This window comes from Mytilus trossulus, chromosome 4 (genome assembly GCF_036588685.1).
Source record: "Mytilus trossulus isolate FHL-02 chromosome 4, PNRI_Mtr1.1.1.hap1, whole genome shotgun sequence".
Taxonomy (NCBI): Eukaryota; Metazoa; Mollusca; class Bivalvia; order Mytilida; family Mytilidae; genus Mytilus; species Mytilus trossulus.
This window is the reverse complement of record NC_086376.1, coordinates 53,630,580-53,767,358: the sequence shown is the minus strand read 5'-3', so window position 1 is coordinate 53,767,358 and position 136,779 is coordinate 53,630,580. Positions and strand designations below refer to the sequence as shown.

The following is a 136,779-nucleotide window of genomic DNA, read 5'->3' as shown; positions in this document are numbered from 1 at the left end:
TTTTGTCGCCTGCTTTCTTCACCGAATGAAGCTGATGTGCAGTTCCGTGTAGGTGATAGGGAAACAATTAACATTAGTTGAACTGTTACACAATATACATGTAATGTATCCCTTAGTCGATTTTCCGTGAAAAATATGTATTGTTTTCTTTAAATAATACAACTTCGCAGTTTATACAGGCTATAGGGAAGTCGTGCACTTATAAATGAATTATTGGGCATACAATTGTATAGAAGACGAAGGAGTTATTATAAAAAATCACTAAATATTGAAAATGATGTTAGGTTATAATCCAACGGGAAAGAGTTTTAGCAACCCAAAGACACATATACAAAAAAATATCATAATCGAGTCTTCAACAATGTACCATCTACACAATATGATAAGCTATAAAAAAAAACTGTTTAAGCAAACAAAATGAAACAATTACAGATCTACCGTTATCGTCCTTCCTAAGCTTATATCACCCTGCTCTGTCGCTCAGTAATTTTCGTATCAAGACTTACATTGGTTAGAGGTATAGGGGGAGGGTTAAGATCTCACAAACATGTTTAACCCCGCCGCATTTTTGCGCCTGTCCCAAGTCAGGAGCCTCTGGCCTTTGTTAGTCTTGTATTATTTTTATTTTTAATTTAGTTTCTTGTGTACAATTTGGAAATTAGTATGGCGTTCATTATCACTGAACTAGTATATATTTGTTTAGGGGCCAGCTGAAGGACGCCTCCGGGTGCGGGAATTTCTCGCTACATTGAAGACCTGTTGGTGACCTTCTGCTGTTGTTTTTTTATTTTGGTCGGGTTGTTGTCTCTTTGACACATTCCCCATTTCCATTCTCAATTTTATTTAAAACGAGACCATGCATTATTGGTTATGGAATATCTGTTTCAATTGGCGTAAAAACAACCCTATCCTCCTTGAATGTGACCTTTCGAACTTGACTTATCGCCAGGTTTGTTCTAATATTTACAACACGGCGGGTGTTCCATATGAAGCGGTATCTTTCTACCCTTTTAGAGCTCCCAAGATCTGCTCCGCTTATTTTTATCGGTTTCGTGTTGCTCAGTCTTTAGTTTTGTATTATGTGTTATCGTATACTGATATTTGTCTTTTGGTCGTTTTTCTGTTGTATTTTTGCCATGGCATGGTTAATATATAGAAGAAAATATGGTATGATTGCCAATGAGACAACTCTCCACAAGAGACCAAAAAGACACAGAAATTAACAACTATAGGTAGCTGTACGACCTTTTAAAATGAGCAAAGCCCATACCGCTTATCAAGTCAGCTATACGAGGCTTTGAAATAACAAATTTAAGGCAATTCAGTTTGTTTTTGATAGATGAGTGTGAATTTCCCTATGGAACCCTTGGAATCTCTACTACAATCAATTATCATTACCAAATTCTCCAAATACAAATAAAAAAATATTAGGACATGACATAAGGCAACCTCCTACGAGTTTATTAACCTCTGACAGGCACTGGTACATGTTGCAGAGTTGCAATATCTTTTTTTTTTTTATCTAAAACATCCCCTTTATTATCACCAGTGGACTATATCTTCGTAAAGGAGCAGGAAGTTATTGAATCTTGAGTTATTGATTAACGAAGCAGTCAATTCATCGAACTATGTATTTTTTATGCTTTTCATCGACACGACATATTTATGAAAAAGATTTAATGTCAAATAAAACCTCATTACCTATTAAATAGGTAAATTCAATCGAAATCTATCAAACGACTAAAACCTCGTAATGAATGCACAAGAATATATAGCCATAAGTTTTTAGATTATCCCAACAAAAAATGTTAATTTTTTCATAATACGCTGTTGTTTGTGTGACATTCTTTAACGAATATAATATAAGGCAACTTATAACGAGAATTTAGACCTCTGACAGACACTAGAACATAGGACAGAGTAACTTAAACCTCCGCCTTTTTTTTTTATCGCCAGTGGACTGACTCTTTCTACGTAAAGGAGCAGAAAGTTATCAAATTTTAAGTTGTTAATTACCGAAGCATTCAATTGGTGTCTGTCTTTGCTTTTCAGCGACACAACCAAATACTTCATAATTATTTATAAAAATGTTTTAATGTCAAAGCCACATCATCTATTAAATAGGTAAATTCAATCGAAATATATTAAACGACAAAAAAAAATCGTAATAAATGCACAATGAAAGAATATATAGCGATAAGATTTTAAACTATCCCAACAAAACTATGTTTATTGTTTCATATTTTGTTGTTGTTTAGTTTGACATGCTTTGGCGAATACGTGATGTTTTAAATGTAACAATTTGTGCAAATACGTATATCAATTTCTGAATCTGTTATCTTTTACAATGAGTACCATTGTACTTAGAAGAACATTGAAAGGTAGTGTTGATGGAAATCCTAGTAATTTCCTTCTATATTGAATTTTTCTGTTCTTTACATTTTTGTCGACGACATTGATTTGAAGTGTGGTAAAAAAACGCTCTCAGACTGTTAAATCGTTTTAGTGAAAAAATAAATTATAAAATAAAACAGTTCTTCAGCCAAGTCACAATGTATAAAAAGTTAACAATATAATAGGTCAAAGCACGACTTTCAGCACCGATCCTTAAGCTTGACTCACACCTAACAGAAAGCTATAAAATCCCCCAAAATGACTAGTGTTGAACAATTCAAACAGGAAAACCATTGGTCAATGCTATATACAAAACGAGAAACGAAAAACACCTATAAACCAAACCAACAATCGACAACCACTAAACAGTAGGTTTCTTACTTTCGTTTGTTCTTGTTTTTGTGTTTGCTTTTTTTATATACACTGCTATTATAGCTATATGCATGTAAGATTGTATTCAATATCTTTGTTTTTATTCAAACTACCAACGTTTTGGACAAATTAGACACAATTTGATGATCGATTGCTATTTTTGTTTTTAATTTTGAGACTTTATACAAAGTCGCCTTAAATTGGGCTACATAGAGTGTTGGAAATCTACGATAAACTAAAGAATGTATGATGTTTAAAAAAATCAAGTAATGAAATTGAAGAAGTTTGTAAAATAATACAGTGAACTTTCTTTTTTAGTGACTTACCGAGTTTGAGTTAGAATGATGCTTGAATGAATCAGGAAGTGTTTTTTTCTAAATCCAGCAACGTTTTTAACTGTCACTATATATTATGTATATTAGGAATATACAGAATGTAAATAATGTTATTCAATACGGGACAAAACAAATAGTTATGATCTTAAAAGGGAACTTAGTGTATCATTTAAACCCATGGTGAAAATAGTTTTAAGTTATTCAGTTTGATTTTCATATACAAATATGTATAATATTAATGTTCTTAGTTAGATATGTACTTTTAAATTTTTGAGAAACGCCGTTCTGTGTATCTATAATAGACAATAACAATCAAAACCTAGGAGTAAAAATAGACTCATAACCAAAAGACATTTACATTAAAAGTTATAAATAATAAGAAAGAAACAACACGAACTCCGGGAGTGAAATCAGGTGCTCCGAAAGGGTTAGCATTTCCTGCACCGTAAACGGCACCCGTCATGTTATTTATTCGTTCAGTTCGGTAATGATGGAGGGTTATTATGAATATCAGATATGATTTCAGACACACTTTTGTCATAATGGCCAATCAGCTCATGACGGCGACCGTAAAGTTTCATGAGTGATGACATTAATTTGATTGATTCATAGACCTGTCTTAGCAACTTTTGAGAAAGCAGTATTACTCGTTCAACAAATCCAACGTATTTTGAGCTATCTCTATAGTAACGTATCAATTGAGACACATATACTCCATATGCTGGTGCACATTGGATGTGCTACACCGAAATGGAAAGTTGACTATAGGAAAATTTAAATCATCGCATTTGTCATAAATTTTGGTATTTAACCTACCACCAGTTGTAATTTTCGAGAAAAAAGATCATATAGTTGTTAAAATATTTTGTTTTGTCTTTTGGAAAAGGATATTTGTGTTGTATTTTGACCCCCTTCACAACAAAATTTGTTTGACATGCACATGTATTAAAATTGCAGTTTTTATCCAACGCAATCATAGGTTTGAACGTTGTTTTCAATTAGGACTTGTTTATATTTACTTCGTTGTGGCTTGGTTTAAAATTTCCCTCTTGTTTATATAATTCGATCATCCTTTTTCGACACTTTAAAATTCAAGAGTCTATCCTAAATTGAGGTAAATTATATATAGACAGTAATCACGCTGTTTATTATGAACCAATATAACAACTTTTTTGGAGGGAGAGGGGGTCCGTAGGTGGCCTGTTGAAAGGCCAAAAGTCTACCCATTTCCAATATACCCTCGTTTTATAGTTTTTTTTAATACATGATTAAAGATTGTATAGAGGCTGCTTTTGCATTTAAAACCTCGTCGAACAGAAAAACTTTCTTTGTGTTTATTTTACAGCTGTATTTCCATGATCTGCATATTTGTTAGCGGAATCCTTCCAACTGTCGAATACAGTGTTATGACTGGAGTAATAAGACACCAAGACATATTTATAAATGTTAAATACAATAGTCAGAAGCGCACTTTGCGAACACTGTTTTATGCTTTCGACGTATGATAGATTACACTCCGCAATGTAATAAAACGAAAAAAAGGGAGAAGAATGAACGTTCTTGTTAAAGAATTGGGAAATAATCTGATCCTTGCGATAACATCTTTATCGTACTTGAACGTCGTAATCTTTGTTAAGGTGGTATGGGAGTCTAAAATAAAAATGATAGAATTTGTTCATACTTTGCCAAAATGTAGTATCTATTGATACATGTTAAAAAATATTATAAAAATGATAGCTCACCGTGCATTTGTTCAAGCTACGGGTCGTGACAAAATGACACATTTTGTATGGATTATACAGGAAAAAACACCATTTTGTGAATAGAAACTAAACGAAATGATAGAATTGTAAAATAAATTAGGAAAATATAGCTTTCAAACAATGCTTTGATAATATCAAAAGAAAAGATAGGGTCACCGTGCGTTTTTTACAGCTAAAATACAAAGTAGGAAAATTCCATGAACAATCCAACAGAAAATGCACTGTTTTAGAGTTACCTCCCCTTAAAATGACAATTTCAAAATATTTAACAACAACCAAAAATAATCTACACTTGTACATATATTTATATTTATAAGTTATATTCTTATAAATTGGATCTTTTAAATGTAAAAACACATGAAATATCTGCATTCTTGCATCAAATTTTGCTAATTTGATAGAAAATATGGACCTTAGATTCTCTGTTTTTTACAATCCAAGATGGCGAAAGACACCCATACCATCTTAAGTCGAATACATCTTCAACAATTTAAACACACCATGAACTTATGTTTAAAACGTTGACGTCTGGTATTATCATTAAAAATTGTATGAAAATTATGAAACGCCATGACTGCCTTATGTTAATGATCAGCATTATATGCAGTGATCACAAAATTATATGCAGTGCTCACACCATTATATGTAGTGCTCACAACATTATATTAAGTGCTCACAACATTATATTAAGTGCTCACAACATTATATTAAGTGCTCACAACATTATATTTAGTATCACAACATTATACGCAGTGGTCCAAACATTATTTGCAGTGGTCACAACATTATATGAAGTTGTCAAAACATTATATGAAGTGGTCACAACATTATATGAAGTGGTCACACACCATTATACGTTTTTTGTTGATGAAGGTGATGATCGTTGATGTATGATGAGATTGATATATGATGAGATCATTCGGTAAACCTCCGGGTTTTTTTAAGCGGAAATTACCGAATCCATAATTGGTAATGCCCAGCTAACAATAAAAGTCATGTTATCATTAAGGCAGTATACAATATTAAAAACTAATTAAAATAAGTAAGGAAAAGATGAAACTAAGAGATGAATGAATGAACTAGTTCTGATCGTCGTAAGAAATGCGAATGGCAAAATTTAAGTTAAATAATAAAAAGTTTATTTAATGAAATATCGGATGAAAATTTGTATGATATATTCCTCGAGTTCATTTCCTACTGAAGAACTTTAGCAAGGTGCCACTTTATAGTCCGTACTCAGTTTTAAATAGCTTAATTACCTTTTAAATAAAATAGTAAGCTTTCTATAATACCTAAGTGCCATATTACGCTAGCTTATACCGTATATGTCATGATTCATATATGAGTCATTTTTGGCATCGATTTTCAGAATTTGGCATTTTTACATAAATAAGTATCTAACAGATATGGAAAATGCAGTTTAAAGCATTCCATTGTAGGTGTTTAACATAACTTAACATCAGTTATTCCATTTTTTACAAGCTTTTTAGCACGCCGAGTTGTTAGTCTTCTAAATATGATCAGCAGTCTTATATAGGATATACACTTTCATAAGAAAAATTTACCCTTTCAAGACCCAGTTTAACATTTTCATTTAAAGTTATCATCTCTTATGAAAACTGAGTTTGTGGGGGTGAATAAAACGTTTACTACGTTTGTTCGTCAGTCTGTTTATTACAAAGCAAGAAAATAAGACAAATGTATCTGCATGAAGAATCGCCATAGAAAACGATTTCTAAAATGAGGCTCAAAGGATCACAATTATAATGCGTAAACAAATCTAATTACTCGTCCTTAATTTTTACGCTCGTCTGGCGTTCTAAATTATGATCCTGGTACCTTTTATATCTTTTTACTTTAGAACTGAGTGTAAATGAGTATATAAGTCTCAGGCAATCAAGAAATTGCAATAATGATTGCTTCATTAATAATTTCAAAAAAATTATGTGAAAAAATCATATAGAAATTATGAAAAAAGGATTAATTAATTTTTTCTAGTTACCAAAAAAGACGGCGTCGAACTCCCTCTACAACCCATGGATCTGCAACTGATATAATGTAAATATAGGCCTATCGTATATCACTGAATATCACCAGCCCAGTAGTCAACATTTCGGTGTTGACATGGATATCAATAATGTGGTCAGTTTCTATAAATTTCCTGTTTTTTTCGAAAAACTAAGAATTTTCTTTTCCAAGGCCAAGATTACCTTAGCCGTATTTAGCCCAACTATTTTGTAATTTTGGATCATCAATGCTCTTCAACTTTGTACAATGTACTTGTTTGGCTTAATAAATATTTTAATTTTGAGCGTCACTGATGAGTCTTATGTAGACGAAACGCGCGTCTGGCGTACTAAATTATAATCCTGGTACCTTTGATAACTATATCATCATAATATTTTTAAAATAATAATAATTAAAAAAATCGCACATTTATTAAACAGGCTCTTTAATCAAATAAGTTAAGCCTTTTTCAACGAATTGATATTTGCAGTTTGCTATTATGTACCGCTGTATTACCACTTTTTTAAGGGGAGGAGGGTAACACAATCAACCACGCCAGTATTGAATCCACGAGCCCTCTGTTCGGTGGTTGTCTTTGTGTTTTGTTTTTTGTAATCTTCATAAACCTGGTTAGAAATTTCTTATGTTTTTTTCGAAATTTTCGTTTTTAGTTTTGGGCCTCGCTATGCTGTATATCGTTGCAATGGTTGCAGAACGGTTACACGCCATTATTCCGACAGCCCATTAGTCCCACAGCCCATTGGTCCGAAAACCCATTAGTCCGACAACTCAATAGTCCGACAACCCATTGCTCCGACAGCCCAATACTCCGACAACCCATAAGTCCGACACTTATCAAGTAAAGTACCAGGGTGTCAGGGTAAAATAAAATGTGTCTGTCTGTACTATTACGTTTAGATAAGAAATAACATATTTTAAGAAATATTTTTTTTGTAACTCCGTATATATAACATAAGGATAATGTTGTTCGAATACTTTCTATATACTCAATTCGAAATCTGTATATAGAATATACCAGAAAAGAATATGTCATTTTCCAAAAAAAAAGATCTTTAAAGTGCATACATGTATAAATCAAGAACAACCATTGATGGTACGAGCTACTGATGATACCCCCGCCCAAACATTTCGGTAAACAGGAAGTGTTTGAGTTGTTAATCTGAAAAATGCACCACACAGTATAACTGACTTATATAAATATTGAAATCAAATTTCAGAAATCATTGTATTGTAGTTCCTGAGAAAAATGTGACAACAATTTTCAACTTGGCTGTCATGTAATGAGTATTGAATTTGAAAACACATCACACGACATAGCCGACTTCAATAAACCTTTCAGAAATCCTTGTAATGTAGTTCCTGAAAAAGATGCAACGAAAATATTTATGGGACGAACTGATAGATGGACAGACAGAGATAAAACAGTATACCCCCACTTTTTCAAAGCGGCGGTCTAATGATTGGGTCAACATTCATGACATTAAGACATTACAATACTAATATGATATAAATATCTTTATAGCACTATAAGCCTCAGTTACCAAGACAAAATACAAAACTAACACATTGATATCAAATAACAGCCGGTATCAAGACATGTACTACATAATTCAAAAGAACTAACAATGAAATCATCATTTTCCCCCCTATAATAGTAAAGTTTCCTTGTGTTAACATCGAACATTTATCATATTTATCTTTTCTTTTTAAAGTTCTTACATGTGCTAGAAATATGGTGAAAGAGTTCCTCCCTCAAATTATTATGAAGTGAGCATTCTATTGAAAAAATGACTCTCATCCTCAACTTTATCAGCTGTACAATACGAATGTTTTAGTATCTAGCATTTTCAATTCTTAATTTAATGGAAGAGCACCGATTGTAAATTAACATATAAACTACCTTTCTTAAAATCAATAATATCTATATATTTTTCTTCTTCTTGAAAACAATTTTTACTTTTGATAACTATTTACACCACTGGGTCGATGCCACTGCTGGTGGACGTTTCGTCCCCGAGGGTATCACCAGCCCAGTAGTCAGCACTTCGGTGTTGACATGAATATCAATTATTTGGTCATTTTTATAAATTTTCTGTTTACAAAACTTTGAATTTTTCTAAAAACTAAGGATTTTCTTACCCCAGGAGTAGATTACCTTAGCCGAATTTGGCACAATTTTTTGGAATTTTGGATCCTCAATGCTCTTCAACTTTGTATTTGTTTGGCTTTTTAACTATTTTGATCTGAGCGTCACTGATGAGTCTTATGTAGACGAAACGCGCGTCTGGCGTATAAAATTATAATCCTGGTACTTTTGATAACTATTTAAATGAAAAATAAGTGTCGAGTTTCTAACAAAACACATTATGTACCAATTTTTTAAAATAAGACAATTTGACAAAGACACAAGCAGGACAAAAATGTCACACATTGTCTAAGATTTTTTACTAGTTTGTTTTTGGCTTTCATACTGCACTCTTTCTATTTGAGCAGTCAAAATGCGTTGACTGTATATTTCTCCGACAAAATTAATTTCAATAAAACTCGGATGAGTGATACAAAGAGAGAAATTGTTGCGACCAAAGAGGGCGGATAGTGTTATCCAACTCCGATATATTTTTTTTGTGTAGTAAATAGTGGGGGGAAACCTCACTCCCCTGATACGCGAAAAGGGGAGGAACCGAAGATCTAGTTAAGTATTAGATGCATGACTTTTTTTTATTAGTTGTAAGTGGCTTTGAACTAGCTTTCAGATAACTGCGAATACTCTCAGATCTGTTCCCAGTGTCTTTTTGTTGTCGGGATGTATAAGTACCCTACCACGTCTACTTGTATTTTTGTCCATCTGATGAGTTAAGCCTTTTTCAACTGATTTTTAAAGTTCGTTCTTATGTTGTACTGTTATACCACTGTCGCAGGGGGGAGAGTTGGGGTCCCGCTAACATGTTTAACCCCGTCACATTGCTTATGTATGTGCATGTCCCGAGTCAGGAGCCTGTTATTCAGTGGTGGTTGTTGTTTGTTTATGTGTTACATATTTGTTTTTCGTTCATATTTTCATACGAATAAGGCCGTTAGTTTGCTCATTTTAATTTGTTTTACATTTTCATATCGGGCCTTTTAAAGCTGACTATGCGGTATGGGCTTTGATCATTGTTGAAGGCCATACGGAGACCTATAGTTGTTAATGTCTGTGTCATGTTGGTCTCTTGTGGATAGTTTTGTCATTGGCAAGCATACCACATCTTCTTTTTTTGTTATAAAGAAGGTAGATAAGGACACACATGCAAAAAATAGCGAAAAGAACAGCACAGACTGTTGATATTGGACACACAAACAACGAAATATAAAGATAGATAAAGTACCTTGACGTAAAACGAATATTGGACGAGGGCTCGGACTGATCAGTTGCTTTAAGCATGTGTATCAACTCCAATATACTGAGACAAATATCCCGCATGGAAAGAATAATTGTAATCAAGACATACAACCACACATACCATAGAGATCGGAGTTTGTCTTTTTAGAGAAAATTTTACCCAAACCATAAGAAAAACGCATTGTCGGAATAATGGGCTGTCGGAGTAGTGGGTTGTCGGAATAATGGGCTGTCGGAGTAATGGGCTGTCGGAATAGTGGGTTGTCGGAGTAATGGGCTGTCGGAATAGTGGGCTGTCGGAGTAATGGGCTGTCGGAATAATGGTTGTCGGACTAATGGGATGTCACCTGTATACACAGCCTTTCTCATCCGATTACACTACTGAAGTACGTTGTTTGGTATTAGTGTCACAAAAAATTGCATCTCTTAGAACATAAAATCAATAAAAACGAATTGATGTGAAACAAGAGGCGAAAAATAAGTAGCCTTCATGGATGCACGATTTGCGCAGTGCCCTGGTGTTATTCTTAGTCATGTCCTAGCGTTTTCAAAATCAAATTGTCCACACTGCTTTAAATATCATGCCGCTTAATTCTCAGAAAATTCAATCCCTCTCAAGTAGTCGTGAATTTTATTTAATAACTAGAACACACCCGTGATATCGCGGTATTAAAGTATAAAAGTATGCGCAAGCCTTATTTTAGTAAAGTCATGACGATTATAAGATACACAGTTTTCTCTGCTTTCAAATCTTTCTGTTTGAACCCGTCGAACTGGAACTTATCAATTATTGGTAATATTAATTATTTGGAAAACAAAAGGTCCTGGAATGGAGTATTTTTTAATCAACAACATTGTCCTATATTAGTTATAAATAAAGTTGAAATCTTTGATTCGCTGTTTTACGTCATGCCCGCTAACAAATTGAAAACTGTACCTATACGCTTTATTTTAGTCCAGATTTTTAGTATTCGTATTGTTATCTTAGAAAGTCTTACTGATTAAAATACTACAATAGGTAACAATTTGACAATATAGTAGTGTCAACCCTGTTATTATGACCCGTGTATATAGCATATTAATCCTGAATACACCGTTTGTTGGTGCGCCTGTCAGATGCGGAACGTACAGATAAGGTAATAGGTAACAGGTGAATATACTATTGGTATCGGTATCGGACTCGACCCGGAACTTCTTAATTATTGGCAATATTAATTACGTGGAAAACAAAAGGGCCTGGAGTGGTGTAATTTTTAATCTACACCTTTGTACTATATTAGTTATATATAAAGTTGAATTCTTTGATTCGTCGTTTTTACGTGATGACGGCTGACAAATTGGACCTCGTAATTTTAGTATTATAGATATTACAATTGAAAATAGTGTCACTCATTCAGTATGCTGTTTTACAATACTATATACATGTAGTTTAACGACGAAAGATACCAAAAGGAACAGTCAAACTCACAAGTCGAAAATAAACTGACAATGCCATGACTAAAAATGGCAGAAAAACCCAAAAGAGCAAATGACAAACAAATTATTGATAACAGTACATAGGTGCAAGCGCGATATTTACGAAAAACGTTGATGATATCTGAGCCGGTTACGCATTATGTTGGTGCATATTATATATGTTAGAGAATCTTGCAGAGACATCACTGACCTAGGTTAGGGGAGGGTTGTGATCCCGCTAAAACGTTTAATCCCGCCATATTCTGTTTGTATGTGCCTGTCCCAATATCAGGAGCCTGTAATTCAGTGGTTGTCGTTTGTTGATGTGATACATATTTGTTTTTCGTTCATTTTTTGTACTTAAGTTAGGCCGTTAGTTTTTCGTTTTTATTGTTTTACATTGTCTTTTCGGTGCCCTTTATTGCTAACTATGCAGTATGGGCTTTGCTCCGCATTGTTGATGGCCGAACGGTGAAGTATAGTTGTTTCATGATATCTGTGTCAATGATGATTGTTGAAAAATCTGAAGGAATCTACATGGAATTTTCCGATTTTATTTTTTAGCCATAACATATACAAACTGACCTCTAAAACACATCTTCACTATTATTTATATATAAAAAAGAAGATGTGGTATGATTGCCAATGAGAAACCTGTCCACAAGATACCAAAATGACACAGACATTAACATCTATAGGTCACCATACGGTCTTCAAAAATGAGCTAAGCCCATACCGCATAGTCAGCTATAAAAGGTCCCGATATGTTTGTTGATGTGTTACATATTTGTTTTCCATTCATTTTGTTGTAAATAAATTGGCCTCAAGTTTTCTCGTTCGAATTGTTTGTTACGTATTTCGGGGTTTATATCTGTCTGTGTGGTATGGGCTTTACTCATTATTGAAGGCTGTGCAGTGACATTTAGTTGTCTCATTGGCAATGATACCACATCTTTTTTTATACTAACATCATTTCAATTGATTTGGTAAAGCAGTGTTATTATGGAAATCCATATTTTAGCAGTAACATGGCATTTCTTGTTCAACTTTAATGTCAAAACTATCAAAATCTAACTTAATCCATGACATTGCCTTGATATTTCCAAACGATTTGTTAAAGCTGTACTTGAAACCTAGAGTGGAAATTATAGTTCTAACAGAAGTTCATAGGGATGAATGGACATGTGCATCAATATACGTATACCACTCTTTATAGCAGGGGTATTAACAAAGGTTATGTCAAATCAATTTTATATACGAGTCTATTCACACGCAAAAAATATAAATAAGTCTTCATTGAAAACAACGTTCAAACCTGATTTCATTGGATAAAAACCGCAATTTTTTTTTATATGTGTGCATGCAAAACAAATTTCTTGGTAGAGGGGTCTACAGCACAAACATCGATTTCCAAAAAGAACAAAAAAGTGAAAAAGAATATTTAAACAAAACGCATTTGACTTTAGCATGTTGAACAATGCATTTTCTTAAACCCTGCTGACTGCCATTTGCAATTGCCAAATAAATGGCTCACCAAATGTTGAGAGGAATTATTTATACAGAATAATTGTCAGCCTTCTGTCACCATCACTGCTGGTGATCTGATGGATAAAATCTATTGTAGAGTAGTCACTGGTTCAGACATACTTATATATAAAATATATATAATATTACATAAACTTCTTTCCCTCAAATATATAGGCTTAACAAAAAAAAATGTCATTTCATGCCCTTTGTAGCTGACTACTCAGTATGGGTTTTGCTCATTGTTGAAGGCTGTACCGTGACCTATGGTTGTTTATTTTGGTGTCATTTGGTCTCTCTTGGGAGAGTTGAGCCTAAATGGCAATCATACCACATCTTTTTTTATCATTAACTCAGACAGCTTGATGGACATAGGATCTTAAATTAGTTTTCTTTCAACAAAATACATTTAACCTTTAGCTCCTTAAAGAAAAACACAACACAAACTTATGTTTGTTGACTAGCTCAAGTACAGCATATTGTGAACAGCCATTTAATAAGACAAATTATCAATACAAACATACATTATACAATATGAATTTAATAACTTGTACCAGTACTAGAGAAATAATCTCATGTCAACTTTTTGCATTTGAATAACTATACGTATACCCTATATGCTCATTTCTATTATAAGGCATAAATGAATACAATATATATAGTGTTGCTGATAGCCCAGCAAGCATAGTCATTAGTGGACAACAGAATTTATAAATTAATTAAATACATATGTCTTAATATACATGTATGAAAAAAGCAATTACACAATTACTCCTAATAACAAAAACCTTGAAATGTACTTAAAAAATACTGTTAGGTACAACTTAGCTGGAACGAACAAAAGATATAATATGGTTGACATGAATGTAAACTGAATAACTGAACAAATGAATAACTCGATCATGAACGACCTCGCCGGCCAGGAACAACCAAACAAACCCAATTATGGGAAACTGGAAACCTGGGTCCAACCCATGGGTCCGGAAACAGTCATATATGCTCCGACCCAATTAATGCGACAAGTCGTCTCACGAGACATACTGGACGTGTATTGTTTTGAAAAATATATAAATGCATGTATCAAAGTATATTCATAATATGAATGGTACATAAATGTTGCTCTGTCTGCAGCAGGCCAGAAAGTGATAATCTCCAGGAAAAAATTTCCTGCTATAATATTAGTCACATGTCTTATACCTACTGACGTGAACTCATAAGAATACTACGTTAGTACAGTATATACAATAATTTCTCCCTTTACTACGAAATGTTCTGTGACCTCACTAGGTAACTGAGAAAAAGAAAACATAATTTTGTTTGTAAATATGAAAGTAAAAAAGAAATCTTGTCATAAGCACTACAGCTATAAAATATTTGTTACAAAATTCGAAATACGATTATGTTTGTATATATAATAGCCATTCCACTTAGTAATACAAAATTATGCAAATCATTGTTCTTTGAAAATCCCTCAAAATATAATGTTGAAAGTTCAAACTAGAACTAAAAATTTTAGTAAAATACATAAAGATGTCACTTTACAAACCAAACATTTTGGTGCTTAAATTCCTATGCCTACATGTACATGTATTACAAATGCGCAATTCCTGCTATACTTTTATGCCTAGGGAATTATTATACATACAATATACATGAGTACAACTTATAAGCATAAAAATATACACATAAAGAAAATCATTATAATGCTAATTAATGAAATAATTGTTAACCGTGTTTAAAACGAGATAAAATCAATGTAGTGGAAAAATGTTGGAAACCGTTTTTGAAACTATTTGCTTGGAAGAACTGTCTCAAGTGGTATAATTTGGACAGTAAAGAACTATTCAAAAACAAAATACCTGATCATGTGCAAATATATTAGTTAGAGTATATAAAAAGAAACTAAACACTGTGTAGAAAGTGAAGGTTTTCAAAATACTTTCAACCATAGGTCTATGAAACACAAGCAAAATTTAATTATAATGCATAATGCTACAAAATTCCTAAATAACTAATCTGCTTTCTCTATATTAAAAATAAATGGGGTCAATACCTCCATAAGGACACAGATGATGCCCTTGCTAGCATATAATGTTAAGCTGACAAAATTTGAACTTAAACTGCGTTTAGTGGTAATTAGCATTATATATACATTTCATTAAATTTAGTTGAGACAAACTTAAATTAAGAGAACAGAAACAAAACATTCAGGACTTTTTCCATATGGAAAGGGGCATAACCCTAGAATGGTAACCAAAGCACAGTGAATGGTAAAGATTGCTTTAATTTTCCTATCTTTTTGGGGGGAGATTTTGCATTTACAAAAATTGTAGACAGACGAACAAAGTGAAAACTGTAGGGCTCCCTCATGCTCACGGGGGAGTCCTTATGATGGCCATTTTGAGATATTAAAATTGTGAGGATTTGTTTCTATCAAAGTAAAAGAGTATTATATATCCAAAAAATAACTGAAACTAGCAAAACTTTTTGAATTGTTTGTAAACACACCACTTTTAATTGGCATGGAAAACTAGTGTTTCTTTTTGGTTGGGGTTCAATAGTGAAAAGAAAAGAAGTTCAAGCCTCAAAAGCCAACTTTCTGGAAATCTATTTTTCTATACATGACCCGAAGACTGAAAATAAAAATCTTGTTTGTCAAGTAAACAAATACCAATTCCTAGTATGCAGCTATATACATTGGAAAACTTTGAATTCATTCTTAAATTATAGATCCTTTTACTGCTGGTACACGTTTTTTCTTTTTCAAGATTTTCTAATTTTAAGCTTACTAGGGAACGTAAATAAAAATAATGAATTTATCATGTCAAATCTGCAATTTGAATTTAAACTAAAAAAATGTCAACTTTATTCTTCATCTATTAAAAGCATTTTTTATATGAGCATTATAATTCAAAACTGTTAAAAGAAATATTAAGGGTTTCTATTTTCACTTAAACTACTACATAACAAAATAATTTCTAGTCAAATCTATTTGGTGCCATGAGCAATTATTCTATTTCAAGGATATCATGATTTTTCATTACAAACAAACATTTTTTCCATATGGAAAGGGGCATTACTCTAGAATGGTAACCAAAGTGTTGGAAAGCACAGTGAATGGTAAAGATTGGTTTAATTTACCTATCTTTTTTGGGGGAAATTTTGCATTTACACAAATAATCTTTAAACATATTCAAGCCTCATGTAATTTTTAAAAAGAGGGGTCCATGAATTCATTCTTATGTTAAATCAGTAAAAAAATGGGTCTTTTCCTGATATGCAACTATTCGCTTTGCCTAAAAGTAACATTTGACATTCGCAACGTCATTACCTCCCCTATTACTGTATCATATGCCCTTGATAGCAAACTTATATCAGCCTCCCTATAGATCCTTTAATTAGCTGTCAAAAAATTTAAGTGTTTAAAGGTGCATAAACCAAAATTAATCAAATATTTATCCCTTATAACAATGCTCGAGGGTGCATGTGTTGTAGTAATTTATTAGAATGATCTACTGAATAGTGAAGTGATAATTTGCATGTCACAATGTCAAAAAGGGGAGTAATTATAAATAGAAAATGAGACCTGGTATGAAAGTAAACTTCAAAAGAATGTTAAATAAAATTTGTTGAATAATTTTTAATCAAATTTTGCAGAGGTACATGCTTCCAATTGGCTTCCCTCAGAGTTACATACTTCTTATTGGGACCTCTCTGCCTGGGGTACTGCTTCTAACTAGGTTTTGCAGACAGAGGTGTATATGTACTGCTTCCAATCAGCTTCGCAACAAGACAGAGGGTGTGCTCCCAATTAGCTTCACTAAGAGGTACATGCTTCCAATTGGCTTCGCTCAGACAACCATACTACTTCCTGTGATGTAATGGTATGGATTTGCAAGTCTATACTACTTCTATTGTTGAAACGGTACATAATTGCAATTAATTGTCGTCCAAATTTGCAAAAACATATTTTATTTAACATTCTTAATCCAGTTTACCATCATACCTTCTTTCACTCTCTATTTGTAATTTCTTCTTATGGTGACAAATTGTGAAGAACACATTATCACTTGGGAATTTTGTACTCTTCTGTAGTTTTAATCATGATGACAGTGCGGTACGAACCAAAAGTTTTCTTTCATATTAAATTAGACAACCTTTGCATTAGTTGATTATTGTATATCCATACCTCTTATATTCAATTTTTTGGATCAAAGAATCAATTGTTCATCATTTTATAAGGACTTTCTTTACAGTTCTCCCATTTGCAGAGGACATGGGGCATTTTTATTTATTTTAAGGGAAAGCAATTTGCTTCTCAGTTTCAAAATAATGAACTTTCAATACACTAGTTTATATTGATAGGTGATTTATAAAGGAACCAAAAGAGCAAAAATAATTTAAAGGTCAATGTGCTTGTTTCTGAGATAAATCATTGAAATTTTTGCGGGAAAAATATTCTCTCTTGACTTATCATAGCTTTATCATTGACAAGTTTAAGTTCTCAAAAACTATTAAAAAATAATTAAAATTGAATGAGACTTACAGATGGCTTATAATTATACATGTAAAAACAAATTTAAGACATTAATTCAAATGAATAAAACTAGAGAATTCTGAAAATCTGACAAAGCAAGCGAAGTTCCTTAATTTCATATAAAAAATATTCTAATTAGAAAGATGGATTCCAGGAGATTGGGAGAAAGCAAGATTTTGCTTGATTTTCCCCTTGACGTTAAGGCAGCAAGTTATTATGTCCCCATGTCAAATAGATGTCTGCTTTCAGATTTCAGATTAATACTTCAAATTGTATTGAAAGCCCTCCTTAACAAAGAAATATTTCCAGTAAAATTCCTACACTGGCAAAAGTTCTTTTTAATGAGGGGAGATAATCACAAATTCTGATAACTGAGTTGACTTTATCCTATTCCTTCACCGTATATTAATAGAGGGTTTGTTATTTTATGCATTAAATAAAATTAAGGGGGTGCTCCTAAAAAATTGTAAGTTGAGGTCAATTTCGGCCGTAGCACATATTTACATATAAAATGCATATAGAAGCTATTGGAAAGAGAAATTTGTTTCTTTTTGGTTATTTCTATGCTTAATTGACATGATAAAAAAAGTTTACATGAGACTCTAGCATTGAACTATTTTTGCAGACAGTGTACTTTAATGCAAATTTTATTTTCATTTTTCAGTGAAAAAATATGTAATTTTATTCTCAACTTGCATATATTTGAACCACTAACTATCTTACAGAAGAAGAAAAAGTTTCAAATGAAAGGAAATGGGTACACTCATCTTTGAAAAGAGATTGTTTTACAGACTAAGTGAATTCTTTAAGATGGAATTCAACTAATTCAACTTTTATGTACATAGCTGCTTAACCTGGAATTTGAAGAATCTACATTTACTGATCAAGGAATTTGCTGAATCTACAGTTACTGAACTCATCTCTTAGGCCCAAGAACAGTTATTTCAATGTTAAATAAAATTTGTTGAATAATTTTGAATCAAATTTTGCAGAGGTACTGCTTCCAATTGGCTTCCCTCAGAGTTACATGCCTCTAATTGGGACCACTCTGCCAGGGGTACTGCTTCTAATTAGGTTTTGCAGACAGAGGTATATATGTACTGCTTCCAATCAGCTTCGCAACAAGACAGAGGGTGAGCTCCCAATTAGCTTCACTAAGAGGTACATACTTCCAATTGGCTTCGCTCAGACAACCATACAACTTCCAGTGTTTTGTAATGGTATGGATTTGCAAGTCTATACTACTTCTATTGTTGAAATGGTACATAATTGCAATTAATTGTCATCCAAATTTGAAAAAACATATTTTATTTAACATTCTTAATTCAGTTTACTACTTTCACTCTCTATTTGTAATTTTATTCTCAACAGGCATATATTTGAACCCCTTACTATCTTACAGAAGAAGAAAAAGTTTCATATGAAAGGAAACAGGGAATTTTCTGAATCTACATTTACTGAACTCATCTCTTAGGCGAAAGAACAGTTATTTAAAAGTGCATTTCTTTTAGACAATAAACACAAATACTAAAAAATATTCTTGTTTTGACAGTTTTTTAAGGTGTAGTGCACTACTTATGAGACAAATTATATCAAAATGATAGAAAAGTCTATCGGTTCTAACTCAAAATATGGACAACTATAAATTAAGGTGGTCTGTAATTCAATAATAAATTTTACATTTCATTAAGTACACTCAGTACACACATTATTGTTTTACAGAAACTATTATTTGACATTCCCTGAAAGTAGGATGTTTCATCAATATTCTGTGGTTTTTTTTTTAACTTGGCATAACTGAATGCATGAAAAGTTTTATGGATGCTTTGTAAAACAGTTCATTTACTCCGGTACTGCTCAAATTACAATAGTTCTACAGTTTAATCATCAATCAAAAAAACATGTATATGATACAAGTAGAAATAATAAACACATGTACACTACACAACTTGTAGAAACAGCAATAAAAAACGTTTGAAAGGATTACGCAGAACCCCAAAGATTTGTCTGTGTTACTGTTGTGTAAAGTTGGTGGTAAAAACCCAAATAAATTTACCAATAAAAAAATGGAAGGATGAAATGAAAATGAAACAATTTTTCTTAATCATAAAGATAAGTATGTTAACATTCCAAGGAGGTTTTTAAGCTGTTATTGGTGTCCTAAAGAAGATAACCAAAGGCTAAATGTAAATCATAAATGCAAAACAAAACTAATTTCATCTATCAGAAAAATACTGAACATTTTTAAATATGACTTTTGGTATTTTCTCTTATGTTAAGGCTTTATAGAATATTCTATGAAGCCATGACACTATTGATGCCTAAAATTTGTAAATTAAGACTGTCAGGAAAAACTATAGTCAATTTATAAGTGAGATACAAAAAATTGAATTCCAAGTTTTGCTTTTGATACTATCTTTGAATAAAAATATGCTTCTGCTTTTAATTATTCACAAAATTCCAAGAAGGTTTGACATGGTTATTGATGTTTGAGAAACTTGAACCATGGACTTCAAATATCCATAGCATTTAATGGAAGAGAGAAAAAGAAATTAGGTGAAAATTCAAAACACAATACATTAACCTTGAACTAAAACTTCCACTCTTGTTGAAAATGGAGAATCTTTACATTAATTATTTTAGAATTTATCAACTACATTCTTGCTCTTGTTTATGCAAGATTTATATGAACCGTTCATATTGGAAACTGTTTGGTAGAGTTAGAAAGACCCCAAAGGGAAATATGGTCACTCTTGGTCTTCTTCAGACTGGTAGTAAAATCTTTGCAAAAGTAAGGCGTCTGTTTGGTAGTGCAGGATGTACAAATCAGCAGCAATGTCCTGTCAGAATGGGGATCTTAAATCTGATGTCTTGTGAAGAGAGAGTCCCCAGCTGTCAACATGTGAAGAACCTTCACAACATCTCTAAGGAGTATGGAGAATTAATCCCACAATTATATCCTTCAGCCACAGTAATTATTATCTGGAAAAGAAATACACTTTTCAATTTTCTGTGATATTCTAAGAACTGAAATAGGCAACAAATAGCAAACTGAGAATAACAATTAAAGCAGAGAAACTTTCAAAATAATAATTTTTCAATTCCTAAAACTTGAAATGTCATTCCAGAGAACAGTAAATTGTAAAAAGATTATAAAAATTGAAGGAACTTACATGATTTAAAAAAAGAAAATGTTTTAATCTATAAAGTAGTTTTTTACCTTTAAAAGTCAACTCTAATAGCCATTTCCAACATCAAACTGTAGGGACAAGCTGTAATGCTAACCTGAAAAATAAAATGCTTAGTCTTTCAAAATAGTAAAAATTCGTAAGACTTCCACGGAACCCAGTGTCTCGCCTATTTTTGCTGTAAATCACAGGCTCAACAACAATGATGAAAAAAATCAATAAAAATATTCCACTTGTTACTATTTTATGATTGTAAGAAAATCTAAGTCCATTTAAAAGTAAATTACAGAATAAACAGAGTAATCTTTTTACAAACTTTACTTCTGGATACAATCTTATGATAAAAAATAAGCTTCTGTCCAAGTTTGGTACAAACCCAGGATAGTTTAAGAAAGTTATCAAAATTTTAAAAACTTTAACCACAGAGTGAATGTAATGGTTCCCTGCAGAAAAACTAAGTCCATTTAAAAGTAAAATATGGAAAAAATGGATTTATTTATTTACAAAATTTACTTCTGGATACTATCTTATGAATGATCATAAACAAGCTTCTGTCCAAGTTTGGTACAAACCCAGGATAGTTTAAGAAAGTTATTAAAATTCTAAAAATTTAACCACAGAGTGAATGTAATATTTCCCCGCAGAAAAAAACTATTTAAGTCCATTTATAAGTAAAATACGGAAAAAAAGGAATTTTATTTTTGCAAAATTAACTTCTGGATATTATCTTTTGATCTTAAACAAGCTTCTGTCCAAGTTTGGTACAAACCCTGGATAGTTTGAGAAAGTTATTAAAATTCTAAAAACTTTTACCACAGAGTGAATATTTTGTTTCCCTGCAGAAAAAACTAAGTCCATTTATAGTAAAAAACGGAAAAAATGGAATTTTATTTTTACAAAATTTACGTCTGGATACTATCTTATGATCATAAACAAGCTTCTGTCAAAGTTTGGTAGAAATCCAGTATAGTTTAAGAAAGTTATCAAAATTTCAAAAACTTTAACCACAGAGTGAATATTTGTTGAAGCCGCCGATGACGCCGACGGAATGTAGGATCGTTTAGTCTCGCTTTTTCGACTAAAGTCGAAGGCTCGACAAAAAAGGAATCACTGTTGGATACTTATGTACATTATATAGAAATAGGTGATATATAACATATCAAGGTGAAAAAAGATGCAGAGAACACATCAATGTGGCAATAATTGCTTCCATCCACTTCATTGGTGGATTATGAGTTGTCTCATTAGCAGTTAACCACATCTCCTTATTTTTAATACATGACAGGAAAACAATCTACGTACAGAAGTTTTCTGTAAAAGAGTCCCGATCAGAGCAGTTGTGTTCAGAAGTTGATTTTTGGTCATAATATTTAAAATTGTGATGGACTTCCCATAACTTCCTTAAAAATTGTCAAATCAAAATGATGGTACATTATGGTCAACCTCACATGATGGAAAACAATTTGACCAAGTATGATGGCTTTCCGTCTTATCCCAGACCCTTGACTTTCCTGTGTCATGCTAATAAAAAATCAGCCAATCCTACTTTACCCTTAGACTTCTATGAAACCCACATGTCTAGCTTTTGTCATAAAAAGTCACAGGCTCAACAAAAGGGCATTTACATATAAATCTGTAATTAACAAGTTTATAAATCTATGCAATAGTTCTTACCTTAAAAGTCAGCTCCAATGACCATTCTAAAACTCTACGCATAAGTAAAAGCAGCAATAATTGCTAACCTGAAAATAAAAATGTTTAGTCAATCAAAAGTTCTTACAAAATAAATAGAATCAGTGTTGAAATATGGATTGCATATGATTGTAAATTTCTTTATTTTCTTGGGCATCAATTCATTGAGGAACAATTGTAATTTTGTAGGTACTTCATTTCGTGGTTTAGCCAAAGCCTGCATACATTAGTCTTTTCAATGACATCAGTGTGATCAATTCAAAATTTTAGAACCTTTAGCCAACAACAAAAAACATTTGACCTCTTACAACTTTAAGCCTACTGGGTGCACATTTTTCCCTGTAAACTTATATGATGATGATAAAATTTGTTTAAATAGAAGAATTATATACGTACTTGTATTTAAGATATAGTATACCACAAGTCTTACTCCCCTTCATGAAAACATTGGCACTGTTTTATAATCTAAAAAGAAATTAAAATTGCCACAAATTATATATTTAACAAATGTGTCAAATTGCCAGCCTAAATTTTTATTAATCTTTTCTGTATTCTGATTGTGTAATAGAGAGTTATCTCCCACTGAAAGAAACAGTCTTGCTGTTTATTGTAATAGTCTCCCTTGAAGTAAAAATTCTAACAGGATTTACTTTGCATGGCATTAAATTTTAATCATGTACCGGAAAAACAATTATCAATTTGATAATATCTTTTTTAGTGTGTTTTTATTGTGCAAAATAACAAAAATGAGCGTTGCCTTATAGACTTTATCCCATTTTCCTGATAATGTACAGAACTAATTGGCTTAAATATACTTGCATTATTTCTTTCATGACTAAGCCTCAGACTTGTTTGAAGATCAATGTGATAATTAATCTTCATTCCAGCTGCTATCCTTGCTGCTTGATTGCTGACATGGCAAAGCCTCGGACTTGGTTGAAGATCTAAGTAAACTTCTTCCATGGAGTTGCTACTCATCTGCCATCTGGATTGAAACTTGGTACTGGCCATTTTCTGAAACAAAAACTAAAACTATCAATAAGATCATAATTATAAAAATGCTGTTGGTCAATTTAAATGAAAAAGACATATATTCCTTCAAGCTTCATATACTGATCTGCATCATTGGAGCCATGTTCAGCGTCTTATTTGGTGACCAATTGTAATTTTGTAGGTACTTCATTTTGTGGTTTAGCCAAAGCCTGCATATAAGTCTTTTCAATGACATCAGTGTGATCAATTCAAAATTTTAGAACCTTTAGCCAACAACAAAAAAACATTTGACCTCTTACAACTTTAAGCCTACTGGGTGCACATTTTTTTCCTGTAAACTTATCTGATGATGATAAAATTTGTTTAAATAGAAGAATTATATACGTACTTGTATTTAAGATATAGTATACCACAAGTCTTACTCCCCTTCATGAAAACATTGGCACTGTTTTATAATCTAAAAAGAAATTAAAATTGCCACAAATTATATATTTAACAAATTTGTCAAATGGCCAGCCTAAATTTTTATTAATCTTTTCTGTATTCTGATTGTGTAATAGAGAGTTATCTCCCACTGAAAGAAACATTCTTGCTGTTTATTGTAATAGTCTCCCTTGAAGTAAAAATTCTAACAGGATTTACTTTGCATGGCATTAAATTTTAATCATGTACCGGAAAAACAATTATCAATTTGATAATATCTTTTTTTGTGTTTTTATTGTGCAAAATAACAAAAATGAGTGTTGCCTTATAGATAATCCTTATAGACTTTATCCCATTTTCCTGATAATGTACAGAACTAATTGACTTAAATATACTTGCATTATTTCTTTCATGACTAAGCCTCAGACTTGTTTGAAGATCAATGTGATAATTAATCTTCATTCCAGCTGCTATCCTTGCTGCTTGATTGCTGACATGGCAAAGCCTCGGACTTGGTTGAAAATCTAAGTAAACTTCTTCCATGGAGTTGCTACTCATCTGCCATCTGGATTGAAACTTGGTACTGGCCATTTTCTGAAACAAAAACTAAAATTATCAATAAGATTATAATTATAAAAATGCTGTTGGTCAATTTAAATGAAAAAGACATATATTCCTTCAAGCTTCATATACTGATCTGCATCAATGGAGCCATTTTCAGCGTCTTATTTGGTGACCAATTGTAATTTTGTAGGTACTTCATATCGTGGTTTAGCCAAAGCCTGCATACATTAGTCTTTTCAATGACATCAGTGTGATCAATTCAAAATTTAAGAACCTTTAGCCAAAAACAAAAAAACATTTGACCTCTTACAACTTTAAGCCTACTGGGTGCACATTTTTTCCCTGTAAACTTATCTGATGATGATAAAATTTGTTTAAATAGAAGAATTATATACGTACTTGTATTTAAGATATATTATACCACAAGTCTTACTCCCCTTCATGAAAACATTGGCACTGTTTTATAATCTAAAAAGAAATTAAAATTGCCACAAATTATATATTTAACAAATTTGTCAAATTGCCAGCCTAAATTTTTATTAATCTTTTCTGTATTCTGATTGTGTAATAGAGAGTTATCTCCCACTGAAAGAAACATTCTTGCTGTTTATTGTAATAGTCTCCCTTGAAGTAAAAATTCTAACAGGATTTACTTTGCATGGCATTAAATTTTAATCATGTACCGGAAAAACAATTATCAATTTGATAATATCTTTTTTTGTGTGTTTTTATTGTGCAAAATAACAAAAATGAGTGTTGCCTTATAGATAATCCTTATAGACTTTATCCCATTTTCCTGATAATGTACAGAACTAATTGGCTTAAATATACTTGCATTATTTCTTTCATGACTAAGCCTCAGACTTGTTTGAAGATCAATGTGATAATTAATCTTCATTCCAGCTGCTATCCTTGCTGCTTGATTGCTGACATGGCAAAGCCTCGGACTTGGTTGAAGGTCTAAGTAAACTTCTTCCATGGAGTTGCTACTCATCTGCCATCTGGATTGAAACTTGGTACTGGCCACCTTCTGAAACAAAAACTAAAATTATCAATAAGATTATAATTATAAAAATGCTGTTGGTCAATATAAATGAAAAAGACATATATTCCTTCAAGCTACATATACTGATCTGCATCAATGGAGCCATTTTCAGCGTCTTATTTGGTGACCAATTGAAATTTTGTAGGTACTTCATATCGTGGTTTAGCCAAAGCCTGCATACATTAGTCTTTTCAATGACATCAGTGTGATCAATTCAAAATTTTAGAACCTTTAGCCAACAACAAAAAAACATTTGACCTCTTACAACTTTAAGCCTACTGGGTGCACATTTCTTCCCTGTAAACTTATATGATGATGATAAAATTTGTTTAAATAGAAGAATTATATACGTACTTGTATTTAAGATATAGTATACCACAAGTCTTACTCCCCTTCATGAAAACATTGGCACTGTTTTATAATCTAAAAAGAAATTAAAATTGCCACAAATTATATATTTAACAAATTTGTCAAATTGCCAGCCTAAATTTTTATTAATCTTTTCTGTATTCTGATTGTGTAATAGAGAGTTATCTCCCACTGAAAGAAACATTCTTGCTGTTTATTGTACTAGTCTCCCTTGAAGTAAAAATTCTAACAGGATTTACTTTGCATGGCATTAAATTTTAATCATGTACTGGAAAAACAATTATCAATTTGATAATATCTTTTTTTGTGTGTTTTCATTAAGCAAAATAACAAAAATGAGCGTTGCCTTATAGATAATCCTTATAGACTTTATCCCATTTTCCTGATAATGTACAGAACTAATTGGCTTAAATATACTTGCATTATTTCTTTCATGACTAAGCCTCAGACTTGTTTGAAGATCAATGTGATAATTAATCTTCATTCCAGCTGCTATCCTTGCTGCTTGATTGCTGACATGAAAAATCCTTGGACTTGGTTGGAGATCTAAGTAAACTTCTTCCATGGAGTTGCTACTCATCTGCCATCTCGACTGAAACTTGGTCCTTCCTTTAAGCTTCTTTCCAGATCTGTGTCAATGGCCAAATTTTCTGTATCTTATAATATGCTCTTTTTGCCTATAATTCATTAACCATTTTCATTTTAACTTTTAATCAGTACTATGAAGACTGCTAAACAAAACAATCTGATGTTTACATTTTGACAAAAAGTCATATTTTCCCAATCAAAATGGAAATTAATATGTAAATATCTAAATTGTCAATATTAAGTCTATTTGTTGTAATAATCAACTCAGAATTAAATGTAATGCAATAATTGTCTTATTTCAAATCCTAAATTAGGGGGATCAGTCTATTTACAATTACAATAATTCTTTTTAAATTATATTTCATAAGAAAAAAATTGAACAAGAAATCAGGGACAATTTTGTAATAAAGTTTCAAGCAGTCTTTCAAATGGAAAACTAATTTTGAATACCTAAGTTTAAGAAAAAAAAGTTTAAATCACAATTGTAATGAACAAATACTTACATCATCATTATCTGGCACCTAACATACAACAATTTTCCTTCAGGTCTAGGACTGGACTTTCATCTTGGCTCCTCCATCTGTAATACAAACTTAAATCATCTTAATAAATTTGGTCAAAAAGACATACATTCATGCACACAATCTTATCTTAACATACCTGTCCTTTTGATCCTTTGACGCCACCTAGAGGAAATTTGGACAAAAAAACATACAAAAATGCACACAATCTTATCTTAACATATACCTATCCTACTGTACCTTTTACACCACCTAGAGGAAATTTGAACAAAAAGTCATACATTCATGCACACAATCTTATCTTAACATACCTGTCCTTTCAACGCCACCTAGAGGAAATTTGGAGAAATAGACATACATTAACATGCACACAATCTTATCTCAACATACCTGTCCTTTTGATCCTTTACGCTACCTAGAGGAAATTTGGACAAAATGACATACATTCACAATCTTATCTAAACATACCTGTCCTTTCGACGCCACCTAGAGGAAATTTGGACAAAAAGACATTTAAACATGCACACAATCTTATCTTAACATACCTTTCCTTTTGATCCTTTACACCACCTAGAGGAAATTTGGACAAAAAGACATTTAAACATGCACACAATCTTATCTTAACATACCTTTCCTTTTGATCCTTTACACCACCTAGAGGAAATTTGGACAAAAAGACATTTAAACATGCACACAATCTTATCTTAACATACCTTTCTTTTTGATCCTTTACACCACCTAGAGGAAAATTTGGACAAAAAACATACATTCATGCACACAATCTTATCTTAACATACCTGTCCTTTCGAAGCCACCTAGAAGAAATTTGGAGAAAAAGACATACAAAAATGCACACAATCTTATCTTAACATACCTGTCCTTTCGACGCCACCTAGAAGAAATTTGGACAAAAAGACATTTAAACATGCACACAATCTTATCTTATCATACCTTTCTTTTTAATCCTTTGACGCCACCTAGAAGAAATTTGGAGAAAAAGACATACAAAAATGCACACAATCTTATCTTAACATACCTGTCCTTTTGATCCTTTACACCACCTAGAGGAAATTTGGACAAAAAAACATACAAAAATGCACACAATCTTATCTTAACATACCTGTCCTACTGTACCTTTGACGCCACCTAGAGGAAATTTGGACAAAAGGACATACATTCATGCACACAATCTTATCTTAACATACCTGTCCTTTTGACGCCACCTAGAGGAAATTTGGACAAAAAGACATTTAAACATGCACACAATCTTATCTTAACATACCTTTCCTTTTGATCCTTTACACCACCTAGAGGAAATTTGGACAAAAAGACATACATTCATGCACACAATCTTATCTTAACATACCTGTCCTTTCGACGCCACCTAGAAGAAATTTGGACAAAAAGACATTTAAACATGCACACAATCTTATCTTAACATACCTTTCCTTTTGATCCTTTACACCACCTAGAGGAAATTTGGACAAAATGACATACATTCATGCACACAATCTTATCTTAATATACCCGTCCTTTTGATCCTTTGACGCCACCTAGAGGAAATTTGGACAAAAAGACATACAAAAATGCACACAATCTTATCTTAACATACCTGTCCTTTTGACGCCACCTAGAAGAAATTTGGACAAAAAGACATTTAAACATGCACACAATCTTATCTTAACATACCTTTCCTTTTGATCCTTTACACCACCTAGAGGAAATTTGGACAAAAATACATACAAAAATGCACACAATCTTATCTTAACATACCTGTCGTTTGATCCTTCGACACACCTAGAAGAAATTTGGACAAAAAGACACATTCATGCACACAATCTTATCTTAACATACCTGTCCTTTCGACGCCACCTAGAAGAAATTTGGACAAAAAGACATTTAAACATGCACACAATCTTATCTTAACATACCTTTCTTTTTGATCCTTTACACCACCTAGAGGAAATTTGGACAAAAAGACATACATTCATGCACACAATCTTATCTTAACATACCTGTCCTTTCAACGCCACCTAGAGGAAATTTGGACAAAAAGACATTTAAACATGCACACAATCTTATCTTAACATACCTTTCTTTTTTATCCTTTACACCACCTAGAGGAAATTTGGACAAAAAGACATACATTCATGCACACAATCTTATCTTAACATACCTGTCCTTTCAACGCCACCTAGAAGAAATTTGGACAAAAAGACATTTAAACATGCACACAATCTTATCTTAACATACCTTTCTTTTTTATCCTTTACACCACCTAGAGGAAATTTGGACAAAAAGACATACATTCATGCACACAATCTTATCTTAACATACCTGTCCTACTGTCCTTTCGATGCCACCTAGAAGAAATTTGGACAAAAAGACATTTAAACATGCACACAATCTTATCTTAACATACCTTTCTTTTTTATCCTTTACACCACCTAGAGGAAATTTGGACAAAAAGACATACATTCATGCACACAATCTTATCTTAACATACCTGTCCTACTGTCCTTTCGATGCCACCTAGAAGAAATTTGGACAAAAAGACATTTAAACATACACACAATCTTATCTTAACATACCATTCTTTTTGATCCTTTACACCACCTAGAGGAAATTTGGACAAAAAGACATACATTCATGCACACAATCTTATCTTAACATACCTGTCCTACTGTCCTTTCAACGCCACCTAGAAGAAATGTGGACAAAAAGACATTTAAACATTCACACAATCTTATCTTAACATACCTGTCCTACTGTCCTTTCGACGCCACCTAGAAGAAATTTGGACAAAAAGACATTTAAACATACACACATCTTATCTTAACATACCTTTCTTTTTGATCCTTTACACCACCTAGAGGAAATTTGGACAAAAAGACATACATTCATGCACACAATCTTATCTTAATATACCTGTCCTTACAAAGCCACCTAGAAGAAATTTGGACAAAAAGACATTTAAACATGCACACAATCTTATCTTAACATACCTTTCTTTTTTATCCTTTACACCACCTAGAGGAAATTTGGACAAAAAGACATACATTCATGCACACAATCTTATCTTAACATACCTGTCCTACTGTACCTTTGACGCAACCTAGAGGAAATTTGGACAAAAGGACATACATTCATGCACACAATCTTATCTTAAAATACCTGTCCTTCTGATCCTTGGACGCCACCTAAACAGATAAAAATCAAAACATAGAAAATGAAATAGATAACCATACCTCACTTTCAATTATTTTAAGTTATCTATACTATATATTTTCTATAGGCTATAGAAAGTATAAAGAAAATTAAAAACCAAATGTTCAGAGAACAATTCAAGGTCTTTCCACAAGTAAGCATAATTTTAAAATGAAAATATTTAAAGGAGTACGGGCATTAAGGCCTAGTTTTGTATTTAACAATTCTATCATTTTGTTTAGTTTCTAATCACAAAATGGTGTTTTTTCCTGTGCAATCCATACAAAATATGTCATTTTGTCACGTCCTGTAGCTTCAGAAAATGCACGGTGACCTATCATTTTTATTATATTTTTCAACATATATCAATAGATACTACGTTTTGGCAAAGTATGAACAAATTCTATCATTTTTATTTTAGACTCCCATACCACTTTAAGGGGGCTCACGGGTTCAAATCAACTTTTTTTTCTAATATAGGATTTTGCAATTTTTTTCTATGATTAAACTTCATCTTATAACTAATAGAAATATAAAATAAAAATATGGGGTCATTGTCCATTTAAGCTCACAATCTGCCTCTGAAAGAAGCATATATTTTTGTAAATGTCCATTTTTTCTGTTGGACTAATAGGAGAAATATTGGTAGTATCGAAATAAAAAAAGAACTAAATTACAGAAATCGCTTAAATTTAACATTTATTTAGTTTGTTAATAATAAAAGATATAGTTCACCGATGATACTTCAATTTAAACGTCAAAACATTACATTTTTGCACCAAAGGGAGATAATTTGGAGCTTTTTCAATTATATAACCATATTTTAAGTCATCTGTGGCCAACCCAAATCGATTTCTCTGTGTATTTTTTCTACCATATTATAAAGTTATAACTAATAGTGTAATAAATAAAATTTTGAAAAGAAACAAACAAATTTTTTGCTGATTTTTTTGTACCCGCGAGCCTCCTTAAATGGATTACAACCCAATGACTTTATTATGTATACACATGAGTTATAAAAAGCAAAGGTCAAATTATAGAACGTAAGAAGGTCCAAAACAAATATTTCTAAAAGTAAGTGATAACAAGTCAAAATTTTGAACATGACCTTGACCTTTGACATTGACCTCATATTCATTTTTATGAACCAAGGATCTAAAATCAAATGACCCTAGGCCTCTATCACTTATGGTTTTCCAGTTACAAATACATTTCACTTATATGATATACCAAATGCAAAAGGGGAAATAACTCATAAAGAATCCCTATAATGCTTTGGTCAAAATTAAAAGAAAGATCCTAAGGATATAACGAGCAAATTGGAAAAATAAGTTTGTCGGATTTCTTATACAGTTGCAATGTTTTCAAAATAACAAGAGAAACAGTGTTCGTGGAGATAATAAAATTAACTGTACCAATTTTCTTGCACCAGATGCGCATTTCGACAATACATGTCTCTTCAGTGATGCTGGTGGCCAAAATATTTGAAATCCAAAGCTTATATATAAAAAGAAACAAACTCAGACGCAGTAAATGTGCTACAGGAGCATCAGTTATACATAGTACATTATAATTACAGATGACAGAACAAGTGAAACTGTGAGCTACTGGTCACTGATGATACCCCGCCGTAAAAATATGTAAGTGTTTGTTAAATAGGAAGTTGTTGTATGATGAATCTGAAAACGTATCACACAGTATAAAATTGAGAATGGAAATGGGGAATGTGTCAAAGAGACGACAACCCGAATAGCTGACTTGTATAAACACTGAAACCAAATTAAAAAAATTCTTGTATTGTAGTTCCTAAGAAAATAGTTATCAAAAGGATTATAATTAAGTACGCCAGACGCACGTTTCATCTACATAAGACTCATCAGTGACACTCAAATCAAAATATTTATAAAACCAAACAAGTACAAAGTTGAAGAGCAATGAGGATCCAAAATTCCAAAAAGTTGTGCCAAATACGGCTAAGGTAATCTAGTATATTGCCTGGGATAAGTAAAAGATAAAAAAACAAGTGACGAAAATTTTCAACTTGGCTATCAGGTGTAAAATGATACAATTGTTCAGTAAACAAGAAGTTGTTGAGTGATGAATCTGAAAACGCATCACATGATATAGCTGATTTATATATAAACCCTGATTTTTTTTTCAGAAATTCTTGTATTGTAGTTCCTGAGAAGGTGACAAAAAATATTCATGGGATGAACTAATGGATGGACAGACAGAGGTAAAACAGTATTACATATTACCTACACCCCTCCCTCCTTTTTCAAAGCTGGGGTATAATGAGTAGAAATTATCTTAATGTTCATTGAACTATAAGATTTCAAGTTATTAGTCCACATATCATAGACATTATGTACCTATAAAGAATTGCATTAATGTATATATTTTATATAAATTATAAAATATATTTCATTCAAGTATAAATTTGAAAGGGATTTTGGACTCACTGAATTTGTAATGATTTTTCAAACTGTTTCTCCAACTAATTTGAAAACTATTTTTTATTATCTAACAAATTTTAACAAAGTTTCAAATACAATTGTAATGAGCAAATACTTACATCATTATCTGGCAACTGAAATGAAACCGTCTTCCTTCAGGTGTAGGACTTTCATCTAAGCTCATCCATCTGTAATACAAAATAAAATTATTCTTATATTTATGAGACAACAGTTAGTAAATTGAAATAAAAATGTACTTTTAAATCAAAGTAATATGAAGATATCCAAATTGACAATCAATTACTTTTCTTTCATTCAGTTTGTCTAAATTAGAGAAAAGGTTTCCAAATTGTCAATGATTAGATAATTAAGAGCTAACTGCCACGAGCGCATGATATGCTGGATGCTTTTTAAAGAATAAAGTTCCAGAAGTCCTCAATGTTATAAATTTATTAATAAAAAAGAATTAAAGGAGGTTCAATTTAATAGGTAGAAACCATGCAGTCACCAAAGTTTCATGAAAACTGTTCAAAGCACTTGTTACTGTGTTATTGTCCGGAAAACGGGAAAATCCCCAATTTTTTATGAATAAAATCTCATGACTTTATATAACACAAAATTTAAAATTGATAAAAATTGAAAGGGAGCTTAGTCAATAGATTTTAAAAATAATTCATCAAAGTTCAATGCAAATTGTTTAAAGCATATGGAGTTATTGTTGGACAAGGTATACCATAATACGTCCCTTTAACAGGCGTATAAAAAAAAAAAAATTGGGTATGATGAGACAACTCTCCACGTGAGACCAAATGATAAAGAAATTAACAACTATAAGACAGCCTGCGTAATGACAATATGTCTGGAGGATGTGGTATTTCATTATCAACCTCCTGTTCATTACAAGCCAATAAAAAGTGTTCAGACCCTGCATGCAGCTAAGAAAAAGTAGTAGGCAAATGCCGCTACAAGGCAGCACTCGCACCCGCAAAGTGGAAAGGGATTAATATAAGTTGCAAAACTTGTTTCCCAATCCACTATAAATAAATATGTTTAAACTAATGCAGCTAAGAGACATTAATAAATGGTGAGTAAACAGTCCATCGAAAATTCAAATGATCTAAAATAAAAGTTTTGACATTCATGGCCCATAATTCACAATTTTCAGGAAGTTATATTACAATGAAAGATGACCTTAATGTAATATCACTCAAGTAATGAAACATTTAGAAAACATGATAAGCTTAAGGCCTCAACCAATTAATTTCTAGTTCTTCTGACACTTATAAAAAAAAAGGTAGCAAAAAACATTTCTTGGCAGGCGAAAGTATTTTTTACTTGCCATCAATATTATTTTTGACATATTAAAAAAATAAAGTCTATGAAAAATATTTCATGCCACCTTCTAATCTCTCAAAGATAACATTTAAGCAAGGGTTTTTAATCCTCAGAGTTTTGAACTCTTTACACAATGCATCATATCTAACATTCATATTTTTTACCACATGCAGTAATATTAATGCCCCACTCTGGGTTTTACTTCCAGTTTGAGAAAGCCCTATGTTGACCATATTTCTAGTACCCAATCACCAAAGGGGGGGAGGAGAGAAATTCAATAGCAATCAGATCTTTATGTATATGGGGGATATATTGCTCTGTGTTGAAGGCTATACTTTGTGTGACCTGTATTGGTAACAAACCTCAACAAATTTGGTCTCTTGTGAAAGTTTGTCTCATTGACAATCATACAAATTATTTTTAAAAGATATAGTACATTGTTCAGTTAGATTGAAGTGCTATTTCATTTACCACAAACACGTTCTTATCAATTTCCATGCTTTATAACTTTGTTATGATTCTAAAAAATATAAATTAAAGTTTGGAGGGAAAAAAAACTTTTAAAAGATTAACAAGAGTGCACATGATGAAATGTCTGGCCTTCTTTACTAATCATTGATATTATGTTAAATAGTCCTAAATATAAAGCCTTATTACAACTGTTACATAAACTTATAAACATTAACCAAGAAAACTAAACATTGACCAATAAACCATGAAAATGAGGTCAAGGTCAGATGAACCATGCCAGACAGACATGTACAGCTAACAATTCTTCCATACAACAAATATAGTTGACCTATTGCTATAGTTTAAGAAACACAGATTAAACACAAAAACTTAACAATGAGCAATACAATGAAAATGAGGTCAAGGTCAGATGAACCATGCCAGGTAAGCAAGTACAGCTAATGTACAGCTAAGGATTCTTCCATACAACACATATGATTGACATACTGCTTATAGTTAAAGAAAAACAGACTAAAACACAAAAACTTAACAATGCGCAATGAACTGTGAAAATGAGGTTAAGGTCAAATAAAACTGGTGTGACTGAAATATAGATAATTAAATATTTCCATACACCAAATATAGTTGACCTATTGCATACTAGTATTAGAAAAAAAGACCCAAACTGAAAAACTTTATGTTGATCACTGAAAAATAAAAATGAGGACAAGGTCATATGACACCTTGACATGTGCACCTTACAATTATTCCATACACCAAATACAGTAGAACTATTGCATACAGTAAAAGAAAAACAAATAAAAACACAAAAAACTAAACTATAACCACTGAACCATGAAAATAAGGTCAAGGTCAGATGTTAACTGCCAGTTGAAATAAAACTGGTGTGACTGAAATATAGATAATTAAATATTTCCATACACCAAATATAGTTGACCTATTGCATACTAGTATTAGAAAAAAAGACCCAAACTGAAAAACTTTATGTTGATCACTGAAAAATAAAAATGAGGACAAGGTCATATGACACCTTGACATGTGCACCTTACAATTATTCCATACACCAAATACAGTAGAACTATTGCATACAGTAAAAGAAAAACAAATAAAAACACAAAAAACTAAACTATAACCACTGAACCATGAAAATAAGGTCAAGGTCAGATGTTAACTGCCAGTTGGACACTTTCATACACTAAATATTGCTTTTAGTATCAGAGATATTGACTTGACCATCAAAACTTCACATCGTTCACTGATCCATAAAATGAGGTCAAGGTCAAGTGAAAACTGTCTGACGGACATGAGAACTTGCAAGGTACTCCCATACCGAATATAGTTATCCTATTACTTATAATAAGAGAGAATTTAACAATACAAAAAATCTTAACTGTTTTTTCAAGTAGTCACTTAACCATAAACATTAGGTCAAGGACATTGGACATGTGAATGACAGAAACTTCATAACATAAGGCATCCATATACAAAGTTTGAAGCATCCAGGTCATCCACCTTCTAAAATATAAAGCTTTTATTAGCTAGCTAACACTTAACATTTGCCATGTTCACCGTGAAATTGGGGTCAAAACTTTAATTTGGCAATAAATATAGAATCAAGGGGAACATGTGTACTAAGTTTCAAGTTTCAAAAACTTTAACCTGAAGTGGGACAGAGGGACGGATCACAGACAGATGAATGAATGAATAGACAGACGAACAAAAACAGACGCCCAAAGCGGACGCACAGACCAGAAAACATAATGACCCTCTACTATTGTAGGTGGTGCATAAAAAAGTTAACAAATATAATAGTATCATTGCGGTACCACTCCAATGCATTGCACTGCCATCATTGGGATTCACTCTTCATCCAGGTTAAATTGTCATCAAGAAATTGCAAAATCTTCCAAATTATTCGGAGGTGTCAGTGCTTATTGCGCCAAATTGTGGTTTTCCACGAAGCACTTTAAACATATTGCATTACCAATCTGATTAAAATTTTGGTTTTAAAAATTTGCAGGTTTCTTTTATAAAAAAAAAAATTTTTTTCTGCACAGAAACTCCCACTGTGTAAATAAGTTGACTATTATTGAAATTCAGGTGGTTTATATTATCAGATAAAAAGAATTTCTTTCAGGAAAGTGTTTACTTTTGTGAAATATAAAATAATTTGAGTTGTAATAAGGCAAGGATTTTTAATTTATTGGTTTATTGATGGACTTAATTCTTTGAAATTTTCATGCAGAAATTTCATTCTTTTTTTCCAGTGTGGATTAGGTGAGGTAAAAGATGACATACACTTGGTCTTTCATTGCACCAAATTTAACAAGGGAAAATGTTTAAAACTTTCACTTATGAAGTAATGTAAAATAAACTTATCTAGTTCTCCTGAAAAGTTATTTTTGTTGATGACCTGTGCCTTGACATTTTTAAAAGTAATTTGATCCTTTTCATTAGGTAAAATTTATAATTTCATAACTTCAGCTTGCTTGACATTTTTAGACAAAGTGAGAGAGCATGTAGGAATCATGTAGGGAAAAAACCTTTCAAAGTTAATTAATATAAAATAATTCTTAAATTACCTCACACATTGCGCATGTAGCACATTTCCATAGTGACCATAAAATATTATTTTTTTGTATCATTCATGTTTTTTTGGCAGGAACTACATAAATGTATATACAGGTCAGGCGCGGATCCAGAGGGGGGGTTCCGGGGATTGGACCCCCCTTTTATTTGGACGATCAATGCATTTGAATGGGGACATGTAGTTGGAACCCCCCTTTGTCCTGGGTTAGGAACCCCCCCTTTTTAAAATTGCTGTATACGCCCCTGCAGGTTGCCACCCCACAGGTGGTGATATCTCTTAAATTAGGGACTGTCCGTCAGTCAATAGGGGGACATTTTACTGTTGTAAAAAAACTTAGATTTTTTAACTAAAAAAGCCAAGGGACATGTTTTGTCCATATAATACCAAATAGATGTAGAGTTCTCAGTGGCAGATCCAAGCTTTTAATAAGGGGGGCCCCTGACTGTCCTAAGGGGGCCTGTTCCAGACTTGCTTTAGGATTCCCTACTATAATCAACCAAAGAAAGGGGGCCTGGGTCCCCTCTTGAATCCACCTACGGTTCTTTGGATAAAGTTTCCTCAAATAATATAAAAATGTTCTCATTTGAACTAAGTGGTTTTTACAAAACATTTTTTTTTATATCAATAGAAGTGTACCCCTCATAATAGGGATAGTCATTACATTGAGAGGTTACAGTACCCCTCATTTGAGGAGTTGTTCCCAACCAGAAATGATTAATATAGTTGTCAGTACAACAAAAATGATAGACACAACTGGGGGGGGGGGGGGGGGGCAATATCTTTTTTATGTTTAGCTGTTATGGTCCTTTTCAAGGTGTTGTTAACTGTTAATCTGAGATCAATTTAAGCTGTTAAAGTGTGTTAACTGTTATCAGCGTTTTTACATATCATTTTTAACTGTTTTTGCCAAAATCGAGGTGTTGTTAACATATTAACGGAACCCATATTGCGCCCTCCCCCACCCATCAACTACACAATCCCCGTAAAGCATTGGATATGGTTGACACTTCATAATATTTTATAGACCTTTTATTTCATTTCTATTTATTCATATTTCATATTGCATGTTATTTAAAATCGATTTACACAAAAAGGCATGCATGCGGCGTGTGGTCGAGTAGACCCGCCGGGAAAATATAGTAGTTTAACAAATTCAAAGCAGATTACTGAATTATGAAATTTGAATGTTAAATATTCTTTCTGGATTTTATTTTTAACCTCGTTTTTAACAGCCACTAAAATAAACTTGACATTCATTTTGTGCAACACTTCTATTACTATTCCATTAATTTGTTAACATGAAAGAATAAAACCCTACCTTATGCAAGAGACTTTCCAACCAAAGTGATATTTAACCTCAGTGAACATGAACAGCCAGTTCTGTGTCAGTGAAACTAGTAATTCGAAATGAATTCCCTCATGATAAAAGTGTTCACAAATTAGAACAAAAGAAATCATAGTGCCCAATAGATAACCGTGAGATATTTTGTCTAATGAACCGTGAAGCCTAAATACAGTATTGTAAAATCTGTTCAAGTTCAAAACACAAGTTTAACCTTTCTAAAGCCATTTACAAAAAATACGTAAACTTCTGTTTTATTGTGATTTTTTAGGTGCAAAGAGACCAGAAAAATCAAATGAGGATACCTTTTTTTCATCAGTATCAATTTTTTTTTTTAGCATTTTGCATGGGCGGGTACAGGTAAGGGCGTCAGTGGCGTACGCCCCCTTTTTGAAATATAAAATAAAAAATTATATCTGACTGCATTTGAATATGACAATAGACTAAGATCATATACAGTACTGTTAAACGAGAAGACCTCATTTCTTAGACAGTCAATTTTAAGTTTGAAAGTTTTACTCGGGGATGTTATTATATTTATGTCTTCACCATTTCGATGATCCTTGATGATATGTGACAGTGCATCGAAAATATTTACGAAAATAGCACAGGCACTCGTCGGGCACTCTTCGGAAGAAGAAGAAGAAGATTAACAAAAATGTTTAGTTTTTGGATTCTAAAGTGACTAGCCAAAACCGTAAATTGAGGGGTATCACATTGAAGGGCCGCTAAAATACAAAAATGTGACCATAGAAACCTCTTACGACCAGACGATAATTGAAATATAGATATTATTCTATCATTCAAAACAATTTGCAGTCGTGTGTTATTCCGAAACATTAAACTATTAAGCGTCTCTTTGGAACTATTAGTTTCCTTATGACTCGTTTGAAAATGAATAAACGGACAATTTAAGAAAGGTGTGTTTGAAAAATCATGTCAGTATACCGAAGTGTTGACCACTGAGCTGGTCATATCCTTGAGAACTGGTAGAGTAAAAATGAAAACATGTTGAAATTTAGAGATAAAGGAGGGATAACTCTAATTTCTTATTAGTTTCACTTGCGGTTAGTGACAATGCCTTATCTTCATGTATCTTTTTTTATAATTATTACTACTGCGTTTAAGACAAGGCTGTGAAAGAGGGGATAAGCAAAGCAAAGAAACAAACGATAGTTCCTAATGGAATTTAAAAACATTCCTGATAGTTATTTGTTAAGTTCGTAATATTTAGAACTATTATCAAGTTGTTCACCTTTGTGTCGTCTGTGTTATACTTATAAAGTCGGTGGTTTTTTAATCATTGTTTCCATAAATTTTACAAACTTTAGATGTCTAGAGCTACTTAATGTTTTGTTGTTTTTTTCATCACCTCATTTATGGTCTAAAGCTGAGGTAAATAGATATGTGGAACAACAAGCACTCGCTGATATACGTATTATTAATTTTCTGTTTAACATTTTATATAAACATTTCATCGCACTTAAAGCTATGCCCACATTGAAAAAGGAATATCTTAACATTTATGTCATTGAGGCAACTTACATTTCTTACGATTTTCAGGAGCTTGCAGCTCAAAGTTGTGCAAAGAGTTTCTAGTCGTTCGCACATTTTTTTCAAACAGGTGCGCAAGAAATAAAATCTCCGGCAAATGAAAATATTTGTATTTTTACAGGAGAGGCTATATGTATTTATGTATGGGTTTTTCGATATCATGGAACATATGGACGGTCATACAAATATGGGCATATGATAAAGCTTGCTATAGAAAACCAGATTTAACCCACCATTTTCTAAGGATGTACCAATGAAGACAAAAAATATGGCAGTTGTTTGGATTCCTGTGTTTTTTTATATATTTTTTTTTCTTCAAAATTTCAACAAAAATTAACAAGGATCCCCACTTTATAGATATGACTGTGTATTAACATTAATGGGAACCAGAAATGAGACAATCAAACTTTTCAAACAACTTAAACCCCAAGTTATGCAGGACAATGATACGGACTATATATATATAATTTATAGTATACTATAATTTATAGTATGTATTGTTTTGAGAAGACTAGTCGGTATGGTATTATAAAAATCAGAACCAATGACATTGAACCATCTTGGTCCTATTCACAGACGAAAGTGAAGCGAAATAAGTCATGCTCATCCAGTCTTTTGTTTATACTATTTTCAAATACAAATTATCATTTGTTTTAAAAAGAATTGATTTTTTGGGTGAATTTATAAATTTGATAATGATGGAAGTTGTTGTAAAACTATTTACTACTTTACAGCCTTCGCACGATCGGGACCTTTGAAATTTCAAGGAGCAGTCTGTCTTTTGTATTTTTTTTCAAAAAATGGTAGAGCGGGGGGCCCATATTCGCCGGGGACACAATTTCGCCGTTTTCTGATTTTGAGGTGAAAACACTTCAAAGGATGACTGAAATTGTAGAAATATGCCAATAAATTGTAATTTTATAACAAATATGATTATTTTTTAAACTTAAACAAAATTACGGCGCTTACTGCAAAAGATCGAAAAACGGACAACGATTTTCGGTCAATTTCCTGAATGAAAAACAGGATTTTCAAAGATTTTTTTCTGTGTAATTTTTTTGACTGATTGGCCTTAAGTTCTGTTTTTTACACCTTTGAAATGTTTGCTGTTCATCTATAATGAAATTTATTTGATAAATATTATATAAAGCTGCAATTATTTGGTTTTAAATAGATGTGTAAAAACGGCGAATATGTGTCCTCCATTGACAAAACTTCAGGGAATTTCATACCCCCTTTCATCTAACTTTACAGATGATTATTTTCAAACAAACATGTTTTCAAGCATAGGAATGCATTTGAAGTTATCTTCATATAGAAATATCAGTATACTTCAAAAACATATGGACCTGAACATGAACTGTAGAAAACATGGAAAGATATGGCGAAAATGAGCACCCCACTCTATAGTTTTAAACCTTGATGTTTTCGGATACTGGTCGTAAATTAAGTGTCGGACATAAAGTAAAAGTTATTAGACAAAAAGCAAAAACGGACAAAAAGAAAATTGCAGAGTACAAAATTGGACTGATTTTGACGGATGACGTTAATATTTTTCCAAAACTGACGGTTACAATATTTATTTGAAAGCTATGACGAATCACGATAAAGGTATATTCTTGTGTTCAGATAGTTGTATTGTAGCAAATTCTTCAATATGGAAAAGTTTTGGGTAGTTTTTCGATTTGGCCCACTTGTGTAGATTTCATTGAAAAAAGGAAAAACTATTGCATGTGCTTCAATCAAACAGAAGGAAAAAAATAAAAATAATAGATAAGAGTACTCTTCTAGCTTCACAGTATCCAAATAATAAGAAAACATTCATAAAGATAGACCAGAATGAGATTTTTTTATGTTCAAATATGGCTATTTAATGAAAATAAGTAAATGATTTATTTTTTTAAGACATGTCATTAGTTTAAAAATATAGTTACCAGTCTTGTATTACAACCCCAGTTCAAAACATGGAGGGAAACAAAATAATGCATTTTTTCAGATTTTTTCTGAACTCATTTTTTTCTGTTTGATTATAGGTTTATGCTGAATTGAAACACACACATATATTTAGACTTTTTGACATCTTTTGGGGCATCAATCCAGGAAAGTAGAAGGATATCATGTTTACTGGAAGTGGTACGGCCTAGTAAAAACAGGCCTAGTAAAAACAGCAAACAGAAAAGAGAAAAAAAAATGTTTTGACTTCAGGTTTACTTTTTATTCTTCGTGGCATGACCCACTTTTTTCCGATTAAACCACAATTTCACATTAGTACATACATGATATGAATATGAAAAACAAATCTATGTAGCATTTTTTTTCAAAGACCAGCTTGTTTTGCATGTAAGCCTTTAGAGCAGTTAATTACAAGACTGCAACCTAAAGATATTATGACTAATTACGGAAAAAGTCACATGAGAACACATACAGGTGACAAACCTCATAACTGTGATGTATGTGGGAAACGGTTTATTTAGCAAGATATTATTAAATAACAGAATCACACGTAAACACACACAAGTGATACATTTCATGTAAACGGTTTAGTCGGCTTGCTGGTTTTGTTGGACACACGAGAATGCATACAGGTGATAAACCGTATGACTGTGATGTATGTGATAAAGACTTTATCCGAAAAGAGTTTTATACAGGTACTTGATAACCCATACAGGTGATAAACCTTATGACTGTGACGAATGTCGTAAAGAGTTTATCCAAAAAAGTATTGTACAGATACGTGATAACCCATACAGGTGATAAACCTTACGACTGATTTATGTGGTAAAGGGTTTATTCAAAAGAGTAACTTACAGATACACATGAGAACAGATACAGGTGCTAAACCGTATGACTGTGGTGAATGTAGTAAAGAGTTTAGTAAAATAATTTATTTATATGATCACAATAAAACACATTCAACCGAAAACAAACTGATACAGAGCCGTAACTACCTATGGGACAAGGGAGGTAACTGCGTCTCCTGAATTTTCTACACCAAATTTTTTTTTTGGAAGTAATAAAATGAAATATTGACAATGTGTTCACTAAGAACTTGAATTCATATTATAAACAACACAAGTCTACAGTTTTTAAAGTGTTATCATGATACGTGTCTACTAATGTTGAACCACTTTGACAAATATTTTATTTTTTCCAATATTTGTCATTAAAATCAACTTAGATAAGTTTATGTACTGACGTTGTATGCGTCTCCTCGGTATCTTTAAGATTCTCTTGACGATCATGTACCAGTTCTTTCAAGATCCAATCGCAATACTTGACCATCGGTACTTATTCACGATCATTTTTCTCGAAGTACCGAATGACAACCGTGATTATTATTCTTCCAATTATTGCTAAGCAAATGCATGCAACGACATTTCCGACTATATTTGAGCCGAATCTGCATATCCTTCCAAATCACCTGAACTGGGATATTCCCCGTTTATTTATAGTTCATATTGTTTGGTTTAAGATTTTGAGAACTTCTTTGCCTTCTCTTCGTCTTCAGTCTGTTTTTGCCATGGCGTTATAAGATTTTTTAATCTTAAAGTTTGGATTGTTCCTTAATTGATATCTCCCAACTATGTTTGCAAGGACTATCATATAAAACATAAGAAGAACGATTGACGTTTACTCTACTCTTTTTTTTTTCTCGTTCTGATTTGACAAAGTGATTAATTAAGCAGACTGTGCGTCAATCAATCAATCAATATCAGTACAAAGTTAATAATAAAAACAAAGGTATGTCTTCAATTCAATTCTTTTTTACTTTAAGCACATTATGCTTATGTGCAATAAATACAAATACATTTTTATAACACAACATGACATAATACATCAGAGAAGCAAATAAATATCAAGTATTGACCAATAACAGTTCGGTCCTATGATTAAGTACATTAAACAAGAATTTACAAATTACCGTACGCAAATCTTTTACGTTTTCAGTGCTGAGAAGTCGCACTAATTTGATCGACGATGGACGTCTATAAATTAATAATAAGGTTTAATAAACTGTCTCCTTGAGTCTCTATAGCATTTACATTGTAAAACAAAATTGAATTCATCTTCATTGATATTCAAAGTACAAAGAGTACACTTTCTATCTAACCTATTTACTCCCTGATAACGACCTACTTCAACAAACACATTATCTGAAGATAATCTAAGCCGAGTTAAATACACTCTAAAATTCAAATGTTTAGTAAGATAATTCTGTAAACATACATTATTGACAATATATTCATATAAATAACACTTAGATGAAATGTTCATTTGATCATTCAAAGTCTGTTTTGCTTGATCATATATCCTTGTTTTTACAAATAATGATAAATTTGTATCAATAATGAAATTGTCTTGGTTATACAAAATCTCATTTAAACCTAAATTTAATAATAATTGCTGTACTTGATAAATCATCCAACTGCTTCTAATAATACAGAAAGTATACAGTCAGGGGCGTGTCCAGGAAATTTGAAAGGGGGCGTAGAATAAAATATTATGCCGAGCGAAGCGAGGCGAAGCGAGGCGAACATTTTTGCGGGACCTTTTTTTGGCTTAAAAACATAAAATAATAGAGAATTGCACTAATGTAACGGTTCCTGACATGGAGCATGTATATCCAAACTCAAGGGTATAAGGAGTTACTTAACATTTCAATTCCTAGGCCAGGATTTTATGAACGAGAGGCGTGATTACGGTTGAGGGTCCATGGGGAAGCTTAGAAGCTCCTGAATTTCAAATTATGAAGTAATCCCTCTATTTTTTTTTATTAAGTTCGGGTTTCGTTGAACGACACACATGATACAAGACAAAGATGATGACCCATCAGATAAAAAGAAATCAGAGTATGTGTTTAATAAATGAATATGATAAATTGCCATTATTCAATACAATACTAGCAGATTATAACGATATTGTTTTTTTTGTGTTTTTTTTTTTACGCCCATTACGCCCTTACCTGGACCCGCCCCTGACAGTTGTTCCCTGTAGCAGTTTTTAAGAATATAGTTGCTTGTGGATAACAATTTAAACCAGTACTTCACTATTTATTATAAAGTCTATGCGTTATCATTTATGGAATGTCAAGTTGAATTTTGCTGTCATTGAAGTTCTGCTGTTATAAATACCCATGATGCAGCAAACACATTATAGTGTTAATTGCTAGATACGGTATGACAGTCCGATCTGTGTATGGCTGGGTTATTTTATTCGAGCCTTTCTCTCTTGCTTTCATGTATAAACCAAAATACAAAATGTATTTTCTTATTAAAAATTAATATTTTACAAAACTGAAAATGATTGGCGAAATGACTGACAAAATTACGTAAGTAAACGGCAAAAATTTATGATTTTCCACTTACCCTATACTATTTTTGATAATAATATAAAATAATTAATCTTCCATAGGTAATGCAACCCATTGGTGGATCCAGGGGGAGGGGTCCGGGGTTGGATGTTACTTCTACACTGACTGATCAGATCATTTTGTTTGTTTGTTTTGTCACTCATATGTGGATTTTTACTTTTCTTTAATTTTCAAAACCCTGTCAAGTATACCGGTAAAGAAAAGCACCTATATACATCTTTAATTTTCGAACTTATGACTTTGAGTGTTATTGACCAGGGCCGTAACTAGCCTCTTGTAATTGTGAGGCAAAATATATTCGCCGAGCGAAGCGAGGCGAACAATTTTGGGTGAGGGGTCTGGGGCCGCTTAAGGCCCCCAGAAGCTCTGAGCGAATTAACACAAAATCGTGCATTCTGAGCGTTTCTCGGACTCTTTCTTACATTGAAACATAATGAATTTTTAGCTATTTTTTTACGACAATATTCTGGTCTCACAGCAAAAACAAAGATTCATTGTAATTTAAGACTTCAAGTCTTTTAGGTTTTAGCTGAGACTACTATAACTTGTGTTATAGTAGTCTCAGGTTTTAGGGACACCATTAAAAGGCCGATATGTAGGATGAAGCAAATATCGTAATTCTCATAATCGTCAATACCAGATCTGTCTGTCTGTTCTGGTCTTGTATTGTGCTTAGACTTTGGGGATTTTGAATGACTAGATTAAAAATATAGTGACAATGCAGTATTATACTTTAATATAAAAAGAAGATGTTGTATGATTGTCAATAAAACAACTACCCACAAAAGACCAAAATGACATAGACATTAACAACTATAGTTCACTGTACAGCCTTCAACAATGAACCGGCAAAGCCCATACCGCATAGTCAGCTATAAAAGGCCCCGATAAGACAATGTAAAACAATTCAAACGAGAAAACTAACGGCCTTATTTATGTAAAAAAATGAAAGAAAAAAAAACAAATATGTAACACATAAACAAACGACAACCACTGAATTACAGGCTCCTGACTTGGGACAGACACATACATAAATAATGTGGCGGGGTTAAACATATTAGCGGGATCCCAACCCTCCCCTATCCTGGGACAGTGGTATAACAGTACAATAAACAACGAACTATAAAATCAGTTGAAAAAGGCTTAAACTCATCAGATGGACAAACATACAAGTAGACGTGGCCGGGTACTTATACATCCCGACACAAAAAGACACAATGAACAGATCTGAGAGTACTCGCAGTTATCTGAAAGCTAGTCCAAAGCCACTAATAACTAATAAAAATCATGCATTTAAGTACTTAATACTTTTTTAAAATATACTGCTTAAATCGACACTAGGGACCATCTTGACCGTGTTTTACGGTATTAATGATTCTTATTGTTGAAGACCCTCAAGCAACTTTCAAGATAAAGAACAGGAATAAAAACTTTGACTATTGAGCATTTGTATTTTTTCTATGCATTGATAATCTGTGGGATAAGGCCCGTGCACGTTTACTCCATATTTCTTTATTTTCTGTTTAAGGGTCTGAACACGACTTAATGCAAGTTTAACAGGGCTTCAATGTAAAAGGTCATATAGCAATACATTGTTTGTTTTTTCAAATTATTTGATACCAGGAATTGGGTGGCCTTACTTTAATTTAAACCATGTCAGCTATCTAGTCTTTATCTGCAAAAAAAAACCAGTTTTGTATTCTTTGAAATCAAATTCAATTTCCCATGAAGGAACGACCCTTTTTATTATGTGTCCAGTCAGAAGTAGCAACGTATAGTCTTAAAATATTTTCTCGCATAATATCTGGACATCAATGGACATGCAACATCGCAAAACTGACGTTTACAAATGAAAGTTAACACCCAGACTATAGTAATACAGTATTGGACAATAAATGAACAAAAATGTTTTTTTTTAACTTTTTTTATTTTTTTTGAAATTTCAAACATGAGGCATTTGCCTCATTTGCCTCAATGTAGTTACGACCCTGTATGGGCGCCCCACTCTACCAATAAATTACTTTTCTCTTCATGGGCCTTTAATTGGAATATCTTATCATAGCCTAAATAAATAAAAACATTAGGAGATTTTTTTAATTGACCCAGGTGTAATTTCCGAATTAAGTCATTTTAAATTTTGCGCCTATTCAAACTTGAGTATGAATGATTTCCCTTTACAGACAAAAATGTGAGTGATGTCATTATTCAGGTAGCTGGTGCATATTTCCGGTGAATTTCCTCCCTCTTTCTTAAGTATGTTGGTGTGTATACCATAACTTTGAATCATTTTGCATTTGTTTATATTAAAAAATATTTGTTTAAAAAGAATATTGGTGTCCCATGCAGTGTACAATTTACAGTTCATGCTCACTTTTATCAAAGCATTCCGAACATGTACTTGAGATAACAACGGGTGTATTCAAAAGATGGAATAGCCAGTGGAACTAATTTTAGAAACAACTCATTTGCATATCGGGGAAAGCCTTGTCTGTGTTCAAAGGGGCCAATATAAATTTGGCGGGGATTGTAGTCTTTCATACGAACGATCAAATAATTTTCGTAGCAGATACAAAGGTAAGTAATTGAACGTCAATAACCACTTTATGAAAGCACGCCCTTGTTCAACTCATCAAAAGATAATTTGTAATGTCCGACCGGCTTCTGCTGCCGGTGAAGACGGTAACAGCGCTTACTTGTAAACTCGTCCGTCTACTGTCAAATAATAGGCAGTTCATTTGTGTACTTTACAACAGAAATGTTACATGCGAGTATTATTTCGATAACATTGCCATTGAAGTTAAAATGTTCAGAAGCTACGGGGAAAAAAATCAAATTATATGTTTTCTGTCGCCATATTTTGCAACTGTCAAGGTCGGATGTTATCAAATGCAACATCAAAACATCAGAAAGTTCTGACAAAGTATTCATATCTTATCAAATGTATTTATTCCTAATTAAAGGGCGCATTCATAGGGCATATGAATCGATACACATCACAAAATTGTATTCACACAAACAACGCCTGCATACTGATTCAGTGATTGTTAATAATTTAAAATGATTAAATACATGTATAAAATATTCAAACAAATTTATATAAAATATTGTCATTTACTCACACACTGTTTACTCTTGTTGCACTTAGCAGATGAAACCATTATAATGATGGTGCAATTTCCATTTTTGCCATTAGCAGTACATGTATTTAAATTTTAAATATATGCAAGAACAAGATGAACAAAATGTGATGGCTACAGTACCAAAAAGTAAACTAATAAAAAAGAAATGAGAAGAAATTAGAGGCTTTAAAAAAAAAAATCCAATTCAACAGTACATGTGCACACCCGGCCCTGTCCTAGGAAATTCATAAAATTATAGATAGTTATAATTAGATTGATTTAATAGATTCATTCATATCGGGTACAAGTCAAATCGGCACCTGGTCAAATTGGCATTTAGTCAAATCGGCACCCATTGAAAGTCAGTTCGTCATCCAATAATCAATAAATGAAGAAATACAATATAATTTATATATAATATATAAAAATCTATAAATCTTTCTATTTTAATTATTTTGGGGTTGGATTACATAATTACAAAATGTAGATACATTGATTAAAATTTATCGTTTTTAAAAAGTTTTATCTTTAATAATCATATTTTTGTTTTTATACCTTTTTAGGTTAATAAAACAAATAAATGGAGCCCTGAAATACCTAAGCTGTTGTTTAATTAACAGAACGTAAGAACAATACAAAGGAAAACGAAGAGTCCCTTTCATGATACGAATCATTAAAGCATGCTAAGTAGCAATTTTGGTGTTTTTTCTTTCTTCAGGAAACTTCAATCAGCCTTAAACCAACAATCATGCAAAATGTTCAACTGGCTTAAACATGCATAAGAATATCCAATACTCTGAAAAGACGAATAGACATTACGTTGAACGAAAAATACATTCAGAAACCTTGGGGCCACTTCAATACTTAATTGATAGGTAGCCGCTATGACCTTGTATGTAGAAAGTGGACCCCGAGATATAAACACCCCTCACCCACCCAAAAAGACAATCAAATGTAAATATGTCATTATATGGATTACCCTTTCTTTGTTTTATTTTTTTGGTTCAAAATACTGAAACAGAACATACATTAAACATATCTAACATATCTACAATGGGTGCCGATTTAACCAGATGCCAAATTGACTAGGTGCCGATTTGACTATATCTTGTGCCGATTTGACTAGAATTCTTCATATCTCATTTGAACATTCCTTATTAATTTTTACAATGACTTCATTAAAAAAACAACTCTTACTCTGATGTCACATAGTACAAATGTAGTAATCATTGAGATTAATGAGAATATACAAATATACAAATGTATGAGAAATAGTGTTTCCTGCAGCTATTGAAAAGGGCAGGGTATATTTCTTCTCAGAGGGCAGTACTCTTTGCACAATATGATACATTTTAAGAGCACATTTTACACATAGGACTACACTGTAATGTAAAATTTCTTTTTCGGTCTGACAAACCATAAAACAGTTTGGCACAGACTGTCGCTATACATTTTTATGTTAAATGTACATTTTAAATCCCCAATTTCAACCCCAAGAAAAGTAAAATAGCAAAACAATTTTTAGCAGGGATAGGAAACAAACATACATACATTGTATATTGTATGTAGGTCAGTATGATTCATTGATTCAGCATATCTTTCATCATGGAGACATTTTTCTTTTGAGATGGAATTGATAAGGCAGTATTTTCTATTAAATCAACATGTTGAAATTCGTTTTGTTCTTATTTTACTGACCAGTACATTAATATGTTGTGATCTCTATTGGGGGTAGTTAGAAGTTCTATTCTCTTATCAGACAGACAGTGTTTAGTCTATTAATTATACATGTTACTACATTTATCATCTTGTTACTAATTTCATATTGATTTAATTAGTTATCAATTTGATTACTTGAACTGGTGATGACATGTAACATTTCAAAACATGCCACTATTCTTATCTGTTCAAAATCTCTGTGAGATTATGATATAGACGATATGCTTTTTAAAATTCCTTTAGTATCATTACATGTATATATATATCTACATTCATGGACTTCATGTACCCAGTATATATATGGCTTGAATGGACATATTATAGTGATATTTATAGTATTCCTCAAAGTTTTTGTCTTTTGGTGGAAGAAACAAAAGATATACAAATTATATCAAGAGATTATATTTTTTAGGTAATTCGTATATATTCCCTTTGATCTTACTGCCTAATATTTTCGAGTATCAACCGTACTGGATGTATCATTGAAAATTTTAGGCAATACATTGCGTGACGTCATGAATACCGATAAACAGAATAATAGGTAGTTTCGTTTTCGATACTGACTACATGTATATCATGTTGAATATCTTAATTCGCCCTAACAGGCTCGTCTAGATATTCCACATAATATAGTCAGTATCAAAAACTCTCAACTACCTATTATTTTATATATATTAACCTAGTGGACAGAATTCGAATATATATGCATGTCACTTAACTTAAAATGTACATGTACAGTACATGTAGAACTTCTGAGCAGAATTTAATTTTTTTTTTATTAAAAGCTGAGTAATTATATAAGCTATTGCAATATTAATGTTTTAGTACTTTTCTAGCTAAAATTGTTATCCTAATAAATTCCTACATGTTCATGTTCATACAATGTACAATATTAATGTATGTCAGGAATATGAATTACTGCTCAATTTTGAGTGCATCTCCATAGGCTTCAACATTTTATCTTGAACTGTCTTATTGATAAGATCACCTCATTCAGATTTCTGACAGATTATCTTTTAATGCTACTAGTTCAAGAAAGAAATGGTACCAAGCTGATTCTGGAATCTTGGGAAGTGTTCTTTTGTATATATATATTTAGCATCTTCATGATGTCACTTGTACCTGTAATAAATTTACAGTTTTACACTTTCAACTAAAGTTACCCTTGATAAAGCCTCATGTTGTTATAATTAGTTATGTAAGTTTTTGTCTTTTTTATCTAACCTTTTGTTGGCCTCACTGACATCACATCAGTAGTGTAAACCTAGGATTATTTCCCCTTGCTTTGCCTCTATCATTTTCGACATGCTGTTACTGATTTGATAATACACATTCCCCTGACTATGGATAACAACCTGCTTTTGTAAAATTATTTTTGAAGCAAAAATGGAATAATTTACCATCTGTTGACCTAGCATGTCAGATCATAAGTAATCACAGAAAATTGAGGAATATATTATTGATCTGGTAAGGAAACTATGTGATTCATGGAATGTTATTTGTGAGCAATCTGTGTTCAGATTCGATAGAATTGGTGGTGTTATAATTATATGTCCGGTTTCGTCTGTCTATATATATTTTTTTCGGATTACAATAGTGAATGGTTATTTACTTGTGTACCTTTACAAAGCAAAATACAAACCAGATAAAGGCCTTGTCCAATTTCACAGGTAATGGTGAGGGCTCAGAATGTTGGTTTGCATGTTTTTTCTCTCTTTGAATAGATATGGTACTTATATGAATTCTGTTTGCAATTTTCTTTACTACATGTGTACATGCATGAAGTAAAACTAATAGTGAACATTTGTACCATTTATTTGAAAAAGATATATATATATATGCAGTTGCTCTCTTTACACTTACATTTGGAATCAAGATAAATCTATTAAAAGAAAAGTGCATTACTGCATACCACCTGTGATGAAGGGGTTGATCTTAGAATTTCATGGAAAATTGAATTGCAATACTTTGTGAAAGCATGTTGTATTTTCAAGTGCTTTGTTATTTGATCTTTCATTTGTGTAATCACATTATCAATCAGATTTGAACCAGTAAAATAAACAGAAGGCTGTCTGTTATCATTCAAGTGCAAGAGACATAGCTTTTTGTTTTGTTAAGAAACATTTTATTCTGTCAATTTCAGACAGCTGTCAGCAGTGAAGAATTTGATTTCTCTGAATATAATTCATTGTAAATTTATTTCCTTGATTTTTGAAAATCAAAATGGATAAATTTGAAAGAAATAGATGCACTGCCTTTTATATACAATATATTGTCTATTATATGGGGAATAACAAACAAAATGCTAATTTCTATGTGGCAATTAAGAGAAAATTCCCCTTCATATTTTTAATGACATGTACGCGCACTAATTCAGTTATATTTAGACTAGATTCAAGGTTGATTAATCAAAGTTGAACATTTTCAGTTAAGGATATTACAATTAAAATTGAAAAAAGCAATATTTTTTTTATAGCCGTAGTTAATGAAAAAGATGTAATATAGATAATACATCCTACTTATGAAGTATGTTAATTACCAACAGAGGAAGAAATTACTGGTTACACCCTATGGATTGATTTGAATCATGCTGACATTACTGTTTATTTATATACAGAGGGTAAAATGGGGAAAGATGTAGAGGCATGCATGGCCTTTCTATGCAAAACAAGGACTAATATTATGCATGTACACTTCATATACATGATTTATCGCAGGTTGAAGTTATTTTAGCATTTATAAAGGCCAGAAGCGGATTTAGGTGGGGGGGGGGGGGGGCAGGGGCCCTGGGACCCCCTTTTTGGAAACAATTTTAGTTGCTCATATAGAGAATCACTGAGGCGTGACTGGACCAGGCCCCCTCTTACACAAAAATGTAGGTCAGTCAGTGGGCCCCCACTTATGAAAAGTTCTGGAACATTGAACTCTGACAAATGTACATGAACTAAAAATAAAAAAAACCCCACACAACTTGACACAACTAGCAAAAGCTAAAGGTTCCTGATTTTTTGACAGGGGTATGTATACATGTGACAACATGTTTTGTGATATTTCAACCCTCCCCTTAGCCCTATACATTGTACAAGTACTATTAGCTGATGTGGAATAAACAAACACACAGCATTATGCACAGTAAAATTAAGTTTACCTTTTTTTGCAATTTGTCCTTGAAACTGAAGTGTCATTATCAGTTTGGACACACATTTCAGTTTGAAGGTGAAAGAAATGCAAATGTATATTTATTGCCGTAAATGAAATATATCCCCTTTTCAAAGTCATTATAAAATGTAAAAGCATCATACTACATGTAAAACCAATGTATGTAAAAGTTTAATCTATAAGAAAAGAATTCACATTACATACAGAGAACGAACAATGGAAAAAGATGATTCATAAGTTCCATGTGACAGATAAGAGTTATCTGAGTATACATAATGCCTTGGTAACTTTACACTTTACAAGTTTTCTGTTTTATTTATGAAATATTGTCTCCTTGATATAAACACAAGGTTAACGGAAGTTCCAACTATGTATAGTCACATCACTTTTATAAAGATGCCACCATGTACTACATTTGTCATATTCCACTGAATCATTGTTGCCTTTATCACATTTACACATTAATGAACTCCCACCCTTGTTAACCTGGCATGTTCCAATATTATTTTATCAGACAGTGGGTATTGATTTGTCCCCCATTGTCTGTTTAATTGATTGATAAGGTTTATTTTAATGGGTCAGCCTAATATGCTTTAATTAGATCCTCTTAAAATCAATATAATGAATCAGCCGATGATTAAAAACTTGGTAGGAATCATGGATAATGACAAGCTCTATTTGTCACTGGATTCTGTTACATCATCATGACAACCAAGACAGAGGATTTAATCTGATGCTGAAGACATTGGCATTGATTATAGACACAAAGCGTATATACTACCATAATTAAAAGCCATATATGCGTTTTTTGTTGACTTTAAAGATATTCTTAGAATTTTAATTGTACTTGATGCAAATATTGATTAATTGCTACATTGTACATTGAGATTCAGATAAAGGGTCTGCTTGATTTGGGTCAGTGCAAAGTAAAATACATGACAATTGAAAATTCACTTATTCATTTCAGTTGTGTTAACTAATTCAATATCTGAATAAATTACTTTCAGACCGCATAATTTATTTGTATGTACATGCACTGTCTTTTGTTAAAGGCTGTATTTTGCCCTCTGGTGGTGGACTGATGTTTTTCTGTCTTTGAGTTCACAGAGTGCCTGTATTCTAAATGTTAACCATACAACTCTTTTCATTCATACATATATATATATGCATGCATATACTGAATGTGAGTCAGTACACCTGCACTTAGGCTGCATTTAGAAAGTGTCCTCTGCATTATTCAGCAGTCAGCAGTCATATTCCCTTGTATTACTTAATCTACATGTAGCAGCAGGGATTTTCATGGGCAGTTAGCTGGCTTTCTTTGTACTGTCAAAAAGTATCAAAATACAATGTATGCCACCTAAAAATGAGCTTAGAAAGCCAAGATTTAAGCCCTTAATTGTTGGTAGTGTGGGACTTCTCTCCATTAAAATAGCACTTCACAGATGACACACACGCTTGATCAAATAATTAAAGTAGGCAACTTAATACTTCAGTGGAACACACCTGAATATTTAACCCAATTATTGTAGGAAAAATGTACTCCTGTTTGATAAAATACAGCCATGTGTTATCATTTTATAGGTTTGACCTTTAGAGAGAGGGTTCTACCATACTGAATGATAGTAAATTATTGACTAATTGTATGCATGTTCCCATGCAATAAAAGTGTTAATCGCAAACTCATTACCTCAGAATACATGTATTTTTGCAACAACGTACATGTATATAAAAATGTTGCATAATAAAGATACAGACATATTGTATCTGACAAAGAGTGCAGTTCATGTTTATGCATATGGTTATGTTTGAGTGTATGTATATGCATCTATGATAATAGTCTAAAGTAATTATCCAAGGTGCATATTTGTGACATTGAACACATATATATAAAAATACAAACACATACAGAGGTAGTGGAACAGATATTTTTTAAGCAGATACAAGTTTGTTTTCAAATTATATGATGTTTAAATCCAAAATTCATACATGTCTCTATTATAGATTTGAATATGACTACAATTATGTAAATTTTTAAAGCCACTTTATTACATGTACATGTAAATTGTTAGATACATTTATAAACCATAAGCATAAATTGAAAGCAATTTCTTCTGAAAGAGAGGTGAAAAATACCTAATAGATATATCCATTCTCTACGTCAAAAGTGGAAGAAAAAAAACCCTGACAACTCCATTGCAGAGTTCGCAAATTTTTTTTTCCCCTGGTGGTCCTTGAAGAAAATCTGCTAGTCCTCACTATTAGTTCTATTGAAATGTACTAAAATTGTTTCAGTCCTATGCAAAATTTTGGTGGTAAAATCCTGAGGACCGCCACTTTTTGCAAACTCTGCCATTGCAGAAAAAGCGTAAACTGTCTAAATGACAAACAACTGTACTGTGAGACTGTGCCAACCTGTTTTAGGGTTTCAATGTCTGACTAAAAAAAGAAATTTGAACATTTTATTTTTCAACATATTAACTACATTTCCAACTAAAAAATCTTGCAAACACTGTCTGAAAAAATGATTTTTTGACTGACATTTTGTTGATTGGACAGAGTTTTAGAAACACTGACTGTATATATTTTTTTTTTTTTACATTGTATTCAAAACACCACATAGAAAACTAAAGCCTAAAACAGTGTATGATTAATACTAGTATATGGAAATTTGTATCTACTAAAATAAAGAGTCTATGCTTCTGACTGTTTTGTTAACTTTTGATAATGACTACAAATGCTTGTCCATTTTTCTTTTGCAAAATGAAGAATGTCAGCTTTGGAGTCATGGTAGTGCTGGGTGTTTGAAAAACATGGTAAATCTTTTTTTCAAATCACTGTTGAACAGTGATTTTTTTATAGTTCAGTATTTGAAATCTTGTTAAAAGAAATTATTTATAGAAATGTGGGTCTATTTATTATATAATGTGTTACTGCTCTCCCCCCACTCTCAAACTCGTTATATGTATAGCAGTGGGTGGTATTCTTATAAAAGCAATGGGCTACATGTACATTGTATGTCTACATACGCCATGTTTTTCAAACATTTGAATGCCTGATAAATAATTCAAAATTTACCGATTCTTTGAGAAGTTTTTATTATCAAATGTGCAGGTCGTGTTTGTCACAATGTCATTTTCAAGCCTATGGCCAGACTTTGAGTTTTAATCACTTCAAAAGTAAGGGTCAACATGTTCACAGGTCTTCATTTTCTCCTTTATAGTATAAGTGCACTGTTTATTACAGCCATTATGGTAAATTCTACAAGGTTGGATTCCTCATTGAATATTTATATACACACATATATTTTCAATATAACTCTCTACAAGGTCGGATTCCTCATTGAATATTTACATACATATTTCAATTTTGTACAGGTATGATTTACTTGATGTATATTTTACCATTAACTGTACCGTGGGTGTAAAGAAAAACATTTGAATCTCACACTTGACTAAAAATCTCTTTCTGACAGCTTTTACGTAATAAATAGAGTGTAAAATGTTTTTACAAGGGAATGATTTTATTATACATACAAGCAGTATGATGTATTTTATTTTCAATTTACAGGTCATGTGCATCCAAGTGTAGCTAAATATAAAAAAATAGTAAAGGATACATAAACAAACAGCTTTATTGAGGGTCAGAAGAAGCTATAATATCTTGGTAAGTACCAGCAAAGATTCTATGACTTGATTCTTATTAATTCATTTGTCAAAAGAACATTTGTATAGGTTGCATACCCCTAAGATAATCAGAGTTACATGTACAAATCTGCTAGTCTGAGAACATTCTTTTCATGGCATGCATGCTAATTTATTTGCTATCTGGCAGAGAACTGATCAGATTGAGAACACAAACATTCCAAACCAACATCCTATTATATATATGGTTTTCATCTTTATAATCTCCCTATATAGCTACATAAAGTTCCTTATGGAATTGCATTAAAAGCTTGTTTTTTAACATACATGTATGTATCAAACTGATCCCAAAAGGTACCCTTTATATCTTTTCATATAAAAAATGCTTACAGTTACTGAAATATGCAGATTAGAGTTAAAAATTACAAAGATCTGTTCTCTGGGCCGTCTTAACCTGAGAATGTTCATACACTGTCTATATTAAAGAATGCTTATTAAAATCTTCAAATACAGGCCATTGATAAGGAGGCAGTACCTGGTACATTTACACTCCTATTCTACTGAATATACATGTGGAAGCACTAGAAATAAGGAATATTTATACATGTACATGTATATATTAAAAAGGTTTTCATTGACTATATTGAAAAGTACCTCCTACAAATAGGAAATCAAAAGCACAGTGCCACTAGTCAACAAGAAAGATAATGAAACCCCTACAGATGTAAAATTCATTTATCTATACAAATTGAAATTCAAGTTTCAGTCTACTAAAGGTAATCCGTTCTTATTACAAAGTTCTACATGTACATTTACATGTATGCAGCATGACCCCTGCTGTCATCGTATACATGTACATAATGATGTGTTTTATTCTGGTTTGATATATTTATCATCTATATTGCCTTAAATATTTACAAGGATGTCTTTGTTAGATGATTTCTTGAAGTTGCCACTTGAAATCACTGCAGTAGTCTAGTCTCTTTTTGCTTTTCTCCAAACAATTCAAGCTGGGCTATTATCTTGTGTTTACATTTACATATAAGGTGTCAGTAAAAGTGTAATTAATTATCTGCACACCTGTCAAATACCTTTTTGGAACTCCATTGAATACCAAGGTAATCTTGCAAGAATATGGTAATGTGTAATGCGTGGGTACAAATTAAAATGTACAAAATGTATATCTATGATCATCTATGTATTTTGTGAATAGACCTTTGGTATCTGAATGAATTGTCAAGTACTGAGTTGCTAATATAAGCAAAGTTAAAGATTGAAGAACTTGCATTTGACCTCAAGAGTTTTCTTTGTGAATGTGAAAAGGGACAGCTTGTTTCTCTATGATAATTAAAACATAAATTCTATAAGACATGCATCATGTCTATTTTAAGTTCTGATCTTTGTAAGTTGTCCCATTCAACTTTTATAAGACATGCATGTCTATTTGAAGTTCTGATCTTTATATATATTTTTTATTTTATATGATAAATTTAGATACATGTATAATATCATGTCATGCATGTGATTATATGTGAATTGCGACCTGTATGTCTCAGGTACATGTGCACATGTTTTAAATTGTATGTAATAAATGCACACTCAGCAATTCGTATAAAAGAAATTGCAGATGAATGGAGAAAAGATATTAACCAATAGTTATATTTTGTTAGCCATATTTGCATATTATTGGAATAAGAGATCATTTCATACTAGTTGTAAATATTTTATTGCTAAGAATTACAAAAGTGATATTTATGGATTATTGATTCCTGATGTTGTAATAATTCTCAGTTGTAACATTTATCCTGGTTACTGAATTGTGTTTGAACCAAAAATGGATTCAGTTAAACTTTACATGTTCAACCCATATTCAAAGTGAGCTGTCAAGATTTAAAATAGAATTGAATTTTCTATATGGTCTGGCAGTCATTTCAAGACCAACTTCATGGCCTTTCAATTGCAAGGAATAGATATTGTTAATGATATTGGGAAGTACAGACATATCTAAATGGACTTGATCCACGGTTTAAGCTTCTGAGGGTGTGAAGTAAAATAAGTCTGGTTTATGAACATTTTGACCTAGCTATTTAAGTATTGGTAGCTTACAAAAAAGCTTAAATGTACTTGTAGAGGTACCATGTCCAAAACCACAAGGTAAAGGGTAAATATATAGTTGGTTGTTGACTGGACACAAGTAACACATCCCTCTGTCTGACATGATGACAGCCAGTTACTACAGATTTAAATAAAGAATTATTTTATTTCTATAAACTGTAGAACCTAAAGAAAAAACAGTAACATTATGATTTATTGGACAATCTTTTTTAATGAAAATGGACGAAATATAAACCACCCATAAAAAGTAGAATGTAGGTATAGTAATACCCTGTACCAGGGAGATTTAATTGAAAGTTCAGCTAACAATATCGTGTAGATTATCTGGTAGTAAATGGTTGTAAAATAATCCACTTTTTATTTTGATACAAATTTCCATTCAGGTCAGAAAGTGAATGAATTGTTTGGAGTAGACACAGGTAAATGTTTACATGCAATAAGTATATTTTAAAAAGGTTTTAGCAAGTTTATTATTATATGATGTTTACAGTGTTATGGCTTTGACGGAATAATTTTAGAGAGGTTTAAAAAGGTGAATAATATAACTTTTGAGGTTTCTTTTGCATTTTTGAAAGGTACCATGCAATATAGAAATATCTGGGAGATAGGAGTCAAGCACCAGTCTAATCTTTTTGAATATGGCAATGAAAAAAGAGCAAACATTTTTGTTCAAGTGAAAATTATAAGTAGAAAAAAATCCGACATCAAAATGTGGCCTATACTTTTTCCTGACATAGATTGCTTTGATATTGTAAAACAAATTGTTGTGATCGATCAATCAGTGGTTCAGCTAGACTTCATCAGCTTTAAAACAATATCATGATTTGATGTAATTTACTTCAAATTTCAAATTCCTTCAGGACATTTAGATATTTATAAAGGTGTACTGTGACTTGTGCCTCTAACTAAACAAGGTCAAATTAAACAGTTTACATTATTATAAGGTCAGTGGTCTGAATATCATGCCCATCAGTAGGAAGTAATGTATTCAGGTTATTGAACTGTATATTATAATAATTGATGACTTTATTTCTGGACTGTAATGACTATAACAGAAGTAACACGATTGTTGTTGTAAGCGTCTTTGCCATTAGTTCAAAGTTGATTATCAAAGATTGCTGATATAAGCAACGTAATCTAGAAATTTTTTCTCTGGGAAAAGTGAAGAAAAGTTTTCCGGAGTATATATTAAGAGCTCATGTTTGTCAATTTTCAATATTTGATCAGCAACATCTTGTTCTTGATGGAAAATGCGTCAAAGAAAAGATTTTAACTAAAAATTGTAATTCTTTTTCATATGGATTGAGTAGATTAGGCAAATTATTATATTTAGAATATACACATGTCATATTGCTTTGATGTCTGTTGTTGGAAACTATGCATTTCAGTTGATATTTTTATATGTCTGCAAAATTCTTATTTTGTATAATGCTATGATGTCGTTGTTATCATCCTACGACATATTTTGTTTCCTGACAATAACTTGGGTTTAGGTAAATGGATCTCTATAAAATTTACAAGAAGGGCTCAACCTCTGCAGTCATGGCAGGTTGTGCTCAGCGAAGCATTTTATTGTCATTAGGTTGCTTTTTCATAATCATACCCCACATCTCCTTTTGTTTAAAATAAGTTAAGACAGTATCAATTCTGATAGCCCTTTGAAAAAGTTTGAGAGTTTGGAGACTGACTGATTGGATGACAAAAAAAAAGAGGCAGTTGTCTGAGGTAATAGGGGTATGCTACTGTATTCAATCCCCAGTAGATGAGAGATTTTTTGTTGTGGCTGATGTTTACATCCAATTTGAAGATTCACAGATACACAGATACATGTAGCAGTGATAATATCAGATGCAATTTTATAAAAATTATATGTAAATTAATGCATGTAAAATGGTAATTTATGTCATTTGAGAAGCTAGCTATGCAGCAAACAAGAGAAAAATGACATAAAGTGCAAATTGAAGACCTTTTCACATTCATAGGTCATCGTAATTTTAGATGAAAGTCATCAATTTGTGAAGATTACATCATAATTCCTTTTATGGATGCATTAATGCAAGTTTCATTGTCCTGTATACGTACCTTATCTTTACTTCATAATTGTATTTTTTCATTGTTCATACTCTTTCTTGATCAGTAGGCTTTTATTGTGCTCAGACTTCACACCAAAATAAAACAGAAAATGAATATAATACAAATATAAGCAGAACAGTATACCTAACTTTTGGCTTTGGACCTTGGTTTTTGTGTGAGCCACATAAATTAAAACTGAACACACAAGCAAATGATTGAATATAAGCAGACTTATACCTCTTGTCTTGGACATTTTTCTCTAGTTTTGAGGTGAGCTACATAATTTTCTTAAAGCTGTTTTTGTTGAATTTGTTTTTTAACTTTGCCATTTTGCAATAGAGGACTTAATAAACAACTTGAAATCTTCATGTACAGGTACAGTAAATGCACATGGAGATTTTTCTATTGGTGATACATGTAGTCAATAACCTTCCACTTTTGTACATTTTCTTTTCTTCAATTTTCAAGGAATCCACAAAATCCTCTATCAAGAAAAGAACTTATGGCCTTTATAATCTGTGTGAAAAACAATCCTTTATGATATACATGTATTATATACATTATTAAAGGAAAAAAAGCTTACATTTTTATACAAACAATTGTTTGTTAGTACATGTATTGCACTTTTTATTTGGGGATTTTAACAACCATGTTTTTCATTTGCATGTAGTAATGGATTTAATCACAAGTTATCTCCCTTTTAATCAGTGAATTCTAATTATAGGCTTTAAAAACAATAAATCGGATGTTCAGCGGTCAATTGCATTTTAAAAGCAGTCAGATAGCTAATTTGCTACACTTGTAAGTAAATTCCATAGATGTATTGATGGGGAAATATTTTCTGTAACAGCTGGACTGTTTACAAGTCAATAGAAAAATATGTATACAGAATGAAAGTATATTTCATTGATTTATCAATCAAGGGTTGTCAGTTGCATTGGATAAATATAGGGAATTTGTAGACTTAAAGTATATAATGGAATGTATATACATGTATGTCCAAAATTGTTTGCATTTTAGGACATAAAGGTTTACACTCAAAGTTGCTTGTAGAGTCAGGGTGCTGTCCAAGTAGGTGAGTTGTCTATGCATCAGATTGAAATATTTATGCTCATATTACTCAAGCTCAACCTGAGCAGAGCTTACTCATTCACAACAAATTTACAGATGGAATTTTGTCCATATCAATTCTCATAGAAGCACTATAGAGGTCCAGTTTGATCAAACTTTTCTATTGCTTCATCAGGATTTCTGTTTTTTTTTTTAAAGATTCAAGGTCACATTAAGGTCACCTTGATAGCATTAAGGGAAAAAATCTATAACTAAGAAAATGTTGGGTTTGGTTTTATTTAAAGTAATGCTGTACATGTAATGTCAGACCAGCAGTCAGTGCATCAGTTTTCTCCTTAAACAAATAGGCTTTCTGGAATTTGATTGGTATGCCACTCCATGTACATGATGGCAAATCAGCTTTTCATATCTTTAAATAATATGTTCATCTTAGAATGCCATGATTCAAAAATTGTTCCCTTGAAGAAAAAAAAATGACTTAGTAATTATGAGGGGGAGGACAGGGGTAAGGGAGACAGGGAGAAAGGGGGTAGGAGAAAGGAGAAAGGGGGTGGGAGAAAGGAGAAAGGGGGTAGGAGAAAGGAGAGGAAGGCTGGGAGAAAGGAGAAAAAGTTGGAGAAAAAAATAAAATATGAAAAAATAAAATATATCTCTTTTTTCTGGTAAATTTAAAAAAAAAAAATAAGGAGAAGAGGGGTAGGAGAAAGGATAGGAGGGGTGGGAGAAGGGAGAAGGGTACCCCCTGTCCTCCCCCTCAATTATAAGGTGAAGTTAATTTTAATGTTTGAATTATTGGTAAAGAAGGAAACAGCATTTTGAGTTTTTCTTACAATTGTTTCCTTCCACAAAAATGAATCATGCAGCAGTACCGGGCATTTAAGTTTTGTGGATATGAACAATGTATTAAAAAGGATAAATTTAGTAAGCTACAAAATGCTGCAGTAGTACTGAGTGATTTATATAAAAATAATCTTTGAGCAAATAGTAAACAAGGATAGTATGTTAGTTTTGGAAAATTGCCGACTTCAAAAAACATTCTTGTTGCTATGTTGAGAAAACAAAAAGTTGTCATGGTATAGAATGCTAATGCATATCAGTGGTATATTCTTTGTATGTGATTATCAGACCTGTCTACAGGAATTACAACACACAGCGTTCATACAAATCAAATTTTTTTGGAAGTGCTGCATTCTTTGACAGTTGCATGTTAGGTTGAAGTTTGGTATATAAAAAGGGCTCTGACATGCTTGAGCTTGCAGCTTTCAATTTAGATTTGAACCAATTTTTGCTCTATTCGTGAGGTAAGGTATTATGAACTATTAGCTGGGAAAAGCCACAACCTAATTGTTTATGATAACTAATCTTGAATGTTGTTTGTTTTGGATCCAGCTGCTTATGCCTATGTAGGAGGTTGTCAGCATGTGGTGAAAATGTTTTGCTTTTTTTCAAGTTTCAGTTGTAAACCAGTTACAGGACAGAGATGTTGGAGAATCTAGATACATTTGTACAACTGTGTCAGATATATAATAGATTTAATAGAATAATACACATTTCAAAATTATAACTTTTAGATATGATTTATGGACACCTGATGTCTGTAAACACTGCACTGTAAACTCTCATGTAAACTGTATATATTAATTTGATTAGCTTTATTAACCAGTATACTCTTCACAAATCTCTGTTTTAAATTGTATAAGCTTATGGGAGATAGCAGTTAGTCTTAAAACGTCTATTTAATCTTCCTTAACTCTTGGGTTTAGTTGAAATTTCCAGCACGGTAAACTGTTTCTGGATCTACATGTATGTCCCAGTTGTCCCTGCAGAAGACATGAGACTCATATGGTATTTGGATCAACACTGAAATATGTACCTGGTGCCCTGTTAAACTTGCATGTGTGATAAATTAATCCTGGCCAAGTTTTAACACTCTATTTCTGGATTATAGCATAACAATGTTAGGTAACTATTTGCACTTCAGGATAAGTTTTGTCACAGAATACCTCTATTCTTTTTGTCTCAAAGTAACATGTATTGATTATACACCATGCCATCAACACACGTTTACAATTATGCAAACAATGTATCATCCTACAATCTATCAGTCTAGATATCTGGCCTCACACAGATGGGTTACTGTTGATAACTGATTCCCAAATATTGTTTGTATGTTTGTAGATGATATTAATTATGATGGCAGATGTGATAATTCTTACAACACCCTGCTCTAATGTTGCAGTTGATCAAAATAAAGGTTAAGATCAGTCAAATGCATTTTAACTGTCAAATTCATTTCAAACATGTGCTTTGTCACAGGTAAATTTCATTGCATTGAAATCATGTTAATTTCGTGATGAATAATACATTTCCACATTGACTGGATGACTCAGTTTGAATTCCCTTGTAAACAGAAAACTGATAAAAGAATGGGCTGATAAAAAAAAAATGTTGGCTGGTTTGTTTTCTTTGGTATCTGGATTATAGATTGAGTATTGATATGGGACAAAATTAGTCAGATAAAGGCGATAACTGCAGGGTTTTAAAAAAAGCAATATATTATTTTCTGCTATGTTTATTTTTACAAGTGGTATTTACCTGCTTGGCAAGGTCAAGTTTTAGACTGGCATGATGTCATTTGTTTACTGAAAGATTATAGGGTATATTTTCTTTGAAGATGAAATTGATGTCTTGTATTTAATACTGTTGATTATGCCAGTCATTATAATCATTAAATTGTGGGAAATAGCAATATGTTAATCTTGTATAAAGCTTATATATATCTTTATTCTCACAAACCAAATTACAAAGGTATAGAAACTAAAACTGTTTCTTAGCATATCAATTCATTCATGTACAACTTACTCATAAAAATAGTAATTTGGAGGTTAAAAGCATTGAATTCACGAATTAAATGTATAAAAAGTGGACCTTTTTAAGCATTTAAGAAATCAATATTTAGCAAATTGGCCCAATAATGTTTTATTAAAGGTCTTGCAAGTCTGTAAATCATTGAAGTTAATAGAATATGGATTAATAGAGAAATTGAAGGTCTTTGGATCTGCAGTTTGTAATCTATTTTACAAGTCAAAGCTTCAAGTTTTTTCCCACATCAGACCAATGTGCATCTTAGACTTATATTAATGTACCAAAAATAAACATGTATTTGGTTTTTAGCTGCTTGCTATCTTATTAAATTGCTACTGATGTACAGTTATAACAATACATGAAAACAAAGAACAGATACAATATACAAATACAAACAGAGCACAAAACAAAATATGATACTTATTCCTGAAAATTAAACACAAGTTCAGATATAAAATGTTGTTTCATGTTTGACATCAACAAAGCCTTCAAAGAAACACTAATGCAAAAGTAAAATTGTACAGAAGTTGGTTTTGTTGTAGAGCTAATCAGCATTACTTTGGCTAGATATCATGGGAATTCATATGAATAATAATGCTGCTATAATCTGCTCCAAATCACATGGTTTACATCAGTGAAAAATACACAAGATGATATTGATTCACAACATAATTATATGTTACATTGTAATCACAAATGTTACAATGCTTCACTGTTTGGTAGCAATATTATTTATCAATAAAGAGGGCATTGAACTTTGGTCTGTTTTAAAAAAAAAACTGGAGAAAAGTAAAGGTTTCACATGAAAAGTTTCAGAAGGAGTTACTTTAAAATAAATCTTGATGTCTCACAATGTGCTCACAATCTTAATATATGTACAAGGAACAAGGGTATGCTAAGTCCAAAATATAAAGATAAATTGGTAATAACTGAAATGGGGGCATAATCCCATGTATGTCAAATAGTACAAGTTTAACCTGCCAAAGAATTATATGTCAAGAAAGCCAAGTGTAAATTGCCATCCATTGCTTCTGATTGAGAGTACACTTAAATGATAAGTGCATGCATTAAATATCATTTATATGTGTGAAATCAGACTCACCCATGCATGGGTCTCATGGTTACATGTATATGAATTCACAAAAGTCAAATCAAAAGTTATTGGACTAAATCCAAACAGTTGAACAGAAAACTAATTGAATGAAGCTTGCAGATTTCAAACTTTATCTGTAATACTCTTTTTATTGATTAAAATGTGTTTGATAAAATTTATGAATGGGTTTGTAGCTTTAAAATAAAAGAATATATCTCAAAGACTTTAAAGCAAAGCCTCTTTGATCAAGATGTTGCAATTGAGTTTTTACTTTCATATGTATACCAACTTTAATTTGTTTTAAAGAGACTTATTTCTGTGTTTTAAATGCACAGGTAAAAAGTTAGAACAAATAAGTTGAATGATTATAAAATAATGTTTAAAGTGAAGGGTGGATAATTCTGTTGTTAGAAAGGATTACCGGGTAGACAGTCTGTGTTATAAAATACAATTCAATCATTGGTCATATTTTATAACTGTTTAAATATCTTTTTGCCAGAGAGCAGAAAGGTGAAATGTCTACTGTCTAGTGCAAATCTTTGACAGCAGGTTTCTTGTTTTTAAAGACACATGGTTGAACATTGAACTGATTTACTCAAGACCAGCTTATTACTTTTTGTCAAATATTTTCTTAGGCAAAACACTAGATCTGACATAAGAACTTTATGGATGACTTTAAATGGTGATATATTTCTGGTATTGTGTCCGAATTTCAAAATTTTTTACTCTGTCTTTTAACTTTTCACAAATAATCAAATAAAATATAAAAAAACGTATATTTGTAATATGCACTTTTTTAGTAGCCAAGTTGTGTTTCATATCTGGAGCAGTTATACATGTATCTTATATATGTAGTACCAAATACTTTCTCAAAGATATAACTGCCAAATGCAATGAAATTTTTTTATGAGTCATCTCTCTATAAAATTGCTAAAACCAAAGCATTTACTTAATATAAGTACTATAATCATTTCATATTTTAAAGCTTTTGAACAACATTATGTAACCTATCATTAAAGTTGACAAAAGTTTTTTTTTCTCATGAGGAATGATACAGGCCTAAAGATTTTAAGATGTCAATAGTTGTAAAGATTTCACCTAATGTGTTATGTTTTCTTTCAGTTGAGAGTTATGTAGCAGTCTTAGCCTACGGTTATATATTCATTGATACAAATTGATGTATTATTTCATACTAATTAAAAAATGTATTTTCTATTTTCAGGGCCCCAGTAGGTGATCTGTGAAGCAACAATGTCTGCCCCTCAGGTCAATGGGCCATCCAGCCCCTCTGGGAAGTATATAGACAATATAGGTAAATCAATAAACTTTATCTTAAGTGTATATTGTATAAATATTTTACATCTACATAAATATATTACATCAGAAATTTTCGATTGTAATAAAAAACCACTTCAACCAGTTAATTGTTACTCACACAAGGTTAACATTGTTTGTTTAATAAAATCTTACGATCCATGTGATTTGCAAGTAGAAGTTCATTGGTTAGACATCTTTCATACACATGTGTACAAAAGCTTTTTAAAAAACTAACTTCAAAAAATGTAGGAAAGGGTTTGTGTTGTAATTACAAAAGCAATTTATTAAATAGTTAGTACATCATAATATTACATACAGGTGGGCCTACAAACTAAAAAAGATATTATGTTGGTTTATCAGATATCATGACATAAAAATAAATTGAAATTTACAAGTGTTAGATCTTGCCTACAAGTTACATCAGATAATTTATCAGTTAGTAATAACTACAAGGAAAAAAACTTTAATATTCTGTCATAATTCTTATTGATTGAGGTTAAGGTTGTACCTTCTAAAGTTGAAAGTCGGTTAACTTGTGTCTTCCTTCTAAAAATATGAGTGGGGTATGAAATAACAATACACATGTAATACTTGAGACTGACAGTCAATTGAAATAAAGGATGGGTCATATTCTTATGCTTGCATCATTGCATACATGTATAAAAATAAAATACAGACTCAGTCAGGAACACTTCACTTGAATGACTTCTACTATTGATGCATTATTGCATATATGTTGTAAAAAAAAAATCTACAGACAGACTTAGGAACACTTGAATGACTTCTTCTATAGATGATTCTGTAGGAGAAGGGGCGTCGCCTTATAACACTTTATAATGATAATGCCAAAGTTCTTTTATTTACCTAACACTTGATGCTATTATGCAGGTAGGCATGAAAGATAAAATTTATCATCTTTTATCTGTTGTGGTTGTCCATTAAAAGTCGATTAGGGCACTGATCAAATGTTTGACCTCAGGTTTCTGTCAGTTATAAGGTCAGGTCTGCTAAACCTATCACAGTCAGTTGTAATAAGGTGGAATGTATATCTGATAGCATTGTAGAGAAGGCTTGAAAGTACACACTGGAAAGCCATTTTATAATATTTGGTATCTCTATTTATGTTAAGTCAGATGATAAGCTGTCAAAAAGCTGATAGTTTTCTTGTGTAGGGGAGTTAATGTATTGATCTGTTTGAACTGGGTAATATTCCTCATGTCTTATGGGATTTCTTCACAACATGCATTTTTCAAATGCTGCAATAGAATAGTTGCTGATTAATACCAACTTTCAATCATTATGAATTAAAAGATATACCGGTAATATATATGTGCTTTTGTACAAATTTTAGAGGCAACAAGTGTGATTTAAGGATGTAATGCAAATATGTTTAGAAAACTTAAGTGTTGTATTCTTTAAAAGATTTAAATAAGTGTAATGAATTAAATAACTTTTAGACAATGCTATTCAGGGGTGGATCCAGCAATTTAAAAAAGGGGGGATTCCTAACCCAGGACAAAGGGGGGGGGGGGGGGGGGGTTCCAACTACATGTCCCCATTCAAATGCATTGATCGTCCCCCCAAAAAAAGGGAGTTCCAACCCCGACCCCCCTCTGTATCTGTGTCTGCTATTTAGAGTAGGAATGTTTTGGTATGCACATTAGAGGTATATGTATTGCAAAATTATAAATATGTGAATTGGAAAGCTGTTTAATTCAATACTTAACAAAAGGCTGGATAAGTACTTCATGGATACACCATGAAATTGTGTATAGAGATTTTATATCAATAAATATTTCTACTGTTCCCATTAAGGTTGTTGATCTAATTTAGGTGGATGAAAAAACCTTGTACATTATAATTAAAAATCCTTCAACATATAATAGTTATGTTACAACAGCAGTTTTACACAAATGTAAGCCAACAAGAATGTTAAGCATTTCTCTTTGCCAGATCTATAAATAGAATATGCAGATCAAAGATGATACTTAAGATCCATAATGACTTTAATCAGACATATAATATAAGATAATCAGGTCATGCTAGTAAAATGCGTACCCTAATTATCTGTTTTGAAAACAGAATTAGGCCAAACAAAATTCAAAAAAACCCAGGTTTGTGTTACATATAGAAAAAGGATGTTGTGGGAACATTGGGGCACAGATAAGGAATATGTTACAATGTATTTCAATATATCTGGAAAAGATCATAATGGGCATAATCAAGTTCAAAACTATAAGTTATTGTACAAAAACAAGACAATACCAGGATGGCTAAAAAATAAAACAACTGAGAACAGAAACAAGTCACATTTTACCAATACTCAGAAAACCAAAGACTGAGTCAACACATGTACAAACCCCATCATAAACTGACATCAAACACATGTAATTGAGAAGGTTGCTCAAATGATGGACCATTGGTTACTCCTGTAAAATTATCCAATGATAAGACATCATGCAAGCAGCATGGACATTGAGTGTCCTTCTGTCTGTTGGTTTCTGTTCTCTAACTTTAGTTTGCCTGAAACAAATGTTTATAATAAAACACAATAGAATTGAGAATGGAAATGGGAAATGAGTCAAAGAGACAACAAGCTGACCATAGAGCAGGCACAACCTATTACTACATAACACAGATCAAATTCAAATTAAGGTGAAGTCACTTACACTTTTCTCAAGCTGTCTCCTTTGATAAATGGGAAATAGTTCTGAATGTGCTGTATATTTACAAGTGAGGGCATGTTTGTACAGGACATTGATTCTTATCTTATTTCTTTGTGATCAAAATGATTTTATCTAATATCAAATCATATATGATGGATAATAGGGGTCAATGTCAGCCCTTTTTTCCTTTAATCGCTGCTGAGAAATAAAATAAAAACTTGTCTGTTCTCTTTGAAATACTAAAGATGAAAAAGTTAGTAACAAAACTTAATATAATGTGGGGGTGTTTGATATAAGCTTATTAAACTTGTCAACTTTGAAATGCAAGCCTTCTAAGTAGCTATGTCCTGCATCTCCAATTATTTTATTTCATAAAGACAGTAGAGTAAAAAATAATTGTCCCTTTTTCTAAAGGATTAAGAGAATTTTTCATAAAAATAGCTTTGTGAATGCTTAAATATGAAACAAAAGAATGAAAAGATTGGAATAATTGAAGAAGTTCCAGAAGGTAAATAAATATATATATATTCAGTTTGGTGGGACTTGTTTCTTGAATAACCTTTTGATATATTTGATTGTATACACACTGTGTCTCGCCAATTGTTTTAGAAGCCAGAATGCATTTAATGAGTGTGAGCATAATCATAATGTATAATTGTCTGCCTCAACATAATTGAGGGGGATTTTTGGACTTGAGTATTGCACTGTTTAGGTCTATCATATTGTTACCTACACGAATAAAATTTGGTGTTAAAATGCAGGACATGGCTATAGATATCTTACATCTTATAGTGACAAGTACAGTAAGCATATTAAAAAGGGGTATTGCAGCATTACATACACAAGTCAACAAGACTCTTTCATCACATACCGGTACTAGACTTTGGTCCTACTACTATAAGGTGCTCCTTTATTAGAAAAGCAACAAATCAGTTGCAAATTATTTGATTTAAAACAACAAGGCTAAAGTCTACAACCTGTCACACTTTCTGTGCACAAGACTAGTGACAAAAGTTACATACTACATAAAGTTACGGAGGTAATCAAAACTTCACATTTATCTTTAATAGTAAATTCCGCAATTGTTTACCCTACAAGTCCTTTAAATACTTTACATAAGAAAAAATTTGTGAATGACTTATTATATCTGTGAACAATCTATGTATAGCCGTTGATTGTTGAAATGTTCCATCTTGATTAGGATTTGACATGCTCCTATACAATTGTTCTAGTGTCAAAGTTCTACTCAGATTTGTCAAGCTCATGTTGCAATGGCATATTTTGGCGTAGGGGTTTTAAACCACCAACATTTATAAATAGTGTGAAATAAAATGCACATTTTACATAGTCAACACATACTTAATGGATCGTAAAGGGTGTTGGCTTATTCAAATACATCCTTATCAAGACAATATAAACTGTTTTATGTCTAAAAATTGAATGCTCATCATACATGGACTATAAAATTTGTCAGTTTATAGTTGACTTATTTTGAGCCAAATAAATTTTCCATGGTTAATAGACATACTTGCCCTTTTTTGCCTTCAGAATTTTTTTTAATGCAGATCAATATCCACAACTGTTTATTAATGAATCCACACTTAGAATTGTGCATGGTTTCCATGTACTTAAGAAATGACACAGTGGAAAATGACTAGGCATTAACTAGAAAATCAATAACAGCAGCTAACATAGATATGTTTTTTACCAAAGCAAATTTGCCTATTGACTCAGAAATCAGTTTCAAAATTTAATTAAAAAAAAATGTGTGGTCTAGGTTAATGGGAAAACAATTTAACCACCCAAGCAACTAATATGATAACTTTGTTGCATGAGAAAGTGATGTTTTCTAGTCAATAGTAAGGACAGGATGCCTTTTTATCCCTAAGTCTGTTTCTGAAAGACATTATTTCAGATGTTGACTTGAGTTTCATTTGTATAATTAGAATGACAATACTGTTTCTAACTACTAGAACTGCAGAATGTAAATACATGTACAACATTTTGATAATACAGACAAAGATATTAAAATCATTAATAAATGTATAACTTTTTCTGTATTTCCAGATCCTGATGACCCAGAATACCAGCGTCAGATGAGGAGACCAGCAGATGTCAAGGAGGATGTCAAACAAATGCAGGATAGGTCCAGAGTGTCGCTAGTCCTCAACAGCGAGGCTTTTCGTAAAGAGTTAGAGGAGATTATAAATGAACAGATTTCTGAAGGAAATGACCCCACCAACTTAATAGCACTACAGCAAATTACAGATCTACTCAACCAAAACAACAAATCAAGCCAGCAAAGTGGTGGTTTTGGAAGAGGACGTGAGTTGAGCTGTTATGAGTTTAGAGCTTGATTTTGTTGGAGGGTTTTATTTACCATATAGCATATATTCTGATATTAAATGGCAATTTCATTGAAAAATCAATATAATATTATGATCCAGACAAATTACGAAACTAACAGAAACATAATCCATAGTGAGTTTTTCTACAGCAAAACTGCAGTAGCTTGTAGGATGCAGAAAATCATATGTTCAAGTACCTCTTTTGATATGAAGTGCTATTACATCAAGTATATGTTATGTGATTTCACAAGGTGAATAAGGGCTCCCTTTAGAATTGATATGATGTCTTCCATCATAATAATATTATGAATGAAAAACTGTAACATTTTTGGTGATCCTCTTTAAAAATCTCTCTCCATTTCATTATTAGATAAAGACGAGGGACATAAACCAGAGTTTTATCCTGATCTGGTATCACCAGTTATGGCCTTGTTTCAAAATGAATCATTTAACCACCAACAAGTCATTTTTAACTGAATCACAGTGTTATGTATTGCCATGTGTTGCACACTTCTATTGTGTAGTATTATGTCAACATGTTTTCATTTGGTTGCTCTTATTTTATAAAGCAAGTCAATTTTTACATTAAGGTAGAAAAAAAATGTGTTTGGTCAACAAACTTTGTTATAATTTGTTGTTTCAAGATTGTCTTGTTTGCTAAACAATATCATAAACACTGAATCTTAAAAGATCAAAAGATTGAAACTGATTTAAGTTTTTTTACCTTAAAGATTTGTTTAATGATACATATGTGAGAAAATAGATCAAAAGTTCAAGATTAAATGGCCAATTGACAGCTGTTTTCTCAAATTTGTAAGGGTAAATATTTTTTAAAGGGAAAATGCTCCTAATCTTGCACACATTTTCATGCAACTGTATTTTGAAATTAGATTTTTTTTTTAAAGAACTGATATTTGTTGAGATCATAATCTGCAACTGGTGTAGATTAACCCATTAGCTCGTTGTAGACTTGCCTGTAAAATCATAATATGAAATTAATGTCGAGTTACCTATCAGCTTGCCTGAGTTTAAGTTTGATGTGTCAGAGCACTTGAATCATCCAACAGCTGTCAATTTTGACTGTCATTGAAGATAAAATAAGATCTGACCTGTTGCATGCAGATATCTATGAAATTGAAAATATTTGTTTCCAATTGTGCAGTAAATAAGTTATCGATTGTGCATAATGATGCAGAAAAGTTATTCAAAACATTTCAATTACTCCAAAATCTGAATTTAAAAGGCATTGATACAGTTTTATGCATACTTTTCACATGTATACTATAACTATAATGAGATTCTCATTTCTTCTTTCAGTTACTTCTGTCATTCCAATCGCAGACATAAAGGGCATGGAAACAACAAAATATACAAAACAGGAAAAACAATTACGGTGTAAAGTAGCTTCCTTGTACAGAGTTGTAGATCTGAATGGGTGGAGTTATGGAATTTATAATCACATAAGTGTACGTATTTCATTAAGTAGCAGTTATAAGAGCATGATAAAGTGTTGAATATTATACCATAATAATAACACTTGTGCTGTATAACGCCAGTCTTTACCATTAAGTTGTCATACAGCTCAAGACCACAAAAAATATAGTAAAACCTACCTTTAAACTCTTAAAGCATTTCAACAGACTGCACCTCTTACAATCTCATAATCAGTAGCGTAAAAAAAGAAAACAAAAGTTTGAATGAGACACAACAGTACGTTCGTTATACTAGGAATTCCCCCTGTGCTCTATAGCGTCAGTGCCTTTGTCATAAAATTGTCATACAGCTCAGACTACAAAAAATATGGTTAAACCTACTGTGGATTCATTAATATTCCTTGTATACTAATTTTCATGGATTTAGTGGGTAAATGGGAACCCAGATTAAAAATGTTCAATGAATTATTAATTTTCTAAAGTCTTTGCCAAAACCACGAAAATAAATATCCACAAATATGCAAGTTTTTGTCAATCTACAAAAATTGTACCCAAGAAATAAATGAATCCATATTCCTTTTAACTCTTATAGAATATCCAGCCGACTGCAGCTCTTTCTGTTACATAACCAGTAGCATAAAAGATGATAACAAAATTCTGAATGAGACACAAACAACAGCACTTTCATTAACTTTTGGAAAATAAGGTTATACTAGCTAGGAAATTCCCCTTGTTTGCCATATTTTATTGAAAAACATGTATTTCTCTCTAGCCCCTTACAAAAAAATAACATTCTGGAATTCTTGCATTGGATTTATAAGGACATTTGTGGGATGGAATGTTTCAGTCTTTATTTTCTGTGAAATATTTATGCTGGTATCATGCATTTTTGAAAGATCTTTAAGATGAAACTTTTTTTGTACTTTTAATGTTTATGTCAAAATGAATTATTTTTAAAGATGTTCTACTTTAAAGAACTTATATATGCAAATTGTATAAAAACCACATGGTAGGAAACAATGTTAGAAATATACAATGGGACACATATGTGTCCAGGAAATGTTTGTTTTACACCTCAGGTTTGGCAAAGGATACACAAGTTGTAGGAAACAGGATGCTGACTTTTAGTAGTTGCATAGCTAGAGAAACAATAAGTGTACTATAGATTTCAAACATTTGGGCTAATTGAATGGGCTTGTTGTTGTAATAGATTTTCATTTCCTCAAGTTGGAAAAATACTGAGGACACCCAAAAAAAATCAAAACAAGACTTACTTTAATCTACAAAAAAATGTTGCATTGAAAACTATCAAGAGCTTCTGGAGCACAATTTTTTTTGTGCTCCAGAAGTGTACATGTTTACTAGTTACATTTGTCTTATTAATCTTGTAAAACTCGTTTATGGTACCTTACTGGACATAAGGCATCATGCAGTAAGAGATTGGTAATGTCTTGTCAATACATTAAACATTACCAAATCGATGAATAGTAGAAAAAAAATCCTCTAGTCTTGGTACATGGCCTATTGTGAAAGTTTAGGCATGTTCAATCCGTTTACATTTATACAGCAATATGTCTCTGTGAAATATTTATGCTGGTATCATGCAGTTTTGAAAGATGAAATTTTTTTTTGTACTTTTAATGTTTATGTCAAAATGTTTAGGCATGTTCAATCATTTCACATTTATACAGCAATATGTCTCTTGGATAAACCTAAGACCTTACCATATGTTAAATAAATAGTAGCAATTAAATCGCCTAAAAAATTGTATAAAAGTAGCTAGTGTGGTGTATATAGTTTATTTAATTGATATTTCAGGCAAGAATTAACCAAGAACATGAACACTTTTTAATTAATCCATTTGGAGTGTTGTATTCAGAAGTGACGGCATCATCATTAGTTAAAGTGGACATGCAGGGAGAAACAATAGATCCTGGATCAACAACATTAGGAATTAACAAAGCTGGTTTTACATTACACTCAGCCATTCATCAGGCTAGGCCGGACATTAAGTGCATTATTCATCTACATACACCTGAAGTTGTTGCTGTAAGTCTTTATTAAAGATAAATCTTAAGATGACACACCTTAAGATGAAAAAAAACTGAGGCAACAAATATTAAAAAACCCAAAGGCTTAATACTAGTCACTACAAAACCCTACACTGAAATCTAAATGAGCAGCATTTCAGTAACTTGACCAAAAACCAGATTTTGAATGTATGTGCTGAATTGCTGACGGAATCTTGGAATAGTTGTGGTATTTTATAAAGATAAAAAAAAGTCACATTATTCTGATTAACCCTTTCAACGCTATACACGGCATATGCCGCGATGACGTACGCCGTTCGCCACTGCAATACACTACAGAATCTGGCAACTGGTGTCTTCTTTATAATACAGCAGATAAAACAACAAAACAAATGAAGACTTAAAGTAGTGTTTATTCAAAATTCAACACAAATGTAATAAATTACACCTTTTACCTGTTAATTACCTGAAAATGCAGGTAACCTGATCAAAATTTCACATAAAAAATTGCCCAACATTACAGTTCATGCTCTCCTGAGCATTTTTCATGCAATAACTTTCTCTGTATCTCTTATACTAAAAAAGATACAGCAGTCTGAAAAGGAAAATACTGTTCTAATGAATGAACACAAAAAAAATGCAGCAGCAATAGCAGCCATTTTTCTATTTTTTTGTGTAGCGTTGAAAGGGTAAATACACATATATGCATCTATGTCAAATCAAAGCACATTAGAAAAGCTTGTACAAAGCCTCCGTTATACATTTGCAATGCAGTAATATCTTCACTTTATTAACTTGTGGTCAGTACTCAAGAGTGAAACTTTTTATCAGTTTGAGAACATTTGAAATAGCAACTTCAGGTCATCTACCTTGTAGCAAAGAGTAAACAGTCCCATCCTTCGCTTATATAGATCATTGATAACTGCTTCAAAGGGACAGTACATGCTGAGGTTTAATAACTTTCATTTTGACCGTCAAAAGAACTATAAAATGAAAAAAAAAATAAACCCAAATACAAACAAGCAGAAAAACACAGGGAATATTACAAAGCTTTGTACTTTCAATCCATGATACCATGTGAGCTCAGTAAAAAACATGCTGTGAATGGATGTATATAGATATATATATTATTTTATTTTGACAGGTCTCCACAATGAAATGTGGTTTTCTTCCCTTGTCACAAGAATCCCTTATAGTAGGAGATGTTAGTTTTCATGATTATAATGGAATTCTAGTAGATCAAGAAGAACGGGATGCATTACAACGCAGTCTAGGACCAACTAATAAGGTATAAATCAGAATCGTATTTTATTATGTTATATAAATAAGGCAGTCATATTTATAAAACATATTTCAGTTATAATTATACATTTGTGCTGTAGTCAGTGTAGATGTCAAATAAAATATTATATATACCATTACATCACTGAAGTGTGATGATACAAATATGTGTGTTTAGGTACTTTTACATAGCAAAAGAAAGGATGGCGTACAATTGAGGCATGATGCTGTAATATTCAGGACAAGGTTTATAAATTTACAGCTGCAAGGGTAGTTTCAATTAGTTAATATGTTTGTCAAGTTTAAACAAAATATGTGAAGTGGAGACATATTAGACCATCATTTCATCATACCAATGAATGATAGAAAGCACTAATACTTTAAAGCAGGAGTTAAAAATTATATAAACAGTTTAAATGTTTACATACAAAAATCTCATGTGAATTGTTGCTGTAACATTTTCCTTGTCAATCAGGTGCTCAAGAATTATGGTTTTGAATAAGAATGTTAGAGCTAGTATGAAATAAAAGTTTTATCTGATTTGAAGCAACTTATCAGAAGAAAATATACTAATTGTGCATAAGGGTTATATAACTTAGTGTTACTACTGGTCTATTATAGTTTTAACAAACAAAAATCTATGCATCTTAGGCTTACTGAAATGTACCTTTGAGCTATCATAGTGATGGTTAATTTAGAAATAATTAATATATCAAATAGTATTCAAGGAAACACTATCTATAACTTAGACTAACATGTTCAATATTTTTGTTTCTTCAAGTTTAAAATATATGCATTTAGGAAAAAAGGATACAAAGCAGTAAACATGAATAAGTAAGCAACTGAACATCACATATTTACCAAAATTAAACAAGGTTACCATATAACCTGATGAGCATATAACTCAAAAGTTAAAAAAATAATTTATGTTTCATTGGTTACTATATATTTTGTGTTGCAGGTTATGTTTTTAAGAAATCATGGTGTTGTAACGTGTGGTTCTACAGTAGAGGAAGCCTACCATTATGCAGTTAATGTCATGTCTGCTTGTCTGACACAGGTACAATAATATTACTATGACTTTAGATAATAATGCCTTGTTCACATGGACATTTATTTTAATTGAAAAAGAATACCAATTGAATTCATTAATCATGTTCATAGGAAAAAACATAATGACAGTAATGTGGTCATATATCTCATATAATTCGTTTAACAAGGTCTGTTCAAAATAACAGGAAAACCCTAGCCCTGTTCTTCCGATAAATGCCATATTAGATCAAGAAAGCAAGTTTGGAGATGTTATTAATACCGAAATGATTGGTTTTTTTTTAATATATTTAATAAGTTGATAAAACAAATTAAAAGTTAACGACATTCGGACAGTAAAGCAAATTTGGAGCTCATTGCAATTCATATTAAAATTTATGTTATTTAGTTAATGCGAATTGAACTAGAATTACGTGTGAGTTCAGCATTATATGTTAAAATTCAATTTAATTTTAATATGATAAAAAAAATTGTGATAATAGTATTGTATATTCATCACCATTGTCCAACTACAAATTATGAATCTTGACAAAAGGGAGAACAGAATGGTGCTGGATTTTCATAAGTGAGGTCTTGACACATAATCTGTATTCCAATCAGATTTGAAATACTTAACTTAAGACAAATGTGGAATTGTAAATTGATTATTAACTGCAATTGCAAGCTATAGCATGTGCATAAGACAAAATCTGATTCGCTTGCATTTTTGTGTATATTGGTACTTGAATTCATATTAGTGAAATGTATATAAATAGCAGAGTAAAGTGAAATATATATTAAGTGTAGGATTGTTACCGAATGTTTCATTCAGATTAAATAACATGTAGCTTACCTTTTTTTACAAGTAAAGAAAACAAAAAAAGATGATACTCTTTTTAGTGTAATAATTTTGTTAACTTTTGTAATTTTTATTAGACAAAGGCAGTCCCAGCTGGAGTGGATAACCTCATTTTAGTTAGTGAAGAAATAAAAAAGAGAACGTTCCAGGTTGGAAGCCAAGGTGGTGGTGGTGTAGACACAGGAGGCAGGAAATGGAAGACAGGAGAACTAGAGTTTGAAGCTGTTATGAGACAATTAGATAATGTTGTAAGTTGTATAGATATGATTGAATTTGGATGGAAAGTTATATCTAAAAAAAAAGTCGTAAATGGGTTACATACTACATGTATAATGATGTAATGGAAAGCTGTAATTAACTAGTGTCACAGGGTAATATGGCCACTTGGTCTAATCATTAGGGCGTTGAATATTGTGACGAATAACGATGTAGCAAAACCATTTATTCACACTGAAAGTAGATAATTATAATAAACATTTATTTCAAATGTTAACTTGAAGTTTCCTTATAAATTGAACTATTAATTGGATATAAGTACATGCATGATAAGGCCTAAAAGAAAATGTGCTTACCTGAAAGTAGGGAATAAAGTAAGATGTCCCTATGTAGCGTGTGTGAAACTCGCATTAGTGCGAGTTCACCGTATTTATAGTGCTAGAAAAAGTGGCGGGGTTGTAAGCATAATAACTTTGTGCAGAGTAGTATAGAATAAAGTCTGTCCGTCAATGAATGAATGAATGAATGAATGAATGTAAGAATGTATGAATGAACGTAGTAAATAGATAGTACACACAACGTATAGTGTAGTACTAGTATATAAATGTACTGTAATAAATAGCTATGGTGACACAAGTAAGATATTCATCTATTTAAATGGACTGCCAAAAACATTAGAGGGTAAAAGGGAAATAACCCCTTCTTAAATAATTTCCTTGTATTTATTTGAAATACTTTGGATTCATTTATTTTTGGTGAGTACCAATTTTCAGGGAATGAGGAAAGCTTGTATTTTCATTGATATTTGATTTAGTGGTTTTGCCAAAGTCTGCATACAACCTGTTCAAAATTTGCAAATAGTTGGAACATTTAATTCACATGTTCCCACGAAATCCATGAAAATTAGTATCCAGCGAATATCAATGAATTCACAGTACTTGATTGTTCTATTTAGATTTTTTCTAGATTACAGATTTCACCCATTTATCTTTTCTAGTAGACTTAACAAACTTCAGTGGCAATAATGGTAGCTCTACAATGTTTCAACAATAAGAAAAATGAAATTATCTTCTGACACATGTTTATGAATCAATAATTACAGTATAAGTGTTCTCATGTTCTTTTAAATTGCCTTATTCCCGGACTGTAAACTGACTAATTTCTCATTACAGGGCTATAGAACTGGCTATTTATACAGATTACCACAGTTTAAACAAGAAGTTAGGAAGGAGAAGAATAACAGTGATGTAGAAATACCCCCAACATGTAGCTCATTTACATACATCATTGATGGTGACATAGAACACTCAAAATATGTGTAAGGTTTAGCAGATATAGGTTTTTGAAATTAGTCTAATTTTACTAAATACTGTTTCAACTTATGGTATGTCAAAACAAAATTCCATCCAACCAGATTGTGAATTTAAGGTCTTGTATTTGTACAGTTGATACTAAAAAGAAAATATGCAGTTTGATCAGATAGATCGTGGAACAATTTCACCAACTGACCATATTGTCATAATAGTGGAGCCAGAAATCGATTAAACCAAAAAAGGATAAATATTTTATTTAAATTTATACAGAGGGTATTAAATATTGTCTTTTTGATCTCTTTTGATCTTTAGTTTTAATAGAAAATGAGATTAAGATTTTAGCATTGTGCATTTTTGCTGTGTATCTTTGTATAAACATTTTACCATTTTGGGAATAGATTACTGATTATTTGCTTAAGTAATTAAAAAGTTGCCCTTAACATAATGGAGTGAGCTTTCTGTTCAGTATTATATGCACACATATCTGTATAGAATGGTTTAAATAGATTTCTAATGGACAAAAAACTGTGGCCAAAATTGTAAAATTGGCAATGAGACTTTTCTAAGTACCAAATATATGTACAATAGATAGTTAAATAGGCACATATATAATCTGCAATTTGAATAGTTACAAAATGGTAACATTGGATAGAAAGTCAGAAAAGTGGTTAAATTCTCAGCAGAGTTTTATATTTTACTCAACAATATAGCTTCTGCTTATCTGGCCTTGCGGTCATAAATCTTTCGAGCATGATTTTTGTACTCAGACTCAAGAATTAACCAATCAAAATACTGGATTTCATGTTGCGAGCATGATTTTTGTGCTTCGAGCACTGAGCAAAGTTTTATGACTTCAACCCCTGGACTACAATTGTTTGCACCTGTCATAAGTCAGAAATCTGATGTTCAGTAGTTGTCGTCTGTTGATGTGGTTCATAAGTGTTTCTAGTTTCTTGTTTTTCATATAGATGAGATTGGTTTTCCTGTTGTGGCCCTGTATAGCTCGCTGTTCGAAGTGAGCCAAGGATTCATGTTGAATACCATACTTTGACCTATAATGGTTTACTTTTATAAATTGTGATTTGGATGGAAAGTTGTCTTATTGGCACTCATACCACATGTTCTTATATCTATTTATTCATTTTCTTAATGAATTTATTTCAGATCACCTTTGAAATTAGCTAAAGACAGACAGAAGCAGAACTACAAAGCAGGCTGGTTGGTAAATTCTCCAAACAATTATGTGAGGCAAGAATTAGAAGAATCTGGAACACAGAACCCTAAGAAATATTCAAAGGTATGGAATAAATGATTTGGCCTTACCAGATATATAAACAACTATAGGGCACTATATGAGTAGAAGCTGGTTTTGTTTTTCAACATATAAATTGTATTCTAATCAAATTGTATGTTCACTGTGATGACAGGAAATAAGGACTGAGAAGTGTTTTGGATATTATTTTACTGACGTTCTTTTTTTTTTAAACATGGTTTAGTCCAGTTTGTAACTTCTCTGGACCTTTTTTCTCTCTCTCGATGAAATCCAATTTAATCCCATAAAACATGTGTGGCATGCATTTTCCTATATTAGTATACATATTTTAATAAAGAATACATTTGTTTTAGTGGATACCAGAAGAAGACGGATCACCAAATAGAAAGAGTACACAAATTAAGATTGAAAATCCCAATCAGTTTGCACCACAGGGAGCTAACCCAAAGGAGTTCAAACTTAAACAGAAAGAGGTAAGGGAGATAATGTGAACCAGAAACCCAAAAAGATGAAGTATACATATATCAAATGCTTAATATAATGAATGTACATGTGCATTTAGAATATAGATAAAAATGAATGGTTGAATGTATCAACTGATATCTGAATAATAATGTATTAGATGTCCAAGTGTTAATTTACCACTGAAATTATTTCAATGATTGAACTCGCTTTAATTTGTTATTTTTTCCGCCATATACCTTTGAAAAAAATATTAAAAAAAGAGAAATAAAAGTTAAGGTTGAAGCCTGTAAACTAGAAAGTTTTAAACTGGATATATAACACAGTTTGAACCTGTAGTTACATTTCAACACATGTGTGGTCCAGAACAACCAAAAGAGAAAAAACAAATTGTAGAGATATAACAAGTACAAATTGAATCTGCTCCAACCAAAATAAAAATTGTAAAATAAAGAATTGCTACGTTTGAAAAAGTGTAAATACAGAAATCAATGATAAATTTAGTGTGCCTTGAGTGGAAATTGATAATTTAACAGTAGCTCATTGATAACAGTAAAACTTGATATTTCTTACAGAAATTAGATATTCAGAAATCTTGAGTTATTACACTGAAAAAGAAAAATATTCATTAAGATGCTATGAGTATATACTGAAGATACCTAGCTCTTTTTTTCTCCAAACAAAATATTGGTAAAATAGATGTTATAACTATATCATGAAAAAGCTTTCACTACTCAGATTTTGTTATGCAGAAAAATATATTATTTTAATTTTAGATCAGAAAAGATTATTATGAAGAAAGGATAAGTGCAGGACCTCAGTCTAAGATTTTAGAAGGCATTACTTGGGAGGAGGCGAAAAAATTACAGGTAAGGTGTATAATCCATGTGTGTGTGGTTTCATCAGAAGCTTTACTACTGACCTACATTCCATTGACTCCATACATGTAGTGCAGCTTGTTTATAACAACTGTTACTTCGTTTTGTGTTGTTAGAGTTGAAATCATTTAGAATTCATTTTCATCATCGCATACTCTCATTTTTAAATTGCTTACTTGTAAATGGAATTATTATAGCTGGGCAGGTGAAATATTTTATAGTAAAATGACAGATTTACATTTTGTTATTGTTTTACATTAAAAATTAAATACAGGAAATACATATAATGATTGTGATTTATTGTAGTATGGGAGTATGAAAGAATAAAATAAAACTCTTCTTAAGTAGTGACTATTATAAATCTGAATTACCGCATAGATATTTCCAGTTATAATTCTGTATTTGTAAAAAAAGAGATAATACCAAAGATTCACACTTAAAATATTTCTGTATCAAAATATTCCAATTGTTAGTAAAAATTAATATCAATCATTTGTGATTCAAGATTGCTGAATACTCCCATACTACTTGGATAAATTATTTTGTGAATCTGTAAAATTTTCATATTGTGACTTATCTTATTCTAGACAGATGAACCTAAGTTAAGTATTTACAAAGGAACGTCTCTAATTTTCATTTATTTCCATTTTAGTGAATTGATGTGTTTTCACCAATTTATACTTTTAATTGCATTTCATCGATCATTCCATTAAATTCAAATTCATTGAGTTTGTTTGAAGTGTTGTGGAATGTAATGTTGTGAGTCACCTATGATGTGTAGTTGACCTAAATAAATTAAACATTTGGTCTGAATGGTCTTACTTTTATTTTGAAACACTAAAGATTCTATCATTATGCAGAAAGACTTTGTAAAAACATAATTAAATTGTCACACTTTTTAATGCCAAATTGTGATAAAAACTTATAAATTTTTATTTAAGGTTACCTGAAGCCAATTATTTTACAAAAATATTTGAATAGTTTGATTAAATATTTATATTTAAAATGTGATAACTTTTAAATTAAATGATATTAGAACAATGTCATGTTAAATTTCAAGGATAAACTGAATGAAAAGAAAAAGACATGATAAACCAGTGAAACAAATATTAAGTTAAATAAAATAATACCATTCAGACCAAATGATTGTTGTTGTTGATTTGTGAATGATTTAATTTTCTTGCCACAGGCCGAAGGAAAGCTTGTAAGTGTGGTTAATTTTATAGTTATCTCCCCTTCTTTAGCTAGTATACATAATATTACAGGGTGAAAATAGTTACTTACCTTATCTATTTGAAAAAAGTGTGATTTGTATTAATTTATAATGTAAAAAACATTTTTGTTTCTCTTACCAATTTTCATGGTTCAGAAATATTTTGAATATGGTACCGAGATATTTTCATAGTCATATTTTTGCTAAAAGAAAAAAGTTGTATTTGTTGCATGAATTGTTAGCAATAATGACATCAAAAGAAGCCTTTTCCAATGAAAACATTAAAATTGAAATATATGGTACCTGTTTAAAATTTAATTTGCTTTTTGTTGACATTAATTATTTTCATGGTACAGTAACTTTTTTTGCCCTTTAGTATAAAAAATCTAACCCTGGCATGAACCTCACTTTAAATAAATATGCTTTTGGTAATACATGAATATACAATAAAAATATATAAATATCTATGTATGTATATAAGACTTTATTCTATTATTGTACGTAAAATTTATTTAACTCCAAGGTTTGAATAGAATATATGATTTCTTCCATTCAACAAAAATTAATGCACATATTTTTCAAAGGGGGTAAAATTTGAAATAAAAAGGAGGGGGAATATTGTGCTTTCTGGACTGGAACAACTTCTCATTGCATATTTGTGTTAACATACCTTTACTTCTATGGTGGACTTGAATTGAATGCTGTTTATGTTATGGTGGCCAGCTTGTGAAATTACCTGATTATTGTGAATTCATTTACTTTCGTTGGTACCAATTTTCGTGAATTGAGGAAAGCCTGTCTTTTCATGGATATTTGATTTCATGGTTTCGCCAAAGCCTACATTCAAATCTACAAATCGTTGAACATTTAAATTGGTGGTTCACCAAGGCTTAGTACCCACGAAATTTACGAATAAATTGGTATCCAACGAATAATAAATAATTCACAGTATAAACAAAAGAAAAAGTTTCCATACTGACGGGTGACTTATTCCAAAAACAACTACACAATGCTTGATTGGAAAGTTGCTTCATTCCTGAATTTTTATGCACATAGGCATGGTTGCATGTAACTTAATTTTGAAAGTATAAAAAAGTATATATTAATTATGATCATACTATGAAAGAAAAGATAAATCTCTGTGCAAAGTATGATTGAATTAAATGTAACAGAAATTTTATTGCATTTTTGATGGACAATATTTACATGTAAATGTAGTGTTTTGTAGATGGTCATGTGTGTTTGCATTCTGCTTTATGTGATGATTGTCATTGAAACTGTAAATGAAAGTTAAAGCATATCTGAATATCTACATTTTTAGCTCACCTGGCCCGAAGGGCCAAGTGAGCTTTTCTCATCACTTGGCGTCCGTCGTCCGTCGTCGTACTTTTAGAAAAATCTTCTCATCTGAAACTACTGGGCCAAATGAAACCAAACTTGGCCACAATCATCATTGGGGTATCTAGTTTAAAAAATGTGTGGCGTGACCCGCCAAACAAAACAAGATGGCCGCCATGGCTAAAAATAGAACATGGGGTAAAATGCAGTTTTTGGCTTATAACTCAAAAACCAAAGCATTTAGAGCAAATCTGACATGGGGTAAAATTGTAAATTAGGTCAAGATCTATTTGCCCTGAAATTTTCAGATGAATCCGACAACCTGTTGTTGGGTTGCTGCCCCTGAATTGGTAATTTTAGGGAAATTCTGTCCATTTTCACTTATTATCTTGAATATTATTATAGATAGAGATAAACTGTAAACAGCAATAATGTTCAGCAAAGTAAGATCTACAAATAAGTCAACATAACCAAAATGGTCAGTTGACCCCTTTAGGAGTTATTGCCCTTTATAGTCAATTTTTAACCATTTTTCGTTAATCTTAGTAATCTTTTACAAAAATCTTCTCCTCTGAAACTACTGGGCCAAATAAAACCAAACTTGGCCGCAATCATTATTGGGGTTCCTAGTTAAAAAAATGTGTGGCGTGACCTGGCCAACCAACCAAGATGGCTGCCATGGCTAAAAATAGAACTTAGGGGTAAAATGCAGTTTTTTGCTTATAACTCAAAAACCAAACCTTTTAGAGCAAGTCTGACAAGTGGTAAAATTGTTTATCTAGGCAAGATCTAACTGCCCTGAAATTTTCAGATGAATCCGACAACCCGTTGTTGGGTTGCTGCCCCTGAATTGGTAATTTTAGGGAAATTTTGATGTTTTTGGTTATTATCTTGAATATTATTATAGATAGAGATAAACTGTAAACAGCAATAATGTTCAGCAAAGTAAGATCTACAAATAAGTCAACATAACCAAAATGGTCAGTTGACCCCTTTAGGAGTAATTGCCCTTTATAGTCAATTTTTAACCATTTTTCGTTAATCTTAGTAATCTTTTACAAAAATCTTCTCCTCTGAAACTACTGGGCCAAATAAAACCAAACTTGGCCGCAATCATTATTGGGGTTCCTAGTTAAAAAAATGTGTGGCGTGACCCGGCCAACCATCCAAGATGGCTGCCATGGCTAAAAATAGAACATAGGGGTAAAATGCAGTTTTTTGCTTATAACTCAAAAACCAAACCTTTTAGAGCAAATCTGACATGGGGTAAAATTGTGTATCTAGGCAAGATCTAACTGCCCTGAAATTTTCAGATGAATCCTACAACCCGTTGTTGGGTTGCTGCCCCTGAATTGGTAATTTTAGGGAAATTTTGCTGTTTTTGGTTATTATCTTGAATATTATTATAGATAGAGATGAATTGTAAACATCATTATTGTTCAGCACAGTAAGATCTACAAATAAATCAACATGAACAAAATTGTCATTTGACCCCTTTAGGAGTTATTGTCCTTTATAGTCAATTTTTAACAATTTTCCTGAAATTTGTAAATTTTTACTAACATTTTCCACTGAAACTACTGGGCCAAGTTTAATATAGATAGAAATAATTGTTAGCAGCAAGAATCTTCAGTAAAATAAGATGTACAAACACTTCACCATCACAAAAACATAATTTTGTCATGAATCCATCTGTGTCCTTTGTTTAATATTCACATAGACCAAGGTGAGCGACACAGGCTCTTTAGAGCCTCTAGTTTTAATTTGATTAGCTGAAACAAATACACAGGGAAGATACTCAAAAAAATATTTGCGGTTGTATTTGTATTTAAAAAGGCTTTTGCATTCAATTATTAAAAAAATTTTTTTTTAAATTGTCTCATTAATAGACAACATCTACAGTATGCAATATCTGTCTGCATTGAACTTTTGGATTCCATAGTTCAGTTCATCAAAGATTTATTAAAGATGAGATGAAGAGCAATTTTCCCCCTAAAAAATTGATCTAAACTGAAAATTATTTACCATAAATTGAGCCTATTAACAGTTTCAATGTGATTGACCCAAATGAGAAGAATGACTTTAAAATTGGTTTCCATGCAGACTGTATAAAATGACACAATTACATATTTATTACTTAGTTGTCATATTTCACATATTTAACATCTCATTTTATAAATCATATTTTATTCAACATTTAACATTTCATCACATGAATTCATTAATATCATATCATTTAAAAATAACATTTTCGTTTATAATTTTACTATCCATAAATGTACATTTGTTTTAATTTAAATCAGTTGTTTCACATTTTAATATGAAAAGTAATCATTGTAAAGCATCAATCATATAATACATTTAACTACAGCTGTACAGGTGAAATGATGGATTGATATATATGTTCAGAGATTTACTAACATTCATTGACACATTTGTGGATGGACTTCAAGAAAGAATAGATTCCTCAGATATCAAATTTGAAGATACTGCAGTCGTACATTTTCTGTAGCATTTTTTTTTTGCAAAGTCAATTGTAGGGGAAGAAATATTTAAAAACAAATATTAAATCCTTTGCTACTGTAACACCCCTTGGATAAATGGTATTTCCTTTTTACCCCCTCCCTCTTATTTCTCTTCTTCAATCACCTGTGTCTTCTTGTATAGACTGTTGTTCAATGCTTCTTCATTTACCTTTTTGTTGAATATAACTTTTTAATGTATATTTTTGGCTTTGGTGGGCTAACTTTCAACTCAAAAACAGATTCATATTGCAACTGTTAAAAATCATATTTAACAAAGATGATATTACCTGTCAGAGTGTAGAACTACATTTAGTAATTTCAGAATTTTCTATTCTTATAGACACCTGCAAGAGCAAACTCTAAAAAGGAAACGGGTAGACTCTGATTAAACTGCAAATTAAAAGTGTTTTTATTAATTGATGATATATTGAATTACAGGACGGAGATTTGAGTATGGTAGGGGATAATGTTATAGTATATGGTGCTGCATCTAAAGGCATCATCCAGAGAGACCAACAACATAATGTACAGGTGTATAAGACACAGTATGCTGCCAACCCCTTCGACAGTATCAATGAGGAGGAGATAGAAAAGTACAAGATAGAGGTGGAGAATAGAGGCAAAGGAGAACCAGGTTTGTTGTTCTGGGGTTTAAAGACGAAATATTAGTAGTTGATAAGGAAGAAGATGTGGTATGGTTGGCAATGAGACAACAAATGACAGGACAGGGTGTTAACAACTATATGTCTTCAATAAAGAGCAAAAATCATACCCATCAGTAAGCTAATAAAGGCATGGACATGACAAAATAAAAAAGAAATATTCAAAAAGAAAAACCAACAGTTTGAGTTATTCTACAAATGATAAACAAAAATGGATTTGGCGGACTAAACCTAAATACAGGCACCTGGCTTGACACAGGCATATAAAGAAAGTGTGGGTCTTTCGCTAAACAGTCACCCTTTGCAAAGCGTATTTGTTCTTCAGGCAAATTAGTCTTGAATAAGGTTAATGCATTTTGTCAAAATTTTCAGCACAAGGTGTAAATGTTAGAAAAGATGAAAAAAAACCACCAAGTTTGTTGATATATTTAGATAAAAATTATCTTTTTTTTAACAGTGCCAAAAAAAGCTTTACACTCTAAAACCACTTTTATTATGAGGATGTACTCATTTAAGTTTGAACACTGACCTATTTACTAAATTGCCTATATTTGACTTTGACTTTAGCAGTAACAGAAGATTTGTCACCAGGACCTGATGGTAAATTGATATCTACCATGGAGCGTATGCACATCATACAACAACAACAAGTAGAACCAGAAACTAAACCAGAAGTAGAGAAACCAAAACAAGAAGGTAATTTATACCTGTGATATATACCTATTGTTGTATTATATTACCTTACCTTGTAAGAGATTGTTCCTCTTCAAACAAACACAGTAATCACCTTATGTTACTTTGGTTTCATCTTACCAAGATTTGTAAGCCTGTGTGCATGTACAAACTGGTGACAAGTTGCCAAACGATATTTTATTTGACAACTAGGATTTTTTTTATGAAAGAAGAGTTGTAATCATTGAAATCTGGGTTGTCTACTGGTATAATACTGGACACTTTAAACTATTCTGGGTACATTTTTTTTTAATTACACTTACCTAGTAAAGGGAAACTAGAAACCCATAGTTTTGGTCTAAACTAAATGTCTTCTGAATTTGCATGTTTATATCCAGTTTCAGTATAAATGGCAACTCAATATTCTGAAACAATTTTGATGTCAAATAGACATGATAGAGACATAATTGAATATGGACAAATTAGAAATTGCTGTTTGTTTGGATAGGGAAAAACTTACACATGTTTTGATGTTGTTTAAATGTTTCTTGTTAGTATAGATCATTTGAAAATAAGTTTCTGCAGTCTTAGTAAACCTAAGTATATTTTGGGAGAGGTTCTTTATTAAAATTATTTCTATTATTAATATAGTGCTGCTGATTAATAAGCTTTTACCTTCAATTAATTCTCATGTAAATAAGGAAAAAGAGTTTAAGAATTCATTTTCCAAACTGCTTTTCAATTAACAAATAAATTGTACTGTATATTTGTGTTAGTTTGACTTCTCCAAGATACTTTTCTGTGAAAACAAAATTATCAAGATAAAGAAGACTGTGTTTTCATTATCAGAAGTTTCCCTCTTTTTTTTTTATATATAATTTTAACCTTTGACCAATATAACAAAATTGTTTATTTCATTATACCTTTATTTAAACACACAAAAAAAATAATAATAATAATAATTTTGAAATAATTCCATCAAATTGAGTTTGTTTACACTTTTTATTTCTGTTTGTTAGTCTGAAATTAGATATGAATATGAAAAAACAACTAAAAAATTATGACGGTCAAACTTAATTGTTGTATTTTCATGACACAAGGGTATCATGGAGAAGTATTTAGTTGTGTACATTTGTATGTGCATGTTTTATTTTCATTGTTACTGCATGTTTGTGTAGTTCCTGTAGAAACCAAACGTCAGTCGTCTAACACCTCTCGTAGTGAAGAAACCACCATTGACGATGTGTTTCAATCTAACTACCCTCCTGTTTCACCTACGTCACCTACAGAAAACAAAGGTAGGTTCACGTATTTTGTACAGGTATTCCACCAATATAAGTTTTCTTTGAGAACACATGTGGTCAAATTACATTTCCTTTTTTTTTTTAAACGAAATGAGATATATTTGAAATGATCAATTATTTGTTATAATAGGATTTCTTTTTGTTGCTAGTAGTACACAATCTATGTTTTATAATAAATTGAATTTATTATTTTTCCTTGGCTGTAGATGCTTTAGATGTGATAGACATAAAAAAATCTTTGTTATTTTACTTATGTCAGTTGGAAGATTTCACCTCAAACTTTTTTCATGTGGAAGATATTGATTTAAATGTGTTCCACATGAATTATAAGTGCATTTTACATACGTGTGTTGATGAGTCCAGTAACTTTAAAGAATGAAATAGCTAATGGTGAATCAAGGCTTAAGAAATTAGTTAGAACTTTCTGATTCTTTTTAAAAAAAAACCTTTACATATCTGAGACAAGATATCAGTGATTGAAATTAAAGCAGGGACAAGAAATTCAGATTGATTATAGTAATTATAAAGATGCAGTTTTGTTTTGACTAATTGTGACAAAGTTCATTATTTAGCACTACTGTAAAGACCCTCCCACAGCTGATCCATTTCATTTTTCCAATAAAATATCAATCTATGATAGCTGATTACACTTTGTCAGCAGAAATAGGCAGGATTCAACTGACATGAATCAGGATTTTTTATGTGTCGAGCTTAATTGCATGCATTTTCTAGTTTTTCTTTTATTCTTTCTTTAATTTCAGGCTTTGGTTATGAATATGTAATAGATTTGCTTTTTTTTTAACATTTCATTTTGCATTTTCTTAGTTATGTCTCGGAAAAAGAGACCTCAATCTAAAGAGACAAACATAGATGATATATTTGATGATAAGTATAATGGTGTGTATTGTTGTTAAAATATGTTATCACTCATCAGCCAGATCAGTAATATTATATTGTACAGCCAAGAAATTCACATGATTTTTTTAAATTTGAAAAAAAAATTATGATAAATATATCAAAAGCTCATTTTGAACTGATTTTTACACATGATAGATTTTTTTTGTAATTTAAGTGTTTCAAAAAGATTTCTGTTAAATTCTTTTATGATTTTTATTTGTTTTGAAATCATCTAATCTTGTACATAATTTTCCCAAATTTATTAAGGAATTCAAGCAAGACCCCCTCTTAGAATTAAGCAGGAAGTTTCATATATATTAAATTTTGCTGTTATAAAATTATGAATCATAAATGTTAAAAAGAAGAAAAAAATACCAAAGTTTGTAATATGGTAGTAAATTGATTAAATGTAGGTTTTTTTTCTCTATCAAATAGAGTTTTAAGGAATTTTATCACAAGACATATATAAACTCAAGTTCAAGGTATATCTATAAAAGACTTATAAGCGGTTATATTATTTGTATTCTTTGACATTTAGTCAGGAGTAAATATTTCAAATTATAACATTTTCTATATATTTTATAACAGCTTCCTAAAAATTATCATGCTTTAGAAAATATATTCTGTAATAGCAAACACATTCAGAAATACAGACATAACCACATAGACAAATAGAAAATTTGATAATGAAACAATATTAATAAGCAGATCTGATTGCAAATGAGACTACTGTCCATTGGAGACCAAATGGCATAAAAGTTGGCTAGTATATGTCATTGTTTGGCTTTCATCCTTTAACTTTTCTCATTATCATAGACTTTCCAGGTAGGTAATGAGGAGATGGTGAAAATAAAGTCAGTAATAAAGCCTTCTGTTTAAGATCTTAAAGATGCATTTGTGATTCTGACTGTCAGATCATGAAACCCCAGATAATTAATCTCAATGCAAAACTGAAAAATGCCTTTAGTAGTGACTTGAGTGAATTAAGATTGCTGATTTTCAAAGTTGCATGATTACTGATCTGGCTTAGTCATCATGGTGTGAAGGTTGTCCACACGGTATTGGTGTTGTTAACAAGCAGTGTTAATGTGTAGTGTTAACAGAAATGAGTAGAGAGTTAACAGAATTAAGGAGCGTTGGTTTAGGTTAGCACAGACACAGATTTAGTAATTAGTTTGTAGAATTGCACTGTTTAATACGAATTTGTGTTACATGTACAATTCATTGATAATCAGTTTACGGCAAGAAGTTGTTCTCCTAAGTGTTCCGTTGTTTATGGAATGATTTATGTTAAAATCCTGCATGATGATTCCTAGAAGTGAAAAAAGGTGATTTGTTAAAATTATAATTACACACATACCTGAAAAAATCTGCTTCAAAATTACCACAATTGATAAAAATACTATTTGCAAAGATCAAAACATGATATGAAGTAATTTTGGATCATCTGTAGGTGTCAGGATTCATGATTAAACAGTATATCTATCTACTAGGATATAATTATTTTAATGGGTACCTTTTTTTTTAAGGTGGGAACATTGAACTTTCTTCGATACTAATTCATGGTGTTTTTTTTTAATAATTTTCATGTGAGATATAAAAAAAACATGTAAAGAAATGAGAGGCCTCAATTGTTTGCAAGTAAATGTTATACAGCTAGCTATAGTCTCAATCTAAGTTTAATGCTGCTAGTATAATTGACTATTTGGAATCAAGGAGTTTCAATTGCAAATGAACTTATTAAAAAAATCATTCACTGCTCTGATTTTGTGTTTTTTTGTGTACTCAGTATTTTAAGCTTTTTTTTTATTTATGTTTTTTTCTTTCCTAAAACTCAGAATTAGTCAGTTCATCGAAGGAAACATTGATAGATGATGTGTATATAGAATCTCAAAAATACATAGGTAAATGTTTGATGTAAATAGTAATGGTGACAACATCTTAGGCAAGGATAGAAATTCTTTGTTTTATAGATCTGCGAAGTTTTGTAATGCATGATATACATGTTTTTCCATGTATGTGAAAAGTTACAGAGCAACTCTTTAGAGGGGAGGGTAGCGGTCAATTTAACTTTAATGAATTAGAAAGTTCTTCATACTGTAAAACAAAGAATTAGATTGTGAAGTTTTTGTTTGGATTTGCACACTGGTGTTTTAGATTGCAGTTTATAACTCACAAAATAAAATCACTTAATATATATCTAGTGAATGCAGTATAGTTACATTGCCAGATCATATTTGCATTTAAAAAAACTAAGGTATAAATAAATGTTATAAAATAAAGGTTTTGTGAAATTTTCAGAGAAGCCACCAGCAATTCGGAGGAGTTCTTCAAATAGAGACCCCCCACGTAGTCCTGCATGTAAGCAATCCATCCAAATTTTAAATATTTTCAGAACTTTCTGTTCAAAATAATGTTAACTAAAAATTTATCTTGAAATATTATTGTAGTACAAATAAAGATGAATGAATTTTATATCAAATAGTCATTGAAAAGTATAAGTGAATTTCATATCAAATAATTAATGAAAATTAGCTGAAAATGTAATGATAAAAGTAAAAAAAAAAAACCCAGTTACTAATATTTAGAAATGATTTATAAAAAAAAACATGATCGACACACATACATTTTCATTTGTAATTTTTATAGCATTAAATATTTAAATTGTTAGTAATACAAGAATTAAAAGAGAAGAGTTTTGAGAGATCCAAATCTGAACGATATGGGCGTGGTAAGATACACACATTAGTCATGTTAGTGGTAGAGGGACACCTATACCCCAGATTTTACTCCTAGCTTACCACACTATGTGGTTCAGCATCATTTAATATATATACTAATTAATCTGTTATACCTTTTATAGCTTATAATTTTTTTTTCAGGGATTAAAAATTATTTATATAATGGTTGCTAGTTACTAAATAGTGTTTATTTTTACAATAAGATATTCAAAAAGATGTTCTTTTGAAGTGCTGAATGTCCCAAGAATAAAAGCAACAAGTTTTTGTATTTGAATCCACAGTTCGTATGCTGTTTTCTATTTTACATAACTATCTGATTTATATAAATAGTTTAAACTTTCGTAAGTGTCCTGAAGTTCAAGCAGCAACATGCCCTTTTGGAATTTTGTGTTTTCTTTTCTGATTAAAACTCCGCTTATCTTTCCTGCTGTTCTTACTCACTATTATGTACAGCTATTTGTTTTCAGATTTCTTGTTTCAGAAGCTTGGTGAAACCAGTTACTGGAATTATTTTTTTCCTGTAAATTATTATTCTTAACTTTTGCTTTACTAATTTATGGTAAATGTTTTAACTTTTTTTTTTTTTTCTTTTTTTTTTTTTATACTTTTAAGATGTATTTACATAATATGTTTAATGGAAATTATCAATTTTTCTGTATGATACATTTGTATTCATCATATTTTAGATATGATCCAGATATTATTGAGGCATGTTAACTTAGCATTTTCATTGTAATAAATCTGTTTTGACCAAAATACAAGTAGAATTCAAGATTTGAAATTTATATTTGAATATTTGAATGCTTTTAGAAAGTTGCCTTTTTAGGCGTCTAAACATGTTTTAATTGCATGGAATCATACTTTGTTTAATAAACAGATACATTAACAGTCTTTTGTTTCAGTGAATATGAGTTTGTTCCTTTGAATAATTTGTTAAATTTTGTTTTAGATCGTGTTCTAAATGGAGATGAGAAGCCATCTTCCCCAGCCAAGTCTGATACCCTCAAATCAACAGACAGTGCCAGTGGTGGTGATACTCTAGAAGACAGGAGTAGTAAAGAGGTATGTTAACCTTCAATCTTCAAAAATTAGAGACCTTCCAATTGCATATCAATTGAAGTTTGCAAATATCAATGATATCAGATGACAGGTCTACAGACTGTTAATTAGTATTTAATCGATAATTTGCTTTTGAGCAATAGAATCTTTTTCATTTGTGCCAAAAATAAAACCTTTCATTGCGCCAATGATACAGGTAAATGTAAAGAGTATAAGAAATTAATTTTTAAAAAAAGAAAAGAAAAAGAATTTTAATGATAAAAGACAATTTTTATTTTTTGCATAACAAAACATTTTCCTAAGAAATCAGTCTTCATAAAATCATACAATTGTTCAAACACAGTTATTGTCGAGTCGCAACTTTTGTTGCAGAAAGCTCGACATAGGGATAGTGATCCGGGGACGGCGACAGCGGCGTTAGCTAACTTCTTAAAAGCTTTATATTTTAGAAGGTAGAACCTGGATGCTTCATACTTTGTATATAGATGCCTCATGTTACGAACTTTCTGTCGGTCACATGTCCAATGTCCTTTACCTCATTTTCATGGTTCAGTGACTACTTGAAAAAAAAGTTAAGATTTTTTGTAATGTTAAATTCTCTCTTATTATAAGTATTTGGATAACTCTATTTGGTATGTGTGTACCTTGCAAGGTCCTCATGCCTGTCAGACAGTTTTAACTTGACCTTGACCTAATTTCATGGATCAGTGAACAAGGTTAAGTTTTGGTGGTCCATATCTCAGCTACTATAAGCAATAGATCTAGTATATTCGGTGAATGGAAGGACTGTAAGGTGTACATGTCCAACTGGCAGGTGACATCTGACCTTGACCTCATTTTCATGGTTCAGTGGTTATAGTTAAGTTTTTGTGCTTTGGTCTGTTTTTCTTATACTTTATGCAATAGGTCTACTATATTTGGTGTATGGAAATATTTTATGATGTATATGTCTATTACGCAGGTTTTATTTTACCTTGACCTCATTTTCACGGTTCATTTCTAATTGTTAAGTGTTTGTGTTTTGGTCTCTTTTTCTTAATTTATAAGCAATAAGTCAACTATGTTTGTTATATTGAAGAATTGTTAGTTGTACATGTCTGCCTGGCATGGTTCATCTGACCTTGACCTCATTTTCATGATTCATTGATCAATGTTTCTTGGTTAATGTTGAGTTTATGTGACAGTTGTAATAAAGCTTTATATTTAGGTCTATCAACATAATATCAGTGGTTAGTAAAGAAGGCGAGACATTTCAGCGTGTGCACTCTTGTTTTTACTTTGAACATTTTTAAAAAGGAGTAAAATTGCAAGACAGTTATAAGCATTATACACTATAGTTATAATTCTGTTCATATGAGTTGTTATATTGGTTTTGCAAGTTTTGTGGTACACCTAAACGATTTTTAATATAATGCACATGATAAGTTATATACCGTTTGTGTGATTAAAATAAAATAGACTTATTTCCTCTGTTTGTCTTTGAACTGACAATGTCCATCTATACACCTCAAACATTTGAACACTTTAATTCTAAACCTCAGTTTTGTATTAAAAATGAGTATTATTACTATTAGTTATCTTGGTGTAATCAGGGGTGTACAGAATTTTCAACAACGGTGTAAAAATCCGTACACACCTGATTACACCAAGATAACGAATTTATTTCTTATGAACAATTCCTTTACTCATTTTGAAACCAGGATGTAAAATTATAAAAATGGTAATGAAAAATTTCCAGCGTAATATTTTTTCAATGTCCATGCTGCTGCACATTGCCAAATACTTTTTTACTTTACTTTTGGAAAAGTTCAGAATATTTTTGTGTTCTTTTGAGTAGACCAAAAAAAAAAAAAAAAAAATTTATTTTTAAATTTTTCATTTATTCCCTGGTGAACCAGGGTGGGGTGTTATTTACACCGGGATAGTCAACCAATCAGATTGCAGTATTTTTGCTGCATAAGAAATAAGTACAATTATCCTGGAGAAGTACCACATAGAAACAAATATTATTCACGATACAGCAATGGATATTTAACTTTTTCTTTATATGTTACCTGTACATGTATTACCTGTGAAATGGCGCAAATGAAGTTTTCCATTTTTTTGACGCAAATGAAAGATAAGATTTTTAAGATTTTCATGCAGGTATTTAATGCCACCATTGACCCGACCCCCCTCCCCCATTTAGCCTGTTAAATTTGCACTTTTCAAAAAATTGTGCAGAATTTATCTATGTTTCAAATTTAAAGTAATACTTGGCATGAGTTCTTTCCAGTACAATGTACTATAGAAAAAAATTTCACAAAAAAAATCATTGCATATATAAAAAAAAGAAAGGAATATTTATCCACTCAGTGTCAGGGTTGTTTAATCAAATATAAATGGGACCAAAGGAGGGTACTCTTCTTGTTGAAAAAATCACTTCAATTGTTAGTTCACCAGTGAATTTTACAGCTCTCTCTTAGTATGTTGCAATATTTCGACATTAGGTCTTGAGGAAGGTTTGTCCTTTGAGCATTTTTTTTTACTCAGTAAGTATTGAAAATGTACATAATATCTTAATCATGTTTATAACAGCACAATAAAAGCTGATATGAATTTTCAGAAATATCAAAACTTTATTTTTTATATTTGTTATTTTTTAGGGATCTCCAGTGAAAGAACTTCCATCCCCATCAAAAGACAAAAAGAAGAAGAAAAAGTTCAGAATGCCATCATTCTCAAAAAATAAGAAAAACAAGGAGAGCAAAGAAAGCACATTATAAATAGAACTATTTGCAAGCTATGTGATGTTTCGTCCTTGTGTTTCGTTAGTGTTGCATGTTGGGAGAATTTGTATTTGTAGGGCATGAAATTAAATGGTCGTGTGTTGGTTCCAATGTGGAAATAAAAGCAGTTTTAAAAACTGAATTGAATTTTTTTTCTTTCGATGTTGTTCGATTGACAAAAAAAGAATAAATTTATTAAGCTTGGCCTTACAGATAACAAAACACGCGGACCAGATAAATGCTTGTAACATTTGCTTGCCATGGTGTAAAAAGTTTTAAGAAATTTAATATTCAATTTTGATTATGTATTCTTAGCCTTTCTTTGTATACACAAAGTTCATTTACTCTTTAGAAACTGCCTGTTGAAAATAGTTTGTAATTTATATCTAAGTAATATGTACATTAAGCCTAGAAACCAGCATGAATGAATAATTTTGATATTTTTGTTTTTAGAATTTTTTATGTTTCACATTTTGCATTATATATTTTGATCATCCCTGTGCCATTGACATGAATGAAGGTGTAACATGAATTAGTGCTCACGGTTTATTGATATCTGCTGATTTTGATTTGCATTAAATTTCATATATTTATTAGCCTGACCTTGGTCTATAAATAGGCTGAATTTTTGCTGATATAAATTTTTAGCCTAAACCTGATTCATGAAGCATAAAAATTTCTATTTTATTTGATAAAGTTAATAAATCTTTTTGATTCAATTTAGCAATAAGAAGGCTATATGGCGTTGTGTTAAATTTCAAAAATCTTTTCACAAGACATTTTTCTGAGGGATTTCAAAATAGTACAAAGGGCATGATTTTATTTACAGCAGTACTGTACAAGAGCAGGTTGTATTTTTATTGTATAAAGTTAGTTTTATTAAATGATTAAATTTTTATTATTGTTATTTTATCATTTGTTGAACTGCTTGTGTGTGCAATTGTCTCATGTTTTCATGTCTTATTTTCAGTTTTCGTTTCATGGAAATGTCATGATAAAATATGTTTAATATGACACTCTGGGTATTTAGTTTTTGCTATACATGATACAAAGAGTTAATACAAGTAGGTGTAAATACATTGTATGGGATTGTTAAGGAAATATATCAGACATAAATTGAGCAGTGTTGGAGACAATCAGAATATACAAAATTGATAGAAACCAGTTGAGAGTAGTTTTCCCTTTTTATTATTCAAAAGGAATCATTCATTCTGTTTTCGCCTTACAGGAGAATTGTGCATTTAATACAGAAATTAAAATGCAGAAGCATAAAATGCTAACAAATATGGTGGTTTAATTTTATTAAATTGGAGGAAAAAATTGCATGTATACAATTTTGTGTATGTTGATTATTTTTTCTCAATACTGCTCGAAATCCTAAATTGAATTGCTCAGTAGAACTTGAAACCAACTTGTAGGTTTAGAAATAGAGAAACAGTTGTATGTAATACGTTCTCTTTGTATCTATAATGTACAAATACTTAGTTTTAGATTCTTGGCATAATATAACTACATACAAAAATTTACTAATAATTTGATAGTGCAATTTTTTTCTTATATAATTTGACACAAATATTGTTTTTGTAATTATAAGGTTGACAGTTTTCACTACATGGCATTCTTTGAACTCGCAGAAAAGGGCTTTCTAATTTTTGAAGGAATTAGGGCATTAGGTATATAACTTTACAACCAGAAAATGATTTTAACACTTGCTTATCCATTCATACTTCATAACTGAAAATTACAATAATGCTGTCTCTTAAGACTCTTTTGACAAGTTTTTGGATGGCTTTTGTGAAATTGAAAAAAAATGGTCATATGATTTTTCTGATGATTTTTAGTAAAAAAATACAGAATTTGTTAAATGATTATTTCATGTCATTAGGTTTGTTTTATTCATACGTTTTTAGTAGTCCCAAGGCATTTATATATTAATGCTATTCATGTTGCACATATAATGCAATATTTACATCGTTTAATACATGTACAAGGTATAGAAATTGATTTGCGTTCATTTCATTCAATCAGTGCATTCTTCGTGCATATTATTATTATAATAATTAATTTAATATAGATTGAAATAAAATGAAATATAGTCAATATAAAAGAATGTATGTTTAAGTGTTGGACAAGTTGCAATTATCTACCATTGGAAAATGATTTTGAATGTATTGTTTAGAATTGAATTAAAAGGGAATAAACCAATCACTTTCCAAAATTCTAAACAAAAATTTCTTTGGGACATTAATAGTTTTCATAAACCAAAATATGAATGTTGTGTAGTAAACTATATATATTGTAAACATTATATGTCCTTTTATCAACATCCTGTCTGTATAAGTTATATGTAACAAATTTTAATACAGCTATGCATTTTTTAAATTTATTTTCATTTTTATCCATCTATAAACTGCCTTTTTTAAATCAATTGTGTATGCACCGTTTAAGGGAAAAGCGACATCATTTAGAGAATCTACAAATCTTACACTATAAGATCTGAAAATATGATAAAGATGAAATGGTATAAAGCAAATAAATGTCATTTTCTATGTGTATGTTTGTTGCAATTGTCTTTATCAAGGATAAACAAGTGAAAACCTAGTCATTACCTGTAAACAATTGATTTAATATTATTTTTGCTGAAATAAAACAAAAAATTAGCAAGTTTCACAAAATTTATATTGAATATTATGCCATGTTACTTTTAGTTGCTATACTAAGACTATGCTTATTTTTTCATGTATGTCTGAATGCTTGCAATAGTCATCTTCATGCAGTGTTCAATAAAGGAATCCATACTTCACTGTATTTGTTCAGTAATCTCAAGCCATGTGGATTCCAACTTACTTACTAGTGCAGATTGTCAAATTTAGGGCAGGTGTACTTATATAGCCATTAAAATCTTGCTATGCAGTACGGGTTTGGCCCCTTTGTAAAAGGCTGTACAGTGACATGGTTGCTAACATCTACTTCATTTGGTCTCTGGAGGATAGTTGTTTCATTTGTAATCCTATTATACCTTCTTATTTTATAATAGTAGTGTGGGAAATGTCAATCGGAAGCTAAGAGAGTGTTCGTGTGTGTGTGTTCAACTACTACATTATTCAAACCTGGGAACAGCCATAATTTCTTTCATGGTCTCATGATAGTTTGGATTGCCACACATGTGGGAGGTCACAGATAACATCTGTGGCAAGGTCAGACCAAAAACTTGAAAATGGTTATTGCTAACTAAGCACCATTTAATTTGCCACTGGACATTGGACAGCACTCCATCATCATCTTAAAACGAATAGCCTTCAAACGTTGAGAAGGTTTTTGTTAAGCCTTTGACTTTTGTCAAAAAAGCAAGACATAGCGATCCTACATTCTGGCGGAGTAAACAAATAGGTGTGAACAGGATTGCAGTTACACTGCTGCATCCATAAATATTCACTCTGTGGTTAAAGTTTTTGAAATTTTAATAACTTTCTTAAACTATCCTGGATTTCTCCCAAACTTGGACAGAAGCTTGTTTAAGATCATGAGATTGTATCTAGAAGGAAAATTTTGTTTAAAAAAGTAAATCCTGTTTTTGCATATTTTATTTGTTAATGACTTAGGTTTTCTTCCAGTTAACATTACATACAATGGCAGTTAACATTAAACAAGAATTAATAGATTCATACACAATTGTATTTTTACCAAACTTGGACAGAAGCTTCTTACAATCAAAAGATAAAATCAACAGGAATATTTTAATTATTTTTTTCTCTCAATTGTGTTGAGGCTGCAATTAACAGCAAAGTAGGTGAGACACTGGGTTCCACAGAGATGAGAGGCAAAAGATACCAAAGGAACATGCAATACCAATAAACCCATAAATAGAAAGTAAAATAACAAAGCATTGCCTAAAAAGAAAAAGACCCAAACGGTTGAAAGGACAGACAACATTTCACAAAAAAACAGTTTGCTAAACCCTGAGCAACACGAACCCCACCAAAAACAGGGTGCTCTTGAGCGGAAAGTATATTCCGTTCCACTTGTGGCACATATCGCATTTCTATTGTAAGTAAAACTCCAGTTTAAAAAGTCTACTAAAGAAGTTCATTTGTTGGAACAGTTGGAATAGAATTGGGGTGTTATTGTCCTAACTGTTTAGGAATTGGGAACCAAAAAGAAGCATTTTCTTGTTTCAGAACAAAAACTTATGTACAAGTATATGGATCCCTGAAATTGTACCACAAGGTTCAAAACCTCAAAAGGAATAGAAGTTGGGGGATAGTTTTTATTTTTTATTTTAGCCAAAACTGTTAAGGAATAAGGGGCCAAAAACAATTTATTTTGGTTTCTATCTCTATGAAATTGTACCACACAGTTCCTTTTCAAAAAAAGAAGGCAGGTTTGGATTGATTGATTGATTGGATTGATTATGAAAGTAACAACCATAACAGTTAAGAAAAAACAATACTATTCTAACACTTTCTATAAATTGCTTATTTCTTGGCCAATTTTAATGTAGATTAATTTAAAGTGTTGAATTCTTGGGGGTTCTATAATATGCTGAATCTAACCACGTATTTAGATTTTGGATTCTGGACCCCACAAGTTGTGTTCTATGATAATATGCTGAATCAATTAAACCGTGTATTTAGAATTTGGATATTGGACCATAACACTAGCAGGTAAATATCTAATCTCAAAGACTTAGGTCCGGTAAGTACCGATTTTGGCCTCAAATTTTTGGTTCATCTGACGAAAGATTTTGGCCACTTTTTAAACACTTGAGTGTCTATCTTATCTAAACAATTAGTTTTTGTGAAAGATGTTAACTGATTTAGTCATTAAAAAATGATCCGATTCAAGCTCAAATATGAAAAATTTACCAAATATGCCAAAAAATGTCACTTTTCAGATGTTTTTTGTCAAAAATGAAAGTGGCCGCATTCATGTTCATCCTCAACCTTTAAACATGTTATGTATTATCACAAAATACAACTTACATTTCAATATTAAGGATGAACACGAATACGGCCACTTTCGTTTTACTCGAAAACTAAAATTTAAGTGAAATGCTAAAATTGTGAAGATTTCAGTAATTTAGCATGACTTAATGGTGCTAGTACCCGATATATGTGCATTGTATTATCAAAAACAGCCCATATTTATGTAGCAGAGGCATTCTACTGTCCAATAAATAACTAAAAGTTAACAATTTTATAAAACTGCTATATTTTGGAGCCAAAAAGGGGTCTTGGTCTTACTGGACCTACCCCTTTTATGTTCTTGGAATATTTTGTATCATAATGATATGCTGAATCTATTAGACCGTGTATTTAGATTTAGGATATTGGAACTCAACATAATTGGTTAAAGTCTTATTTCCGATTTTCAGTTCTTTGATCACATTCATTATTTGTCAGAAACCTCAGCTGTGTCAAATATTTAATCCGGCACAATTTAAATCTAGAGCTGTACCAAGCTTGACTGTTGTGTCCATACTTGTCCCAACTGTTCAGGGTTCGATCTCTGCGGTCGTGTCAAGCTGCACCCAGGGGAACATTCGGCTTTTCAAAGTAAGGAAGGGAATTGTTTTGTATTTGGTCTGGAGCTTCTCAATGTTGAATAGTACCGTGTAAGCACTTTTTACATCCTCCGTGCAGCCACTACCTGTTTTCCGTTGGTTTGAAATTTACTCATTATACATTGAAAATGTCCGTCAAGCATTTCATGAATTCTATGGAAGGGAATTATTAGTTACACACCAGTATACATGTAACCTCGATCAATTGCATGCAGAGGTACAGGTTCAGATCCTGTCACCGTGATTGATCATGCTGAAAACTTAGGGTGTCTTATTGATACAACATTTTTAGCTGTTTGACTGCAAAGTCTTTTAAAATTACATCTTCCTTACCAATCAATATGCCACCGGTACCACGATTTCCCGAGAAATACGAGAAAAACGTAATATCCCGAAAACAAGATTTTTAATTGTTTTTATTGTGTTTTTACTTAAGAATTGAATGCTTCTTTTTGTAAATTTATAGGGTTGTAAAAGCGTTGACCGAAGTACATTTTGTATGAAGAACATTCCACACTTTTGGTCCAGTATACGAGAAACTAGACTTATACAACTGTGTATTTGGTTTTGGAATAATAAAATTATCTGAGGATTAAAATCTTGTATTATATTTTTGGTTTGCAGAAGCTGATACAATAAGACTGGACATATATTCTGGAGCTAAGCCATGTTTTGCCTTATATATTAGTAATGATTTGTGATAAAGTTTTCAAGCGGTAGCCATTTTGTCCAAGTTGATATTTCATTTGTCCAGAGACATATATACACATGTGTATATATGTCTCTGATTTGTCCAAGCAAATAATGCGGTTTTTTTACCTGATATTTCAATATATAATTTATAATTTACCAAAACAAAATTTGAATACACGAAAAGAACATAAAGTCTAGATTCTTATTTTATTAACTGCATGTTTGGGTCCTACAGGAATAAAATGCTACGAAACATAACAAAACGGTAGCCATTTTGTCCAAACGTCGAAAAACGTCGAAAAATCGACGTTTCATGTGCAAAATTTGTTCCTTTGTATATTCCTGATACTTTAAAAAACGAATCGCATGGTGAAATTTAAAAAAAATGCTGGTTGTCGAAAAAAAAAAACACGGTTATTGCGTGTTGTGCCTGAAACGGAGTTTACTGAAAGACTTATCGGAAACAGCGACAAAAACAGTTTCATTGAATTAATGCATCCTCGTATTATACGGACAACTGAGGAGAAGATAAGTACATTTTAAAAAGCAAGCAACTTCAAATGACAGGGAAAATAATTTTCAAGATCGGGTTAATTTTATAGTAATTTTATTTAATGGTTGTATTTCGACAAGTTATGTGTCAAGCAAATTTGTAATACAATTCAACTTGATTCAGATTAATCAAGGGTAAATATGTTTTTATTTACTTGCAGAGTGTCGGATATATTTGTATTACGGTTGAACCAAGATATGAAAAAATTACAATGACAGATGATATGCACCATGCAATTTTAGCAGCCTGCGATTAAAGTTTTGTTATGATTCTTTTATTAAAAAAACGTACACTTCTGTCCCATTTTTCTTTCCTTCAAGTTCATTACTTACGACAATACAACATTTTAAGGTGAATTAAGGGTAAAAATGATTAAATCGATTTCCACAACTTGAGGTAAATAAATTCATGGTAAATAGACATCACAAAATTTATAGAGATAGATTTGGAATCAACCAACTACATAAAAAAAGCAAATGAAACTTGCAAATTGAATAAATGTACATCAAAATTAAAGTTTCAGAAAACCCTCTTTGACGTCGTGTTGGTGTAACGTCGTGGTGTAGGAACATCGTGCGCAACGTTATTGCGCAATAGCAAGAAATATTCATTGCACAGTATTGTCGGTTTTCAAATTGGTCTACATTAAGGTCCAAAGGATCAAAAATTAAACTTTGTTTGATTTCAACAAAAATTAAATATATGGGGTTCTTCAATATGCTGATTCTAACCAACATTCCTCAGTTCTTTCACAGCTGTTGAAAAGGAGAAATGAAATGTGAAATAGAACAACAAGATGGTAGCACAGTGGTAACATCGATTCAATAAACTGGATGTAGCTGTATATTGTCACTGTCATAAAAAAAATGTTATGCCATAGTGCATAGTAAGACATGTTTACGATGACCTATAGTTGTTAGTTTCTGTGTCATTTTGGTCTCTTTTGGAGAGTTGTCTCATTGGCAATCATAATAATTTATAATTATAATCTGAAATTGATTATCAACAGAAAATGTATACATGCATCAGGGCCAAGTAGGCAGAAAAGATGCAGATTACCGACATCAGACTACTCTATTGTATGTCCCCACTTTTCCGTTTGTCTATAATAAAACCGAGAAAGGAAATTGGGAATGTGTCAAAGCGACAACAACCCGACCATAGAGCAGACAACAGCCGAAGTCCACCAATGGGTCTTCAATGTAGCGAGAAACTCCCACACCCGTAGGCGTACTTCAGCTGGCCCCTTAAAAAATATGTATACTAGTACAGTGATAATGGACGTCATACTAAACTCCAAATTATACACAAGAAACTAAAATTAAAAATCATACAAGACTAACAAAGGCCAGAGACTCCTGACTATTATACCTTTTTTCCTTGTAACTAAGGCATCTGGTAATCTTAAGAAGTGGTATGAGTGCCAATGAGATAACTCTCTATTCAAGTCAAATTTTGTAAATTTAAACCAATATAGGTCAAGTACGGCCTTCAACAGGTAGCCTTGGCTCACACCAAACCGGCAGCAAGCTATAAAGAGTCCCAATAATGACTAGCGTAATCTCATTCAAACAGGAAAACCAACAGTCTAATCCATATAAAAAAGAAACTAGAAACACGTATGAACCTCATCAACAAGCGACAACCACTGAGTGAACATTAGGTTCCTGCATGACTATGCCATTATTTTGGATGTAATTCAAACAATGGTTGGTTACAATATTGACATCTTAAAAAATCTTTGAATAAAAATTCAGAAAATATAAAAAGTTGTAGGTTGTAAGCATTTTGAAACTTATAGCGATTATGACCATTTTGTATTCTCAACGAAATGCCAAAACACTTAGAAGCAACTATTTCTTCTCAGGCAAAAAGGAACCAACATGTTGAAAAGATATACAAATATATATCGAAACACTTGGCCAGATTTACTGTGAAAGTTCAAGTTTAAAATGAATATACAAAATCTTGAAAGAGTAACTGATAATCTTGCTTAGGTGACCCAAGGAAGTACCGCCAGACATTATTCGTCTGGCGTCATGAAGAAAACTGCAACATTAAAAAAAAATGTCTATAATTATTTATCAAAGGGTCTAAGATACCTTATTGAACATTATTATATACTATGCAGTATACATCATCATACTCCGTGACAGTATCTATATACTTCACTCACGTTTTTTCGTCTATTTTTGCAGCTTTTTCTCCTGTGTTCTTCTTTTACTAGTTAATTGTGCTTTAAATATATCCCCTCGAAATTATCTTTTGTACAACATAAGAGCATATATATTTTACATGTAAATATAACTATATTCAAGGAGAAGACTTCCTAAGTTCGAAAAACGTGCGTCGTAACCGTTTTGACTCTTTGAGCATATACAATAATTATGAACTATAAATTCCAAAAATATTGTACTTGGAAGAATCTTGATTTCTTATTGACAGCATATAATTGTCATTGTCAGTTAGAAATAAAAAAAAAATAGTAACTTCTTTTGATTAGTTTAGCGGTACCGAACCTTTGGCGAATTACTATACATTTTATATCAGAATACTTATACATAAGCTCGACAAGCAAAAACGACCCTTATGGCAAAAAACTATGAATTGTCAGATTTTTTATTAATTAAACAGAAAATACTAATGCCAACTCAATGTAAAAAAAAATAAAACGATCGGTGAAAAACTAGTTGAGAAATTTCAATTTTGGTCACAAATGAAAACGTGTTCTAACGTAAAATTCAACGTAACGTTGGAATCAATATAAACTTTTTTTTTAAACTTAATATGCATTATTTTTTGTAAAATTAATTCCTGATTATCATGAGGGTCGATGAAATAATGGTACTTTCTGATACCATAGAATAAGTTTAAACAAAACAGATAAAATTGGTTTCTAATCTCTCAATTGCTAAGTAGTTTTGTATTTAAAAAAAAAGCACTGAAGTGTGAACTCCTGATTCTTCCAGGACACTACCTGTTTTTCATAGGGTTCGTGTTGCTCAATTTTCAAATTTCTGTGTTATTTTTTGTTTCACTCGTTTGTTTTTAAGACATGGTCATCTGAATTTTCTGTTTCTGATTTATGATTGCATGCGTGGTGTTTGTTTGTATTTATTTGATATTCAGGATCAACTTGACAAATTTTTACTCTTATTTGATCTTTCTCAAGTTCAGATTGAATTAATTCATATTGCCAGTTAAAACAGTTTGGCCATTCAAAATCAAATTGACAATAAAATTCGAAAAGAAATATAAATTAAAGGAGCTTATTGAGGGAATTTGAATTGGAAGGTCAGTGTTTTGAACATTTAATATAAAGGAGTGGAATATATTTTGTCAATAGGGCGTTTTTAATACTGGTATTAATTTACAGCCGATTCTTTTGAGTATGAAGGCAAAGGTAATATCTTTTGTTAGCTTCCTTGCTAGCTGAACTGTGAAGTTATTATTAGGTCATGTCAACTACCCTCCATTAAAAGTAGACTCATCAGACAGATAACCAATATATCTGTAAGACTAGGCTACATCGAAAGGATGGTATAATACCTTAGCTAACCAAAGATATTACCTTTGCCTACACACTCAATGAAATCGGCTGTAATCAACTTAATTGTTTCATATTTTTCATATCGGGTCTTTTATAGCCGACGATACGGTATGTTTAGTCACATTGTTGAAGGCCTATAACTACGACCTGGGACTATTATACTAGTCTAAGAGTCCCAGCTACGACACACATCAGCATACATAGATGCAAATATTATGTGCAGGCAACACGGCGACCAGACATTTGTGCATTATGTTAAGTGGACAGATCTAGTCTATAAAGGCGCCGAGTTGAAGACCGTACTATGACCTATAATGGTTTACTTTTTTTAAATTATGACATAGATGGACAGTTTTTTTCATTGGCACTCATACCACATCTTCTTTTATCTACATCCAGTTCCATTTATCTAAAATGCTGATACATATGTGTCAAAACCCGACTGTTTTGATTTACAAGAAGATAACACAATCTGAGGTTCAGAGCCATGTCTGCTAGGAGGTACTGTTTGTGGTAAATCATGCAGACTAGCATAATGTTTCAAATATTGTACCATATTTGAAATTCCCTAAAATGAAAATGTATTTTTCGGACGTCTATTGAAATTTTGATATTTTCTTGGTACATGTATTTTTATTACTGTTGATATGTTTAATCAAATATTTTAAACGGGACTCGAGAATAATATAGGTAACAGAAACACATCTGGTCAAACTTATCTGTCATTCCACTCAAAAGTATATGAATTTTATGAAAGTTATTTTAACATGTATTATCATCAATGTTATTGTTAAACAGCTGCGTGTGCAATTTCCTCCGTTTCAGATATATTTCTTGCAATAAATATATACGCATGTAAATGTTTACAAAACAAACTAAAATGCACGTTTAACTAAGTGATTTAAACGAAAGATGACATTTGAAATCTTTATTAAATAACATTAAAAATAGATCTCGAGTGTGAAATTTCAATCTGTCCGTGTTCGTCATAAATATCGGCTACTTTTATGTATTACTTTAAAAAATTATCAGAGATATTTGATTCGAAGTCAATTTTATGCAAAAGTGAAATAGATTGTTTTTTAACATCTTAAGTACGACATTTCAAGTTCGAAAAAAAATATGAAGAACAACAATATTATTTGATGTGGTATATATAATTGTATGTTTGTTAAGCTTGTGCTGCCTCAATTAGTCCTTGCCACATATTTAAAGATCATTTTATTATATCTAGCATCACTTTTTTTTTAAAAGTAACGCAACATTGATAAATTGCTTTGGTTCTGTTTCTTATTTTACATGGCGTCAAAAATTACCATTGAAAGTTTATTATCGGATTGTTAACCTTATCTACCCGTGAATTTAGAGATTTACACGACGGGTGATACATTCAGTGACTTCTGAGCATTAAGTCACAAACATTAATTCAAAAATTGTCTGCCGCCGTTGTATAACCTTTCGAACTAGAGTTGCATATTTATTTTAACAAAGTTAACATCTCAATTTAAGTCAAACAATATCCCGCATCTCATTTTATTCATAATCAAAGAAAATTAATGCAAAACAAATTTAACTATGACCCCTAAATAGTATACATATATTTGACAACATTGTAACAGTGATTAACTATCTTAAACAATCTCGTGTATGCATCCAAAATTGTTAATCATTTTTCGAATTAGCTCAAGCCTCTAGCATCTTTTATTTTCTAATGATTACTGATGATTTTTCTTCCTTTCTTTGTTGTTCTGTTCTTCATGGCCTACTACACAGAACATTTAAGAATCAAGGAATTTTTTTCGAATGGAAGCAGAACACATATATTTTGTTTACTTCTACAAAATGTAAAACAAAAATTAAGATATCCTGAATAAAATCTAGAATGGAAATGCAGAATCTGTCAAAAAAAACAACAACCTAACCAAAGAACGGAATTGTAGGTTTATTATAGTTTTTATGTCGTATGTGCCGAGTTAATTCCAACCCCTTTCCACTTAAAAGATGAGTGATCAGGACCTCTATATGCGATTTTTGTAGGGGATTTTAGTAAAGCTCGTAGGCTAAGCGCTTTCTTTCAGAAGAAGTCCGGCTTTCAACAATGAGTAAAGCCTATATCATATATAGTCGGATATCAAATGCCCCGGCAATAAAAATGTGAAACAATTCAAACGAGAAAACTAGTGGCGTAATTGTTACAACAAACTAGTTTAAGAAAACAAAACGAACCAAAAAAAACAACCGACACTACCCCCCCCCCCCCCCCAAAAAAAAACAAACAAAAAAAACCCCACACACAAGAAAGCTCTTACCTAGGAAAGCACACAATAGGAAATGAATGTAAAATATCAATTACAATTTGCTTCACTAAAACTGTAGAGGTACGGGTTACAATGTACAATATTGTTCATCTTCATTGCTTTACTGTATTATATGTCTTTCATGACTGTGTAATGTTTGTAAATCATGGGTACATATTATGGGAATATAAGTCTTTTTTAATAAACGATTAACACAAAAAAGCACCGAAATAGGAGCACACTCATTTACAGAAAGCTATGACAAAGCCAATTTCAACTAATTTGATTATAGTCTTCGAGACGGGTTGTTCTTTAATAACGAAACAACTACTTACGAGAAAAGATTTATGCACAAATGCTACATTTCATATAAAAAAGGACACACATCATGCAGTGATAGACATTAACTGCGAAAACGTGTATATTTATTATGGTTGTGAAACGACAGTTTGTCAACCGTATATAAGAAGGCTTTTTTAATTTTGAGGCTTTATTTGCATCATTGAAATACAAGTTTACTAGTTATGAGGGATGTCAAAAGATCTGAAATTTAGTACTCGGATACTTGGTCATGATACTCGAGTACTCGCGAGTACTCAGATGAATCTTAAACGTCTATTGAAAAGTTTACATTTTAGGTGGAATGCAGTGTTTTGTTATCACCTTTCATAAACATAAGACAAATCTATCACAAACATAGCTTGGTCTTAATTAAAGATGTTTTTTTTTTGGTGTCAATTAAACAATGAATTACCGACCGCCGTTTCTGAAAATAACCTATCATAAAAACAATTATTATTTGTTTACGTGTTCATGAACCCAGAGACATATATAATACAATTATATGAATGAACAAAAAAAATCCAATAAAAGTAAAAATATTTGCATAGAAAGTCTAACAAAAAAGACTACATTTGTATCATCTGTTCCTAAATAGTCGGTATTTTTTATATAACGACTTGTCCACCAGTATTGGACTTCAAATTATTTGTGCTTTCTCGTGTCGCTCAGTCTTACTTTTTTCTATGTTCTATATTTGCCTCGTTTTTTTTGCACTAACGTTTGTCTTATCTTCCTTTTTTTAAGCCATGACATTGTCAGTTTATTTTCAACTTTTGGGTTTGGAAGTTGATTTCGTACTTTTGCTTATCTTAAGTTAAGTTTTAAACACAGAGTAATTAAATTATACACCTCATACCAATCACGTTTATATAGAAGTCTTGATTAACGACCAAAGGTAAGTTTTACACTCGTGATGAGTTAATTATTAATCCATGAAAGTGTTGATCCGTGAATAACCACCGTTCAAATGTCTCTAATCGGTCAACAGTTTCAGACGAAAGACTGTTTGACGTTCCATTTTTTGTTTGTTTCAAGTAGTGCATATGAAAACATTCCCTCGGAAGAAAAGGATGCGATGGTACTACTATAACAAATAGTAAGTTAACCTTAGGAAACATATTTATGCTGTTAAGGATGTACTTAGGTGAGGTTTTGGAATAAGTGTCAAAGTTCGGACTCCTCGGTGTTTTTCATACGATACAATGTAAAAATATTTTGCCCCATAATCACCCGGTATAACCCCGATACAAATGAATCCGGACGTTGACGCGTTCGAAGCGATAATCAGGACAACATTCGGGATGACAATTACTTTGAATGCCTCTCTAGAACTTATTTGAGTATATATAAATATGTCAATGAGCATGTTAGTATCTTTATTCAATTATACAGTTGTTGTAAGTTTTAGATGTTGTATAAAACGTTTGATTAAACTGCTAGATGCAAAACGCACAGACATGGTGCAATTTCATACGGTTTACGATGTAAACAATTAAGAATTGAATGCTTCTTTTTGTAAATTTATTGGGGTGTAAAAGCGTTGACCGAAGTACATTTTGTATGACTGAAGCGCGGAAGCGCTTCATTCTAAAAATGTACGCACGGTCAACGCTTTTACAACCCTATAAAGTTACAAAAAGAAGCATTCAATACTTATAATTACATTTTTTAGCTAGGATTATAAAAACACGATTTTCATGAAGTTTAATTTTTAAATTCACCTGTGCACTTTATTGTGGGACCTCGTGTCATCATGAATGAAATGTTATTGTCTCATGCAATTGCTTACGGAATAACATGTGATGTACAATTAGCCAATCAAAATAACGTATTATAATGAAACATACATCTTATGTAATTATTGCTGAATATCTTTTCGTGCATACACCTTTGAGTATTAATACCTTAAGCAATACTAAATAACTATACATTGAATTACTACGTGCCTTCAAATGTGCCCTAGAACTTAGTATAAACGCAATATCATACACAATAAATTTTCTCTGACAGTATTGTTCGTTCCACCAAATGTGTCGCGTTCGTTGTGCGTTTTGAAATAATCACTGTACAGTTCGTTGACAAAAACCGTGACAAACACTTTCTTGCCAAGGTTTTCGAGATGGTGTCGGCGACCCCTTTTCTGTATTTTATTGTAAATGTTTATATGTTAACTTAGTCAAAGTAGTTGAACTTAACATATCTGTCATACAAAGCCAAAATTGAAATATGTAACCCGCGTACATCTGCGTGGAATGTTTCTATTGAAAATTGAGACTTTCAATGTTTTTCCAGATGAAATGAACAGTTAATAAATATATTCCAGAGGAAAGAAAGTTTCAAAAAGTATAGTACAGTCATTAAAACTTTAATGACTTCCTTTTCACAATTTGAGGCTCTTCCAAATGCCGGTGTTGGTCCAAATTCGCCTAGACGAAAGCAGACTTACATGAAGGAGCTCGTTGAACTTATTTGCCGAATGCCATAGATGGCATTCCAACTGCTTTAATTTTTTTTATTACTTTTGTTTACATGTGGAGCTTTGTAGATGTGGTGTGATGGCCAGTGAGACAACTGTCCATCAAAGTTTAAATGAAGTTGGCGTATAAACTATTATAGTCCAATGTTCAACATTTAACAATGAGGAAAACCTATACCATACAGTCGCCTAAAAAAGGCCCCGATATGAAAAAAAAATATGAAAAAAAACCGATAAAACTAACGGTTAATAATTTATAACTTATGAATTATGTAAAGAAGGAAAAAAAATGACAGATATATAACCAATGTACTACAGGATTCTCACGTTGGACCGACAAAACCAAGTGCGGCAGGTTTAAACATGTTTGCCCCAACCCTCTCCTTAACCTATAACACTGGTGTAACAGCACAACATGATAAAAAAGTTCAGTTGCAATTAGCTAAACTCAAAATGTCGGTACAAGGCACACAATCCATATACATAAAATATCGACAAAGGAGTAATTGTAGTAACTGATAGTTATTTCAAAGCGAATTACAACTAAGAAGTAAATCGTGTATCCAAAGTGTTTTAATCAGTATATCCTACGCTTTTAGGTAAAGACGTAATAAAACGCACGCCGGAACTTGTGCAATGTCAAATATGAACAGTATCGAGAGCATGTATGGTATTATGAGTTCTCATAAGTGTGCATGAATTGTAATAATGTTAAGTGACCCCTCTTAAGTGATGTTTTGATTTAACAGGTAGAGCAAAACTTTCTATATTGTGGCCAATTGTTTTTTTAATTATGAAAGAATTTGGTGAAGGGTGACTGGGAGATATACTATAAGTAATGATCACTTTGGTCTTTTTCCGATCGGCAGTAAAAACTGACTGAAGTTGGCCACCCATTTAGTTGTGTGGGATGTAACAGTACACAGTCACGTCCTGTCCGAATGGGAATATAAAATTCAATGTCTCGTGTAAAGAGAGTACCACGCTAACTACACAGTACGAACCCCTGCAAAAACTTCAAGAGAGGTCTATAAATACCCTGTTGAAAGGCACCATTTGTGTCCTTATAAAATATACATCATTTTATCCAGTGGCAATCCAAACGTCCCTGACGTAATTCCGGAGGGTCTCCTCACAGGACTTACATGTATGTGTTGCTACTTTGTGCTTATCCTGAACATGCATGGCATATTTGCAAGTGATCGTTAAACAACCAACAATCAGCCATTACGTACGCGTGTCATAAACAAATAAAAGGGTCCATATATTGTTAAGTACCAACCCACCACCTAACCGTACATTGACTGTTGTATGGTAAACACTTTCAAATATGCTATGAAATTAGAAATCGGACGTGTGTATCTGTATACTTTGTCATAGTTGCATCTGTTGAGTTATTGTATTTTCCTACCAATTCACACTTTTGTATACATGGAGATTTTTTTTAAATGTAAAAATTTCCTCCAAGTGTTTTTCGACAATACAACTGACATTATGGGTTGCTGGTTGCATGTTATGGTGGTAAATTATTATTTTCAAACATGCATTTTGGTTATAATCATATCAAAGCATAATCTAATACATGCAGAATTCATTGACAAACGCAATATTTTGTCAACGAAGCGTACAGTATAAAAAGGTGTAATGACAACGAAGCGTATACAACATGAAAATAGAGACATTTTTAAACGTGTATTTTTTTGTTTCTAGATACAACATAAACAAACGATCTTTGTAAGTTTGTTAATTTATACTATGAAGTTTTCAAAAATGTATGTTTTAAAAACTATGAGGTACGAGAAACTTTGAGTTTTGAATGTTTAAAAATACCAAGCACGTTTTATCATTGATATCGTCGTGCGTTTTTTTATGTTTGTAAAAAAAAATGTCACATTTTTTGAAAAACCTTTTAGTAACTCATGAGTATTATGGCAAAAAATATATTGGCGCGAAATATACGAAGAAGAGATATTTGATTGTCTTTAAAAGTATGAATTCCTTACTGTCTGAACTCAGTGATATACGGTGTGCTCGACTCGAACGCGTCAACGTCCGGTTTCATCTGTATCGGGGTTATACAGGGTGATAATACCTATTTATCTTTTTAACATAAGACTTTATAATTCATAAAAGGTAATTTTACCAAATTTAAGCAGATTCTTGATTTTCTGTCTTTTGATTTGAGACCCAAATAATACCAATGCAAAATTAAGGTAAAAGTCCGAGTCAGCCTTTTCCCGCCATATTTTATAAATCAACAAGTGTGGACACAGATGAGTGTGGATAGTATGTTTGGATGTTTGACAGTGTCTTATGACAAAAAGAGTTCTATGTTTTTCCTATATGGTGTTATTAACTTTGTTGCACGGTGACAACCGATCTGAGCATTAGGAGTGTTATTTATTCAATATTTTTTTATGTTCAATACAGACATGGGGAGACAGTAATTACATTAGTTACCAAATGATTATGATAGTACATGTTCTACATTTTTGGTTTTGGATACATTTTGTAGCTGGGAGAGCAACACATAATAGGTTCATTTTTTCACGTGTTTTTTTTCTAAATGGGAGATGATATCTAGATTTGAGAACATGATATAAGGAGCCTGTAACTCAGTGGTTGTCGTTTATTTATGCGTTACATATTAGTTTTTTGTTTATTTTTTTTAACATAAATAAGGCCATTAGTTTTCTCGCTTGAATTGTTTTATATTGTCACTTCGGGGCCTTTTATAGCTGATTAGGCGGTATTGGCTTTACTCATTGTTTATGGCCGTACAGTGACATGTAGTTGTTGATTTCTGTGTCGATTTGGTCTCTTGTGGAGAATTGTCTCATTGGCAATCATACCACATCTTTTTTATATGTATTTGCTTACTATTAGTATGGTTCTATTTGTTTACTTTGTGGTGGATCGTCAGTATCATTAGTAAATGTTTTTGTTAAAATGTCGAATTGGTTCCTCAGATTAGAATACATTTATTGGTTTAAGTAATGACAATTGCTTATGTCTGAAATGATTATTGGGGCTCAAATGAGATAGGAAGTAAACCTCTGTGCTGATTTATATCAATTCTTTATATCTCCTCCAAAGCTGGTCGAAGGAAAGACAAATTTTGACCAATATGAAAATGATTTCATCAAAAGAACCTCTGTGAGCATGCTTCAAAGACTCATAACTGCTCCAAAAGTAATCTGATAGAATTTCAAGCATGTCAAGCAGATATCATCAACATCTACTTAATAAGTCTTAATATGTCTAAATACCTAAAAAGCTATTTAGTATTCAAAAGGTATTGCAAAATAATTCCTTTTCATTTTTTGTTTTGTTATATGGATACAAATATAAGTGATACATGTACCAATACAATATTTGTTGTGGTATGAAAGTGTAGTAATTAACATTTACTGTAACAATGTTAATTCACACAAATTAAGAAATAACAAATGAATGGAACAGATACTCCGCAGGGTGCTGCTTTATACGACTGCAGAGGTCGAACCCTGAACGGTTGGGGCTAGTATGGACACAACATGCAAGCTGGATACAGCTCTGAATTTGGATTGTTGTTAAATAGTTGACACAACATAGGTTTCTGACACAGAATGAATGTGGTCTAAGAACTTCAACTTAAAAATTTTAAATTCGACATTTACCTATTTTGGTCCAACATCCAAAATCTAAATACATGGTTAAATTCAGCATATCATAGTATAAATCAAATATCTCGACAAGGAGCCCCATGACCTATCAATATTCTAAGCTTAGTTCGATCCTTTTCCAATACTCTTCCAGCTTAAAGTATCAATTTTGAATTCTTGATTTATTACTGTGAACGGACTGATCTAACATACAAGTAAAAGTAACGTTTTCCGAATACCTTTTTACTTAATGCTAGCGCAGCCACGGTCACCTATCACTGACTATACGCTTTAGGCTTTGCTCCATGTTAAAGGCCGTACGGTGACCTATAGTTGTTAATGTTTGTGTCATTTTGGTCTTTTGTGGATATTTGTCTCATTGGCAATCATACCACATCTTCTTTTTTATAAGTACATCCTTAATTGTTTTAGTATAACGAAGGGAATATTTCATTGGAACTAAAATGAGAGGAAATGTGAAGAGAACTATCTCAAGATGTATAACAGCAAACGAGTATCCGAGTACTCGGCCTTTCGAGTACTCGTTGCCATCCCTACTAGTTGTACTAGCCTGTTGTCAGAATAAAGTAAAATTGCAACCTGAACTGTTTTGGCGATGCATAATAAAATTTTCCTTGGCTTATAATGAACCCCAACGAAAACTGTTTGAATGCATACTTTATTGCAAAAAAAACCCCATATACTAGAATATGCTATAGGCTATAGCAACGGAAAACATATTTACAACATAACAAATGATAAACAGCAGAGATTAATACATATAAATCATTATAAGAAAGCAAATAACATTAAGTAACAATATGTGATCTGATTGACCACGCAGATTTTATGTAGTTACACATTTCTTTAATATGTAAAATAGACTTTAATTTAAATAGATACTGTAATTAAATATGGTTTGGCCAAGAACAATAGAATTCTGGCAAATGTATAGGCCTGATTGATCTATAGGCAGGGCATACTAATAAAAAGTTGTATTCGTTTTCAACACACTCGGCGTATTACAACATTTACATAGTTATGAGTCTTCAAAACAAGGAGAAGATCCCGTACCCGGAGTCGGGCTGTATCTGTAAATTTGCTTGTGTTGCACAACGCAAAGCTAAAGATGGGTGCACACACATAAATGAGCACGAAGACTGACCTTGTCATTTACGGACACCTACGATGTGAAAACAAAAAATATATGATAAAAAAAAATTGAGAACAAATTAGTTGTGCATTTTACAGTACATGAAAAAATACCCACCAAGAAAAGCGTTGCATACATTTCATTGTGAAAAATCGTGCTAATTAAATGAAAGTAAAAGTGGCATTTTCCCCGGGGTTTTGAGTTCGGTGCAAACAAAGGGTGGTGTGGTGAAGGGTATTGGTATGGAGAATACACACAGTGATTTTTCAATTAAAAAAATGCATGAAGCTGTTAGTAAATTTGTGATTTGGACGATCAGACAAATCAACCCAACAAAATACAATTACATACGGTTAAGCATGTAGACAGAATTGTGAACATGTTGACAGACTGATGAACATGCAGACAGTCACACAGCTTGGCAAACAAATAGATCGACTAATAGCCATGTTGACAGACTGTTGGACATAAAGACACAGCTTGGTAGACATATATACCGACCTATAGTCATGTCGACGGACTGTTAGACATGTAGACACAGCTTGGTAGACATATAGACCGACTGATAGCCATGTCGACGGACGGTTGAACATGTAGACACAGCTCGGTAGACATTTAGATTGACTGATAGCCGTGTCGACAGACTGTTGGACATGAACACACAGCTTTTTAGATATAAAGACCGACTGATAGTCATGTCTGCGGAATGTTGGACATGTAGACACAGCTTGGTGGACATATAGACCGACTGATAGCCATGTCGACAGACTGTTGGACATGTATACACAGCTTGGTAGACATATAGACCGACCGACTGATAGCCATGTCGACAGACTGTTGGGCTTGAAGACATACTATTGGACACATAGACAGACCGATGAATATGTAGACGTACTAGTGAACAAAGACAGACGTGCGGAAACATATCCAGACTGTTGAGAACGTAGAGACTATTATAAAAGACTGGTGAAAATAAAGACAAACTTGTTGACACATAGACAGAATGATGAACATGTATAGACAAAAATGTGTTAAAATAAATTGACAAAAAAAATATAGGGATGTTAAAATATCTGAAATTTAATACTCTGATACTCGGTCATGATACTAGTACTCGAGTACTCGGATGAATCTTAAACGTCTATTGAAAAGTTTAGATTTTACGTGGAATGCAGTGTTTTTGTTATTACTTTTCATAAACATATCAAGACACATTAATTACAAATTATTATTTTATTTTGTGTCAATTAAACAATGAATTATCGACCGCCGTTTCTACAAATAACCTATCATAAAAAGCAATTATTGTTTGTTTACGTGTTCATGAACCCAGAGACATATAAAATAATAATATCATATCCAACTAAGTTGGACATCACGTGACTTTTCTGACGTATATTAGCCGCCATTTTGTTTTATATTTCCCCATATAAAATGCATATATGCTTCAATAAAGCTTAATTTTCTCTTAAACCTAATCCGTTTTCTTACTTTTGCAAATCAATCCTTGATATTCCGAGGATATTCAAACATATTTCTATCATTAAATGTTGGTCCTAACAGTTTAATTTTTGAATAAATTCGGTCAAATCGGAATCGTAAAACATGCACTTTTTCTCATCATTTCTCCGTTGACTCAATGCTAAATTACCGATACCCCTGTCTACTTTTACAACAAATAAAGAAATTCTGTAAATAAAAAACAAACTTTGCAAATCGATTAAGTATATTCAAACATATAGCTGGGGAGAAATACTACTTAAAACAGTTTAATTTCAGGGCAATTTCGGTCAAACATCGATTTAAATACGGGAATTTTCCGAGATTTTCAAAATGGCGGCTGATGTATCATATGAAAATGTTGCATCAATTCAATGATTTCTATAGTAGACTTTCCTAGATTATATTTAATTTTTCATAAAGAATCTCTGATGTTTCTGTTATTTTCCTTTAGTGATATTTCGATATCATTGATTTCAAAATGTCTTAATAATTTTTTTTTATTTTAAGTGTGACACAGGAACATTTATTTTGACAGATATTCATCCAGGAGATATACTGTTACCAGAAAATACTTTACAATATCTATAATAAAAAAAAATCTCTTCTTTTTTAAAGGTGTTTTTCAAGTTTTCTGTATATTTTATCTTTTTTTAGAAATATATTTATTCATTTCTTTTAAAACAAAAACAAAAATGTTTTCATCCTAAGAGAAAAAAAACAATGTCCAATTATAATAGATAAATATTCTATACCTTTAAAATTTCATTCCTTGACCAAACAGGTGAAATCTAACTTAGGTTATAATGTTACATCATAATATATTGTCAGGTAGACGTGAAAACCAAAAGCAACCAGCTGACATTAAACATCCTGTCAGTGTGTAAACATGTATTACCAGAGTTTAAATTTTGTGATATACAAAAGTTTTCATAAATGTTTAAATAAATATCTTCTCCTTTCCGTGTCAAATCAGAAGAAGTATGTTTATAAACTTTAGGAAAATATGAATATTATGAAAATTTCTTTAAAAAAATATTTTTTGCTTAAAAGGCATTCAAATATTTATATGTTTCTATAATTATTTCAAAGAAATATTCTGAATTAAATTTTAATTTAAATGAATTTCGATCATTGAATATGATTTTATTGTTATTTATCTTTTAATTCAATATTTAAAGCTAAATTCAGGCAATGAATCGATTTAAAGTTTAAATTGTGTAAAACAAAAGATTTATTATATACATTCCAACAGAGACGTATAATACGATTGGTCTGGTTTTAACAATATTGTATACCCGATAATATCTATCGACAGAGTTATCGGTCCTGAATAGAACTGATATAGTTGGGTATGTGAATGAACAAAATTCAAATAAAATTAAAAATATTTTCTTAAAAAGTCCGACAAAGAAGACTACATTTTGATCATCTGTTCCTGCATGAGGAGTCGGAATTTTTTAGAATACGACTTTTCCATTAATTTGTCAACAACAGCATTGGACTTTAAATTAATCGTGATTTTTCGTGTCACTCAGTCTTACTTTTTCTGTGTGTGTGTGTTTTTTTCACTATCGTTTGTCTTATTTCCCTTTTTAAGCCATGACATTGTCAGTTTATTTTCGACTTTTTGGTTTGAAAGTTGATTTCGTACGTTCGCCTTTCTACACAGAGTAATTAAATTAATTAAGATATACATCTCATACCAATCACGTTTATATAGAAGTCTTGATTAACGAACAAAAGGTACGTTTTACACATCATAATGAGTTAATTATTTTAAAAATCCATGAAAGTGTTGATCCGTGTATAACCACCGTTCAAATGTCTCTAATCAGTTGCGTAGGGTTCACTGTTTCTTATTGAACAATACAACCTGGTCAACAGTTTCAGACGAAAAACTGTTTGACTTTCTATTTTTGGTTTCAAATAGTCCACATGAAAACATTCACTCGGAAGAAAAGGAATTTGATGGTACTTCTATAACAAATTACATAGTAACCTAAGGAAAACATATGTATGCTGTTAAGGATGTACTAAGGTGAGGTTTTGGAATAAGTCTCAAATGTTTGGACCCCTCGGTGTTTTCATACGACATAGTGTAAAATATTTTGCCCCATAGCACCTATTTATATTTTAACATAAGACTTTATAATTCATAAAAGGTCATTTAACAAAATTTAAGCAGATTTTTGAATTTCTTTCTTTTGATTTGAGACCCAAATATTACCAATGCAAAGTTAAGGTAAAAGTCAGCCTTTTCCCGCCAATTTTTATAAATCAAATATCTAAAAGGAGCCGTCGATTAGAGACTGATGAATCTTACATGATGCAAATAGTTTATATGACAATATCATTTGTTTTTTTTAAAAGTTTTTTTTGTTTTTGTTTGCTAAATACTTATTTTGTGTGATGCTACGTTTCGATATATGGTGTCGTGATATAGTGCGACTGCAGTCAAAGTTTCTTATATTTATTAAACATCTTACCTCAGGCGCAGATCCAAAAAAAAAGTGGGGATCTAGGGGTTGGTATCATGCAATTTGGGATGCGTGGTTGCATGGATGTTTTATTATAACAAAACCTACACGAACTTTTTCACTTATGAGATATAATATTTTTTCCCATGTTTCTGGATTCTGTTCGGCTAAAAACTTCAAAATTATGTAATATAGGATTACGACCTCTTGTTCTCGCTCTAAAGCTGAAATTCTGTATTATTGCTTGTGCCGATTTTCAAGGAAATAAATATTTCATTCGGTTCTGTTTTTTTTTGTGACAGTGTGTTCTTTTTGTCTATGGATATTACAGAAGGCTCTAAATATTTATAAAAACTATAGAATTATGTATGATAGAACGTAGATTTTGGTATCATTTTAAAATAGAAAGTAAGTTTCCTGGATGCCATTTTTCTAGAATTAAGGAATAGCCCGTTAAGACTCTTTCCTATATTTTTTGTTTATAGTAAGAACTATAGCCAGTGAATATTTTTAAAACTTAAAAAAAATGTTTTATTGAATTACTTTAAAAGCTGAAATCAAATTCTCTTGCTGCATGTGCGTACTTTTTTGTCACTGGCATATCTATTCGTGTTTCGGCCTTAGCCAAAAGTTCAAGGATTATTTTATTTAAGAATTGAATACTTCTTTCTGTAAATTCTTAAGGTTGACCGAAATACATCTTGTATGAAAGCGCGGACAACCTTACGAAATTACTTAAGAAGCATTCAAAACTATACTTAAACCTATTGATCTGAACATCCGTCGTAAAGGTTGCTAATATATAAAATAGCGATCTGCTCAAAGGGACGTTCCACTAAAGCAGGAAAATGATAATGAACATTGTATATGTTTTCCTTTATGTTCTTATAGCTCTTGGTCATATGCTTAGTAATATCTGGTATATTTGAGGATTAAAAGAACAAAGCTATGTGAAAAAAAAGGGATGTCCAACGTTACATTTTTGAACAACTGTTTTATCTCTTATGTATAGTGATCCTATTTCTTATTCTCTGATCTTCCCGAAACTTGGCAGAAGCAACGAAGTGTGTCAGTTCTTGGTTAAATTAAAGCCGTTCTTTTGTCGAATTTTGTTTGACTCGGTGGCTGCATATTAGGCTGGAATAAGAAAAATGTCCAATGACTGGCTTTCAACGGTTGCCCTCGATAGTCCGGTCACGTACCTTCCGCGGTAGAAATTATGGATAGTTGTGTAATTACGAAAATGTTAACCAATTTTTAATTTCTTCCGAAAATGGTGTCATTACGGGCTTTTTTTGTTTTCTATTAAGACCTTTGAGTATCTCTAATGTCATGTTTTCTTTTTTTCTGGCAGGGCGCGTCGCTGATGGAATCACAGGTATGTTTTCTGTTAAGACCTTTGTGTATGTCTAATGTCATGTTTTCTTTTTTTTCTGGCAGGGCGCGTCGCTGATGGAATCGCAGGTATGTTTTCTGTTAAGACCTTTGTGTATGTCTAATGTCATGTTTTCTTTTTTTCTGGCAGGGCGCGTCGCTGATGGAATTGCAGGTATGTTTTCTGTTAAGACCTTTGTGTATGTCAAATGTCATGTTTTCTTTTTTTCTGGCAGGGCGCGTCGCTGATGGAATCGCAGTTATGTTTTCTGTTAAGACCTTTGTGTATGTCTAATGATGCCTTTTTCTTTTTTTTCCTTTAGGTCGTGTGGCCTACAGGACATTTGAGGGTATGTTTTCTGTTAAGACCTTTGTGTATGTCTAATGTCATGTTTTCTTTTTTTCTGGCAGGGCGCGTCGCTGATGGAATTGCAGGTATGTTTTCTGTTAAGACCTTTGTGTATGTCTAATGTCATGTTTTCTTTTTTTTCTGGCAGGGCTCGTCGCTGATGGAATCGCAGGTATGTTTTCTGTTAAGAACTTTGTGTATGTCTAATGTCATGTTTTCTTTTTTTCTGGCAGGGCGCGTCGCTGATGGAATCGCAGGTATGTTTTCTGTTAAGACCTTTGTGTATGTCTAATGTCATGTTTTCTTTTTTTCTGGCAGGGCGCGTCGCTGATGGAATCGCAGTTATGTTTTCTGTTAAGACCTTTGTGTATGTCTAATGATGCCTTTTTCTTTTTTTTCCTTTAGGTCGTGTGGCCTACAGGACATTTGAGGGTATGTTTTCTGTTAAGACCTTTGTGTATGTCTAATGTCATGTTTTCTTTTTTTCTGGCAGGGCGCGTCGCTGATGGAATTGCAGGTATGTTTTCTGTTTAGACCTTTGTGTATGTCTAATGTCATGTTTTCTTTTTTTTCTGGCAGGGCTCGTCGCTGATGGAATCGCAGGTATGTTTTCTGTTAAGACCTTTGTGTATGTCTAATGTCATGTTTTCTTTTTTTCTGGCAGGGCGCGTCGCTGATGGAATCGCAGGTATGTTTTCTGTTAAGACCTTTGTGTATGTCTAATGTCATGTTTTCTTTTTTTCTGGCAGGGCGCGTCGCTGATGGAATCGCAGGTATGTTTTCTGTTAAGACCTTTGTGTATGTCTAATGATGCCTTTTTCTTTTTTTTCCTTTAGGTCGTGTGGCCTACAGGACATTTGAGGGTATGTTTTCTGTTAAGACCTTTGTGTATGTCTAATGATGCCTTTTTCTTTTTTTCTGGCAGGCCGCGTCGCTGATGGAATCGCAGGTATGTTTTCTGTTAAGACCTTTGTGTATGTCTAATGATGCCTTTTTCTTTTTTTCTGGCAGGGTGCGTCGCTGATGGAATCGCAGGTATGTTTTCTGTTAAGACCTTTGTGTATGTCTAATGATGCCTTTTTCTTTTTTTCTGGCAGGGCGCGTCGCTGATGGAATCGCAGGTATATTTTCTGTTAAGACCTTTGTGTATGTCTAATGATGCCTTTTTCTTTTTTTCTGGCAGGGCGCGTCGCTGATGGAATCGCAGGTATGTTTTCTGTTAAGACCTTTGTGTATGTCTAATGATGCCTTTTTCTTTTTTTCTGGCAGGGCTCGTCGCTGATGGAATCGCAGGTATGTTTTCTGTTAAGACCTTTGTGTATGTCTAATGATGCCTTTTTCTTTTTTTCTGGCAGGGCGCGTCGCTGATGGAATCGCAGGTATGTTTTCTGTTAAGACCTTTGTGTATGTCTAATGATGCCTTTTTCTTTTTTTCTGGCAGGGCGCTTAGCTGATGGAATCGCAGGTATGTTTTCTGTTAAGACCTTTGTGTATGTCTAATGATGCCTTTTTCTTTTTTTCTGGCAGGGCGCGTCGCTGATGGAATCGCAGGTATGTTTTCTGTTAAGACCTTTGTGTATGTCTAATGATGCCTTTTTCTTTTTTTCTGGCAGGGCGCGTTGCTGATGGAATCGCAGGTATGTTTTCTGTTAAGACCTTTGTGTATGTCTAATGATGCCTTTTTCTTTTTTTCTGGCAGGGCTCGTCGCTGATGGAATCGCAGGTATGTTTTCTGTTAAGACCTTTGTGTATGTCTAATGATGCCTTTTTCTTTTTTTCTGGCAGGGCGCGTCGCTGATGGAATCGCAGGTATGTTTTCTGTTAAGACCTTTGTGTATGTCTAATGATGCCTTTTTCTTTTTTTCTGGCAGGGCGCTTCGCTGATGGAATCGCAGGTATGTTTTCTGTTAAGACCTTTGTGTATGTCTAATGATGCCTTTTTCTTTTTTTCTGGCAGGGCGCGTCGCTGATGGAATCGCAGGTATGTTTTCTGTTAAGACCTTTGTGTATGTCTAATGATGCCTTTTTCTTTTTTTCTGGCAGGGCACGTTGCTGATGGAATCGCAGGTATGTTTTCTGTTAAGACCTTTGTGTATGTCTAATGATGCCTTTTTCTTTTTTTTCCTTTAGGTCGTGTGGCCTTCAGGACATTTGAGGGTATGTTTTCTGTTAAGACCTTTGTGTATGTCTAATGTCATGTTTTCTTTTTTTCTGGCAGGGCGCGTCGCTGATGGAATCGCAGGTATGTTTTCTGTTAAGACCTTTGTGTATGTCTAATGATGCCTTTTTCTTTTTTTCTGGCAGGGCGCGTCGCTGATGGAATCGCAGGTATGTTTTCTGTTAAGACCTTTGTGTATGTCTAATGATGGCTTTTTCTTTTTTTTACTTTAGGTCGTGTGGCCTACAGGACATTTGAGGGTATGTTTTCTGTTAAGACCTTTGTGTATGTCTAATGATGTCTTTTTCTTTTTTTCTGGCAGGGCACGTCGCTGATGGAATCGCAGGTATGTTTTCTGTTAAGACCTTTGTGTATGTCTAATGATGCCTTTTTCTTTTTTTCTGGCAGGGCGCGTCGCTGATGGAATCGCAGGTATGTTTTCTGTTAAGACCTTTGTGTATGTCTAATGTCATGTTTTCTTTTTTTCTGGCAGGGCGCGTCGCTGATGGAATCGCAGGTATGTTTTCTGTTAAGACCTTTGTGTATGTCTAATGATGCCTTTTTCTTTTTTTCTGGCAGGGCGCGTCGCTGATGGAATCGCAGGTATGTTTTCTGTTAAGACCTTTGTGTATGTCTAATGATGCCTTTTTCTTTTTTTCTGGCAGGGCGCGTCGCTGATGGAAACGCAGGTATGTTTTCTGTTAAGACCTTTGTGTATGTCTAATGATGCCTTTTTCTTTTTTTCTGGCAGGGCGCGTCGCTGATGGAATCGCAGGTATGTTTTCTGTTAAGACCTTTGTGTTTGTCTAATGATGCCTTTTTCTTTTTTTCTGGCAGGGCGCGTCGCTGATGGAATCGCAGGTATGTTTCTGTTAAGACCTTTTTGTATGTCTAATGATGCCTTTTTCTTTTTTTCTGGCAGGGCGCGTCGCTGATGGAATCGCAGGTATGTTTTCTGTTAAGACCTTTGTGTATGTCTAATGATGCCTTTTTCTTTTTTTCTGGCAGGGCGCGTCGCTGATGGAATCGCAGGTATGTTTTCTGTTAAGACCTTTGTGTATGTCTAATGTCATGTTTTCTTTTTTTCTGGCAGGGCGCGTCGCTGATGGAATCGCAGGTATGTTTTCTGTTAAGACCTTTGTGTATGTCTAATGATGCCTTTTTCTTTTTTTCTGGCAGGGCGCGTCGCTGATGGAATCGCAGGTATGTTTTCTGTTAAGACCTTTGTGTATGTCTAATGATGCCTTTTTCTTTTTTTCTGGCAGGGCGCGTCGCTGATGGAATCGCAGGTATGTTTTCTGTTAAGACCTTTGTGTATGTCTAATGATGCCTTTTTCTTTTTTTTCCTTTAGGTCGTGTGGCCTTCAGGACATTTGAGGGTATGTTTTCTGTTAAGACCTTTGTGTATGTCTAATGATGCCTTTTTCTTTTTTTCTGGCAGGGCGCGTCGCTGATGGAATCGCAGGTATGTTTTCTGTTAAGACCTTTGTGTATGTCTAATGATGCTTTTTTCTTTTTTTCTGGCAGGGCGCGTCGCTGATGGAATCGCAGGTATGTTTTCTGTTAAGACCTTTGTGTATGTCTAATGATGCTTTTTTCTTTTTTTCTGGCAGGGCGCGTCGCTGATGGAATCGCAGGTATGTTTTCTGTTAAGACCTTTGTGTATGTCTAATGATGCCTTTTTCTTTTTTTCTGGCAGGGCGCGTCGCTGATGGAATCGCAGGTATGTTTTCTGTTAAGACCTTTGTGTATGTCTAATGATGCCTTTTTCTTTTTTTCTGGCAGGGCGCGTCGCTGATGGAATCGCAGGTATGTTTTCTGTTAAGACCTTTGTGTATGTCTAATGATGCCTTTTTCTTTTTTTCTGGCAGGGCGCGTCGCTGATGGAATCGCAGGTATGTTTTCTGTTAAGACCTTTGTGTATGTCTAATGATGCCTTTTTCTTTTTTTCTGGCAGGGCGCGTCGCTGATGGAATCGCAGGTATGTTTTCTGTTAAGACCTTTGTGTATGTCTAAAGATGCCTTTTTCTTTTTTTCTGGCAGGGCGCGTTGCTGATGGAATCGCAGGTATGTTTTCTATTAAGACCTTTGTGTATGTCTAATGATGCCTTTTTCTTTTTTTCTGGCAGGGCGCGTCGCTGATGGAATCGCAGGTATGTTTTCTGTTAAGACCTTTGTGTATGTCTAATGATGCCTTTTTCTTTTTTTCTGGCAGGGCGCGTCGCTGATGGAATCGCAGGTATGTTTTCTGTTAAGACCTTTGTGTATGTCTAATGATGCCTTTTCTTTTTTTCTGGCAGGGCGCGTCGCTGATGGAATCGCAGGTATGTTTTCTGTTAAGACCTTTGTGTATGTCTAATGATGCCTTTTTCTTTTTTTCTGGCAGGGCGCGTCGCTGATGGAATCGCAGGTATGTTTTCTGTTAAGACCTTTGTGTATGTCTAATGATGCCTTTTTCTTTTTTTCTGGCAGGGCGCGTCGCTGATGGAATCGCAGGTATGTTTTCTGTTAAGACCTTTGTGTATGTCTAATGATGCCTTTTTCTTTTTTTCTGGCAGGGCGCGTCGCTGATGGAATCGCAGGTATGTTTTCTGTTAAGACCTTTGTGTATGTCTAATGATGCCTTTTTCTTTTTTTTCCTTTAGGTCGTGTGGCCTTCAGGACATTTGAGGGTATGTTTTCTGTTAAGACCTTTGTGTATGTCTAATGTCATGTTTTCTTTTTTTCTGGCAGGGCGCGTCGCTGATGGAATCGCAGGTATGTTTTCTGTTAAGACCTTTGTGTATGTCTAATGATGCCTTTTTCTTTTTTTCTGGCAGGGCGCGTCGCTGATGGAATCGCAGGTATGTTTTCTGTTAAGACCTTTGTGTATGTCTAATGATGCCTTTTTCTTTTTTTCTGGCAGGGCGCGTCGCTGATGGAATCGCAGGTATGTTTTCTGTTAAGACCTTTGTGTATGTCTAATGATGCCTTTTTCTTTTTTTCTGGCAGGGCGCGTCGCTGATGGAATCGCAGGTATGTTTTCTGTTAAGACCTTTGTGTATGTCTAATGTCATGTTTTCTTTTTTTCTGGCAGGGCGCGTCGCTGATGGAATCGCAGGTATGTTTTCTGTTAAGACCTTTGTGTATGTCTAATGATGCCTTTTTCTTTTTTTCTGGCAGGGCGCGTCGCTGATGGAATCGCAGGTATGTTTTCTGTTAAGACCTTTGTGTATGTCTAATGATGCCTTTTTCTTTTTTTCTGGCAGGGCGCGTCGCTGATGGAATCGCAGGTATGTTTTCTGTTAAGACCTTTGTGTATGTCTAATGATGCCTTTTTCTTTTTTTCTGGCAGGGCGCGTCGCTGATGGAATCGCAGGTACGTTTTCTGTTAAGACCTTTGTGTATGTCTAATGATGCCTTTTTCTTTTTTTCTGGCAGGGCGCGTCGCTGATGGAATCGCAGGTATGTTTTCTGTTAAGACCTTTGTGTATGTCTAATGATGCCTTTTTCTTTTTTTCTGGCAGGTCGCGTCGCTGATGGAATCGCAGGTATGTTTTCTGTTAAGACCTTTGTGTATGTCTAATGATGCCTTTTTCTTTTTTTCTGGCAGGGCGCGTCGCTGATGGAATCGCAGGTATGTTTTCTGTTAAGATCTTTGTGTATGTCTAATGATGCCTTTTTCTTTTTTTCTGGCAGGGCGCGTCGCTGATGGAATCGCAGGTATGTTTTCTGTTAAGACCTTTGTGTATGTCTAATGATGCCTTTTTCTTTTTTTCTGGCAGGGCGCCTCGCTGATGGAATCGCAGGTATGTTTTCTGTTAAGACCTTTGTGTATGTCTAATGATGCTTTTTTCTTTTTTTCTGGCAGGGCGCGTCGCTGATGGAATCGCAGGTATGTTTTCTGTTAAGACCTTTGTGTATGTCTAATGATGCTTTTTTCTTTTTTTCTGGCAGGGCGCGTCGCTGATGGAATCGCAGGTATGTTTTCTGTTAAGACCTTTGTGTATGTCTAATGATGCCTTTTTCTTTTTTTCTGGCAGGGCGCGTCGCTGATGGAATCGCAGGTATGTTTTCTGTTAAGACCTTTGTGTATGTCTAATGATGCCTTTTTCTTTTTTTTCCTTTAGGTCGTGTGGCCTTCAGGACATTTGAGGGTATGTTTTCTGTTAAGACCTTTGTGTATGTCTAATGTCATGTTTTCTTTTTTTCTGGCAGGGCGCGTCGCTGATGGAATCGCAGGTATGTTTTCTGTTAAGACCTTTGTGTATGTCTAATGATGCCTTTTTCTTTTTTTCTGGCAGGGCGCGTCGCTGATGGAATCGCAGGTATGTTTTCTGTTAAGACCTTTGTGTATGTCTAATGATGCCTTTTTCTTTTTTTCTGGCAGGGCGCGTCGCTGATGGAATCGCAGGTATGTTTTCTGTTAAGACCTTTGTGTATGTCTAATGATGCCTTTTTCTTTTTTTCTGGCAGGGCGCGTCGCTGATGGAATCGCAGGTATGTTTTCTGTTAAGACCTTTGTGTATGTCTAATGTCATGTTTTCTTTTTTTCTGGCAGGGCGCGTCGCTGATGGAATCGCAGGTATGTTTTCTGTTAAGACCTTTGTGTATGTCTAATGATGCCTTTTTCTTTTTTTCTGGCAGGGCGCGTCGCTGATGGAATCGCAGGTATGTTTTCTGTTAAGACCTTTGTGTATGTCTAATGATGCCTTTTTCTTTTTTTCTGGCAGGGCGCGTCGCTGATGGAATCGCAGGTATGTTTTCTGTTAAGACCTTTGTGTATGTCTAATGATGCCTTTTTCTTTTTTTCTGGCAGGGCGCGTCGCTGATGGAATCGCAGGTATGTTTTCTGTTAAGACCTTTGTGTATGTCTAATGATGCCTTTTTCTTTTTTTCTGGCAGGGCGCGTCGCTGATGGAATCGCAGGTATGTTTTCTGTTAAGACCTTTGTGTATGTCTAATGATGCCTTTTTCTTTTTTTCTGGCAGGTCGCGTCGCTGATGGAATCGCAGGTATGTTTTCTGTTAAGACCTTTGTGTATGTCTAATGATGCCTTTTTCTTTTTTTCTGGCAGGGCGCGTCGCTGATGGAATCGCAGGTATGTTTTCTGTTAAGATCTTTGTGTATGTCTAATGATGCCTTTTTCTTTTTTTCTGGCAGGGCGCGTCGCTGATGGAATCGCAGGTATGTTTTCTGTTAAGACCTTTGTGTATGTCTAATGATGCCTTTTTCTTTTTTTCTGGCAGGGCGCCTCGCTGATGGAATCGCAGGTATGTTTTCTGTTAAGACCTTTGTGTATGTCTAATGATGCTTTTTTCTTTTTTTCTGGCAGGGCGCGTCGCTGATGGAATCGCAGGTATGTTTTCTGTTAAGACCTTTGTGTATGTCTAATGATGCTTTTTTCTTTTTTTCTGGCAGGGCGCGTCGCTGATGGAATCGCAGGTATGTTTTCTGTTAAGACCTTTGTGTATGTCTAATGATGCCTTTTTCTTTTTTTCTGGCAGGGCGCGTCGCTGATGGAATCGCAGGTATGTTTTCTGTTAAGACCTTTGTGTATGTCTAATGTCATGTTTTCTTTTTTTCTGGCAGGGCGCGTCGCTGATGGAATCGCAGGTATGTTTTCTGTTAAGACCTTTGTGTATGTCTAATGATGCCTTTTTCTTTTTTTCTGGCAGGGCGCGTCGCTGATGGAATCGCAGGTATGTTTTCTGTTAAGACCTTTGTGTATGTCTAATGATGCCTTTTTCTTTTTTTCTGGCAGGGCGCGTCGCTGATGGAATCGCAGGTATGTTTTCTGTTAAGACCTTTGTGTGTGTCTAATGATGCCTTTTTCTTTTTTTCTGGCAGGGCGCGTCGCTGCTGGAATCGCAGGTATGTTTTCTGTTAAGACCTTTGTGTATGTCTAATGATGCCTTTTTCTTTTTTTCTGGCAGGGCGCGTCGCTGATGGAATCGCAGGTATGTTTTCTGTTAAGACCTTTGTGTATGTCTAATGATGCCTTTTTCTTTTTTTCTGGCAGGGCGCGTCGCTGATGGAATCGCAGGTATGTTTTCTGTTAAGACCTTTGTGTATGTCTAATGATGCCTTTTTCTTTTTTTCTGGCAGGGCGCGTCGCTGATGGAATCGCAGGTATGTTTTCTGTTAAGACCTTTGTGTGTGTCTAATGATGCCTTTTTCTTTTTTTCTGGCAGGGCGCGTCGCTGCTGGAATCGCAGGTATGTTTTCTGTTAAGACCTTTGTGTATGTCTAATGATGCCTTTTTCTTTTTTTCTGGCAGGGCGCGTCGCTGATGGAATCGCAGGTATGTTTTCTGTTAAGACCTTTGTGTATGTCTAATGTCATGTTTTCTTTTTTTCTGGCAGGGCGCGTCGCTGATGGAATCGCAGGTATGTTTTCTGTTAAGACCTTTGTGTATGTCTAATGATGCCTTTTTCTTTTTTTCTGGCAGGGCGCGTTGCTGATGGAATCGCAGGTATGTTTTCTGTTAAGACCTTTGTGTATGTCTAATGATGCCTTTTTCTTTTTTTCTGGCAGGGCGCGTCGCTGATGGAATCGCAGGTATGTTTTCTGTTAAGACCTTTGTGTATGTCTAATGATGCCTTTTTCTTTTTTTCTGGCAGGGCGCGTCGCTGATGGAATCGCAGGTATGTTTTCTGTTAAGACCTTTGTGTATGTCTAATGATGCCTTTTTCTTTTTTTTACTTTAGGTCGTGTGGCCTACAGGACATTTGAGGGTATGTTTTCTGTTAAGACCTTTTTGTATGTCTAATGATGTCTTTTTCTTTTTTTCTGGCAGGGCGCGTCGCTGATGGAATGGCAGGTATGTTTTCTGTTAAGACCTTTGTGTATGTCTAATGATGCCTTTTTCTTTTTTTCTGGCAGGGCGCGTCGCTGATGGAATCGCAGGTATGTTTTCTGTTAAGACCTTTGTGTATGTCTAATGATGCCTTTTTCTTTTTTTTCTGGCAGGGCGCGTCGCTGATGGAATCGCAGGTATGTTTTCTGTTAAGACCTTTGTGTATGTCTAATGATGCCTTTTTCTTTTTTTCTGGCAGGGCGCGTCGCTGATGGAATCGCAGGTATGTTTTCTGTTAAGACCTTTGTGTGTGTCTAATGATGCCTTTTTCTTTTTTTCTGGCAGGGCGCGTCGCTGATGGAATCGCAGGTATGTTTTCTGTTAAGACCTTTGTGTATGTCTAATGATGCCTTTTTCTTTTTTTCTGGCAGGGCGCGTCGCTGATGGAATCGCAGGTATGTTTTCTGTTAAGACCTTTGTGTATGTCTAATGTCATGTTTTCTTTTTTTCTGGCAGGGCGCGTCGCTGATGGAATCGCAGGTATGTTTTCTGTTAAGACCTTTGTGTATGTCTAATGATGCCTTTTTCTTTTTTTCTGGCAGGGCGCGTTGCTGATGGAATCGCAGGTATGTTTTCTGTTAAGACCTTTGTGTATGTCTAATGATGCCTTTTTCTTTTTTTCTGGCAGGGCGCGTCGCTGATGGAATCGCAGGTATGTTTTCTGTTAAGACCTTTGTGTATGTCTAATGATGCCTTTTTCTTTTTTTCTGGCAGGGCGCGTCGCTGATGGAATCGCAGGTATGTTTTCTGTTAAGACCTTTGTGTATGTCTAATGATGCCTTTTTCTTTTTTTTACTTTAGGTCGTGTGGCCTACAGGACATTTGAGGGTATGTTTTCTGTTAAGACCTTTGTGTATGTCTAATGATGTCTTTTTCTTTTTTTCTGGCAGGGCGCGTCGCTGATGGAATGGCAGGTCTGTTTTCTGTTAAGACCTTTGTGTATGTCTAATGATGCCTTTTTCTTTTTTTCTGGCAGGGCGCGTCGCTGATGGAATCGCAGGTATGTTTTCTGTTAAGACCTTTGTGTATGTCTAATGATGCCTTTTTCTTTTTTTTCTGGCAGGGCGCGTCGCTGATGGAATCGCAGGTATGTTTTCTGTTAAGACCTTTGTGTATGTCTAATGATGCCTTTTTCTTTTTTTTCTGGCAGGGCGCGTCGCTGATGGAATCGCAGGTATGTTTTCTGTTAAGACCTTTGTGTATGTCTAATGATGCCTTTTTCTTTTTTTCTGGCAGGGCGCGTCGCTGATGGAATCGCAGGTATGTTTTCTGTTAAGACCTTTGTGTATGTCTAATGATGCCTTTTTCTTTTTTTCTGGCAGGGCGTGTCGCTGATGGAATCGCAGGTATGTTTTCTGTTAAGACCTTTGTGTATGTCTAATGATGCCTTTTTCTTTTTTTCTGGCAGGGCGCGTCGCTGATGGAATCGCAGGTATGTTTTCTGTTAAGACCTTTGTGTATGTCTAATGTCATGTTTTCTTTTTTTCTGGCAGGGCGCGTCGCTGATGGAATCGCAGGTATGTTTTCTGTTAAGACCTTTGTGTATGTCTAATGTCATGTTTTCTTTTTTTCTGGCAGGGCGCGTCGCTGATGGAATCGCAGGTATGTTTTCTGTTAAGACCTTTGTGTATGTCTAATGATGCCTTTTTCTTTTTTTCTGGCAGGGCGCGTCGCTGATGGAATGGCAGGTATGTTTTCTGTTAAGACCTTTGTGTATGTCTAATGATGCCTTTTTCTTTTTTTCTGGCAGGGCGCGTCGCTGATGGAATGGCAGGTATGTTTTCTGTTAAGACCTTTGTGTATGTCTAATGATGCCTTTTTCTTTTTTTCTGGCAGGGCGCGTCGCTGATGGAATCGCAGGTATGTTTTCTGTTAAGACCTTTGTGTATGTCTAATGATGCCTTTTTCTTTTTTTCTGGCAGGGCGCGTCGCTGATGGAATCGCAGGTATGTTTTCTGTTAAGACCTTTGTGTATGTCTAATGATGCCTTTTTCTTTTTTTCTGGCAGGGCGCGTCGCTGATGGAATCGCAGGTATGTTTTCTGTTAAGACCTTTGTGTATGTCTAATGATGCCTTTTTCTTTTTTTCTGGCAGGGCGCGTCGCTGATGGAATCGCAGGTATGTTTTCTGTTAAGACCTTTGTGTATGTCTAATGATGCCTTTTTCTTTTTTTCTGGCAGGGCGCGTTGCTGATGGAATCGCAGGTATGTTTTCTGTTAAGACCTTTGTGTATGTCTAATGATGCCTTTTTCTTTTTTTCTGGCAGGGCGCGTCGCTGATGGAATCGCAGGTATGTTTTCTGTTAAGACCTTTGTGTATGTCTAATGATGCCTTTTTCTTTTTTTCTGGCAGGGCGCGTCGCTGATGGAATCGCAGGTATGTTTTCTGTTAAGACCTTTGTGTATGTCTAATGATGCCTTTTTCTTTTTTTTACTTTAGGTCGTGTGGCCTACAGGACATTTGAGGGTATGTTTTCTGTTAAGACCTTTGTGTATGTCTAATGATGTCTTTTTCTTTTTTTCTGGCAGGGCGCGTCGCTGATGGAATGGCAGGTCTGTTTTCTGTTAAGACCTTTGTGTATGTCTAATGATGCCTTTTTCTTTTTTTCTGGCAGGGCGCGTCGCTGATGGAATCGCAGGTATGTTTTCTGTTAAGACCTTTGTGTATGTCTAATGATGCCTTTTTCTTTTTTTCTGGCAGGGCGCGTCGCTGATGGAATCGCAGGTATGTTTTCTGTTAAGACCTTTGTGTATGTCTAATGATGCCTTTTTCTTTTTTTCTGGCAGGGCGCGTCGCTGATGGAATCGCAGGTATGTTTTCTGTTAAGACCTTTGTGTATGTCTAATGATGCCTTTTTCTTTTTTTCTGGCAGGGCGCGTCGCTGATGGAATCGCAGGTACGTTTTCTGTTAAGACCTTTGTGTATGTCTAATGATGCCTTTTTCTTTTTTTCTGGCAGGGCGCGTCGCTGATGGAATCGCAGGTATGTTTTCTGTTAAGACCTTTGTGTATGTCTAATGATGCCTTTTTCTTTTTTTCTGGCAGGTCGCGTCGCTGATGGAATCGCAGGTATGTTTTCTGTTAAGACCTTTGTGTATGTCTAATGATGCCTTTTTCTTTTTTTCTGGCAGGGCGCGTCGCTGATGGAATCGCAGGTATGTTTTCTGTTAAG

General features: G+C 32.7%; 1 protein-coding gene and 2 long non-coding RNA genes across 23 annotated transcripts; 1 reads left to right on the top strand and 2 right to left on the bottom strand.

Annotated features, from left to right (window-relative positions):
• Window positions 1-17,876: 17,876 nt before the first annotated feature.
• On the bottom strand, window positions 17,877-23,132 carry LOC134715515 (uncharacterized). Its single transcript, XR_010106739.1, has 4 exons — window positions 23,064-23,132; window positions 22,650-22,717; window positions 21,008-21,072; window positions 17,877-20,769 (listed from the first exon to the last, which is right to left on the bottom strand). It is a non-coding gene; the product is annotated as an uncharacterized LOC134715515 (long non-coding RNA).
• A 3,355-nt stretch (window positions 23,133-26,487) lies between these two features.
• Window positions 26,488-38,660, bottom strand: LOC134715514 (uncharacterized). Of its 3 annotated transcripts, none has more exons than XR_010106738.1 (5): window positions 38,548-38,660; window positions 32,953-33,021; window positions 27,986-30,370; window positions 27,153-27,335; window positions 26,488-26,738 (listed from the first exon to the last, which is right to left on the bottom strand). It is a non-coding gene; the product is annotated as an uncharacterized LOC134715514 (long non-coding RNA). The 3 variants fall into 3 exon arrangements; XR_010106737.1 differs by having other exon boundaries at window positions 27,153-28,943; window positions 29,025-30,370; XR_010106736.1 differs by having other exon boundaries at window positions 27,153-30,370.
• A 9,073-nt stretch (window positions 38,661-47,733) lies between these two features.
• On the top strand, window positions 47,734-101,444 carry LOC134715511 (gamma-adducin-like). 19 transcript variants are annotated; one of them, XM_063577720.1, is made up of 23 exons: window positions 47,734-47,749; window positions 57,064-57,159; window positions 67,577-67,666; window positions 72,405-72,662; window positions 74,003-74,151; window positions 75,937-76,167; window positions 77,293-77,436; window positions 78,391-78,489; window positions 79,395-79,565; window positions 80,706-80,851; window positions 82,011-82,143; window positions 82,473-82,592; window positions 83,358-83,450; window positions 84,649-84,663; window positions 88,974-89,169; window positions 89,765-89,893; window positions 91,048-91,167; window positions 91,999-92,070; window positions 93,909-93,974; window positions 94,372-94,431; window positions 94,742-94,801; window positions 95,761-95,873; window positions 98,516-101,444. In XM_063577720.1, exons 3-23 carry the CDS (start codon window positions 67,606-67,608, stop codon window positions 98,633-98,635), a joined length of 2,556 nt encoding a protein of 851 aa, XP_063433790.1. In that variant the 5' UTR covers window positions 47,734-47,749; window positions 57,064-57,159; window positions 67,577-67,605; the 3' UTR covers window positions 98,636-101,444. The 19 variants fall into 19 exon arrangements, with proteins under 19 accessions (XP_063433790.1, XP_063433793.1, XP_063433788.1 ...); XM_063577723.1 differs by lacking the exon at window positions 47,734-47,749 and adding an exon at window positions 47,891-48,070 and having other exon boundaries at window positions 89,768-89,893; XM_063577718.1 differs by lacking the exon at window positions 47,734-47,749 and adding an exon at window positions 47,891-48,070.
• Window positions 101,445-136,779: the final 35,335 nt, after the last annotated feature.

Bases quoted from the DNA above. Each gene is read 5' to 3' on its own strand.
- LOC134715511 (XM_063577720.1), top strand. From the start codon at position 67,606: ATGTCTGCCCCTCAGGTCAATGGGCCATCCAGCCCCTCTGGGAAGTAT. The intron at 82,144-82,472 runs GTATGGAATAAA...CATTTGTTTTAG, and splicing joins ACCCTAAGAAATATTCAAAG to TGGATACCAGAAGAAGACGG. The intron at 89,170-89,764 runs GTTTGTTGTTCT...CTTTGACTTTAG, and splicing joins TAGAGGCAAAGGAGAACCAG to CAGTAACAGAAGATTTGTCA.